This window comes from Equus caballus, chromosome 10 (assembly GCF_041296265.1).
Source record: "Equus caballus isolate H_3958 breed thoroughbred chromosome 10, TB-T2T, whole genome shotgun sequence".
NCBI lineage: Eukaryota > Metazoa > Chordata > Mammalia > Perissodactyla > Equidae > Equus > Equus caballus.
Window position 1 is genome coordinate 77,151,297 of NC_091693.1, and position 122,266 is coordinate 77,273,562.

Sequence of the window (122,266 nt, forward strand, 5' to 3'; positions counted from 1 at the left end):
ATGAGAAAAGGAGACATCAGTTAACTTAGCTGACAAGACGAGAATATGTCAAGAACGGAGTAGATAAAAACAGAAATTTTTGCTAAAAAGTAGCATGTTTAAGACATGGACAGCTAGGGCATTTTTGCATATATTTTAAGAGTGAAAGATTTCTGGCATCAAAAGGACAATTCACTTGTTTGCATCTTCAGGGATTGAGTTTTGTCTTTTTGCTGGTTTGTTATTTTGTGTTTCTCTTTTCTGTGTGTTCCCCTTTCCCACTAAATTTGCTATTGACAGCCTCTCTCTCTCACTTTAAAACATTTCCAACAACTTTTGAGCTTTAAAACACTATTTGATTATTAAAATAAAATCCTATGAGTGTTAACCAATCCCTTATATTTTAGAAACTATAAGAATTCAATCTAAAATGTGTGAATAGCTTTTTGTCTCCCTCAGGCTTTGGGATAAAGTGTTGATGCTTTACAAGTCTGATTCCATTTCCACAAGAGTTGGACAAACCTATAAATAGGACAGAGCGTCACATATTTTCCTAACTTGTTTTACTGCAGATTTATATTCACCCAAATCTAACATGCTTTTCCTAGGAAATATTCTCTTAATTTTTAGGTTGGTCATTTCCAGGAAAGCTTAATCTACTTGCGTGATTCCGTTGTGAATCATCTTACGAAGTAACATAAAAATCAAATTTAATTTATTTAACTGGAAGTTAAAGATATTTCTGAAAAACAAATATAATTCTTCTCATTTAAATAAATGTATGGGGGCTGGCTCCGTGGCCGAGTGGTTAAGTTTGTGCGCTCTGCTGCCAAGGCCCAGGGTTCGGATCCTGGGCGCGGACATGGCACTGCTCGTCAGGCCACGTTGAGGCAACGTCCCACATCCCACAACTAGAAGGACCTGCAACTAAGATATACACCTATGTATGGGGGGGTTGGGAAGATAAAGCAGAAAAAAAAAAAGAAGATTGGCAACAGTTATTAGCTCGGGTGCCAATCTTTAAATAAATAAATAAATAAATAAATGTATGTCCCTCTCATATGCTGAGAGACTCGTTATTAAGAACCCATAGCACCAACATATCCATGTTTTTGCTAATTGAACATGCCAACATCTTTTTCCTACTTCCTGCATACTTTTCTCTTTGAGTTGCCCTATAACTATACTATATAAAAGTAGAGCTTCCATTAATCAATGGAAATAGGTAAACTATGCATATTTTAAAATCTTATTTTATTTTAGATAAAGAATTAAAAGTAAGCTCTAAGGAAGTGTTCTTCAAACTTCCAGATTTTGTTAGACCCTTCTTTTGAATATTATTGTGAAACATTGTACTTCTCCTTTAACATAAAAACTACAGCTATAATTTTTTAAATGATTTTGTGAAATTAGTTGCTTAATTTCCCTCTGTTCTGGAAGAACGTGAATCCCACGGGCCTGGGAACCATGTCTCTCTTATTCACTAGTGCATTGCAGCATAATACTAGTAGGCACTCTATTGAATATCTGTTGAATGAAAGAATTAGCTCATGAATTTCAAGTTTTGATATCTAATTAAAATTTGGAATAATCTTCTATAGTTCTAAGAAATGGCCTTTAGAAACTTTGATTCATGGCACTAAACCGAATTCCTTTGGACCACTGACACTATTTCAGCTGTGTTATTGCACATGATATTGGTAAGGGTAGAAAAAGTAAGGATACTTTTCTCAGCTTCGTTAATCACTTCTATAAATGACTGAAACTGACTATCCTGATAGTCTCTTTTATTTTAAATAATTAAAAAATGGCTGGGTGACACTTCTGTCATAGAATAAAGTTATTCCATTAAGCATCTTACTATAAAATGATTTTGTGATGCTAATCATATCCCTAGAGATGGTTATATAAAGAAACTTCTTCACTAAATCAACAGGAAACAGACATTTCTCTTGCCCTTACACGTCAGAATTGCGAAGACATTGCACTGTAAAAATTATGAACCACTTTATGTTCATTGTATCCATGACAGTGTAAAACTAATTATGGAGCAAATCCCTGGCGCTCATTCACTTTTCTGTTTCCTTTAGGACCAATTACACAAAGAGAATGAGGGCCTATAAATAAATGTTTTTGGCTCATCTCATCTCTCATTTGGTCTTAGTAAACATGAATATTTACTTGGACTTGTCAACTTTTGAACAAGGTGTCCTGCTTCCAAAAATATTTATTTAGTTTCTGGCCCAATGACAAAAAAAACAGATGTCAGATACCAGCCTGGGTAACACAGTTATGACAAAACTTATCTGACTGTCAGTCAGCAGGCAAACTAGGGAGGGTCAGATCCACAAAATGTTCCTCTCTGTTTCTTTAAACTTAAACAGTGTTAGGAAATTTCCAAATGTTTGAGAACGGGAAAGCTAATGTTCTAATTCTATTAAAACATTAATGGGACCATCCTTTCTCTTCAATACCAGTTAATCAATCCAAACAGAGAAATTCATCATAGGCGTTATCTCAATTAAAGCAATCTTAACACTTCTGTGTAATTTAACATAAAAATAAGGAGCATCCAAGATATTTAAGTGATTTTGTTTGAAGAGCAATAGGAGTATGGATAACTTTTTTCCTTGACTACTCTAATAAAGCCTTCAAAAGCAATAAAACCCAAATCATCAGTGGCTTCGATTTGTTTAATACACAGTAAAAGGCTTCATTGGCCTCTCCAGTGAATGATTTGACAAAATAAAACTCTTGACTCGAACCATATTACATGGTATATTAGGCAGAAAATGCCAAGAGCAGAAGGCAATCATCAGATGCGGGATCCGTGAAGCAAATTTACTGAAACTGTTAGTAAATTTACTGGATCATTGCTTTTGAAACTCCACATAAATCATGCAGGTCACTGTATTTAGAAAAAGTGTGTAACTGCCTCAATGCAATGTTAAAGAATCATAACAGAATGCTCCCTGATACTCCTTTTGTTGAGAATGTCCTGCCTTTGGTTCGGCTTTTTGGTTTCAGATGCAGACAAATGTGATTCAATCTTTATTCAAATAAAGGGCATGGGATCACTTTTCAAAACCAATAACAGCAAATTACTTTTGGAAAGCCAAATAGAGGACTCACCTCCACATGCAAACCCTAGTGCAGAACCTCCACAGACTGCCGTCCTACATCGAATTTCAGACAGCTCTCCAGCCAGAAGTGCTTCTGAAGAACAAATGCTCAAAAACAGAAAGTTGCTGCCATCTACAGGCTTCATGGAATTTTATCCTAAATACTTAAAAACTTTTCTGAAATCAAAGGACAAAGAGCCCCTATGGTAAACAGATTTGATGTATCAGCCTTCATTCCCAAAAAAGAATATATGAGAAAGCTACCTATTTGTTAGAACCTTCCAGATGATCTCTGAGATTTCTTAGTTGGACTTTCTCTTTTAAATCTAGATATATTTAACAACAAAAAAAGTATCTAAAACCTAAAATAATTTTTGTAAATTGGTTTTCTTGTAATCAAGTAATTTACAGACAGCAATAAATTCCTCTCATGACCTTATCTATATTTTCAAAGTAGTCTTACTCATCATCTAATTAGTTTTTTTCCTATTATAACCACTTAATTAGTAACTTAGAAATTACTATTAAATGCAGTGTGGCAAAATGATTCACTGCTCAGAATCTGAATTCACAGGGCTTATCTTTAAATTCTGGCTCTACAATTTATCAGTGGTATGACATTGGACCAGTAACTTGGCATCTCTGTGCCTCAGTTTTTTCATCATTAAAGTGGAGAGAATACATATTCCACAAGGGTATTGAGAGATTTAAATAAAAAATGCATCAAGGACACTAATAACAGTGACTGGTATTTAGCTCATTAAATGTTAGCCTTATCATAATAAATGTTATCATTATCATAATAAAAGTCACATATGCAAAAGTAAGGAATGGTATTTTATTGTTTTATTGTCTCTCTGTGTGTATGTAAATTTCTGTATTGCATATATATTTACACAGGTATTATGCATTATTATGCAGGTATATATATACATATGCAGGCATTATGTACATTCCCTTATGTCAGCATAGTAGGTAAAGTCAAAGTATTTATCCCAGTGGTTCTCAAACCTGATTGGGCCTTGGAATCTCCTTGGGAGCTCTTGAAAATTGTGACTGCCTCAACTTCACTCTCACAGATTCTGATGTTAAGAGGCTATTTTTTTCTAAGCTCCCCAAGTGATTCTAATGTGTGGCCAAAGTTAAGAACCAGTGTTATATATTCAGTTGCACATTTTTATTATATAACATAACAAAAATTAAACTATAAATGTATTCTTTCAACTGTGCATGAGTTGAAAATTTGTTACGATACTCATCCACTGCATAGCTGATTTTACCATTCCCTATATATTTTCTTGCAATTATGTCTATAACGAACACATTTATTTATAAAATAAACAATTTTCCTACTTTTTAGCAGACTTTGCCAGTGGATTAAAAAAAATTGGTGAGGTAACTAGCATTATTTCTCAGCTTTCTAGAGAAAGAATATGAAGAACAGAGAGGCTCAGTAACTTGCCAGCTATTGCCAGGCCTAGTCAGGATTCAAACCTGAGGAGTTGGTTTCAAAGCTTGGCCTGGCATTCACTACAATATATGGCAATAATAACCAAAAATGTACCGTCTATCAATATTCCAATTTTAAAAATAGGTTTTTAATTTTTCCAAGTATTTTGTAATATTTAATATACCTTTTTTAAAAATTACACACACAAAAGATTCTGGTACTCCTCCCTAACTCTCCAGATTGAAATTCATTGCTCTTGTCCAACTTTCCCATTTTATAGATTCATGTTTTAGGAATATTTCTTAACTACCTATATTGGGTGATGAACCAAAGGCAAACTTTTCCTCAACAATATTTTCAAAAATAACTATATAAATGAATAAAAGGTGTGAAATTTAATAAAAGATGGGAATGTATCTAATAATTCAAAAGCAAAAGATTACCCGAAGGCTTCCTGAGAGAAGTAGTATTAAACAGAATCTTGAAGAATGGATTGGACTTAGATAAACTTATAAGGTTGAGAAAAGTGTTCTGAGCATAAGGAAATTATGAGCAAGAGGGCAGAGATAAGAAGGTGCATGATGAATGGGAAACAAAGAGTCCAATTTGCCTGAAACAAAAAGTACATAAATGCACGTAGGAAAAGAGAATGTTGAAGGCAGACAAAGGAGGTTCTGGAAAGCTAGACAGTTCTGTAAACAAGGGTATTTGATCTTTTTTATTTTTATTTTTTTTAATTTATTTTTTGTTATTTTTTGAGGAAGATTAGCCCTGAGCTAACATCTGCTGCCAATCCTCCTTTTTTTGCTGAGGAAGACTGACCCTGAGCTGACATCTGTGCCCATCTTCCTCTACTTTATATGTGGGATGCCTACCACAGCATAGCTTACCAAGCGGTGCCATGTCCACACCCGGGATCTGAACCGGCGAACCCCGGGGACGCCAAAGTAGAACGTGCGCACTTAACCGCTGCACCACCTGGCCAACCCTAAACAAGGGTATTTGAGATGGATGGGTATAATGAGACTAGAGATCAGTTTTAGACAAGTAAACCTGGTAGCAATGTATAAAATAGACTGTTATGCTAATGAGATACACTTGGCAAGAAAACTGTAAGAATGGCAGTGGAAATGGAGCAAATAAGAGGAATGAGAATAACATATTATACAAGTAGAACCCATACATTTTTGAGGAACAAGTGAGATAGAAGAGTCTAAGAGGACACTAAGTTCATGAGACAGGCTGACTGTAAAGATGAAGGGATATCAACAAAAATAATGAACTCAAGAGAACAGAAGATATGGGAAGGGGCACGATAATTTCAGTTTGAAACGCTGAATTTGAAAGGTCAGAATAGTCAGGAGAAGATATCTAGAAAGCATTTTTTAAATGTTGCATTGAAATTCAAGAGCAAAACCAGGGTTGGGGACACAAATGTAAGCATTATCTTATATTGTTTACAGATTCTAAGATATGCGAGAGGATACCAAGGAAAATAGTATAGAGTGAGAAGAATTAAGAATTGAAGTAGATCTTTGGGAAATGTCTACATTGAGGAGAATAAGAATTGAAAAGAGAAAAGTAGTCATCAAAGAGATTGGAAATTCAAGCAAATTGTAATTAGGAGATTATGGGTGGGAGAGTTTTGAGAGAGTATATGAGGGACAGTATCAAATGTCACAGGTAGGTCAGAGATGGTAAAGCCTGAGGGAGCCCATTGGATTTGTTAGTAAGTTACTGACATCCTTTGAAAAAGCATTTGTGGTGGGCAGAATAGTGGCTCTCTAAAGATAGCCACATCTAAATGCCCAGAACCTGTGATTTTGTAACCTCACATGGCAAAAGGGATTTTGCAGATGTGATTAATTCAAGGATTTTGAGATGGGGAAATTATCCTGGATTAGCTGGGTAGGTCCTAAATATACTCACAGGGTCCTTACAAGTGAAAGAGGGAAGCAGGAGGGTGAGAGAAAGAGATGTGAGGATGGAAGCAAAGTTTAGAGTGCCACGATCGCTGGCTGGGGGCCCATGTGTAAAGGAATGCAAATGGCCTCTAGAAACTGGAAAGACAAGGAAAACTATTCTCTTCTACAGCCTCCAGAAGGAACCAACTCTGCCAACATCTTAATTATAGCTCCGTTGGTATTTCTGACTTCCAGAACTGTAACATAATAAATGTGTGCTGTTTTAAGCCACTAAATTTGTCGTAATTTGCTACAGCAGAAATAAGAAACTAATGCATTTCCGTTAAGGGGTTAAACTAGTTGCTACTCTTGACATAAACACTCAAGCTCTGGAGTTAAGAAACCTGAGATCAAATCCCATCAGCACAAGTTACTTAACTTTTCCATGCTTCAGTTTCCTTGTTCATAAAGTGATGGTAATAATAGTACCTACCTCACAGGGTTTTTGAGAATATTAAAAGAGATAAAACATGTAAAATGTTTGGACTAGTGTCTAGCATTTAGCAAGGACTCAAAAAATGTTAATTATTATTATGCCATATGATAAAGGATTGTGGAGTACCTTAGACAGTGAAGGAATAAGGCAGTGAGACCCAGAGAAAGCTGAGAGCTGTAGAAGCTCAGGGATCTCAAAGTCACAAGTCTACTTTAAACTGGCCCAAGTCATATTCCCAATCGTGTTGGCCTCTGGTTCAGTAGAGCTGTTGCACTATTTCCCATTATTTGTGGCAGAGACTGCTCATTTCCTGCTTCACTTTAGTAATAGACTCCCTGCATTTTCTCCTGGCACAGGGTCACACAACAGACTACCTTTCATAGCCTTCCCTACAAATAGATGTCCCCATGTGACTATATTCTGATCAGGGAGATGTGGATAGAATTGAAATATGCCACATCTGGGCCAATTTTCTAAAAGGAAGATGTTCAGTCTCTACTTTTCCCTTCTCCCATCGTAAAGGCTAGAATCTGGGCAAGGTCCTAGTGAAGCAGCTCCAGCCGTGTAAGAGAAGACTTCATTCCAGGAGACAGTGGACAAGAAACGAAAGGAAACCAGATTGCTAGATGACCTCAGTGAACAGGCTGACCACTGCCTAGGACCATCCTCCTACCTCTGGACCACTGCATGAGAGAGAATCAACTTCTATTTTGTGTAAGCTGCTTGATGCATCCTCTGTATATTTATACTGTCTCTAGAAATAATTTAATGAACTGGAGTAGAAAAAGGAAATATAGAGCAAAAACAGAGGAGCCCTGAGGCTTCACAATGATAAATCTAATTAGTACTCTAGGAAAATATTGGAAATTTATTTTCTGAAGAATAATAAAATTATTGATAATAACTTTAACTGCAAGCATATTATGTTCCAGGCACTGGGCTAAGCTTTTTGCATAAATTGTCCCATTGAAGCTCTACTATATTTTTATGAGGATGGTCCTAATATATCCTCATTTTCAGATAAGAAAGGTGAGTCAATGATATTAACTAAATTGCCCAGGTTCACAAAGGTAGAAAGTGATGGAGTCGAGATTTTTAACCCAGGTTGGCCTAATTCTACAATCCCAGATCTTGATCACTATATACCCTACCTCCCACGCAGGAAGAGTAAACAACAATTTAGCAATTTTGGAGGGTAGTTAGGGTACCAGGATTCTCTATCACATATACCTTTATATTATAGCGAAGCAGTCGTGATTTTTTAAAAAATTTCTACAGAGAAACATACTTTACATAATTTTCTTTTTTTCTAAGTTTTGTGGATGTCTGGAAATTTTTTAATTGGAAATGTGAATTTGAGCTGCACATCTTATGTGCACACACATACACAAACACATCAATATTTTCAAGAGGTTAACACTGGGGTGGGCTAGCTTGAATCGTAAACACAGCGTGAGGGAACAGCTGTATAGGATTCAGAACCTAAACTGGTAATCTGCTGCTTGTTCGAAGGAGCCAATACTAAGCAAATTATAATCTCAAATTATTATATATTCTCCAAGTAAACATTCTTCAATCAAACTGTTACTAAAGATTATTTCTGGAAATTGAAGCCTATCTCCTAATTACATGTTTTTTGATCTTTGAATGAGACTTCTCAAAAAAAACAGATTGTAGCTTTGTTTAAAGACTACCCAGAAGTTTCAGTCCTCTTTCTAAAGCTTATTATTTCCTCTGAGTGTAATATATATAGTTGGGTATGAGTAGATACCACTAATTTGAGATTTGATTTCTAGGTCAGCAGTCAGTTCAGTAAAGGACAGCAAAACCTGATTGGGTATACAATATTGACTTCTGGGCCACTATTTAGGAATATAAAAATTCTTCCATTAAAACTGTATCATCAAAACCATATAACACATTCCAAATGAGCTGCAAATTTAGTTTTCAGAACTAGATTTAATAGGACTCAAATCTAGGCCCAATGAAAGAGGTATTTGAATACAGATAATTTCAAATTTAGGATCAAAGCTCTGTTATTGCCATAGACTGAATGTTTGTGTCCCCCAAAATTTATATGATGGGGCTAGCCTGGTGGCGCAGAGGTTAAGTTCACATGTTCCGCTTCTGTAGCCCAAGGTTCACCAGTTCAGATCCTGGGTGCAGACCTATGCACTGCTTGTTAAGCCATGCTGTGGTGGTGTCCCACATATAAAGTAGAGGAAGATGGGCATGGATGTTAGCTCAGGGCCAGTCTTCCTCAGCAAAAACAGGAAGATTGGCAGCAGATGTTAGCTCAGGGCTAATCTTCCTCAAAAAAAAAAAAAAAAAAACTTATATGATGAAACTAATCCTCAATGTGATGATATTAGGAGGTGGGACCTTTGGGAAGTGATTAGTGCTCTTATAAAAGAGATCCCAGAAAGCTCCCCTCCCTTTTTACCCTATGAGAACACAAGAAGAAGATGGCCTTCTATGAACCAGGAAGCAAAACCACAAACTGTGTCATGATGGAGCTCTCAGTCTTTTGGGGGAGTTGATTTCTAACAAAGCACCATGAACAAATGTTAAATTGCAGCTCTGATAGGTGTTACAATGGAAATATATAGATTGTTACAATAGGACAGAACAGGAGGACATGACATAGTCTGTGACATCAGATAGAACTTCTCTCAGGAAGAAATGTTTAAGCTGTATACTGAAAGATTAAAAGAAGCTACTAGAGGAGCAAAGAGTGTGCAGGTAGGTGGAAATTTATGGGAAAAGGAAAGAGCATTCAAGAAACTCAAAGAAAGGCAGTATGGAGCTTGGGGCAAGATGAGGTTGGAGGACAAGGATGAGCCAGAATTAGCAGGGCTCTATACATTATGATGATGATTTTGGTCACTGTCTTAGGAACAATGGGAAGCCAATGAAAGATTTTAACCCAGGAATGACAGGGGGACATAAAAGTGTTCTGGCTGCATTATTAAATTTAGAGAGGAGAAAGAGCGATAATAGGAGAGTAGTTTGGAAGTGTGTTAATTCAAGTCTTCCAAGAAATGGATGCCAAGATGGAGTTAGAAGCGCAAGAGATTTGTTTAGAGTTTTGTGTGTGAAAGATAAAAAACAAAGGAGCTGGAATATCTGGGGAAAGATTTCACACTGCAACACAAGTCTGAAATCTGTAGAAGAGAGATGTCAGGAAGAAGGATTGGGTAGGAAGATCCTCAAACTACTAAGCAGCTTTGACGAAGCCTCCCTCAACCCAATGAAGAGCTCCAGGGCAAAGATTACTTACAGAGGAGTTTCACACTGGTCATAAGAGATCAATCCAACCATCCCTTCTGTGATTAGTCATTGACTGGAGGTGCAAGAGTAGTGTATGATCTCAGCTCACAAGCTGAGGCTGATCCTGGAGGCAACAGCAGTTAACTGCACTGTTTATGGTTGGTTCTTTCTTGAAGGGAGATCTGAGCAGTCCCTATTCACAGAAGAGGAAGGAGTTGACTTAAAAATCCAGGAAAGAGATGAGGTGGGTGGTGGTGAAGATAGAGATGAAGCAAAGATGATGGATTCAAGAGATACTTAAGAGGAATGGAAATGAGTAGTGAAAGAAAAAGCAGCGTTAAGAAAGCTCTTGGGTTTCTGGCTTGTACAACTAGACACATGGTAGTGCGATTCCCTGAGACAGAAAGCCTCGAGAAATGTTCAAGGTGTCTGTGGTACTTAGTTAATTAGTTAGTTAGTTAGTTAGTTAGTTTTAGTGCAGATGGTCCAGGAAGATCAAGAATTTGATTCTGAACATGTTGAAATGAGATGCCTTTGAAGCATTCAAGCAAAGATGCCTGGTATATTAAGTCATACAGATATGAGATTGACTAGAGTCAGAGTAAGAGATTAAAAACAGGAAAGGAACTAGAACTAAGCCTTGAAAAACTTTGTGAATGGATGGACAGAGGAGAAGAAGCACGCAAAAAGAGGCAAATAAAGTCAGACAAATGTGAATAGCTATTATGAGTTGTACCTAAAATTAAGTGTTTAAAGGAATATGTTATTAAGAATGTAAAGAGGGGGGAATGACAAGGAAATGGCACCTCAACTAAGGGAGGAACAATTGAAGTTTTGCCTCTCATTTTCTTCATAATATTGTTAAAATTGAAGGAGAATCCAGCTCAAGAGCAAAATTGCCAAGAAAACTGTCCATGCCTTTTCGGGGAAGTGAAGGGGCAGAAGGCCTTCCTAGAACCATCCCCAATTTGTAGGGAGAAAGGGAACTCAAGCTCCCAGTGGCAAAATGCTAATGAGCAGCCAAGAAAGACTTTTGTCAAGCAAGTGCAGATATGGCTTTTGTGTTTTTTATTCTTTCAATGATTCAATATAAAAAGAAAATCTGGGTAAAGCTGCTGAGACACCAAGGTAGTCACAAAAGCAAAGAAGTTATAAATGTGACTTAGAAAGTCTGGTAGCAAATTAGGATTCAGTGCACGCCCTAAAACCAGGGAAACCTCCCTTGTGATCCCCCGAACTAGAGGCAAATTACATTTTGAAGAGAAAAGCACTTTAAACTGACATTAAGACAGGCTCTTTTGAAGAAATTCTGTTGGGTTAATAGCAGGATACTGTAGTCACCAGTAAAGCAGGGTCCTGCCTACATGCTTTTTACTGAGTTAATGTTAGGTGTGAAATGAAGCTTATCAAGGATTCTCATCCTACTTTTTTTTTTTTTTGAGGAAGATCAGCCCTGAGCTAACATCTGCTGCCAATCCTCCTGTTTTTGCTGAGGAAGACTGGCCCTGAGCTAACATCCATGCCCATCTTCCTCTACTTTATATGTGGGATGCCTACCACAGCATGGCTTGCCAAGCGGTGCCATGTCCCCACCTGGGATCTGAACCAGCGAACCCCGGGCTGCCCGAAGCAGAACTTGCACTCTTAACTGCTGAGCCACCCAGCCGGCCCCCTCATCCTGCATTTTAATGTGCAAGTATAATGTGTTCGTTGTTAAAAGTGCCTTTCCTGCCATAAAAATTCCTTGATAGTAAGTATGTCTTTCCTTTCAAAAGTGCTTACCTCAAAGTCTGTATGCCAACAGGTTCTGAAATGCATTGACTTGAAATTACATAACTCATAAAAAGTTATATAACCGGTCATTGAATAACTTATTGTATAATATTAATTGTAACCAATTTTAATATGGCTGATTTAACTCCTGACCCATAGTCATAGGGTCCATAATGTAGTCATAGTGTCCAAGACCCTTTTCGTTAGCATGCAAACATAGCCCACCAAACCAAAACTGAGAATCAACTCCTTACATCTTTCCAGAGTGTTGAGTTGATTGCAGACTACTATGTACTGATCATAAGGTGACATCAATTCATCGTGAAGCCATTGTGATCAGAAGTCACAAGACAGACTGGCAAGGAGTGAGCAGTGGCTGAGACAGAAAGAGAGACTGACAAATCCTTAGACCAGGAAGAGCAATCGGTTCACCCCGTTTCCCTTACTTGCTCATAGTTGTAGCTAACCCATGGAAAAGAATGAACAAACAAAAGCTGTGCCTGCAACTTAGTGGTACATGCTTATGGTCAATTTCTCTTCATGCTGCCTACACATTGACACCTGGAACGAGGTCTTTTGTTGACCTTATTGTATTGTTCCTCAGAATAATGCATTAGACAAAATTGATTGTGTGTGTTTGGCCAAAGAAAGTGTGTGTTGCTGGGGGAGGAAAGGAAGGGAGAGAGGGAGAGATCTTTGTATTGAATTTGCTCCCCCAACTTAAACAAGCCTGTCCTCTACTGTTCCAAGGAAAGTGAAGTCATGTCAAATGCAAAGAAAAACAAATAAAACTTATCTTGATGACTTATTTGCTATTTAGGGATTTTTTACAAGGTAATTGTAACTATATATGACTTCAGTTTGAGGGCTAACTTTAGAACTAGCATCTTCCCATCACCACCACCACCCATTGCCATTAATATGTCCACCATTAGATGTGAACTAGAAGGCAAGATATCCGTTCAAGATACAAGGGAAGTTTAGAGGTATGAAATTCTGATATTAAATTGTACTTTGTCGCCAACGGTTGGCTTATTCCTTTTTGCACAGCTGTTATAGAATAACTTTCTTCTTGGTTAAATTCCCACCCACTATTTACCATGGATCCCCAAAATTCAAATTATGACATTTGTGAAAATACGGCTACAATGACTGTTAAAGAATAAATCTTCAGAGTATGTTTTTCAGTTTGTGCGAAGTAGCTCTATAAGTTGTAACAATGTTTTATTATATACAAAGTGTGGAGAAATAATATTACTTTACTAATATAAGAGAACACAAGTCAAATGTCTGAGAAAATTCTAACAAAGTAAATAAATTCCTTAGGGAAAAAACAATATCACAGAAATTAACAGTGTGACAAGCTGGAGGAGTCCCAGAATATGCTCCTAATGTTATTTTATTGTTGTGACAGGATTTCAGAGGAGATCAAAAAAATTAAATGGATTTACAAAGATATTCAAAGTACTTGAAAAGTATTTTATAGGACTTTCATTTCATGTGATTATAGAAATAGAGAATAAACTCTTCTAGAGTCAGAGGAATGTAGAAAGAAAGAAAAAGAAAGAAAGGAAGGAAGAAAGAAAGGGGGAGGGAGGGAAGGAACGAGAGAAGGAAGGAGGGAACCAGAGGATCTAAACTCTTATTTAGAGAAAAATATTAACTTTCTAAATCAAATTATTGTCACTTATAAACTCATTAAAGGAATTAATAAGGCCTTCCATAGCCTGAAACATTGAAATCTCCTAAACTTACATCTTTCAGGTTTTGGGGAATAGCCACACCAAATAATAATAAAATATGGGACTTTAATGTAAGACTTTTCTGTAGTAGATGCTGAACTTTACTGACATAATAGAGAACATTTAAATCAATTTTTAATGACAAGAAACTGCCTCTATCTGAATGGCCTCCAGCTCTTGAAAAAAACCTCATTTTATGGAATAGACATGTCATCAAGACGTTGTTCGTAAATCTTTTATTTTTCCTAATGGAATCATATTTCTCCACTAACTTATAATTTTTAACATGCTTTATCTTTATCCCAAGTCATTCTTCAATTGGCAGAAATGCCTAACAATTTGGCTTTTAGTTTCTCTGTCAAGAATCTGTCATATAGTAAATGATTTATAATTTTAAAACAAAGGAACCAAGAGATATTACTTTTGTTAAAGAAAAGAGGCTTTGCAGTGAATATTTTTATGACACAAAGACTCATGTAACAGAATGGCAGTTCCAAAGAATACTCACCTTACCTTCTAAACTGTATTAGTTAGAGTGGGGTAGCCTATGATACAATAGCAATAAATCTCCAAGCATCAGTGACTTAATACACCAAGGATTTTTTTATCACTTCCTGATATTAATTAGGGAGCACTTCGAAGCATTGCTCTTTCATATGGTAACTCAGGGATTCAGGCTCTCTCCATCTCAACTCATGGCTTCCAGGATTGCTATGGCACTAGAAAATGTAACTGGAACATCCTAAAGGACGATTCATGGTCAGGCCTACAATCTGCATGCGTCATTTCTGCCCATAATTAGAATTACACTCATGGTCTCCATCTAATTACAAAGGGAGCATGTAGATATTTGATGAGGTCTTAGTCTCTCAGGCGACATTTTTCAGGTTTTATTATTTGCAGATACACTTCAAAGAGTATCTGCAACAAATTGAAATTCATGCTCTAATAGGTTTCTATTAAGTGTGTGTGTATGCATGTTTGAATAGACAGGAAATCACTGAACCATACTGTGCCTGACTGAACAGTAAAACTCTCCTTCTCATCTTCCCTCACCATTCCATTAACTGAAAACTTTCTCTCCTCTTCCACCCTTTTTTCTTTCCCTTCCATCAGTCGTTGCCCAGGAGCAGCATCCCACTTCCAATTTATCCATTCTCATTTAATCACTTTGGACCAGTCCTGTGGTTAAATGAGATCTACCATAATAGAAGTAGTTAAAAATACAGGTGACTTGGAAGAAAAGAAAGATAGAAATCATTAGTCAACACTCAGGCACCCACTGTCACCACTAAGTCTTCCAACCCTATGCATGGTGTCAAAACTCAAGTAAAGGAACGTCATTCTAAGCTTTGAAATTTCAGGCTTGGTACAATCCCCTAACAATGGAAGCTTTGAGGAAAATGTTACAGGGAATTGGTTTTACAGCACACTACCTATAGGAGAGAAGCTTTTTGCCCAGCATTGTGTTCTTATTCTACATATTTGGGAAGAAATTGTAGTGCTTTGCAATTATGGAAAAGCTGCTCTGTCTGCTCAAAATCTGCTTTTAAAATGTCAATCCTACAAAAGCAAGCAGAAACTGAAGAGATGATGGCCCTTTTTAGAAGAGAAGCAAAGTAAGAGAGATCCACCTTTGACTGGATTTTCTCTTAAGGACACTCCCCAGTTTGTACTGTGCATAAATGAGAGAGCTCAAGCAGAAAATGACAGTCTTATTTTGCTAAGGAGTGACAGGTCAAAGTTCAGGGTTGATAGAGCAGACAGAAACTGAAAAGAGAAACCCTAGACATGAGGGAACTACAGAGGGGTCAGCCCTAAACTGCATACAAAGACCTGCTAAATCTTTGGATGAGTTCTAAATTTTAGAGTGTAGGTTGAGATTTCAAGGACCCAGCTGGAAGACTAAAATTGCTTAGCAGGGATTTCAGTAGTCGCCTGTTTCTGGGAAGACAGGGTTTGGAGTTCAAGTCTAACCAAATTAAAAGGAATTAGCTTTCTATCAAAACTCAAGAAGTGTCAACCTTACAAATAATGACTGTATTCCAAGACTAAGAGCTACCCCCTTGGATTAAAGGTAAGACAAAAACCCTAACAGAGCCTAAACAAATCCTCCACAGAATCAAGGTGATTTAACTGCCTATTCGAACAAAATTCAACACTCTTCAGAGCAAGAAAGCAGAAGCAATTATCCACAACACATCATCAATAATGTTTAGTATTAGACATGCAAAAAAGCAGGCAAAATTGACCCATAATCAGAAGAAAGTGTCAATAGAAGCAGAGCCACAAACAACCTAGATGTCAGAATCAGTATAGAGGAACCACACAGTATGACTATATTAAAGAAATTGTAGGAGAAGATGCAGGTAATGACTAAAGTGATGAGGAATTTCAAAAGAGATTTTTAAATTCCAACCAAAAAATGAGAGTTCTAGAACTGAAAAATACAATATATGAATTCAAAAATTTATTGGATTAATATCAGATTGGACTCTGCAAAAGAAAGAAACAGTGAATGTGAAGACAGATTAATAGCACAGAGAAAAACAGTAAAAATAAGCATTGAGTCAATGAACTATGGGATAATGTTAAGCTGTATAACATAAGTGCCATTGGAATTCCAGAGGGGGATGAGAGAAAGAAAAGGGCAGATTAATATTTGAAGAAATAATGGCCAAGTTTAGCCAAGTTTCAAAAAATAGAACCCACAGACTCAATAAGCTCACTAAACTCCAAGCTGAGTAAATAAAAACAAAACCAATTCTTAGCATGATAAGAGGAGAAAAGGAACAAGCACTTACATGATAATCAAACTGCTGAAAACCAAAAATAAAAAGAATAATCAAATAAACCCAAAGAAAAATAAAACAGATTATATACAGAGAAACTTTGATGAGAATAACAGAGGACTCCTAGTAAAAACAAAAAATTGAAGTCAGAATACAATGAAACATCTGTAATGGTCTGAAATGAAAAAAAAAAGTTGTCAACATAGACTTCTGTATCTGGTGAAGTATCTTTCAAAAAATAAAGCTATTTTCAGATATGTAAAATTTGACAAAATTTGTTGCCAGCAGATCTAAGAAATGCTAAAAAAAATTCCTTAGGCTGAACAGAAATGATGTTGGTGGAAATTCAAACAGGGAGAAATGGCAAGTACTGAAAATGGTAAATATTTGGGTAAATATAAAAGATATAAAAGATATTTTTTTTCTTCTTGACTTCTTTAAAAGGCCATATACTGTTTAAATAAAAAATATTCTGCTTAGAATGTAGAAATCTGGAAGAGCACATGACTCTTAACCCAACAGCAAGAAAAAGTCAGATAATATTTTTAAAAAACGTTTCTTGAACCCATCAGAGAGCTCAGATAAGAAGACAACCAACTGAACTGAATTTCAAAGTGTAAGTCCCTCTGAAAAGATATTCAACACACAAACTCTTTCATTTTTGGCAGAGCGGAGGAAGAAGAGGTGGCTGCCAAAAAAGGAGGCAATAATAAATCAGCTAAAACTTAAATTCCTAAAGGCCAAGTGTGAGCTTGTAAGACTTTAGATTAATTTAGAGCCTCAGAAAGAAGGGTAGTTCACAATCACTCCCAAACTCTTTTCCACGGACCTCTGCTAGGTACTCATAAGAAAGATTCTGGGCAGGGCAAAAGACCAAGGAGAGCCACTCCCCTCAGTGGGGACACCAATGAGGCACAGGAACAAAACACTGCTGCCTCCCTTCTCCAGCATGAGGCAAAGACCTTAAGATGCTGGGAAAGGGCAATATTCTTGCCACTGCAGCACAGGCACAGATCTCTGCTTCTTTTTTTTTTTAAGATTTTATTTTTCATTTTCTCCCAACGCCTCCAGGTACATAGTTGTATATTTTCAGTTGTGGGTCCTTCTAGTTGTGGCACGTGGGATGCCACCTCAGCATGGCTTGATGAGCGATGCCATGTCCGCACCCAGGATCCCAACTGGTGAAACCCTAGGCCACCGAAGCAGAGAACACAAACTTAACCACTCGGCCATGGGGCCAGCCCCAGATCACCACTTCTGAGCAATGGAAGGAATCCTTCTCTCTCACCCCAAAGAATCAGGCAAAGATCAGTCATGCTTCTTGAAGAAGGGTAGAAGCAAAAGCTATCTGTTTCTGTGGAAGGAGCAGGAAAATCTCCTAAGCCCAGGATCCTACATGAATATAAAGCAGAAGTCTGCTCCCACAGGGAAAGATGAGGAAAAGTGTATCCTGCCCAAAATCCTCCCTCTCCCCCCCACCAGAGATATAATATATAGTTTGGCTCTTACTGGAAGGAGGACCAGAAATGCTGAGAAGGCCTCACTCCCAAGGTCCAGGCATATCCAGGCTCTAAGACTGAGGCTGGACAACAAGACCAAGTACAAGGACTAATCAAATCTCAGGACTGAGAAAAAACACTGAAATAAACTATCTGTTACTCCACCCTCCATAATAAGCACAAGGTAATGACATGCCACCACTGGCTGAATCTGAAGCCTAATGTATAATGATGATAATGATAACAATAGCAAAACCTAAACCCAGCTCAACTACTGATTGTATTGACTAAACTCCCAAAATAATGAGCCGACAGAAAAAAAATACCTGTCATTCTAAAGTATAAATATTATTTCTCACAGCCTCTACAGTTCTTCTGCACACAATGGATGGTATTCAATAAAAAACTATGGACTTGTCTGTTAGCCAGTGTTCTCCAGAGAAATAGAATCAATAGGATGTGTGTGTATATTTACAGAAAGAGATTTGTTTTAAGGAATTGGCTCATGTGATTATGGAGGCTGGCATGTCCAAAATCCGCAGGGTGGGCCGGCAGCTGGAGACCAGGGAAAAGCTGATGATGCAGTTGAAGTCTAAAGGCCATCAGGCTGACTTAGGGATGAGCCAAGATGGCAGTTCAAGTCTGAAGGCTGTATACTGGCAGAATTCCCTCTTGCTCAAGAGAGGTTAAGAGAGGTTAGTCTTTTGTTCTCTTAAGGCCTTCAACTGATTGGATGAAGCCCAACCACATTAGGGAGGGCAATCTGCTTTACTCAAAGCCTACTGATTTAAATGTTAATTTCAATCAAAAACATCCTGACAGAAACATCCAGAATCATGTTTGATCATACGGTCATGTGCCACATACTAACATTTTGGTCAGTGACAGATCACATATTTGATGGCAGTCCCATGAGATTAGTACCATATAGCCTAGGTGTGTAGTAGGCTGTACCATCTAGGTTTGTGTAAATACACTCTATGATGTTTTTACAACAACAAAATCACCTAAAGACACATTTCCCAGAACATATCCCCATCATTAACCAATACATAACTATATATCTGAGTACCATGATGTTATTAAGTATCACAGCCTGCTTTTTAGTAAAAGCAAGAAAAAAAAGCATTGTGAAGAGACAAAATAATCAATAGAATCAGAGGACAAAATGCAAATTACCAATATTATAAATGAAATAAATGACATCACTACAGATCTTGAAGACATTAAGATGATAAGGAAATGTTATGAACAACTTTCTGTCTATAACGCTGATAACACTACAGGGAGGTACCAAGGAGGTACTAACCCTGAGGACATATAATTTCCTTATGGTGATGGGGAGGGGGGTGTCGAGTAACTGTTAACAATAATAGAATCTGCTATATCCAGTGATCTCACTTCTGTTAAAAATACCATAACATATGAATATAGGTACATGGAGGTTGCAACATTATTTTTAATTGTAAAAACATTAGAAACCACCTGAATATTCATAGAGGAGGAATGGTTGGATATATTTTAGTATAACCTTATGATGGAATATTTTGCAGAGACAAAAGCAGTTAGAGCTATAGCTATTTAGCTGATATATTGTTAAGTTAGAAAAAATGTAAAAAAGAATAAACTGCATGTGTATGTATATGTTTTTATGAGCATGAAGAAGATAGTAAAGGATACACTCCGCTGGGAACATCGATTACCTCAGAGGGTAGAAATAGAGGGGAGTGGTTTGGTAGAAGACGATAATTAACATGTTCCTTAAAGATATTTGGCTGTTTTACTTTTTTTAAAAAGGTATACATTACTTTTGCATTTAAAATGAATAAAATTTTATTTTTAAAATTAATGTGTTCCAAGAAAAAAAGAAAAGGATGTTTACTTTTCAGAAAAATTAATTCTGAAAAAGAAAAAGCTTGGGAAGTCAAGATCTAAATATTCTATTATTGATGAAGGGAATAAATCATCAAATTGCAGCATGATTGGAAGAGAAGAGTGGATTTACATTGTGTAAATGCAGTCCAAATTTACAGTGAAAGACACACCAGATCACCAAAAATGGGAGAAAGGTAGAGAGGTGCTTGCTTTCTGAGACATACTATTGAGTATAAGCAAGGTCAAAGAGAGGATGGGCTTCAAAAATATAACAGTAGAAAGTCATATCTTAACTGTCAAATCCCTGGCCGAGAGAATCTAAAAGAGTCAAACTCAGAAACAGAGAGGAGAACGGTGGTTACCAGAGGCTGAGGGGTAAGGGCTGGGGAGACGTTTGTCCAAGGGTACAAATCTCCAATTATAAGATGAACAAGTTCTGAGAATCCAATGAACAGCATGATGACTGTAGTTAAAATTACCGTATTATATATGCGAAAGTTGATAACGGAGTAGATCTTAAATGTTCTCACCGCACACACACAAAACAAGATAATTATGTTTGGTGACGCACGTGTTAACCAACCCTATTGTGGTAATCACTTCACAATAGACACCTGTATCAAATCATCTCGTTGTACACTTTAAATTTACACAAGATTACGTGTCAATTATATTTCAGTAAAACTGAGGGGGAAAGCACAGAAGAAATGAAGAGATTCTGAAAAACAAAAATTACTGTCAGTACAAGCCAGCAAAAGTTAAACATTGAAATCATTGAAGAGTAATATGGTCAGGGACTTGTACAGACATCTTGAGAAGCAGAGGCGAAAGAAGAGTGGACTCCCTGAATTCTTGATAGGTTTCCAGTCCCAGACTACAGTTTGTTCTTGAGTCCCCGCTTTCTATCTTTGGGTAATACAGGATACCATGCGTCCTTTTATTAAATTCTCCTTTTTGCTTAAGCTATTTCCAGTGGGTTCCTATTCCTTGCAAACTGTATTGTTTTGCATATTTTCTTCTCCTGAGCATCGTCACTTTGCCTGTTCAGATATACAATCATCTTCCTAAGCTAGGAGCATCTCAAGTATGCATAAGAAACCTCTGAGACATTTCCATCCTCCTAGTCATGAACAGGTCACAAACTCAAACCTAGTATTGGAAAAGTGATCTTTAAATATGGAGTAATAACAACAATGATAATAAAGAACAGAACAGTTCATATCATGACAATTGTTAACGCCAACTTTCAAAGTTTATTTATTTATTTTTTTGAGGAAGATTAGCCCTGAGCTAACTGCTGCCAATCCTCCTCTTTTTGCTGAGGAAGACTGACTCAAGGCCATCTTCCTCTACTTTATACGTGGGACCACAGCATGGAGTGCAAAGCGGTGCCATGTCTGCACCCGGGATCCGAACTGGCAAACCCCGGGCCGCCGAAGTGGAACGTGCACAGTTAACCGCTGCACCACCAGACGGCCCCTTAAAATGCATTTTCGCATGAGTCTTCTCTCAGCTATACCTTGAGTTAGAAAGGCTTAATCTCCTTGAAACCATAACAATCTTAAATCTTTTAATTGCCCATCCAACAACTGTTAATCATAATTGTGCTGGTCAAGCAGCAAGTTGATTTAAAATAGTATTTTGTCCTACAGTATAAGTTACATAGTATGGTTGGGTATGTTTTGGAGTACTCAGACTATACATTTCCCAAAATAATTCAACTCAACAAAAAAAAAAATATTTGAATACTTACCATGTGCCTAGTTGTGTGCTAGATACTACGAATACTAACAAAATTTAAAAGATAGATATTTGGCCTTGAAGAGCTTATACAACATTTGGTGAGACAGGTATAGAAAAACACAAATATAATACTATAAACACATTAGCCATTTCATGATATGTACCTGATTTCAGTCAAGGCAAATGAGCTTTAAAGTGGTGTATTATTTTCTCCCACTTTGTACTCAGTTTATAGCCCTGTGTCCTCTATATATGTCAATCCATTGCATTTTACAAGACTATATTAAAATAGTCCATGCAAAACTTTTCCTAACAAACTGTAAGCCCTTCTACACCAATTTATCTTCATCTTGTTTATATCTTGACTATGCAATAGAACTGAATAAATTCTCACTGAAGTGGAATCAAATTGATGCTGCCTATACAACTTGAATTGCAAAAGGAGGACTCTAGGGAGAGTGATAAGACAGTTGACATGTTTTGAACACCCTTCCTTTGTTTGAGGAATTTCCCACCATTTAAGCCCTGCCTTGCCAAAGTAGAAAATATACCCACAGTTAGGAGCAATCCTAAACTCAAACATTCTAGTAGGAGACCTTAGTGAGCAATGTGAGGAAGCACACAGAATCCATTTTCTAGTGAGGGTGGAGATGGGAGCGTATCCAGCTTTAGCCACAAGGTGACTGTGATGTGTGTTCCTGGTGCAAAATGGCAGCAGGGAAAATTCTAATATGTAGCAGCAGCATCACTTGCCCTTCAGACAATTCTACAGCATGTTTTGGGCATTGTTTCTGGACATTTACCTTGAATCTGGTTCTTCGGATCTCCAATAGTCCCATGAGCTCCTCGTTATCCTTTTAAATAGACTTTTCTGTTTAATTCCCGCAGACTCCTTTTCAGTTGCTTGCAGTTAAGAACATTAATTGATGCAGTTAGTTTGAGCAAAAGAAAGCAATTCTAAGAGTCACTGATACATACACACATAAAAATACAGATTGATACTTTTCTGTGTATGGGGAAACAGGGGTAATCTTAGTTATCAGAAGGACTATATTGGGAAGAAACCCACTTTGTAGAGAATGGACCAGGATAAGTTAGAATCAACACTCAAGGCTCCATTCCCTGAAATCCTGCCTTCCTTGAGAAGATGGGACAAGCCAATGTGAAGTAATCAGCTTCCAGTCACTTCAGGCTCATGCAGGGAGAAACTTAATGGCTTATTTTTCTTATTTCAACCACTATCCGCAAGATGTGCTTATATGCAGGAACTCAATAGTAAAATTATGCAAGAGCAGAAACAATAACATTTCTGAGGATCTATGAAGCCAAAAACATACTGTGTGTGCTGGGTTTTTATTTAAATAATGTGGTGCGCATTTTGTTTTCTCAGCTGCAGTCTATTGTGGTGGAGTAATTTGACTTTTAGTTTACGAGTGATTCTAAAGTACTGTTGGAGTCAATCCACCAGCTTTTGCCAATGATGAGGGACAATAATCTTCTGACCAGTGGTTTCTCAAGCCTGGCTGCACAATGGTATATCCTTGGGGAGATTTTAAAAACACTGAAGCCTGGATCTCAGTATCAAAGATTCTAGCTTAATTGTTCAGGGGTGTAACCTGAGCATCAGGATTTTTCTATTTTCCCAGATGCTTCTAAGGTGCGCCTGCGTTCAGAACCTCAGCTCTAGACTGGCTTCTCCAGGGACCAGCAGCTTGTGGAAGTTTGTTTGAAATACACCATCTCAGGCCCCACCCCTGTACTACTGAATCAGAATCGTCTCTTTATAAAGTCCCAGATGAATTGTACAAAAACTGAATTTTGAGAAACTCTGAATTTTGAGAAACTCTGGCCTAGACCATTTTCACATCATCTGGGACGTTTATACACCTCCATGATCAGTATTGGCGAATAAAGATCATTTCACCTCCTGGCTTTTCCTTCCCCCTCTTGCTTCCTCCTCCATCCTCTCCCATCTCTTCCAGAGTTGTTTGAAGCGTCCTGAGCAAATGTTTCCCTTCAGGTTAATAATTTTTATTCCTGGGATTATGTTTAAAATTTCCATCTTTCTCTGGAAATTAGCCATTTTACAATTAACCTGGTTGTGTCTTAAGATACTGAATGCACTATGAAGCATAAGCTGATACTAATCACAGGGGTAACACATGAGGAAAACATTGTTTGTGAAGGATATTTTGTATAAAAAGGATATTTAATTTTGAAATAGAAAAAAACACTTTATTATATGCATCTTTCTAACTTTATTAAATTGACAATAACATTATCAATTGAGATTTTTACAGAATGAAGTAACAAGCCCTTCTGAAATTTAAAAGTAGTTGTATTTACAACGTTTCACAGCAAGGAAAAACACCACAATAAATTATTTTTTAAGAAATTCTGTTGGTTTTTTTGGCTTTTTCTCCTTTTTGTTGCTGTTTTTCTTTGTTTTTATAAAAATGAATAGATTAAGATAGAAAGAGAAATTAAGAAAGCATAGAAATATATTCCCTGTAATTACCACTCATTTTTCTTGTGTTATAACATGGTATTTAATCCTGACAATTTCATGACTCCATGAACACTAGATGTAAGTATTTTAAATTTTAAAAGCTGGTGTTTTAGCTTGCAACACAGAATATAGAAATCTGCTAAACAGGGAAATTCTAGAACCTTGATAACAGTTTTTAGTTTTTATTTTAGTTTTTTTTTTTTTTTTTTTTGAGGAAGATTAGCCCTGAGCTAACACATCTGCTGCCGATCCTCCTGTTTTTGCTGAGGAAGATTGGCCCTGAGCTAACATCCGTGCCCATCTTCCTCTACTTTATATGTGGGACACCTGTCACAGCATGGCTTGCCAAGTGGTGCCATGTCCACACCCAGGATCTGAACCGGCGAACCCCGGGCCATGAAAGCGGAGTTTGCGCACTTAACCCCTGCGCCACGTGGCCTGCCCCCAGTTTTTAATTGTAAAACCAAGAGATTCCCTTTGGAAGCACAGGTCGTCTTTGCACCAGATTTAGAAAACATTCTCTGGTCCTTTTCCCATCTTCCCAGAATTTCACAGTGTCTGGGCTGGATAGGTTTCTCCCAGCTCTGTTTCTGTCACTTCCATACTTGCCCATCCTAAGAGCTCACACATGTCATTATAATTAGTCCTTTGGTGCCTGTCTTCCCTGGAAGATGTTAATTTCAGGGAGAGAAAAAACAGATCCAGCTGTTCATTGCTATATTCCCAGGTCAGGGCTCAATAAATTTGTTCTAAGAATCAAACAATCAACTAATAATGAGTGATATCCAAGGACGTATTTTATCTACTAAAGTTATAACAAAATTTCCCCCAATCGGAAGACAAAATAATTTATAGAAGTTAGAATTCTCTTATAAATTTACCCATTTTTAATTATAAGCCTGTCTTATCAATGTTAATAAGTGGAAATGAGGCACCCAGAAAGAAAAATCCTGCTGTTTTTTCCAATTTGAAAATTGTGCTACTCAGCATAGAATATAAATAAGAATTCCCTCTTCTCACAGTCTTCCGAGAAAATCACACTACAACACAGGTCAAATAATTCTTACCCAGAATATAACTTAAAAACATTCCCCACTTTGTTTGTCATGCGTACTTTCTTCAAGATTCTTGATGTCTTCCACACAATTCCATGCTGGTCTTTTATATTTTCCTTGGTTATAGCTTCTCTTATCCAAATACGCTCTTTGGTGATAAGGATGAAGATGGTGGTTGTTAGCATTCTGCGATGCTCTCTGCAAAGTCACATTAGGATTTGTTAGAAGATTTCCCTATTTCCTCTTCATTGGAGATTATTTTTCATGCCCTATTCCCTTCTCATGATAAAAATATTCTTTTTATAAATAATATATAAATATATATATAAGCTGCAAGAGTCTAAATTGGAGGCATCTTTGCCCTTATTGATTTCGTTTGCTCTCCTCTTGACACATAACATACAATAAATATTTTAGAAGCTAAGTTAACACATGGTAGAGACAAAGATTGAATATCCTTTTATGAGTTTTTAGACTGGTACAGGAGAGTAGATTTTCATATACCCAATTGCTGCACACAAATGTCATGAGAGATATAAATCAAGCACTTTGACAGGTCAAAGGATTCATGCACCTTCCTACTCCACTGCTGTAAGCGTCTTCTCTAGGCACTGTTCTGAATGACTGTATCAGTTAAGAATTGCTCCTAAGTAACACAAACCCCCAAAATGGCGACCTAAACAAATCATGAGTTGTGTTTTTCTCACATCATGAGATGTCCAGAGATAAATGTTTGGTGGTATTTGTTCAGCAGCTCAAGAACGTCGGGGCTGAAGTCTCTGCTGCATCCTTGTTGATCCTTCCCTCAGGATGACTTTATGGTCATAATATGGATGCTCCACAGCTGAAATCCATCCACATTCCAGTCAGGAAGAAGAAGGACAAAAAGACATACACTAGCTGAATCTGGACCCTTTGTAAAGAACTTTCCCAGAAACCTCGTTTCCACTTACAAATCATTGGCCACAATTGAGTTACATGACTTCTGTTATCTGCAAAGAGGCTAAGATTTTGTTTTGGGTTGAACATATTGCTCACCCCCAAATACCTGAATTCTCTGAGTACGAAAAGGAAAATGACTATTGGGTAGAGTACACCACACTTATATTTTTCATTACCTTTCCCTAAAATGAGGTCTTCTTTCTTGCTACTTCTACTGAGCCCTTTCCTTGGCTCCATGATTCTCTCCTAACAACATCAATACGCTTGAGATCTACGTGTGTGGAATGGGAGGGAGGGTATGGTGTGTGTAGTGCGTGTAATACGGCTATGAATGTGCGTGAATGAGTTAACTTCTGGTTCACCGTAACACTAAGTTTATAATACAATGAAAAATAAATAAACTTGGGAGAAATCTATTTTTTTACAGGAAAGTACACCAATAGTATTTCATTCCTTAAATTTTTATGCAATCTGAGAAGTGAATGGTTGGAATCCATTCTCTCCCTTTGCCTGTGAAAGAAAGAAGATGATTCAAACTAGTCTTGAAAAATAAAAATGATAGACTCTGACACACAAACTAATGGTATTTGTAGTATAGGTAAAGCTTGAAAGGTAAGATTTTGAATTTGTTTGTCTCATTTGACAATCTGATCCTTCATTTTATCTATACACACTCACACACACACACACACACAGAGCTAAGATATAAACACATACACTTTAAAGGATCACACAGATTTATAATTAGACCCAAACTTTGAAATCACTGAAGATACCATAAGAGATAAATTCATGAGAATCTGTTAAGAAGGTAATGATTGTTCTTTAAGTAGAAGTGCTAATTACATGCCCAGAGAGAAATACGTAAATGCTTACGATTATTAAAGCAATTATAGAAGTATAAAATAGTGATGCCTATCATGGATATGTTTAATGTAGATTGCAAACATTGTACTAAAAAAACAGTTGCATATCTTGATTTCAAGTTGATTTCTTTAAAACAATTCTCTAATAATGGTGATAGCAGGAAGAAGTCTAAAAATTTCCATACAGAATTCCCAACTCCTACGTATTCAATAATATACTAAACTAGGTACAGTTCTGGAGGAATTTTTTAGATGTAATTAAAGCCTCAAGTTAGTTGATCTGAAGATATAAAAAATATTTGAGGGAGAAAAATGACCTAATCACATGCTGCCTTTAAAAGTAGAAGAGAGGGGCTGACCCAGTTGCCTAGTGGTTAAGTTCTCGTGCTCTGCTTCAGTGGCCCGGGATTCGTGGTTTCAGATCCCAGGCACACCTACACACCACTCATCAAGCCATCAAGCCATGCTGTGGCAGCATCCCACATACAAAAGAGAGGAAGATTGGCACAGATGCTAGCTCAGAGACAATCTTCTTCACCAATAAAAAAAAGAAAAGAAGGCAAAAGAGAAAGGCAGAAGAGGAAGTCAGGTAGACTCAAAGCCTGACAAGTATTCAATACACTATTGCTAGTTTGAAGATGAATGGGGACATATGAGAAATAATATAAGCAGCCTCTAGGAGTGAAAAGTGGCCCCCAGCTAGCAGTCAGCAAGGAGACAGGAACCTCAGTCCTACAACCACAAGGCAGTGATTTTGCCAACACGAGGAATGAGCCTGGAAGCAGATTCTTCTCCAGATCCCCAGATAGAGTCCATTCAGACAACATCTTGATTTCAGCCTTGGGAAACCCTAAGCAGAAAACCCAGAATGCTGGCCTTCTGATAGACAGAACTGTAAGCTAATAAATTTGCGTTGGTTTAAGCTGTTTCACGTGTGGCAATTTGTTACAAAGAAATAGAAAACTAATACAGATTTTGGTACCGGGAGTGGGGTGCTGCCATAACTAGTATCCAAAATATGGGAGTGTCTCTGTAATTAGACAGTGGGTGGAGGCCAAAAGAAACTTGAGAAGAACCTTAAGGAACATGATAGAGGAAGCCTGCATTGCCATGAACAAACTGTTAGTTGAATTATGGATGTTAAGTACACAGCTGGGGAGGGATCAGAATGAAGCCAGGAACGTGTGATTGAAAACTAGGGAAAGAGGATCATTGTTATAGTGTGGTCGAAAGATTAGCAGAATTTTGTCATGAATTTATGTGGAAAGCAGAACTTTTAAATGATAAACTTATTTATTTAGGTGTGGATGTTCCCAAGAAAAGTGTTGGAGGTGCTGCCTGGTTTTAACTTGCCATTTATAATAAAATGTGAGAGGAAAGAGACAAACATGAAAGAACAGTTAAAGAAAAAAGAACCAGGACTTGATGATCTGGGAAATTCTCAGCCTCTTCTGATGGTAAAAGCTGCTAAAATTAAGAAATTGCTTTTGAAAGTGTAGTGCAGAGAAAAAGCTAAGTGTATGGCTAGGCAAGCCTTTACTCAAATCTTGAAAAGATCAAAAGGTCAGAATATTAAGTCACAAGAGATTAAAGGTTTGCTTCATAAATCATCTCAAATCAGGGAGCTTCTAGCAAGCTTAAGGGTGTTGTCCCTTATCCATTTCAACAGACACCAAAGATAGAGAAGAGATTATCTCAAAACGATTTGTGGACTTGGGATCTGTTTAATGGGATGAAACCCTGTGCCACGGAGACCCACAAGGTTCTTGAGAAATCTGTGTCAGCAGAAATACTGACAACATAGACCAAAAGGAAAAAATATTACAAAAAGAAAGGAAGTTGTTGGACCCCTGAAATATTACTGGCAGGAAGTAAGCCAAGAGCCCAGAGAGTGGAACTGGGAGCTGAGGGAGGAGAGCTGAGAGCCGCAGAGAGTTTTTCCCAGGCTTTGAAACCTAAAGGACTCTGTGCAGAAATTTCAAAATTTTGTTGGACTGGTGAGTCCCTTTTATCTTCCTTTTCCCCCCGTTTTGAGCTATAATGTCTGCAACTGTTATCTTCTGGATATCCCACCATTTTATGTTAGGAGCAGATTAAACGTTTATTTAGTTTCACAGATCAACAGATGATAAGAATTGTGCCCAGGAGCCTCATTTGCACTGATTTAGATGCTTTAGATAACGAGATTTTAAATTGCGAAAGGATGTTGTATAGGGAGAAGACTTTTAGGAACCTTGAGGTGGGATGATTATTTTACGTGTAGAATGGATATGAACCTTTGGTAGGCCAGCGAGTGGACTGGGGTAGACAGAACTATGGTCTTCCAAAGACGTCCTGTCCTAATCTCCAGAACCTGTGAATATGAAAATATATCGCTCCTGTGATTACATAATGTTATATAGCACAGCTAACCTTAAAACAGGGAAAGCACACAAATGCTAATGTAACCTAATCTAATCACAAAAGAAGAAAACTTTTCTATCTTGTGGCAGAAGGGAAAGTCAGGAGAAGGATTTAACATGCCATTGTTGACATTGAAAATGGAATGGACATGGGCCAAGGAATGAAGATAACCTCTAGAAACTGAGAACCATTTCCAGTAGCCAGATTTCCTTGGAAGTACATTGCCTTCCCCCACCCCTGATTGAAGCCACCAGATAAAGTCCTGGACTAGTTGCCCACTTCATTTAAGCCTTCTGAGACTAGAGTATCCACCTGGATTTTTGACTTAATATGAAATAATAAATGACTGCTGTTTTTTTGTTTTTGTTTTTTTTGAGGAAGATTAGCCCTGCACTAACATCCACTGCCAATCCTCCTTTTTGCTGAGGAAGACTGGCCCTGAGCTAACGCCCATGCCCATCTTGCTCTACTTTATATGTGGGACGCCTACCACAGCATGGCTTTGCCAAGCGGTGCCATGTCTGCACCCGGGATCCAGGCGGGCAATCCCCGGGCCGCCGAGAAGCAGAACGTGTGCATTTAACTGCTGTGCCACCGGGCTGGGCCCCAAAATGACTCCTATTTTAAGCTACTAAGTTTGTGGTAAATTGTTACACAGCAACAGAAAACTAACATCATGTTGAAAAAAACAAAAAGCCTTTGCAAACTTTGTCCTCTTTCAAAGTGGCATCAGAAATTATCTTGCCATGGGAATGCTATTCATTTTAACTAAGTAACAGATAAATTTTCTCTGTTGCAGCCTATGGAAATCATTTGTATGTGAATGTAGAAGTGAAAAATTAGTCTTAAAGATTTCCTTTTCAAATTGAAATTTTAAGTACATAAACAAGAATTCAAAAGGAATGAATGGGGTTAATGAAGTAAAGGAGAGACTTTGGCTCTTAAAGTTTTCTGAATTGATTAATTTAACAAAGGTTTTCTGAGCACATGCCATGTACCAGACTCTTTACGTGTTACTACTAATGTAAAAATAGACCACATAGTTGCTATCCTCAAGAAGCTCAGGAAACAGATGGACAATAATCCTATTAATAATGATCAGTATTTATTGGACACAACTTATATGCCAGGTATTGTGCTAAAGTTTTATCTATACTCTCCTTTTCAAAAAGAGTTAAGACCACGATAAAGGACATGAGAGAAGAATTAACTAGGTAACACTTACGGTACAGAAGAAACTAGCAAACACTGCTCGTGAAGGAGACTGAGAAGGTTCCGGCTGTTAAATCGAAGACTAAGAATTCACAGAAGATAAAGACCGGCACGGAAGACAAAGACCAGAGAAAATAGTGTATATGAAGTCTTGAGGGCATGAAACAGTGAAGTTTATTTGAGAAAGTTACAGGTATACTAGTTCGGCATGAGGAAAGAAGGGAATGTCGAGGAGACAGGCAGAAGTGAGTCAATGGAAGAACCTGTATGCTTAGCTAAGGAATTACAGACTTGTGCTAGCTGTTCCAAAAATATTTTAACTTTAGCTGTAAGAATAGCCGCTTTTCTCTTTGCCATCTACTTCCGTATTCTTGCACTCAAGGTGGTTGACCTACCTTGAAGAGAATACAGACAAAAAGAAAGTAAGTTATTTTAGAAACCCTAGTGAAAAACTACTGAGTGAATTTCACCTGGTTCCATCCACTTATTTTAACCACTGGGGATAGGGGGACCTAGAGAGGTTACACTATTTACCCGAGTCCCATACCTAGAAAGATGCTTACTAAGAGTCTGGGCTCAGGTATTCTGACTCCCAGTCCAGGAATCTTTCCACTATGCCTTAAGTCATTTTTGTAGTTTTCACATAATGATGTTTGAAAACTAAAGTTTTTGTCTTTAAAAGATTTGAAATAATATTTTTAAATAAATCTTTTAAGGCAAGTGTTCAGAATGAGTTTTAGAAGTCTAATAAAATACATATAACTAAATGAGTTGGCCTTTGATTATTTACTCAAAAGAAGAAAGTAAAACAGATGAGAAAGAAGAGTGTGAGAACACTGGTCTCAGTCTTCGAGATGAAGCATTTTGGCTGGAAACACCCTAGCCATACTGGGGTCCTTTATTCAGCCAGAGAAACTTAGAATCCTGGGCTGTACAAAGACAACTGACATTAATCTGCCTCACAAAATCTTAGGAAATTTTATTCACCTCATAATAAGAACATCATGCTCAGAAACACCATGGAAGTAGATTGGACTCTTTTTAAGCCTGACACAGAAGAAAATTTGCATTCGTATTTGTATAGATGAGTGTCTGTTAACTGCTATAACCTCTTCTCTAACTTTTTTCTCTACACACACACCCCTCTTCCCATCACTGTACTAATTCACAACCCATAGTGATAATCTATATTTAACAAATGAGTCTTCCAGTGTTTCCCTTTGGGTTTTTCTACCTTTTTAAAAAATATATATAATTTCCTAAAATACAGATAATCGGTCATCATCTCAAACCATTCTGGACGCCCTAGTATAATAATGTCAGTCTTGAAAAATAATATTCTAATACCCAGTACCCTCATATGAAAAATCTCAGAGATGTAAGTTTTATATGAAGAAAAAAAAGGGCACTTTTTTTTTATCTTTCCTGTATCCATCATAATAGTTATAACCAGACCCAAGACAGAGGAGAATGCCAACAAGTTATCTTCATAGGATAAGAATTCTCACCCCAAAAGCTTTTCAACTAAGTGAAGAAAGATGCTGATTATTAAAACAAGACTTTTTAGACTTAGGAAAGTTTACTTCTTTATTCAAATAATTCTTTCTTGGGTTTAGAAAAAGAGTAAGGGGGAGAATAAAATAACTCCATGCCAATAAATTTGAAATTGTGGGCAAAATGCTTTATAAAACTTAAATAGACATTGCTATTAAAGAAGCTGGATCTACTCATTGTGGGCAATTACATTAGTGTTCAAAATAGTTGCAGCCTCTCTTTATGATACCCTATGCCTAAGGGAGGATCGCATATTCCCAGCGTGTTTAATCGGGCATGACCATTAGACTTCCTTTGGTCAATGAAATGTAAGCCAAAGAGATGCGTCCCACACTCTCCCGGCAGAAATTTTAGGAGCCAAGACACTGTTCACCATGAACTGTTTCCCTCAGCCATATAACTGATAATGTTACAGACAGAGGTGGCTCCATCCTCCGTTTACCTGTTGTAAGGTGGTGGGAGCAGAACCACAGCTGACTCATAAGGGAGAAAAAAGGTGAGCCAGACAAAAACCTATCTTTGAAAGCCACTGAAATGTTGAGGTCATTTGTTATTACAGCCTAACCTAGCCTATCCAAAAATAGGAGAGAATTTCCTGCTTGCCTAAAGTAAAGATGACACTAAATAGTGAAACATTAGAAGTATGCTCCCTGGGGTAAAGCTAAGGATGCCCACTAACAACAAGACTATATAATATTGTATTGGAGGTCCTAGCTAGCCCTGTAAGAGAAGAATAAGAAGATTGATAATGGATGATAGATACACAGATACACAGACGTTTATTCATATGAATGATGTGTACATATATATAAGGAATATAATTATAAAAGAACATGTATATATATATATATATGAAGAATAAAACAAAATTGCCATTTTCCCAAGATAACTGACAGCCAAATAACTACAGTTAATCAGAGACTTTATCAACATTGCTAGACACATGGACAATGTACAATCAACATGGAAAATCAATTGCATTCCCATACACCAACAAAAAACAGCTAGAAAATGAAATATTTTAAAGCTTCCATTGATAAAAGCAATGAGATACCAGAGATAAATCTAACGAAAGATAGCATGAAGAAATAAGGTATTATTGGAAAACACTGAGGAAGACCTAAATAAATACAAATCTACACGCTCAAATTAATTTATTAAATCATTCAGTTACATTCGGACTCCCAGAAGGTCAGTTCATTGAAGTTAACAAAACTGATTATCAAATGTATAAGAATAAGCAAAGACCCAAGAATACTAAATATAATATTGAAGAAAAATAATAAGATTCAAGATAAAGAAATACAATACTGAAGAAAAATAACAAGGTATGGAGATACCTTGGCTAACTATGAAATAAAAGCAATTGAGACAATGTGATATTGGCACAAGGATTTAAGAAAAAAAGAAGAAGAAAAATAGATCAGAAAGAAAGCCCAGAAATGAGAACATATGAGAACTTGGGCCATGATGAAGATGAGATTACTATATATCGGAAAGTATCTTTAGGCCTTCAGGATAGGAAGAATAAACCATTAAGGAAAAGATTGATAAATTGACTATATTAAAATGTAAAACTTATGTTCATCAAAAGACACTATGAAAGAAAGAGAGTGAGAGGGAGGGAAACTGGAAGGAAGGAGAGAGGGAGTCTTAGGAAGTATATTAGCACTACATATAACCAGCAGAAAATTAGTAGCCAAAGTACATAATCAACAAAAAGGCAAAACTCAGGAGAAATGAGGAAAGAGTAAAAAGAGTAAATTCTTAGAAAAGGAAAACAGAATGGCCAATAAACATATGAAAATGTGGTAAAGCATTAGTAATCGGAGAAATACAAAGTTGGATAAGATACAATTTCACATCCTTCAAATTGGCAAAAGTTTAAAAGCCTGACAAAATGAAGTAATGGGAAATTTCATGTATTACTGGGAGGATAAACTGGTGCAATCCCCCTGGAGAACGATTTTGTCTAGTCAAGTGAAGATGTACCTTCTCTGTAATCCAGCAATTCCACTCCTAAGTATGTACCCTAGAGAAACTCACACAGACCACCATGAGACATACACAAGAAGGGTCATTGCCCTATTGTTAATATCAACGAGTTTCTCATCAATAAGATGGAGATAAAATTAATACTTGTCTCATAGGGTTGTTGCAAGGAATAAATGAGTTGGGACGTGTAAATCCTTAGAACAATACCTGAAATCATGCAAGGGCTTAATAAGAGTTAGCTGCTGTTAATAAATTCGTTATCTAGGACTCCCCTTACATTATCTATTTTGATTCCCAGCACCTACTGCACTATGCTCAAAACTTGAGATATTTTTCTTTGCAAGCTTTCTTCTCTTCACAATCGCTGACCTCATTTAATGGATTGCTCCCCAGGTCCCAGACAAGTCGGCTTGCCTGTAATAAGACTGCAGCCAGGCCTGCTGTGATCTGGGTGGGATTTTCTTATCCTCTCAGGTCGTGTTTATGGTAACCTTTTCCCCAGAGGTGAGCTGGGCGGCTATCCCATCTCACGTTCTCCCCAGTGAGGTCTGCCAAAGTTCTTAAAACTATTTTGATCTATGAGATCAACAAATGCTAAATCATGCCAACAGTCACTTCACTTGTACCCCTTGACAGGATTTTTAATTGTAAGGTTCTACTTTAAGTAAAGATAGAATGGAAGAAAGAAGGAAGGCAGGAAGGGAGGGAGGAAAGGGAAGGGAAGGGAAATCGAAAGAAGAGATTCCAGGTGCATGTAATTAATAATATAGAGAAATGCTTTTGGCAGCCTCATCCAAAGTTTCAACATGAGTAAATTTTGCATTCCACCTTTACAGCTCTTTTATGACTCCTCTCTCTGTTTGAATAATTACTCCCATTCCCTCAGAATCATGTCCTTTGAAATTCTTAATCCTATAAACAAATCAATATTAAGGATTAATGGGTACTAACATCGGATTGTGTCATACTTTCCAGATAACATATTGACATTTCTAAATGGCCCCTAAAATAGACAGTCCGTTCTCCATGATTCTCTAAAAGTCAGTTCCTTTAGTGTTCAGCTTTAGTCACCATGGTCATTGAGTGTGGGAGAAATTCTGGAAGAGCAGAGTTTTAGGCGTCTGCCAAATTGCATTAACTATCTGACTTGTTTATAGGTAAGATTTGCTCTGCAAGTTAACCTCCATCCCACCCACCACCTGTTTCATGTTACAACCACTGGGCAGCGGGAGGGAGGATTAGCTTAATTGGAGCATAAAGTATTTATATTCTCCTTATTAATGACCAATTTATTTATTTTAAAATATTTACAAAGCATTACAATGTATCAGGAAAGTGTTAACCCACTTAGTTACAAAACATTATTTGATTTTTGTTTTACTCTGTATTTAACTATACATTTTTCCATTCTCATAGCTAACACTTGCTCCTGTCCCTTCTCTTAGTCTTTCCTCCCCTTCCTCAAAACAGACAGATGATAAAGGTATTAGAACAGGGTCCAACTCCTGGGGGCACAGGCTGGCAAGAGGTAGGCTAATGGCAGTGAACTAGGAAGCAATCTAGGATTCAGCGAAGTTATAATAACTGACCAGAATGAACCAAACCTCCCAACTTAAAGATGCTTTCTCTGGAGTTCTTTTTGCTAAAACATTGAAGGATTATATATTCTGCCTTTATTGGGGGAAGCTGCTTGCTGAAAGAATCTGTTTGTGTGTTTTGTGATGTGTCTATACATCAATGCAATCATGTGACACAGGTTCTGTGATGTCAAGTGATACACTATCACAGTATGGCTATGAATGAGTAAGACTAAAAATTAACCCTTATTCAAATGGTCGAAAGGTTGAAAACCACATATAGAATTATTAATCAAATGCCGGGTATCGAGAGCTTACTCTAGTAAAAATGTCAGCTACCATCAGTTTAGTTCTAGTAGACAAGAAGGGATTTGAAAGGAGAGTGGATTTTATAGAGTGAAGTCTTCAGAAAGTCTGATTGGTCAGTGTTCCTTTAAGGTGGGATTTCCTATTAGGGTGGGACTTTGGGAAGTAGGATGCGAAGGCTTTTTGATTGGCTATTGGCAGCCTTGGATTGGTTCACTATCTCTTTGCACATAACTTGAAGCTTTCCAGGTCGGTTAGGACCGTCTGAGTTTTCCCGTTTCAAGAAAACATTATCTGGTCTTCTGCTTTAGGGTTCAAGTTTTGAATAAGCAATTCATTTTTTTAAATTTATTTTTAATTTATTTGTTTATTGCAGTCACATTGGATTATAACATTATATAACTTTCAGGTGTACATTGTAATCTATTTCGAATTCTGTGTAGATTACGTGTTCACCACCCAAAGACTAATTACAATCCATCACCACACACGTGTCCCTAATCACCCCTTTCACCCTCCTCCCTCCAGGAATAAGCAATTTCCAAATGTAAATTATTTTTCTAGTAAACTCACTTTCACTATTTTTCATGTACCTTTATTGTCTCATACACCCCATATTATACATGCTATTACAAAAATAGTGGCTCCTTCCATTGTTCAGAAACACCTTATTCAAGCACTTTATAGAAATTGCACAGCATTTGAAAAATAATAATAACCCCAGGATCTGGGTCTCTAATCTGATGATCTCTATTTTGTACTGTCTATAATTTTTTGCTTCTTTGCTCTTGGGATACAAAGTTCCCTGGGCGTTGGGTTTTTTTCTTTTTTATTTATTAACAAAGGACAAGTGAACAGTTTTCTTTGTTTTTGCTCTTGTTGAAATGATATTTTAGTAATTTTTTTAAATTAGTGTTCCTTCCAACATGTTGGGATGACCAAGAATCTTCCCTGCCCTTTATTAGGAAGACTGTTGCAATTTCCCTTTCTTTTCTCTGGTTGCATCAAACACTCTAGTCATCTCGTTCTGCATTTTGGTCAGCAATGCCTTTTATGCTCTTCAGCTATGTCCTTCCCACGACCACTCTGAACCTTTTAACTTTATAGTTGCAAATGCTGAATTATTCCTGCGTTTGATCATAAGTCAGTTTCTCCTAGACTCCTCAATTATCCCCAGACTCCTACTTTGAACATTTCTCAATTGGATTGCACAACAGTAGTAAAGTTGGTCCAGATTTGCTTGTTACTGCTAACAAACACACTCACTTAGTGAGTTTGTACCCCAGATGAGGCCCTTTGCTAAGTTCTTTCCATATATCTTCTCTTCCAATCTTCCCAATAATTCTATAAGGTAGGAATTTGCTAATAATGAAACTGAGACACTGTGAGTTCAGGAACTAGGAACTTGCATGTGATCACACACCAGGGAACCAGTACCTGGTCAAAATGATCCCAAAGTCTGTGTCCTACCTTAAACATTCATCTAGTGATGCCTGAGAACTGTCTGCACCAGAATGACCTGGAATACCTGATAAAAATACAGGCTCCTGGACCTAGCCCAGACCTCTTGAATTGGGATCTCTGAGCAAAAGAACCAGAAATACACATTTTTAACAAGCTCCCAAAATGATTCTTAGGTACACCAAAGTTTGAGAATCACTAAACGGTGAGACCCACGTTGTATGTATTGTTCTCTGTGTCTCCATCACCAAGCTCAGTATCTGGTTAATTGATAATAAGTGTTTGATGAACTGAAATCAACCAAGCCTACCGTAAGAAAAGCATGTTGGTATTGATATGGTACCTTTGAGTTTTTAGAAAAAGGTTCTATAAAAGCATCAGGAGAGATTAGTATTGTCACATCAAAGTTGGGTACTCCTAATGCTGGCACTGTGCCAACTTAGTGAGAGCCACTCTCATTTGGCACACACCATAGTAAGGCTTTTCACAATGGCTTCTGTTTGAGGGAGAGTCGTTGGATGTCCGAGAGAATATCTCAAGACTGTTGGTGATTTAAAATGATATAAGCCTCAGATTTTAAAAAGTCTCTTGCTCAAGATGTCCTGTTCTAGTTAGTAATAATGGTTACCTAAAACTGACTTCCAGCATGCTGTGGTTGTACTTACCACCTCTTCTAGTCTAATAATATGATTGTTAAGAAGGTTTACTACGAACCATTATCCAAAGCAGCCATCTGCTAGCTACATAATTAATTATGTGCATAAATAAAATCAGCTAGTCAGCAAAAGCCTTTGGTTTAAAGTGGTGGGAGAACTGATGGCTATAAAAGGTAAAATTTAAAAATATATCTTTCTTATTCAGGGAAGGACATGAGGGTGTTGACTCTGTGGTATCAGGTGGCTGTGCCGCTGTTTCTCTTTAACTTTCTGCCTTATGGGAAATAGGAAGTACTAAGCTGATTGTCAAGATAATGGTAAAATCTTTTCCAGGTAATTAGGAATGCTAGAAAAATCAAACAAAATGAACTTTCAAAATTCCAGCTCTGCTTATTCACTCAGTATCCTGCTGGCTAGGTTTTGTGAGGGGTGGGAAATTGGGGTATATATATGTATATATGTATAAGCCTTCCACTGTCTCTTTCCTGCTTTAGGATAAAGACAGAAGATGATAAAGAGAGCTAAAGGAGGCTTCATATTCAGGATGCTGACTTCTGGGTAAGAAGCAACCTGGGTAAAAGCAGAAATTACTCAATGACAACATGAGGTTCCCTTAACACTTCCTTTGGGAATATCACAGTCTTGGTCCTCAAGTTAAAGCCTCTACATCAGACAGCTGAGAATAATCGGTATTAACACTTCCAAAGGAGTTTCTGCCTTTAGATGTTTTCCTGTGCCAGTTAAGCTTCCAGGCCTCTTTGCTTGTGCATGTAGGGGCAAGACATTGACCCTTCTTTCTCATTTCATTTTCATGAATGTAATGTATGAGAGAGAGCACTGTGATCATCTATGCAAGTCTCATTCCAAACTTTTATCCAAAATGCAATTCTACCTGGAACTGAAATCATCCTACTTTTCATCTCACATCTAATTGACTATAATAATCATATAATCTACTAAACCACTCTCAGAGAGTTTATACTGCATTAAAGGTTTAGAGTACCCCAGCTTATCTGAAGCCCTCTTAATCAATGGAGACAATTATATTCATTCTCTTGAATTTTCCTAACAGTTTCACACTCACAGAATCCTCTCAAGGTCTGCATGGATGTTTCTCCATTGTCCCTTTCCTTCCTAGCTGGGTCATAGGCCATATGTGGTTCTAAGACTTCTTTTCCCCCATTACTTCCCCACAGAGGACTGAGAGGCTGCAGGTCATTCTTGCCTACTCCTCTTCTTGTGGTATAATCACTGGCAACTACTTTGCTGGTTCCTTTCCTTGTTTTAACAGCCAAGAATCCTCTAGCTTCTAAGGTTTGACCAGAGTAAGTGTTGTTAGTCTAGTGCCCTTGGGTGAAACACAATGAAGGTGCATCCGTGTCCTGAGGGAGAAGCAATAAAGTGTTCTGGGGCCAAACAATCCCCGAAACAGGGCAGAACACTGGGCAAAGTTCCTCATAATCCAAGATTTCAGAGAAGTACCATTAGATATATGCAATAAAGCTGATACATAACACAAAAACTAAATTAAATCAGTACAATAAGAATAGAGAGATCAAAGGAACAGAAAAATTCCAAAACAGATCTCAGATACAATAGAGAAAACATCATAAATCATAGATGAAGGGGAGATAAGGCTGAGACGCTTGAGCTTTGGAAAACATACAACTTAGATACCCAGTAAGTAGAAATTACACATGGATTTGAGTTATTTAGTCAGTAAATATATACTTACCTAATCTCAGGAAGGGAGTTATATAAAATAAAAGAGATGAAAATAATAAAAAAGGAAAGTTTGAAAATTTTGAACTACCCAGAATTTAAAACTTTGCAACATTAAACAGTAAATAAAAATCAAAAGTTGAACAAAATCTGAACAAATTTTTAAAATACTTTGCAAATACAACAAAAGCTCACTGTTATAAATAAGAAAAACACTAAGCCTTCACTGATAAATGAACAAAGGTAATAGATGGACAGCGTATAAAGAAGGATTGGAAATGGATAGTGAACGTTTGGAAAAAATGTTCAACTGCATTAATAAAGAAAAATACAAAATAGGTAAAAATGTGATGCTACTATATTTTAATCCACCAAATAAGAAAAAAGATTACACTCAATATTTGCAAGAGCTTAATAATATGAGCACCCTCATGCAGTGCTGGGGAGAATGACAATTGTAAAGCCTTTCTGAAAATAACTTGGCAATGTATTTCCATGTCTAATAATTTATCATAAGCAATAAAAAAATAAGACCTATATTTATGTACAAAAAATGTTCAATACAACATTATTTATAATAACAAAAATTGAAAACAACTTGAAGCTGGCTTGGCGGTGTAGTGATTGCATTCACACACTCTGCTTCAGTGGCTCAGGGTTTGCCAGTTCAGATCTTAGGTGTAGACATATGTAGCATTTATTGAGCCATGCTGAGGCAGGCATCCCATATATAAAGTAGAGGAAGATGGGCTTGGATGTCCACTCAGGGCCAATTTTCCTCAACAGAAAGAAGAGGATTGGTGGCAGACGTTAGCTCAGAGCTAATCTTCCTCAAAAAAAAAAAAAAAAATTGAAAAGAACTTGAAAGTTTAACATTAGAAGATGATTAATTATGATACATCTGTCAATGGAATAGTATATAACCAATAAAATTATGTTTAAAAGACTTAAATGAAATGCTTATGTTATAATGGTCATGTAGAAAAATCACAAAATTGCTTGTAAAATAAGATTTCAATTCTCTTTTTACAGAACCATTTTTAAAAGTTAAAAGGAAGTAAGCCAATATGTTACTGGTCATCTCTGGGTAGTATAATTTTGGGTAATTTATTGTTTCAGATTCTTTATCCTGATTAGTACTTTCCACATTTTTCTTTTAAAGAAGCCAGAACACAGCCACACTCCAAATAAGGAAAAAATTTGCTACTCTTTTTTAAGATCAAGAATAATATAACTGAGCAAAAGCAAGTAACATACAAATAAATTTCAGTTTAGTTCGGTTTTAGAAGTGTGCTTTAATAGTGAAAGTTGGATAAAATATTTCAAGCATACAATGTAAAAGATACACATCAAATACATTAGAGTTACTGACTATGTGGAGATGGGAGAAAGGAATAGGGATAAAAGAGCATGAAAGAGATACACAAACAAACTCTTCTAACAAAAGCATGAAATGACTTCCTTCAATCGTTAACCAGTATGTCCCAGGCTTGACTGAGGTCAGCTAAATTGTAATTTTAAGATTGTGTGTATGTTTAGGTTTCATTGTTTACTTTTGAAAGGTTAATATCTACTTTTTAGAGTTAATCCTGTAAACTTTACATAATGAGGCAAAAGACAATGCTATACTCTGTTTACAGCATGAAAGAGTTCCAGACAGGTTTCTGCCAGGAAATTTTCCCCTCCCTCCTTCTCATTGTCAGCCTTGAACCACAGTGGTCTGCTTAAGGAACTCAGTGATGAAGAGGCTCCCCAAAAGAAGAGCCAAAAACTTGTCTAAAATACTGTGTCATTAATTCCATAGAGATTTATCAAAGGATTTTAAAGCTCTACCAACACTAAATTTGCATAATGGTCTTTCCAGTTAAACTTGAAGGGCACATCTACCTATGGGAATTATTTCAGAATATCTTAGATTAATTAGGTCTGTATAGGTAGAGTAGAAACAGAAATGAAGAAAAGCAAGCAGCACTTCACTTTAAGAGAAACAGTTGTCTTTTCTTTCTTTCTTCCTACCTATAGTGCTTCACAAATGGCCCATATTTGCACAAGAATTAATAGTGTCCATCTTTCAAGTTGCAGAAGACTCCTTCTAACAATTTTGTTTGGCATTCACAAATTTAAAGTTACTTATTTGATGGTAGGACAAATACATAATCATTAAAACAAACTTGGAAATAGTTTAAAATTCATTAGACCTAAAAAAAATTATATATGTGCTCCAGAATTTACAATTCTCTTTTATCTTTATTAATAACACTTTTTCCTCCCTAAACCATCACAACTCACCAGGAAAGATTCTGAGAAAACAGTCTCAGAAAAACCATGCTACGAAGAATTACTAAGAGAAATAGGACATTTTTACCATCATTCAATCCATTTCCGGATTCTCATTCATTCCACACTTCATTTGGATTCTGGGTCTTGGTGCTAATCTTCATAGTCTTTTCCAAAAACGTGTTTGACTATGTAAACTAAGAGTCTAAATTAGTCAATATTGAGGTTCAGGGTTTGGTAGGAATTTGTGTTATATACAAATTAGGAAAGTAGTTAATGATGTTTGACATTAAAACAATACAAAACAAAAGTTTAAACATAAAGCAACGAGCTATTTAGAAATAGAATACTGCTTTATGGTAGGTGTTAAATTTGTCCAGAATAATTTATGCCATGTAAAAAGTAAAGAATGTTGCTTTTATTCTTTTGTTTCTGGGATAATGTGATGTGGTTCATTTACTGTATTTATTGAAAATACTAGTTTAAGAGATGGTCTTAGCCACTGGTTTTGATACCACATGCTATTTTACTCTTATTTTCTCTATGAAAAAAATATTGCTGGGACTTAACATACATGTCCTTTCTTCCTTTGTACATTTAGCTTCAGCACATCTCTTCTACGTGTAATCCCTTCTGAGTCAATCAGGAACTAAGAAAATATGTTTTTTAATCCTTTAGCTTCTGCATGTCGTCTACAGGATAGAGTCCAAATTCTTTCATTCTGCCTTCTAAGGTCGTGTACTAGGCTTTACTTTCCTACCTATCTTTTCACTCATATAAAAAAGCCTCATTCACTCACCTGTCCATTCTGCTCTCATTCAGATAGGATCATCCTTTAATAGGAGGTGGAGGGCACAGTTCAAGTGTAAGCTGATGGAATGAATGGCAGGAATAAAACAGAACGGACACACAAAGCTCATTTTGAAGGTAGAAACCACTTAACTTTCTTTCCTGAGAATTCCTAAGTTATAGAGACAAAGAATATGGAGGAAGAAGAGAAAGAAAACTGAAAAATGATAATAACTGTCTAGAACTATTATTTGAATGCTTTAGTTATATGTATATTCTAATCTCCTTAGAGTGAGAACATTTTTATATCTTTTCTTTATATACCCACATGTTTTCCACGGTGGTAGGCAGCCAGTAGGCATTCAGGAAATACTTGTTGAATGAATAAACAACATCAATTTTTCCTTGACTGCCACTTTATTACTATCTACCTTTGTTTAAAAAATGTCTATGAATGTTCATTTCTATAATAAAACATTTTATTTATGACAACTTGAATGGCAAAAATTGAGAGGTTTGACAATATCAAGTATTGGAGAGGATAAGGGCCAATTGTAACATTTATATAACATGAGGAAAACGGTGAATTGGAAGAACCACTTTGGAAAAGAGTTTGGCCTTACTTTGTAAAGGCAGAACGTGCACTAGAATTTCCACTCCCAGAGAAATTCTTGTAGATACACTGGAGAAACTCTTGCGCATGTGTTCCAAAAGGTTCACAGTAGAAACGTTTGTACTAATAAAATAGAATTAGAAAAAGAAAATAAATAAATTGTGATGTGTTCACATACAGAATAAAACTGTGCAGATGAGTTAGCTACAATTTTCGGCAGCATAGATGCCTCTTACATACGCAATTAAGTGAAAAAAGCAAGAATCAGAAGGTAACATACAGTATGACACAAATTTCATAGCTCAAAACAAGCAAAAAAAATACTATATTGTTTAGGCATACATATATATATGTTTTTTTTTTTTTATTTAAGGCAAGAGAATAATAAATTTCCATTGATTCTCAGGGTATGGGGGTGAGTCAAGAGGATAAGATAGGAAGTGAGTACCCAATTTAAATGTAAAACACTCCTAATATTTTTTAATTCAATGACGGGTTCCTTGATGTACATTATATAACTATACTTTAGAACTTACATGTATGTTACTTATATTCTTGTTAGGTAGCAGGTACTTTTTTTTTTTTAGGAAGATTAGTCCTGAGCTAACATCTGCTGCCAATCCTCCTCTTTTTCCTGAGGAAGACTGGCCCTGAGCTAACATCCATGCCCATCTTCCCCTACTTTATATGTGGGACACCTGCCACAGCATGGCTTGACAAGCGGCGCGTAGGTCCACACCTGGGATCTGAACCAGTGGACTCAGGGCTGCTGAAGCACAACGTGCGAACTTAACCGCTGTGCCACCAGGCCAGCCTCAGCAGGTAACATTTTTTAACTGATAATAAACAAAAAATGTTCAAACCATGGCAGCCTGAAAATAATTTCTTTTTTCTTTTTTTCTTTAAGATTTTATTTTTTTCCCTTTTTCTCCCCAAAGCCCCCTGGTACATAGTTGTATATCCTTTGTTGTGGGTCCTTCTAGTTGTGGCACGTGGGAAGCTGCCTCAGTGTGGTTTGATGAGCAGTGCCACATCCGCACCCAGGATTCGAACCAAGGAAACACTGGGCCGCCTGCAGCGGAGCGCACAAACTTAACCACTTGGCCGCGGGGCCAGCCCCTAGAATTTGTTTTTAGAAAAAAAAATTGGGCGTAGTTATATATGAAAGTGATTTGTAGGTCCTACCCTAGAGAGATGGCAATGTAGTAACAACTAATAGCAACATACGACAATGGGAGATTCAGGATTATAATGAATTTACTGGATTCATTACTTGTTTGTACTTCATTAACTTTTTTGCCCCATCAAAGTACTCTGAACAGTAAACTTAGTTTGTCCAACATAAGGGAAGAATTAGACAGAAAATCTTTTGTTTCACATTGTCCAGAACAATCTTTTTGTTTAACCAAAACACTAGCTTTGTCCTCAAATTTACCAGGGATAAGTAAGAGGGGAAAAGGTTTGACAAACATCAATTCAAGTGTTTTTGTTTAGTTTTTCTATGTATCTTTGCAGCAATTTTGTCACAAGGAAGTTTTCCTGAACGTTACATTGTCTGATTGTGATACAAAACCTTTACTCTCTGATTAAAGTACTAAGGTCATTAGAAATTGCAATGTACCTGGAAAATCTTGAGGCTGTTATTTCCCATTTAATTTCAAAAGCTTTTGTCACTATTCCCTCCCCTCCTTGGTTATCCTAGCAAACTATTATCATAACAGCCAGTCTTTCTGTCTGAACCCATGTCTCCCTCAGGAAATCATTCTATTCTAGGAGTCATGTTTGCATTGTCATGTCACATCAAAGTAAAGCTTGTCCTTGAATAATAACACAACACTTCTAATGGCAGTGATGTTTACATCTATGAATTTTAAATATCCACTTTTCTGTTACAAGAGTAAGTTTTGTGTCCCCACGTTTTGGGAGATATGTCTTAAATTTTTCTATTCCTAAAAGTAAGAGATATGCATGAGTGATTGAATAAAATGTTTACCGTTAATACAAAGCTATTGTAATTACTAGGAATTAAAGGAAACCCAGAGAAAATTCTGCTTCATTAGCATCTCTAAATTCTTTATTTGTTCACTGTAGCAGAGAAATCAATGAGAGGATTGCATAGAAGTTTAGCAACTAGAGTTGACTAGAAATTTCTGAATTTCCTAAATGTCTTGAAGAGTCCTGTTCCTTCCACTTCTTTATGCCCTGTTCCCTTCATCTTCTCTCACTCTGGCTCATTCAAATTTACAGAAGCAAACTGAAGAGACATTAGCTCCATAAAAGTTAACAAATGCCACGGCAGTAAATATTTCCTGAATACTATAGTAGATTAAAAACAACAATCTACAACCCATGCCCTAATGGGCTTGAGAATCATAAGTCTTTCTAAGGAATCCTTCCATGCCATGAAGACTCTTGTACCCAGCATCTCTGGCCAATGGTCATTTATCCTCCAGTGATAGGAGAGCATCGCCACTAAGGAAGGCCCACTCCATCAGCGGACAGCCATGTTGGTTAGAAAATTCTTATGTAACACTACGGTTTATGGCTTTGTAGTTTTCCTACACTTGCTCTTTACTAGTCGACTATAATAACAAGCCCATTCTCATGTTTACATAAGAATTTCAAAATAATACCTATTCAAAATATTCACTTTTCTTGCTTGTTCCACTGTAACATTCCCCATAGGACACAGTTTTCAGTTTTTCTTCAACAGAGTTTCCATTTTTTTTTCTCCTGCATAGCATTTCGTCAATATAACTCTAAGAACATGGTACCCAGAAGCAGATGTAATATTTTGGGTGTGACTCATCTTGTACTATCAATTCTAGACTTCTATTACTGCAACCAGACATAATGCTAGCTTTTATATTCACTAATTATTCATTTAGCCAACATTTACCAAGTGTCTGCTAAGAGCTAGGTTTTAGACTAGGCCTTGGGGATTCAAAATTGAGTAGTCCGTGCCCTCACACAGCTACATTACACTATTAGCTCATGGGAAGCATATGATCAGTTAACACCCCAGCTCTTCTTCGTTTGTGTCTCTGCAAGCAGATCACCACCTCTGTCTACTGATATATACAGAAATTTACCTCCAACAGTGATGATGTTCACTGTGACTTTAATCACAGCATTCCCTTTAAGAATGACAATTTTTAATTCTGGTTCCCTATACTGTGTACTATACTTATTACCCCTTTAAACCTTTAAACCAAAGATTAGAGAAAAACACTGCTCTTTCATCTTCTTAAATGGCTTTTACAAAAATAAATAGCATAGATTCAAGGACAGACACCTGCTATGTGTAAATCATCTTGCAGCACACCTTAGGTACAATGTTTTTAACCAGATCAGAATTTATCACTTCTATCATTCACCCCACATTTTATCAGTTGATTCACAAATGAAAATTACACCAAGTGTATCAAATGCTTTACTCAAGTTATGTTGTGTGTGTATTTTCCTGATTTACCCTATTCACAACTCCATTACAGAAGGATATAAAATTTGTTATGCCTTGTTCTCAATGAACACGTTTTGAAGCCTTGTAATGTCACAATTCTCCAAAGTGCTCACAATTTTTTTAGTACTGCATTCTACACTTTTGCTAGAGATTGAGATTATGTTTTCAGGTCTGTTGTCCTCAAGACTTCTCTTTTCATCTTCTGGAAAGTTGAACAATTAGCTGTCTACAGTTTTCTGTCACTTTTCATCTTCCACTCCTCCCCACCTCCCCACTCCCAACAGGAAAGTCTGATTCTCATAGAAGCAGGGAGTCAGTAATGCCAAATTAAGACGTGGACTTAGGTGAGAGTGCAAATGGCGGAGAGGAGGATACCTCCACATCCTGTACAGCAGTGATTTTCAAACTTCTTTCAGTTCCCATACAATTTCTTCAAGTGAAAACTTAGTGGTAGCCGGTAACTGAAGCAGAACCTTTCTAGAACCTTACTTCTCACTCTTTAATATGCATATGAATCTTACCTGAGGATCATATTAAACTGCAGATCCCAAATCAGTAGATCTGTGGTGGGGCTCAAGAGTCTACTTTCTAACAAGCTCCAGGTGATGCCCATTTCTGACCCAGGGACCAGACTTTGTACAGCAGGACCCTGAGCGATCTTCACAGTTTCCTAGGATTCTCCAAAGAGCCATATTTCCTATGGTTCTAGCATTTTGACTTGTTTTCTCATAACTCCCTATCATCTCCCTCTAGGGGAGGCACAAAGATGTCTCTGTCCTAATCCCTGAACCTGTGAATATGTTAGGTTACATGGCAAGGGGGAATTAAGTTTGTAGATGGAATTAAAGTTTTCAATCAGCTGATCTTAAAATAGGAGATTATCCGGGTGGACCCAATGTAATCACAAAGGTTCTTAAAAATGGAAGAGTGAATCAAGTCATAGAAAGATGTGACTCTCGAAGAATTGTCGTTGAGATACAATATTGCTGGTTTTGAAGATAGAGGATGGGGCCTAGGAGCCAAGGAATGTGAGCAATCTCTGAAGCTAAAAAAGGCAAGGAAACACATTTTGCCCCAGAGCGTCCAAAAAGGAATATAGCCCCTGCTAACATTTTGATTTTAACCCAGCGACTTGTGTCATATTTCTACCCTACAGAACTGTAAGATAAATCTGTGTTGTTTTAAGCCCTGAAATTTGTTACATTAGTAATAGAAAACTAATATACCCTCCTCATTGCGTCTTTCACTGGATAACTAAAGAGCCAACTCTAATGGTCTATATAATATCGTGACTTTCTCTTAAAGAAATAGAAAGTCTTTGGGTGAAGATTTTTCCCGGAACTGCTACTTCATTTTCAAGTTTTGAGTTGTGTAGACACTGCAAGGGGTCTCTTTATGTGGAAGTCCATGATTCCTGCATATGAAAATACAGTGTACTTTAAATTACTAACTCAGCATCTGGATTTTAAAAACCCACTCAATTGTTTTGCTGATTTTAGAACAAGATATACTACTCAAACTAATTGCCTAGAGCCTGACTTTAAATGTGACATTTTGTTGTTTTTTAGTGGTCAAAAATCTGTCACCATTACTGCTTTAAAAATAAAAATTGAAAACCCATAAAATGATTTTTGATGGTATTCTTCTTCCTCATGGTATTTAAAGAGAGCTTTACCACATTTACCACCAAATAAGTTTAAACGTCAGAATAATAACTTTTCCATAATTCTAAATTAGTTAGAACTTTGTTTAGAAGGAACCAGTGCAAATACTGAAAGTGAAAGCACCAAGAGTTAAACAGAACTCTTGCATAAACTCTTACATAAACAATCTTTAACTTCCCAGTGATTTAGGGCTGGGGGAGGGGGTGGGCAGGGATGGCGGATGGGGGAACGTCAATAAAATTAAAGCATTCTGGGATTGCATGTTTCCAAACAATTGAGCTGCACCAAGAAACAGTTCGACAAAGGAAATTACCTAAAAATAGAAGCACATCATTTGCATGGCAAAAATCTCCCCATAGGAAGTAATGAAATTGCTACAGAATGTAAGTGAAATAGCATTACAAAACCTGTGGGTGAGCTTTGTCTATTCAGATATGCATATCTATTCAGATATTCTGCTTTATGCATCATTCAATGACATACATATGAGAAAGAGTCACTACCAGTTGGCAGCAGGACTATTTCTCAATGTAAAATGTATGACAACAAGGTTTATCACACTGTCTTTTCCCAACTCCCACTAGTAGTGGAGATCTGGGGAGAAGGGAACAAGGAGAGATTAGGATAAGAAGGACACCAAAGGAAGCCTTAAAGGGAAAGAAAATCAGGGAAGGGCTCCAGAATAGGAATAAAACAGAGTAGATAGAGGGGCATGGGGTCTCATCATTCACAGTTTGTAATTTCAAACTACTTACCCCAACCACAATTTTAGCAAAAAGAGAATTTATTGATAAGTTACAGGGTTCTCACAATTTTCTGAGTTGGAAAACAGGTGGAAACGACGGCAAGGAACCATGGCCAACCCATTCCACAAAACCAGTCGAGAGAAGTCACCGCTGTTTCCACCATTAAATACCAAATGCCATGGGTTGCTCTGGCACTGGATGTTAAAAGCCATTGCTGGCCCTAGAAATTTGGTATTAAGGCCACTACTGCTGCTGTCACCCATAACCGAAGTAGGTTTTCGCCAGTGCTGCTCTTTTCAATTAACAACTTCTTATTCAAAGTTGGAGGAGGATATGTTTGTCTGATTGGCAGAACATGGGTCATGTGCTCACATCCTAGTTGAAAGGAACCCTGCAAAAGCAAATGTCAAGCATTCTCAGCCTCTATATTATGCAAGACAGGCTCTGCCTCTCACCAAGACTAATTGCATAAGGGAATTCCAAGAATGTAAGAAGAGACTTTAGATGTAGTCAGCCTCCAGCCCCTCAAATAAAAGGCAGCTATCCATTATAAGCAACCTGAACTCAATGACGAAAGCAAGGGTGGAATGCAGTTAGTGCTGATTTCATTCAAAAGAGCCTGAAATTTTTGAGAATAGCAGAAGATATACAGCCTTTTTCTACTTTCCCACTGACTACCTCTGAGTCACTATCTGCAGTTCAAGAACATCAGTTCATATCTCTGAAAATTATACCAACGAGTCAACCCCAGGGATGAATCTGTGTAAAAGATTAAGTAAAAGGTATTATCAATTGCAGACTTCCTGAAGATTAGTACAAACTCTACTTATATTTAATTTTTTTCAGGCACAAATTAAAATTAAATATCTAGCTTTCTGGTAAGAAAGTATATTTTATCTTTAAAAACAGATTACTGATTAATTATAACACTATCTTAAGCATTCAGTCTTGCTGCATTGGCCTTCTCCATTTAGTAGTAATATATGAAAATATTTAACCGGAATTGAACACATACTAATGAGCCAAGCACTGTGCTAATACTTAGGAAATTATTCTGTTCCATCTTTATATCCAACCTTTTGAAAGGAGTTGCTGCAATCATTGCGTTTTAGAGATGACTTAACTGAGACACTGCAGTAAGAGACTTGCCAAGGGTCATACAAAAATTGCAGATCTAAGGCTCCCCCCAACTGGACCTTCATTTCAAGTTCCAACTCCGTCTAATCCCAAAGCCCAACTCTGATTAAAAAGTGCTGAAGAGAAAGTTTAGCAAAGACTACCTCTCCCATTTTTGTTTTATTCATCACCCTCTCTTTCGTGTTAAAATGAACTATATTAAAACTTAAGCAACAAAATCTGAAATTGCAGTTGAAAATACTTACGCAACAGGGGGCTACTCTAGGGTATGCAAGGCCACAGGTAAAATATTTTTGCAGAGTCCTTCCTTTATAATCAATTTGATTTTAAAATACGTTACAAAATTCATGGGTCCTTGTGAAGATGAGTTACTTATTGATGAAGATTCAGAATAATGGGTAGAAAGAGGTACTTTCATGTTTATTGTCCAATCGGTTCTTGTGAAGATTCTTCATAAAGTCCTGATGCCATCTCTTCCTGTTCAGGTCTAGGAACCACTTTTTTGTGTTTTCTATCGTCAAATGTGCTAATTTCGTATCTCCCACTGTGAGACTGTGTCACTATCACAATGCCATAGTTCTTTAGAGCCTGTTTGTATCAAAATGACTATCTTCTTGCTTGTGCCATTGCCTACTATCATTTACTAAATGCTGGTTACATCATTATTCGTGATGCTGAATTATCCCTCCCGCTGCCGATGGATATTGGCTTCCAGTGATTCTCTCAAAGGTTGCTATCTTCTTCTCAAAAATGATGATGATGACCATGAACACAGTCATATCCAGAGTGTGCAGGAAATGTGAACAACAACTCATTTACTGCTTGTGTTAAACTTGCTATTCAGAATTTTATAGCACAAAAGTAGAACAACACAACTTACAACAATGTTGACCATACTCCTGCCTTCCGCACACTGCTCCATTAAGCACAATAGGCAGGAGATCCACGGGCAAAGCAAGAAGGGTCCCATTTACACAAGAAATGTGCATTCCTTATCTTTCATGGCCCCTTGAGAATTGTCTGATACATGACAAGGAACCTGCGGAGGAGTTGGGGTGGCCATCCCAGGTGCCAGTGGTGGGGATGAGGAGGCACACAGAGTAAACGATGCCTGCAACCACTTTGCACAAGCCTCAGGATGTACTATATGCAACAAGATGTTTGTGGGTTTTGTAAATATTTTGCCTTTTGTTGCTTCTCTATTTCATTATCCCTGGCTTGAAATAAATTCTCTGAAGAGCATTACATGCATAAGGAGACCTTGAAGTCACAAATTCTCTACAAATACAGCTACTCCAATCTTAGTGAATTTGAGGACATCATGTCACCATTTTTCACCCATTCTCTTGAGCACCAGTTTAAATGTCCTGCTCCTCCTGCTAAATTACACTTAAATTTAGCAACTGGCTAACATCTTACACTGGTCAATATTTTGACAAATGTTTATATCGCTGCCTCAAGGACAAATGATTAGTTAAACAAAAAACTGAATTAAATACAAAAATCAAGAAAAACAATCTACTAAGGATTTGCTGAGGAATCTTGACTCTGGCTGGACAAATATATATATTCGTTGACATCTGTTTGAATCTATCCTCCTAGATATATATTGGTAGTTTTGATCTTGTATTTTTGTGCTGCTCTTAACTGTGATCAAAGCATTCAATGACAAATTGTACTGGAATCATTGGAAAAAATAATGTCTGCTGGAGACTAGTTAGATCAAATCATGGGGAGAAAATGACTTATTTTAAGCGTACAATTAGGAATGTTGAAAAATTTTTGTGTGCCTGAGTTTGTCACATCTATAGTGAAAACAATATGTTTAGCACATTACACTGAATTCTGTGACTTTCTATTTTTTGTTTTTTTAATCTACAGAACAATACAGTTAATGTTCTAATAGAATTTTATCATTAGTATTTTTCAACATAGGACTTCATTTTTTTCTCATTAAGTAACAGAATTGTAACTAGTCAAGTGTCATTCTAATTTAAAATAAGAAGAAAAATGTAATAGAATTGACTTAAAGACTTGGAAAGCAAAGTTTTCTATTCCATTAAGGGAATGGTGGGAGAGTGGCTATGTGTAGCTCAAACTGTGAGATATCTCCTTTAGTGAAGTAAATGCTTATTTATACAGCATTTACAGAAAACTGAAGCATATGAAGAAAGAATCAGAAGTATTCTCCACAGAAATTCCTTTAATTTTTGATACAGGCCAAGTTCTTCATCTTTGAGAAATAGTTTGTACAGAGAAGTGTCCTAAATTCTCCCAACACTGCACTTCCTAGCTGCTCCAAGTAATACATTTTGTCTTTGTACATGAGAAAGTGTTTAGTAAAACCAGATGGCCAACTGTTTTCCTATCCTGAAGCACTTAAAACTGGCAGGAATATATTTGAGATCAAAAACCTTACAGATCCTAATGACATGAACAGACACTTAAAAACTCTGGTTCCTCCGTAATTAGATTATTCCAGTTATCCTCCCTCCAGCTCTTATTAAGTCACAGTTTGTTATCTGAAAAATATTATTCTCACACATAGAGCGCAAATCTCCTCCATCCCCACCTTTGTGAAAGTCTGTGCAAGACCCACACTGTAATTTGAAGTGCTAAGGAAAAAATGAGGAAATAAAACTAGATTTCAACCCAGCATTTCATCAACCCATCTTTATTACTGGATATCCTGAGTGTGACCCCTGAATATTCAACTCAAAGAGATCTACTCATGTACCAGGAGCCAGCTCGGCCACAAAATCTGTATGCGAAGACAAGTGCATATTCTAGGACAATGCTTCCCAAAGGAATCACCTAGGGATCTTGTTAACAGGAGGATTTTGACTCAGCAGGTCTAGAGTGAGCCCCGAGGATCTGCTTTTCAAATAAGCTCTCAGGTGATGCCAATATTGCTAGACTGTGGGACATTTTGAATAACAAATTTCCAGGGCTAGACAATGTTCAGAATTCTGCTGCTGTCATTCTTCCCAACTTCTCCCATAATTTGTTCCCAACCTACTTATTCTCTTCTCCATGACCCACTTTGCATGAGACCACAGCCGAACTCCCCTTTTATTAACTTTTGGTGCATTCATGAAGTTTGTAGCTTTGTCCACCTCTTGAGCCTCCATGTTTCCCATCTCAGGCAAAGATTCTCTCTTCTAGTCTCTGGCCTCTGAAATCTCCTCCTTCATTTTGACTTCACCTCCAAATCTCTTTGTAGGGTAACCAGTGTCTAGATAATAAGAGTGGGGAGAAAGGGTGAAAGAAGACCCTAAAGCGCCAAAAGGAAGTATGAGATAGGAAAGATGCCTATGGGAAATCTGAAATGCATTTGAGTGATATCAGATAATTAAACCTAATAATCTGCTATCAGTGCAAGATTACATATATGGTCCAAGTGATCAACCAGTCTTAGGAGTTCAGAGAGAAGAGTGATTAATCACAGTAGACTAAAGTAGGGGAGCTTTATGGGAAATAGGGGGATAGACTCTACTTTAAAAGTTGGGTAGGGATTCAATAGGTGAAATGTTATGGGAATGACATTCCAGGGAGAGAGAATAGTGTAAGCAAAGGTGCAAGGGTAGAAGAGTTTAAATGAAGGATGTGAAAACATTAGTGAGTACACTCATCAGAGAGAAGCAAAGAGTTAATATGAAATTCTTGGATACCAAGCTAAAAACTTTAGCTCTATTCATAGGTAGTGGAAGGCACTGAGGTTATAGAAGGGAGTGACATGACTGTGATGATCCAATCTCCCACTTTGCCTGAGACAATTCCACTTTACACCAGTGTCTAGACATAATTATAATAATTATTATTATCTTCCCTTTCATAGTTCAAAGTGATTCAGTTTGAGCAATCAATTATATAGCCTCTCTAGACATACGGGAATTAGTATTTCACTCAAATGCATTAGAACAGTGGTATGCAGCTTGCAGCCCCCAGATGCCTGGTTCACAAATGGAGGACTGCACAGAATGCTAAAAGAGCATATTTACTTGGTATCATTGTGCTGATTATTACATGTGGGTCAAAATTTCATTGTAGTTACACATTATATACCTTGGTTTTATAAAATATAGATAAATTAACTGACTACTATGCCAGCTTATAAGTGCAATTTATTTTGTCATTAGAATTTTTCAAAACACAAAGTTCAGAATGAAAAAATTAATAAAGGGATGTATGGAAGTGGCCACTAAATTAAAATATATTGAAAATACATTGAGAAGGCAATGGCAGCTTGGGGAGTGTGGGTAGAGAGCTGATTAGGATGGCAATAGGTATGAAAAAAATAAGTTAGATGTCAGACACATTTTAGATAGAGAATCAACAGAACTTAGAACATGCCTGGCTACAAAAAGGCCAGAGAGGGAGAGGTAAAGGATGATTTTTGAGTATTAAGCTTGAATGCCTGAAAGAACAAGAAACACAAGAAGGATTGCAGAGTAGGGAAGTGGGGAGTTCGGAAGATGAGTTGATGGCATGATTTCCAACTGAACGTATCCAATAAGTATTTCAATTTATCATTTTGCCTAGGAATTGGATCCTTCTCTTTCATTTCCTATAGAAGTCCTATCTATATTGTCTCTTATCTCTTCCATACCTTTAGATCCAGAGAAAAGAAAACTCAATGAAAATGAACCCTTCCATTCTTGAGGCGATGTCAGATTTCTAGTTTATATAACCAGTTTCAGAGACATAGAGGTTTAAAACATGTATGTGATTAACTTGACTGTGCTTTTTACAAATTGAGTGCTCATCATCAGAAAAATGACCTATTTAAGTTATGGTTCACACTATGTGACCTTAGATATCATGCCATGCTTAAATTCAATGATATATAAGAAAGCAATTTTTACTAAAAATCATAAATGAAAAGGAAAACTGGTTTGATTTACATATGTGAGGATTAGACTGACTTCTTTACCTAGATTCCATTTACGTCAACAATGTATTCCTGCTTTACATTCTCTTCTTTCAATTCCTAAACCAGACGTAATTGGGGTTTGTTATTGCCTGAACAGGAAATGTAAAAGAGATTGGAGGAAGCAAAGTATTACCTCAACTATTAAAGTTTTCTTGGAAGCTAGTACTCTAAATCTATCCTTTTATTTACTTGCTCTACACATGGCTCTTGTCAATCCCCTAAGGCCAGACTGCCCAGACTTTGAACCTTCTGGGCCTACCTTGTCCTTGGTCATATGTTCCCTCCTGAGTCCTACCAGGGTATCTAACTTCCACATTCAAGTATGTCCTGACTCTTGTTTTAGCATTTCAAACTAAATCTTTTGTACTCAGAGATGCTTCTGGGCTTCTTACCACCAGGTAGTTTGATGATATTTGTGTCCAACCCTAATCATGATATTAAAGTAGGAAAAAATCTTGTGGAACACACAGTAATTTTATAGATGAGGAAACTGAGCCCAGACGAATTAGAATCGTATAGCAAATTTGTGCCAGATTTAAGAGGCCAAATGTTATGTCTTCTAGTTCATGGCTTTGTTTACCACAAAAGCTTCTTTTATTCCTTAGCTGTGGTCCCAGTGCTGAGACCAAATTTAATGATAATTGTATTTTGATCTTTAGTATATACACCATCTTATCACTTGTATCCTCTTCCCAAGCTTCCTGTCCTCTTACTAAGCTTCATTTACGAGAGACAGGTAATTCATTTTCACTCATAAAATTGAGATACTCCTAGGGTGAAATACAATAGCTATTGAAGCAATTCACTAAAAACAAATTAAATTCAAGCAGCAGAGAAATAACATTATCAGTTTGAAAGGACATGGGGAATCTAAATGATGCTGAGTAACTATCAAAATGAAAAAGTAGACGCTGCTCAAATACATTGTCACGTTGGTAATGTTCTTGGAGAACTACTGCCAACAAGGAGAAGTTTCACGCGTGGAGTTTTTACAGACATTAGAACTTTAAGATTTCCCAGGAGCACAGAACTAATTAGCTTGTAAAGTACTGATTCAGTACTATTTCTAAAGAATAATTCCACATCCTAAATCACCAACACTGATGCTCCAATAAGCTGAAAACTCATTTTGTGCACAGACTTCAGTTCCTTTTAAAGACAAATTAAACAAACAACAACACAAATGCAATATCGCAACCCTGATACTTGCTACAAAAAAGCAAAAAAAAAATGATAAAAATAATAGTAGAATTCTAGAGTCTCAAATGCACATCTTGTTCCAGTAACAAACCACACGAATTTTGTCTTTCCCCATTGAAAACCAAAACACTAATTTAAGTGCTTCAAAGCTAGCATGGTTTTTGTGCAAAGCACTCATTGGATGCTTCACATGGAAATAAATCAAGAAATGACAAAAAAGAAGTTTGCAAAAAAGAGTGAGGATTCAGAATCCAGGTCAATGTATTCTTTTCTTCTCCCTTTTCTACTTCCCATAGCAAGTCCCAGAGGAGAAGAATAGGCATAAATAATGAGACAGGAAGAATAAAAATGTGAACATTTAAACTCCCAAGTCCTCAAAAGAAATATATCAATAGAAAAGAAAGATAAAAGCTGAGATTTGCCTGGTCTCTCAAGTTTACTGAGTGGGTGCTCTTTTTTGCTTAAAACCCTTTTGTGAGAGCATCTTTAGATACAGTAAATAGGGAAGTAAATAACAAGGTTTCTTATAAAATGCGTTTTTAAGAAAACTAACAAAAGGAACTTCAATCAGAAGGCTTATTAGCTTTCTTTTGCTTTGAGGGAATAGATACAGACTTTTGAGCTAATGAAAGGTAAGAAGATATTTCACATTTCTGTCCAACACGAGAAAATACTGCATCTCTCTTGGAGGTTTTCTCCATTTGTAAGCTATAGCAGCATGGATGATCTTTTTTCTTACAGTTTTAGTCTTGTAAATATTCATGGTAATGGTAAAAAGCCAAGGCATAAGTCAAGCTCCCCTGCTACACTTTTGAAAAATATCAGGAGGAAAACTAACCCAATTCATTGAACAGCTACTGTGTTCCTATTTTGATGCTGAGAGTGTTAAATACAATATTTACAGCAACCTCAGGAAGTAGATATTATTGACCTTCTGTTAGGAAAGAGATTATCATGGCTGAGACAGTGAACAAATGGAGGAATGAGACCTCTAAACTAAATTTTTCTGACTCCAAAACCCATCCTCTCTCCACAGCATTGTGCCATGGCTAGTAACTACAGGTGATCAACCAAATACATGAATTAGACAATGATTTATGCATTTATTAAAAAGATCTTATAAGCTCCTTTAATTGCATTTACTGATAGCTAGAGAGAAAATATATAATTATTTTAAGAGTTAGGCTATCCTGAGAAAATACCATAATTATGTTTTTATTAAAATATCACTGATGCACAGACAACTAATATACTCTTCTAAGTAATTTAGGAAAATCCCTAAACTATTCAGTGCATCAAATTTCTGAATACATATTTAATTGCCCTCATTTTAATCCACATTTGCCTACCAGAAGGGACAGTTAGTGCTAAGATGATTTCACAGGTGAAATTCCAAAGAATGGTCACAAGATGCAACTTCAAGTTGATTTATATTAACAGATGTGTCTGCTCCAACCTTCCATGTTGCACAAGCATATAAGGAATGGCTAACCAGAGACTTGAATACAGCCTGTAGCCAAGGAACAGTGTGTGTTTCTGTGTGATACTAACTAGCCCATAGAGAGAGCTAAGTCATGTTGACCTCGTTGAAATCAACCTGTCATCCAGCGAACTATCTGCCTTGAATAATCTATGAACTCTTGATGGCCCCTCCAAAAACCCAAGAGTTAGCTATATGTATTAGTTCCAAATATAGTCATATAATCAGCTACCAAAAACCTCAGTCAAACGTGAAAACGTTACAAAAAGCCTTCAAATCTTTCAACCCAGAATCACTTTCTGATTTGTAGTAAGAGAATGAAAGTGTTGGTTGCTCCTTAATCATACTGAGACAGCAATAAGCAACATAACATTCATGATCAGAAGCCTCTTAAAATGAATTATCCACTCCTTTAAGATTCTGAACTTTGCTTTACTTTAGAAAAGAGTGTTTGGCATTGGGTTCATCTCCCTCAAAGCCACATTACTGCTGAGTGAAATAACAAAACTAGATTATCTAAGCATGGCAGCCTGCTAAGCAGCACATTTCTGAGTGGTTATTATAGACCATCCCTCTGGTGACTGTTGTAAGGCCCCAGGCCAAAAGCAAAGTGATTCATAAGAACTGCATAAATCAACTAGAAATTATTTTGTTTGGCTTTCATATCACTGTTATGAAATGGAATTAATATAGACTAATAAAGAAAAATCTGCTACGTGCTAAACACTTCCTGTGCCTTCTCTTCATGTTCACAACAGCCTTTGGTTTGAAATGTACTGCGGGGGATCTGAATTTGCCACCCCAAAATGCATCTCTTTGACTTGATTATTTTTAAGAACAAAAGACTCAGGAAAAACATTGACCTTTCCCCTAACTGCCTAAAAGAATTTAAGATAGAGGGCCTGTGCGAGGAAGGAGCTGTCACCATAGATAACTGTAGGTGTGGTAGACAGGAAGGAACCTCACAAGGCCATGGCCTAGCAAACATTTGTTTACCAAACATTTGCTTTTCCAACTCCATGTGAATTGCCTTCCTCCACCTTTGAAGTCCCAAACCACTATCCCCGGTTTCCTCCTTATCTTTAGCTGAAGATGGTATTTAAAGTGGTAGCTTTGGCCACTTGGGTGAGTTAGTTTTTTCCCATGTATACACATTATTAAATTTGTTTGATTTTCTCCTATTATTCTGTCTCATGTCCATTTATTCCTAGATCAGCCAGAAGACCACAGAAAGTAGAGGAATAGTTCTTCCCCCCTACAGTACCATAGGATAGAAACCATGTATAAAATTTTCTGGCTTAAAAAAGAAATTCTGTAGCTTGTACCTGGTTTCTGGCTACTCTATCAAGTAAACTGTCTATGGACACACCAGGAACATTGTCAAAGTCACCCATGTGACAAATGGTGCAAAAAGACCATGTGTGCAGTGAGGTAAAGAAAGAGAAAGATGTTTTTCATACATTCAGAAGAAAAATGTCAGCCTCAAAGAGTTTGGAGGGAAGGCTAATCACCAATTTTCAACAGACATTTCTGAGTTACCTGCTTGGGTAGGTCCAGAGAGCAATTAATGAGCAGCATACAACTGTACATGCTGCCAAGGAAACTCAGACTTCTGCCCACCCTAACTGAAATTTAAAGTAAAGTTCAAAAAACACTGGAAAAGTTTAGTTATAGACCAAAAAGAATGTAGCAATAATAATAATAATAGATACCTTTTCATGAGTGCATATTATGTGCCAGGAACTTAGCATTCATTACCTCATTAAGTCACAACTCTCCTATTTTAGGAAAACTCCAATGTAGAGGTAAGGAAACTGGAGTTCAGAGATCAAGTAATGTCCTCATTCACTTGAAGGTTATTTCTATGAGGGCAGACTTAGTACAATTCACTAATGTACCCTCAGCTACTAAAACAGTGCCAGGTACACAGTAGAAGTTCAACAAATAATTGTGATGGATGGTCTGAACCATTCCAAAATTGACGGCACCTTTCCCTGTGCTGTGCTACTTTTCCAGAGATGTGGGAAGACAAATATTTTTTTAAAAAAGAAAGAAATAAAGAAAAGAAAATGAGTATCATTTGCTTAGTGGGAAAAAAAATCTTCCGTATTTTCAACTGTTTAAAACCAGTGGGCAATTATTTTTACATCCCACCTCTGTCTTGCTAATGAATGACTGTATGCCTGTAAACTCAACAAGTTAGATGAAATAGATAAATTCTCCACAAAACATAAACTACCAAATCTCACTCAAGAAGAAATAGATAACCTGAATAGCCCTTTATCTATTAAAGAAATCAAAATTAACTTTCCCACAAAGAAAACTGGATTCCATTGTCACTATCTTCTCCCCCTCATACCTAATCAATAACCCATGCTTGTCAATTTTTCTGTAAAATTTCTCCTGTGTCAATCCCTGCCTTCTAGCATCACCTGGCCAAAGCCTTTTTCAACTTTTGCCTGAATTAGTATAATAGCTTCTAAGGGGTTATTCTGCTTTCTTTCCTTCCTGGTAAAATCTCTACATTGCTTTCAGGGCCCTCTAAAATCTGACTGAAATTTGCCTTTTCAAACTCATTTTCCAGGTGGAAAAATGGACATAAATCAAGGAAAAAACTAAGCTGAAGGAAGAGAGACATCTTCACAAGAGAAAATGGAAACTTAGGAGGAAGGATAGACAAATATGATGGAGAAAATGAGATTCTGAAAGCCAGCATAGAAACATATAAAGAGAAAAAAGAGATGCATCTTGCCATTTGCAACAACATGAATGGACCTAGAGGGTATTAGGTTAAATGAAGTAAGTCAGACAGAGAAAGAAAGATACCATATGATTTCCTTCAAATGTGGAAGATAAAACAACAACAACAAACTCACAGATATTTGGTGGTTACCAGAGGAGAAAGAGAGCAGGGGGAGGCGAAAGGGGTAAAGGGGCATTTTTATACAGTAACAGATGGAAATTGGGGTCTATGATGAAGTCAAAATACAATGATGCACACCTGAAATTTATATAATGATGTAAACCAATTTTACCTCAATAAACAAAAAAGAAGGCATTAGAAAAGTAAGAAATATCTAAAGGCTACTAGGACCAACAAGATCTGAGAAAGGAAGAGGGAAGTAAAATCTCAGAAAACGGAATCAGAGAACAGAAAAGAATGATTCCCCCAAGGAGACCAGGATGTGGAAACTATTAAGGGGTGGCTTCTTGAACTGTAAATATAGAATCCATTGTAAAAGTGGCTGGGGAACAACACTTTAAAGTTGGGATAGCAATACCAAATTGTTAAAGAAAATAAAAATCTACATAGATTTGAGAAGACAAACTCTAGATCATCATAGCAAAATACTCCAAGAATTATTAAGTGAATTTCAAAGTGATACAGTGCCCTGAAGGTACATGCCAGAAATACGGGTGAAATTAGGACTCTGCAAGATGGCAAAGCAAAGATGGGGCACATTAAGGTGGAGCCAGGCGGGATGAAAGCAGATAGAGTCTGAGTTAGATGTTGGTCTGTTGAGAGACTATCTCCTGGGTGAGATTATCCAACTCAAAAAAGTATAAATTGGACTAGATATATTTGACAAATAAATGTTTGACAGTCTCAGAATCCCACTATTTCACTATCAGCATCTATACATAATCTGAAAGAATAAGGCAGAAATATAAAGAATAAACTAAAGGAAAAAAAGCTACTAGATTAAGCAAAGAGTGCTAGAGAAGGAAAGGAAACAACTTAAGAAGCTAATTAAAAATTTCAATTCAGCTTCTCTGAAGATTGTAACAGAACGGTAAAGAAAAGTGACACTAGAGACAAATATCCTACAGCGACGCAAAAAGATGTGGAAGAAAATAATGTTACTCAAGACCTGGAACATTTAAAAACTAAGGACAATGCCTTACAGAGCAGGCCCCTAGGGGCACAGTTTTCAAAATTATCAAAAGGAACTTCAGTTCCGAAACCTATTAAGAGTGATTCTCAGACTGCCCTAGCAGCAGGTTTCTGGGATTAGGCACTTCCTGTTAAAAGGAAAGAGCAGGTACAGGGCTGAAATTGCCTACTCATAAGATATTGGAAGACTGTATCTCTGAAGAGAGTCCACATTCATTAAGCTGTAAGTGCCAGAAGCACAAGATTCAAAGGGAAAAATGGAAATTGAGGTTTAAATATACAGAAGGAAAAGAAAAACATCTCAAATGAGACCCATGGGACAAAGTCGCCACCATCAAAACTTCTAAGCTTGGGAAAAGAAGTACAGAGGACATGGGTAGACTCCTCTCCCTAATTCTGGTCATGGGATAGTGCCGAATTAACTATTGCTAGAAGAGAACTCAGGTTTTCAAGTTCCCCGGTCATGGATTTGAAAGAACTGTAATTGTGGACAGGAATCACAGCAAGGCTGAACCAAGAAAAATGTCTCCATCTAACTTCCTTCCCTCGGATACTACTGGGACTTTGGCAACACCAAGGGCAGGCTCCTGGGAACACAGTTTTGCTCGGGATCACTGTTCTAGGAGATTGGAATTGGCCCATTTTCTAAAAACTGGATGAATATGGGGTTCGTGCTCAGATGATTTTTTTTAACTCTTTGGACAGTTTTTCAAAGGCAGATATGAAAGATTTAGCCAATAGAACTAAAGGAACTACATATATTTTAGTGAAAAACTCTGACCACAGATGCTTAAGAAAACATGACTCTACTCACACAGAGAATTAGAAATTGGGGAAGACTTGAAGTCCTTTGATTTTATTTTAACTTAAGCAATCTAATTTGATTTGAAGCTTTAAATCTTTGGAATCTCCTTGGAAATTCTATAGTTAGAAGACATGAATATTCAAATTTGTGACATCTCTGTTTTGATGGCTGTTAATTACCAGAGTACCTTAATATTTGCATTCAATCTCATTGCAAAACTCTGATGAGCGATTTTGGACATTATGGTCAGCCTTGGTTACAAAATGTTAATTTAATTAGGACACTGTCCAGACTTATTTCAGAGCCTTCTGGATACTAAATCTACACTGACAACTAGTGGTAGCAGAAGGCTCAATAAGTGGGAGAAGAGAGGTGGCCTCACGAGGAGGGAAGCTGTCCCAAGAAGGTCATCTCCTCCCAAAGGAGGGCGAGCCACACTCCTGACTGACCACAGGCTTAATGGTTAAATCCAATGGATTAAAAACAGCAAAAATAATAACTCCACGGAATGTGACAAATAGAGGATGGGAGAAACTCAGTGTTTTCAACTGACAAATTTGGGAACAGGGATTAGACAAGCAGAGCTGAAATCCTTCCCTTCCTCTCCTCCTTTTCGAGAACAACTTGCCCGCAGAAAGGACACATTATCCTCGATCCTTAACACAACTGAAATGTTACAACTCTGCCCTGGGGGAGGAGGCCTGCCAGAGTCCAGACAGGCCTGTGGGTGGTAAGGTCTGCCTATTTATGAGATGCAGTATTTATGGGGTTCAGCATCTTTGCCACATACCCAAGATGAGTGGACCAGCAGCTCCAGCAATAACAAAACTGACATTTAGATCCTCCTCAGCTAGACTTCTTTGTCTATCTCAACCGAATCAGAATTAAGAGGAAAGATTCAGGTGGATGTTATGTACTGCTCCTCTCCAAACCCCAAATCTCTCTGGTTCTAAAAGCTCAGCCAGCACCCTATTGCCTCACACTGACTGCTCTGTTACCTACCTGACCTCATGACCCCTGGAACAGCATGATTACAGAAGGAGTAGAAAAAAGTTGATTGAATAAGCATGGATGGGATTTGGTGTTAGATTGGTACCAGGTTGGTAAAGGACAGAAACTTTCATAGACGATGCCAAACGTTTTATTTTGGTGGGCAGGGGAGGAACCTGAAAAATGATGGTGCTGCTGTTAAAAGAAATGAGAAAGCAGAGCTCAGCCTAATATCACTACTTGTTTGGTTTTACAGACATTTATGTAGCACATACTTTGTGCCAGGCACTGTGTTATGATTTGGTAGAACAGAGACAAAAGGGCACGGAGGAAGCTCTTTGCCAATTACCTCTGGCAGCACCAGCAGCAGCATCAGTAGCACACAACATAAAGAATGTACGCTTTCTGACACAAATCCTTTACTTACATTCATCAAAGAACATGAAAAAGAGATGTAAATGCATGGTAAACAACAATACAGTAGAATCCCTTTCTTTCTCTCAATTCTCTTGCTCCCCAAAGGTTTCCAGAAACTCAGTCCCCAAACCCCCAATTTCTTAACCCAGAGATTTTTGTGCTGCCTCCTCTTGCTCCTGGTTCTTCTCTCTTCACTTCCCTTTGCACCTGATGCCCTTGAACCTTCCCCACAGATTGTGACTTCCAGTTTGAATGTCCATGACTTTTCTCCTTAAAAATCAGCCCACTGACTTTATCCTTTCCATAGCTGCACCTGTTCTCCTCACTTGGCATCACAAACAACCTAAAATCCTGTCTGGAAATGTCAGAATCCCTTTGGAAGATGGTTGAGGGAAAGAGACTAAGTGAGCACATCCAGAATCCTCTTCAGGGGAAATTGAAGGAGTAGGACTGAAAACACTTACAGAATTTCACCCAATCATAATTATTATAATAACCATAATAATGAAAATATTGGATGTTTACTACATGCAAGCACCTGTGCTGAGCACTCTTATGTGGACTATTTCATTTGATGTACTGTTTTTTTGAGATACTTACTATTACCATTTCTGTTTTAGGGAGAAGGGGGCTAAGGCTTAGGAGTTAAATAACGCCCAAGGTCACAAAGCTGGAAAGAACTGGAACCCGGGTCTGCCTGACTTGAGAAACCTTAGCCTTCTCATATCTTGTTTAGTCCGTGACAACCATATCTTGCCCTTTTCTTCCCATCACCCTCCCAAAAAGTTCCATTGTTCAACATTTTTAAGTGCAAAATACCAGGAATCTTAAAATACATAGAGTATCATGGTGTGTAAAAGCATGTACACAGACCCAACACATTGTTAGCACTCAAGTAATATTTGCTCATTTGACTTATAATGTCTAAAACAGAATCATATACCTCCACCCTGTCCTTAGCTTCCAAATCAGTATCTCCACATTTTCTTTCTTCAATAAAGTATACCATATCCCACACTCCCCCACCCCAGGTCACGACATCAGTCTAGAGTTCACCGTCGTTCACAGAATCCATTTAGTCAGTATCTCCTGTTGATTCTTCTTTAAAAATGTCTCTCTCATCACTCTTTTCAGGACTATTACCATGCCTAACCTAGGAGCCCTTCATTTTAGACCTTGAAGCACCATAGGAATACCTTAAGTGAATTCCTGTTTCTATAGTCCCAATTACAATAGATTTGACGCACTGCATATTAACTTTATACAAACTCTTCAGTGGCTCACCATGGTCTTTAGATTCAATTCCACATTCTTTTATCACAACCTGACCCCTACATCTCTTATCCCTGGGTCAAAGACGCAGCTCCAGGACTGCTTTGCTCATTTTTCCCTGAACATATGTTTACATTTCTTTCTCGTAAGTGAAATACCAACAGCCAATAATATATACATATGGGCTCATCCTCCCTCATAATTAAAGATTTTTAATTAAAACAATGAAATACAGTTTTTGATCCAGCAGATATTCAAAGACAAAATTTAAAGGTTGATATTATTTAGTATTAATAAGGATATTGGAAGATAGGTACTCTAAGTCCTTGACAACAAAAGTTAATTCAGTGTTTGGAGGGCTATTTCAATCAAAAATTTAAAAGGCATGCCTTGTAAATCTAAGAACTTGTGCTACAGATACTTTAACACAAGTAAGCAAAAATATATAAACAAATTTATTTACTAAACATTGCTGTGCTATTAAAAATAACCCCTAGGTAATAACCCAAATGTCAAATATGAAATAAGTAACCAGTTAAAGAAGTTATATTGCCTCTATACAATGGCATGCTGTGCTTTTGTAAATATATATATGTGAATATATGTGTGTGCATATATATATATGATTGATCCATATGTACTAACAAAAAAATATATTTATAATGTGTTTTTAAGTGCAAAGAATAAGTTGCTGCAATAACTTCAAAGAATCTCAAGGGAATTATGGTGAGTTTAAAAAAGGCAGTCTTGAGCCAGCCCTGATGGTCTAGTGGTTAAAGTTCGCAAGCTCCACTTCCATGGCTCGGGCCTGTTTCCCCAGCATGGAGCACGGAACCACACCACTTGTCTGTCAGTAGCCATGCTGTGGCAGCAACTCGCATAGAAGAGCTAGAAGGACTTACAACTATGTACTGGGGCTTTGGGGAGAAAAGGAAGACAATCTTAAGACATTACATACTTTATAATTCCATTTACATAACATTATGTAATAAAAAATTATAGAGATGAACAGGTGAGGGATTGAAGGAGTAGCTGTAAAGGGGTAGCACGAGCTTTGGGGTGATGCAACAGTTCTGTTTCTTAATTGTGGTGGTAGCTAGAGGAAGCTACACACATGATAAAATTACATTGAAATATACACACACACACACGCACGCACAAATGGGCACAAATATAACTATTAAAATCTGAATAAACTCTGTGGATTGTACCAATGTCAATTTCCTGCTTTCCATACTGTAATATAGATGTTAACAATGGGGAATGGTAGATTAAGGGTGTGTGGGACCTTCCCCTACCTACTTTTCTCATTTCCTGAGGATATATAATTATTTCAAAATAAAAAGATTTTTTTAAATATGTAGGCACTCTCTCTCTGCATTCACAGAAAATACAACATAATAGTGAGTGTAAAAATTGTGCAATTCCTACTAGAATAAAAGGCTGAATATTGTTAGTACTTTGAGAGAGATATAGATGAGGTATAGAGAATTGTTAAAACATACTGACATAATCCTATAATCTCTAACTAAATCTTTTTGTACACAGCAAAAAATAGAAAGTTGCAGAATACACAGATGGTTATATCTCATTGGTATAACATATATAAATATTTATGGATTAAAATATTAAGGAATATCCACACCTAACTGTTAATAATGGCTACCTCTAGGGAATGTGTTAGGGAGAGTGGCACAAGGAGGACAATTTTATTTTTTACATTATATATTTCCATATTGTTTAAATTTCTTTTGTAATGCCATGTTTTTCTTTTTATTTTTTTTCTTGAGGTAACATTGGTTGATAACATTATACAATTTCAGGGTTACATCACTATATTTAGATTTCTGTGTAGACTACATTATGTTCACCATCCTAAGTCTAATTACCCTCTATCACCATGCACATGTGTCCTATTACCCCTTTCACCCTCCCTCCTCCCCCATTCCCGGCTGGTAACCACCAGTCTAATCTCTGCATCAATGTGTTTGTTGTTGCTGCTGTTGCTTTATCTTCCACATATAAGTGAAATCATACCATATTTGGCTTCCTCTATCTGACTTATTTCACTTAGCATAATACCCTCAAGGTCCATCTACGTTGTCACAAATGGCAAGATTTCATCTTTTTATGAGTAGTGTTCCATTGTATATATATATATACCACACCTTCTTTATCCATTCATCCATTGATGGGCACTTAGTTTGTTTCCAAGCCTTGACTATTGCAGATAGTGCTGCAATGAACATAGAGATGCAAATATCTTTTTGAATTAGTGTTTTCATGTTCTTTGGATAAAATAGCTCAGAAGTGGAATAGCTGGCATGTATTTCTTTTATAATTTAAAGTTGATCAGGAGGATAATGAAAAGGAAGAAACTGAAGGGGGAAGGAAGGAATTTCTTCCTCTGAGCCTTTGCTCATCCCATTTCTTCAAGGCCCATTTTAAGACCTTCTTTCCTACACAAGGTCTCAACAGAACTCTAAACTCCAGAGGCATTTTACTTATTGTCTACACTACATATTTGGGATTTATAAAAGTCTTCCTTGAAATACTAGATCCTGGAATAGCAGGGTTCTTAAGACATATTTATCATGATAATATTAATATGTTACACTTGCTAAAAATGGATTGCTCACAAAATATCTGCACCACGTTATCAACCATTACAAAGAAGAGAATAAAGCATATGCTAATTCAAGAAACACAGACTTTAATTAAGTACCAATAGTTTTAAACTTCTGGTTCAATTAGTCGGTCAGAAGAAGAAAAAAATGCAACCTTAAAGAATTACTCAGATTTAATAAAGGAAGACTTCAGGGTTATTTGAACATAGTTACTTTTTTAAGAAAAGCAATGTAAGTTTTAAAAATTATTAAAACTCATATTAACACCTAACAAGTGATTCAGTCTAGCCATCCCAGTCCAGGGCTCCTTAACCCACTGCCATACCATTTTCTGCAAAAAAAAACCCATCCTGCACTCTTGTGGTGGCTTCTGTCCTATGCAACAAACACAGAGAAAAGATAATCCAAACTGTACATACCTCTGCATTCCGACTTCAGGAACCTTTCATGGATGTTAGGGAAGAGAGAGAAATTGTTTAGTGTATATGAAGTCACAGCAGCTGTTCACACCTTCAAAAGCTAATCTGAAGTCCTTGAATGTAGACCTGTTTTTCATTCTACACTTACAGTTGATGATGATCTTGATATTTGGGTATTTATCATTCACTTGAAATAACTGAAAGAAATGGATATGATATCTCAAAATATCTTCATTGAGGGCTAAAAAATTAATTTTACAGTAATACCATGAAAAATTATACCTGCATTTTACTCTACTCCAAGAAAATATTGTATACATATTGTATAAATATTGTATACATGCTAGTACCTCAAAAATATGACATAATGTCATCTCAATTATTAAATTATAGTAGATTACAGTAGAAGAGATTAGGTTTCATTCAGATGCAGAATAAAATATAAAAAGGCTTTAGGGATTGTCTATGGATTTTCCAACATAACTGTGCCTTGTGCACCACCTAGAGGAAATGTGTAGAATATATATTGAACATAAACACTTGTATTGGCTACAGAGACAGACTGAACAATCTCATCAAGAGAGTTATAAAACAGAAATGATTTTCATCTGCCTGAGATGATTTTCATGTAGTCTTGCTGTAATATGACTTCCAATCTATTTAGATGAAGTCAGATGCTGATTGGAATCTAACATGAATACTTACAATTACAATTACCTAAAATTATTTCTTGAACATAATTTAAACTCTAATTTCTCTTACTCATTTAGAGAGCCTAGAGTTAGATTTTCTTCTAACATTAAACCAAAGTCATTTATTTAAAATTAAATATAACACTTGTGTTACCAACAAATAGTTTAAACAACAAGGAAAAACTTCTCTCTCTTTTGTCCTCCAAACGGAAAAAAAACCCCAATCTGTATTATTGGTGGGAAAACTGAAATATACATTATAAAAACATCCAAATCTAGGGGCCGGCCCGGTGGCAGAGTGGTTAAGTTTACACATTCTGCTTTGGCGGCCCTGGGTTTGCAGGTTCGGATCCTGGCTGTGGACATGGCACCGCTCATCAAGCCATGCTGTGGCAGGCGTCCCACGTATAAAGTAGAGGAAGATGGGCACGCATGTTAGTTCAGAGCCAGTCTTCCTCAGCAAAAAGAGGAGGATTGGCAGCAGATGTTAGCTCAGGGCTGATCTTCCTAAAAAAACAAACAACAAAACTTCCAAATCTGAATGTTTTATTGCCAAAAAAGAGAAGGGAAAAGAATTGAACTTCGTCATCAAACATTTTTATCAAATATCTTTCTAGGCCTCATGACATCTATGCAGCAACGTGAGTCAAATTAATAGTTTCACTACCTTCTATGAGTAAACATTTTTAGTATGCATCTCTGTCTTTATGAAAGATAAACTTATTTTCTAAAAATAATTGTTACTATTACCTATAAACACAATTTTTTAAAAATGAAAAGAGGCTCCTTACTCTTCCTATGCTATATTGAAAGTACTTAATCAGGACTAAAATTTCATGTCCTCATCTCTTCTCACAATATGCTCTCTCTTCCTAATTACTCCCATTTAAAAATAGTCTCAGTTAATAGTTATATGCCATTGACTCCACATTAATATTTATAATACAGATCTTATGTCTATATATTCAAAAGCCAACTCAGCATCTCTATTTGTATGTCTCGGGGACATTTCAACTCAAAATGTTCAGAACCATTATGTTCTTTCCCCTAAAACTTGCTTCTCTTGCAGCTCTCCTTTGTTTGGGCTATGGTGCCATGAAACTTGAAAATTTTCCTTGAAAACTGCCTTTCCCTCTCTTTCCAAATCAAATCCATTGTCCAAACCACTGAGTTAGCTTCTAAATAACTCTCAAATCTGTTCACTCCTGTCTGTCTCCACTTGTGCAACCCTAGTTCAAACAACCAACACTTCTGACCTGGGCAGTTATAACTTCAAACTCATCCCCCTTCATTATGGATGCCCATGCTCAGTTCACCACACAACAGCCAGACCATCCTCTTCACATTGCTCCTATCCCCCAAAACTTCTTAGAATCCTTCATAGGCTTCCCAATGCTCCTATAGATCACAACTCCAGTCTCAAATCTACCTACGAAGACTGCATTTCACCAGTCTCATCTGGACTCACCTCATGTCACATTGCTCTTCTCTTTGTCCTCCATGCTGAGCCATCAGATTCTTTTAGTTCCTCTAAGCACCATTCTCTTCTCCAAACCTGGACTTCATAAACGTGCCATTGCATTTTTCTGAAACAATCTTCCTCCTCCCACTCCTTTTTCATCTAATTACTTGGTTCTCAGTTACCCTTAGATCTTAATTCAAATTCACTTTCTTAGGCAACCTGTCCCCTGAGATTACGCCAGGTCCCTTCTCTTATCTGCCACCTTTGGTGTTCCCATGAGCACACTCTCCAGTTTTGCTCACCATTATACTCTCAGTGCATGGCATAGAGTTAGGAAGCACTTAATAAACATTTCTTGAATGAATCAATAAATACAATGAATGACAATAGTCATTTCTGTCTTCATTCCAAGAAAAAAATCAAGATGAAAGAAAGAGTACCTATGTTTATCTCCTCTCTTTCCTGAGACTCAATGAAAATGATAGAGGTATACACAAAAACAGTATAAACCGACAATGAGAAAGAGGACAGAAAGCAGGAGAATCTACAAATAATTTCAACAAATTTGGGGAAAATTGAAAACAGTTGATGAACTAGTGACTGATAAAGAAAAGCAAAGGAAGATGCTATAAAGTATACACACAGAAAGGGCTGTGGTGGAAAGGCCTAGTGGAATCCAGAGGACTGAGAACTTTGAAGTGCCAGCTACAGTGAAGGGTAGAAGTGAGGCATGGGCTAAAAACGGAGAGAGTCATGGAAAGATTTCAAAGAAAACGTATCATCTCCCTCCACACTCACCTCTCTCACCCAGCACCTTTCTCAGACAGTGCAACTGCCTAGCATTTGTCCTCATCCCAATCCTGGGAGAAAGAAAGAGAGAACAAAAGAGAGGAAGAGAGAAAGAAGGAAGGAAGGAAGGAGTAAAAGCAGCCATTCTTCTCTATAAAAATCTAATATACCACTTGGGAAGAAGTAGGGCAGCTTGTGTGGGAGCTGGAACTCTGACATTTACGAGTCCCAAATTATAATGTTCTGCTCTTCACCCACTCACCTTAAAACAAAGCTTGCCAGTGCAGTAACTGCCTTTGACAGAAACTCACTCAGCTTCTCTATTACTTCTTTCTCAAACATAAATGGACGAGTAAGAACCATCAAAAACCTGCAAGATGAATGAGAAAGATCAAAACAAGAAAAAAATGACTCCAGGAAAAGCAGAAGCAATTCATCAGCAAAGAGATCTTTAAAAAAATAGTTCTTATTGTATCTTCAGAGATATTGAAAAGATACCATATCTATTGGATGTATAAAAGAAACAAAAAACAAGAGCAGGATTCTATTAAAAATTAAAAATCATAAAACGTGTGTTAAATTAAAATATGTGTCAAATTAAAATGAGTCCAAAATGTATGAAATTAAAAATGTGAATACTACAAATCTTTCAGAATAATAGAACTAAAAGACAAGAAATAGAAATTACAAGAGAAAACAAGACATAGATGATTACTCTAAGATGTCTAACATTAGAAAGAGAGATCAGAGATAATAGAAGGGAGGTAATTATACTAATAAACAATAGTAATAGAAGAAATCTACAGCTGAAGTACTTCAGTGAAAGTCTACAGAATGAAAGAGCTCATGGTGTGTCTGCCTCAATGAATAAGAGAAAGACTTACACTGAGCCACATCATTGTAAAAGCTCAAAACAATAAATAAAGAGAACATATTTAAATGTTTCAGAGTAGAAACAAAAACAAATTTTTAAAAAAGGAACAAAACACACTATCATCAGAATTATCACTAGTACTAGATGATAGAAGACAGTGGAGGAATTTTGTCAAAATTCTGAGACAATTATTCTCCAGCCAGAAATCTGTGTATGGCAAAACCATCCAACAAATGTGAGAGTAGAAAAAAAGAAAGATTTTTCAGACATGGAAGCAATCAGAAAGTTTAGCTACTGTGGTGCTTTCTGATGAAGTTGCTTTAGGATATACTCCAACACAAAGAAGGAATAAGCCAAGAAAGAGAGAAATGCCAGGAAACAGTGGATCCTACTCAGAAGAGCAGTGAAGGCGAGTCCCAGGATGACAACTGGGCACCAGAACAGTAAGTCATATGGGGTAGACCAGGAGGATGGAGGGCTCCAAGCAGGAGAACTTAGTGGAAAAAAGGTGCACAATATCATAGATCATATAATAGGAAGTTTGAACAAAACTTAAAATGCAATAGAGGCAAATGATGCAAGGAAAAATAGAAACCACTTAGAAACTCTATAAGAAAGAAATAACTGTAGAAGAAAGGAAATAGAAATATAATGCACTATTTGACTCTTCAGTGAACGGTATTTACATGATCATAGTAACATTCCCAGGGTCTACTGAATTTCATATTTTAGAGTCAAATAATAGACAAAGTATGAGAGTATTGTGGTTATAGAGTAGACTGCAAGTGGTGTGAACTTCGATAGAAGTAAAAGTACAGAGACAGAAGGTGACAGGTGAAGGGGAAAGTGGAACTGAAGGGACAACAGGACTTCTGCCCACATTTTACAGAGTGGAATCAAAGGATACTCTCCACAGCTGGAGAAACAAGAGATCAAGGCAGTAAAAACTGTATACTACCTCAACTAAACTAATGCTATAGCATAGAAGATAAAATTTCTGTTAAAAATACATTGAGAAGCAGAAGAATATTGGAAAGCTTGGTAAACATGAGCTAAATCCTCATCTATCATAGCAAGAAGTCAATAAAGAATATCTAAAACAGACAAATCTAGGCATAGATATAGAAGCACATTTTGGAGATATCTTAGAGATTTACTGACTGTGTGATAACTAGCCTAACCGCACTATGCCTGTTTCCTCATCTGTAAAATGAGAATAATAATGGTACATACTCCGTGGCATTTATTGTGAGGATTAAATGAGTTAATATATGCAAATCTCTTATGATACTGCCTGGCACATTGCAAGTACCACAAACTAAATAAATACATATATTTGATGCCTTTTGATGAGTAATACTGGTGGCGATGGGGAAGGGAGCCACAGGACTCTTAATTTTCATGATTTACCCTGCTTATTATTTTATTTCTCTTAACAAACATGTGTTGCTTTGATAACAAATAAAGTTACTTGTTTAAAATAACTTGTAAAATCATGCTTTACCATTGAATAAGGTCAATTCCAAAGCCTGGAGATGCCAAATTTAAATTTATATGATGAAATTTTAAGCTCTGCTATAAAATTAGTAAAAATCTATATAAAATCAAATTTAATTAAAGGATTAATGGGAGTGCAACTAAGCCAAATTCTAATACTTCTATGGCAAAAACGTTTGGGTGCTCTACTCCTGTTTGCTATGTACATTGGCTGTTCCTTTCTTCTTCACTTTCTTTCATTATCCCTCGGTCCCTTTTCTTCTTTTGCTGTCTTCTCTCCCTCTGTACTCATTGCCCTACTCAAGCTTTAGGATGTTAGTGGGCTGTCTTATAGTGCTTGCTTATCCTTGTTGGGGGTATTTAACACTCAGTGGATTGATGACCACAGAAATAGATATTTCAGAAATTAAAATTGATCGAGCTCTATAACATAGTCGTTATTGTAATACATGCATGTGTCATTTATTCAATATTAAAAATATATTATAATGCTGGAATAGTTTCCCAAGATCTCAGAAATGACTACACTTTTTAAATTTAAGAAAATAAGTTTAAAAGATATTTAAATAAATATGAACCCTACTTCGAGAACATTCCAAAATTCTCTTGTCCTGATGAATCACTGAAACAACTCAGAGAAATCATGTGCTGTTAACACCATCTAGATACTTTTTTAAACCATACTTGCCAATAGAATCACTTATTGTGCCTATATGTCTTATCATTAATTAAAAGTAAACTGCTATCGACCAAGAGGAGAAAATCTGATCCTAGAGAATACAGCTCTCTGAAGTATATTCAGTGATGTAGTTTTGCTAAGAATGAGAAATTCTAGCGCTGAGAAAATGGAATCATATTAAATACAGTCTGGAGGCTTCTTAAAATGAGATTCAGGTTTCTTTAGTAGGCATTTTTATTATAAGCAGTCTTTTTCTGCTGTATTTGTTTCTAACTCAGCGGCCAAAAAATAATGCATGCATGAGCAGGTAGCAGTAACGCGGTGTGAACAGCAGAGAGAGCTGGAGGCTCAGGCCAGCCGGTGAACGTCAGCGGGGCTGGCGTGTCATTCCAGCCTACCCGTGCCCGAGCTTGTGTGAGGCTCGCGTGTGAAGAACTGCACCGTGAGGACGCGCAAAGCATCTTGATCGAAATGATTGGGAAAGCCTTCATTCTCAAAAGTAGTATGAAAATGTCAAATTGTCCTTACTGGAGCCCATTCTTGCCAAATATTACTTCTTGGGCAAATAGAATTAGGAAAAGATCTTAGCATCAATTATTTTCAAAATATTTTGGGAACACCGTTTTCAAATACTGCATCTCGGCACCTCCACGATTCCCGTTATGAGTATCATAAATCAGTGCAGAGTCTGGGCTCCTTACACGAAGCCTTTCTACCTCGGGGTGGAGAGTTAAGCCAAAACGAATCATCTCACTCACGACCTCTATTCAGAAGGACTTGTTAAAGTGGCCCAGTCACAGACTTTTTCCCACAAATGAGGATTTTTAAATTCCTATTCGCTCTCTCTTCCCTATTGTATCGTGTTTTTCTCACTTCTATTTTCTTTCCTTTGTACTTTACTTTTTTCATTTCCACAACTCCTTTTCTCCAAATGTCTGCTATTTGTTCCTTCTTTTATTTTATCTTATTCCAATCACATTTTATTTCAAATCCTGTTTTTTATTGCTGTTTAATTTATTTTTAATAATTTCTTCCTTTTTTCCTCATTCATCTGTTTTTTCTTCTATCTATGTTTCCCTTCTATAATCTTAGCCATCATTTCAAAAATTTTCTTTTTCTTTTTCTTTTTTCACATTTATTGAAAAAGCTACCTTTTTCCCACTTCTGTGAAGTGGGAAGAGCTGCGTTCACTAAGTTGCTTATTTATAAGTGCTTAATGCAAGCCTAGAGTATGTAAGACATGTACCAGGCACCAGGGTTGGGGGTAGCAATAAGGAATGAATGAGGAAGATAAAAATGTTGCTCATAATACAATAAGAAATAGATGCAAATAAATATCAAGGCACTATAATATCTGTACTGATGGAAAAATATAATATTTATCTCTGGGGATATGTGATTCGTGAACACTGTTTGTAAGGAGCCAGCCTCTGTGAGGAATCTTGAGGGATGGGAAGACATCAATGAGTGTAAATGGAGAGAAGATGAATAATAACATGAGATGAAAGGGGGGTGGTTTAATCGTGCTAAAGCACAGGGTGCTTGTGGAAGAATTACTGGGAATTTTGGACATTCTTTGTCAGACAATAAGGATGGTCCCTCTGCAGTATTCACAACAGACTCTGCCTTTCAGTAAACCTCTTCCGCCTTTCTGTAGACACGGTGGGGAAGACGGAATATCACAATAACTAATCCTCATCCTTTCTTTGCCTCTTTCTTCTCTTGTAAAATGGGATAAAAATAGTACTTAATTCACAGGGGTTTGGTGAGAATTAACTGTGTTAATAAATGTAAAGTACTTATAACTGTTCCTGGAACATAGCGAGTGTGGTAAAGATGTTTCTTATTCTTGGCATTTTGTTCTATTAAGGGTTGAGGCCAATTCAAATACTCTGTACTCTTTCCATGAAGCTTTTTTTAACCTCTCCAATTCACTCTGATCTTTTATTTCACTGTACACCCAGTCAGTGTTACCCAGTTAATATTTAAATATTCTCTAAATATTTTGTGTATTTTCATTTTGCGTCTTCATTAGAGCATAAGTTCCTTTTGGCAGGTACTACAAAATATTGTATACTTGTTTGATTCATCTGTGGAACCCACATGATTGAAGACATCTAATAGGCACTCAAAGAAACAGTAGCTGAACCAGTCAATGCATTCCATATCTTAGAAGCAAATAAGTGCTTGGTATGAAAGGTAAGCTTGCACATTCATTAGTGGAAAGCGAAAAGTATAAATAAGCTCAGAAATACCTGAGAAGAACTGCTCAAATAAATACAGTATTTTACTGTTTCAGGGTTATTCGACAGTATCAGGGAACATTTATCATACAACTACTATTACATACATATTACATGAATTACAGTGAATTCACTATTTAATTAAATTTTCACAACCTTAAGAGATTTTGAAAATGAGTGAGGCTCAGAGAGGTCACACTGTCATAAGTAATGGCAGAGCTAGGGTTCAACTCCGTGTCTACCAAACTCCAAGTATGTGCTCTTTCTTCCATAACATCTCCCACTGACATAAGGAAGAGAAATCGGAGAGATAATTTTCATTTTTGGATCAAATGGGTATGTCACATTGGCAGAACAATTATGGAAATACAAACAAAGTGAGAATAAAAAGTAAAAATGTGTATTTCTAGAGTCATCCAAGGAAAGCTAGCAGGAACGATCAAATATCAAAAATTGACTGATTTAAAAGGTTGGGATTCTGCATATGTATGGTAAAGTCCCAAAACATATCAATATTGAAATTTTTCAAAGGTGAAACTAATGCTTTTTTTTACAGGTGGCATGGAAAATCTTGGACAAGTGTTTACAGAGGGAGCAAAGTTCATAATAACAATAAAGTACTTTGATTTTTATTCGATGTTTTTAAGAATCAGCCTAAATTATTTCTTGACCCCAAGAGTGGGCCATTTCTTTGCTAACTTGGAGTAGAGTTAATACATCACTAAATAGATCCTGCCAGGTCCTTTAGCCAGCTCTGGGTGTTAACTTAGCTGGTAGAGTGTTACCTACAAAGCTGTTCCTCTCATTCACTCATTTATTTATTTTTCAACAAATATTTATGGAGCACCTGTAATGTGCCAAGCACTCTCCTAGAACCTTGAGATACATCAGTGAAAAAACAAAAATCCTTGCCCTTGCTGAAAAAGTAAAAAGGGATTAGAGATGTATGGAGGGGTAGTGGTGAGAATCACAAATAGTCTGGTCAGGATGGGCCTCATAGAAAAGAGGGCATTTGGGCAAAGCCTTAGAAGAGAGGAGGGAGGGAGCTTTGAGAGTATCCAGGGAAACTGCATTCTGGGCAGAGGAAGCTGTCAGTTCAAAGGCCCTTAGGCAAAGTGTTCCTGACTTGTTTGAGGGACAATAAGGAATCCAGTAGGTCTGGAAAGATGAGAGCAGTAAAAGATGAGCTTGGAAATGAGTGCTCATTGGCTTTTACTTGGAGGGAGATGGGGAGACTTTGCAGAGTATTTTTTTTTCATATCCTGCATTAATTTGTTTGTTTGTTTGTTTTTTCTGGGAAAGATTTGCCCTGAGCTAACATCTGTTGCCAATCTTCCTTTTTTTTTTCCTCCCAAAGCCCCAGTACATAGTCCATAGTTGTATATTCTAGTTGTAGGTCCTTCTAGTTTTTCTATGTGAGCCACCACCACAGCATGGCTACTGACAGGTGAGTGGTGTGGTTCCACACTTGGGGAAGCAACCCAGGCCGCCAAAGCAGAACACACTGAACTTTAACCACTAGGCCATCAGGGCTGGCTCATGCAGAATTTTGAGCATAGGAGTAACATGTTTTGATGTATATTTGGAGTTAAAAATGAATAGCCTAGGGGCTGGCCCCATGGCCGAGTGGTTGAGTCTGCGCACTTTGCTTTGGTGGCCCGGTGTTCACAAGTTCAGATCCTGGGTGTAGACCTACACACTGCTCATCAGGCCTTGCTGAGGTGGCATCCCAAATGGGATCCCATCCCACAGGGAAGAGCTAGAATGGCCTACAACTAGGATATGGAACTATGTACTGGGGCTTTGGCGGGGGGAAGGAGGAATATTGGTAACAGATGTTAGCTCAGGGACAATCTTCCTCACCATCAATAACAAAAAGTAGCATAAAATATAAATAGTCTAAAGCCATACAATGACTTGTTAAAGGATAATTTCAAAACGGGAGGCTAGCAAAGGCAAAAAATGGTTTGCCTATATCCAAAATATCAATGGTCAATTTTTTTCTCTTGTTATGTATCAAGTATTGTGTATTCATTAAACCTTTTCTAGTTAATGACAAAAATCACAGAGTAAACTTTAATTCTCCTAGGCTTAGAATAAGGCCTTAATAGCTCATCATTCACTTTTGATTATTAAGATGAAAATATTAATAGCTATTAAAAATGTGTTTATTAGTTTATACCATCATTATAAATCAACTAGGTTAGTAGATATTTTGATTAAAGTTGCTTTAATATGCAGAGTGGCTTAACTTCTTGGATGACCTGAAGTTTTGGTGTAGTGGAAGGTCACAGACCTCCTGCAGAGAAGACATTAGTAGTTTCAGCTGCAGGGCTAATGCCAGGGTGCAAGGGAGGAAGAGTGAACAGGTAGAACCAGGGCAGAAGGATCCTGGCTACAGGCCAGCCAGGAGTGGATGGCCAGCAGCTCTGATCATAACATTTGCTGTGTACAGTGAACTTCTTCCCTGCCTGGGCTGGTACTCATACCCAGAAAGGGAAGCCAAGGAATCGCGGGACTACTGCAATGCTCACCTAGGGAGTCAGTTTGCTAAGTCTCCATAACAAAACATCACAGTCTGGTGTCTTAACCAAGAGAAATTTATGTTCTCACAGTTCTGGAGGCTAGAGGTCCAAGATCAATGTGTCAGCAGCTTTAGTTTCTTCTAAGGCCTCTCTCTTTGGGTTGCAGAGGGCTGCCCTCTCTCTATGTCCTCACACACTCATCCCTTGGTCTGTGTGTTGTCTGTGTCCTAATCTCTTCTTCTTATAAGGACACCAGTCATATTGGATTAGGGCCCATCCATCTGGCCTCATCAATTACCTCTTTAAGGGCCCTATCTCCAGTCACATTCTGAGGTCCCGGGAGTTAGAATTTCAACAGATAAATTTCAAGAGGACACAATCCAGTCCACAACACCTAGCATCAAGATCTCAGTGACCTATCTGATTGAAGCAAAACTCAGCCTGGAATACCCAATCCCCTAACTAAGCACTAGGCAAAGCAGGAGAACCAAAGCATATTTTAGTTTGTTTGGTTGAGTTTTTTTGTTGTTGTTTATCGCAGATTTTGATATTTTCAAAAAGCATCAGGCACCGGCCCCATGGCATAGTGGTTGAGTTTGGCATGCTCTGCTTTGGCAGCCTGGGTTCTCAGGTTCAGATCCCGGGAGCATACCTACCCCACTTGTTAGCCATGCTGTGGCAGCAACCCACACATAAAGTGGAGGAAGACTGGCAACAGGTGTTAGCTCAGGGCTAATCTTCCTCAGCAAAAAAAAAAAAAAAAACTTATACTTATTATAATAGTCTTGTTAATTGCCCTCTAAAGGGCTTACCTGGCCTGTGGCCAACCCTGGATAAGAACTAAGGGAGAAGTCCAGCTAAATGGGTGGGTATTCAAGGCAGGGTTCTGGACCTAGCATGGGAATTAGAATGCAAACCAGAAAATCATGACTGCATCCCAATTACAGGGTCCAGAGGAGTAAAGAGAGTCAAAAGGGAAGGCTGCCACTGTGGATCAGGACCACATCCTCACTCCAGGCACACTGGATAAGAGACTTGAGTATCGGGTTTGGTTCAGATTCCTTTGAAGTCCTCAGAGGGTAAATCCTAAACAAAGCGGTGGAAAGACACTGGCTTTAAAGTGAAAAATTTTTGAATCAAAACGCTAAATATACATCATCCTGGTTGTGAATCTATGAGAATGTGATCAAACCTCTCTGGGTCTCAATTTCAATAAATATCTCCATAAACACTAGTTCCTTTTCTTTCCTCTTTTCGCACAGCTGAGTAAGACTGGAAGAGATAATTACTGACAATTACAAGTTTAATCCAGAGAAAAGTAAACCAGAACTAAATAGGTCCAGAAGCAACATGGAATATATCCTCAGCCACCAGTGCCTGCAAGTCACAAGTAATAAAATCTACAGTCTCCTGGCTCTGCATTAATATGTTATGGAAATACCAAAGAATAAAGAATCATTTATATCTAATAGTCAAAACTGTTCTGAGCACCAAATATTAGATTCTTCTCTTTCCAGTTTAAACATTTGCTGTGCCATAGAAGGATGATGTTGACACTTCTGGTTGCTAGGAGCGTCATGGGGTTGGGTACATATACAATAGCATTCTGTCAGCTCAGATGTGGGGCGTTCTAATCAGCATGACTCGCTTTTCATATACCAGTACAATAATGGGAAGTATAGATTTACCATGCAAATTATACACGACAATGCGAATTCACTAATCTGGAGAGAGAAAAGCATTTGAGGACTTATGTTTAAGCATTTTTTTGCAGTATCTTTCAGAATGAAATAAATAAATAAATAAATAAATAAAAGCCTTGAAACAAAGTGGATGCTCACTAGTAAGTAATAGAATGTCTGAAAATATTGTGTTGCACACACACTACGAAATACCAAAGAGTCGCTAAAAGAAATAAATTATAGCTATGCCAGATGACTTGAAAGAATTTCCATCCTGCATTGTCAAGCGAGAATAGCAAAATGGACAAAATTATTCATATACAGCGATGTTCATAGCAGCATTATTCAGCATAGTCAAAAGATGGAAGCATTTAAAATTTGAAGTGTATTTATTACAATTTATATTTAATTTTGAATTTTATTACATAATTCTTAATGTTTTATAATTTAAAATATATTAATATAACTAATTTTTTCATTTATTTTAAGTAACATTTTATAAAATGCATTCAAATTTGGATTTTAAATACAACTGTGCTTTGAAGACAATTATATCTTTAATACTTTGATCATTGCCATGAATAGAACACAGATTAAGTGAAAATCTTGATAACAACCTAACTAATGATTTTACTGAAATAAATGCAAGACAAAACAATTTTGTAGAATAAACTATATAATGACTTATGAATTATATATATATATATTTTATTAGTCATCTAAAACACCACCTCCCAGTCAATAGAACACCAGGCAATGATAATTAAATTTGGTCTTCTTGGATATTTTACTAATTTAGTGTCTGATAAAAACTATAGCTATATATATATCTTTCACAGTTGTTATTATGAAGATGCATATGTCAAGGTAGGAAAATAGAACATATTTTATTTAACAGTTTGTTAACTTGATTTGTGATCTTTAAACGTCTAAAATACATATGTGGGCCTCCATTTTTACTTTTGGCCCAGGCTACCCAAACCTCCTGCACAGGCCTGGAAAGCGCTTTGAAGACAGGACTTAGGAGAATCCTGAGGTTAGGGCACCTACAGAAGGGCATAGGCTACTATCTCAAGATATCTCGATGCCCAGTTTAGTCAAGAGTCGGGAAAGCCAAAACACTGTTTCTAGTCAATACACATATCCTAAACTTCATTCACTTCACAAAGAAAAAATCACTTTCACTTCCATTATCCTAATTAATAAAACTTCTGATGTTGATTAAAAAAAAGAATTAAGATAGAGCCTTCAAAGAGTAGGCTTTCGATTAGTCTTTCAAATGCTAACTAACCACTCCTAGTCTTTCAAATGCTAACTAACCATTCCTAATTAGAGTATTTCAAATGTTAACTAACTGCCCCTGGGGTGTAAATTGCAATGAACTACCACACTCTGTACCACTGTTTAAATAGCAGTATTTTAAAGTAAAATAGAGCAAATGTAACAATCACCATATGTATAAGGGCTTTATAAATCAACAGTTGTGCCATTAATTAGCAGCTTTTTAATACGTTCTTGCAAGTCCTTGATTCAAACAATGTCAGACTTTTCTCTGAAAGGTCAGAAGTCATTGATTCCATTCTAAAATGCCTCTATTTATCTCCGCTGTAGGAACCACACAGTGAGGACCCAGACTAGAAAGGACATCGCCCCTTCCAGCTGGTCCCTGCAGCTGCTCGTAGTACTTGGCCAAACTTTAAAGACATTAGGAGCGTTCCAAGCATTGCCACCTCTCCCTACACACCTCTCAGATCATGGCACACATCTGTGAAGTGGCTGCCTCCTCACTGAAGCCGATTCCTCCAGTTTAATCTTGTATTGAAGGTATGGGTAGATTTCTGTACTCAAGCCATATAACCCAGCTCATTTATTCTTTGAGGGGGCTCAGCTCTCTACCATCAAATGATTTGAATAAAATGATCCCACTATCTAAAAAGATGAAGTCCAAACACCTCTATCTTGATAGGCCACCACCTCCACTTGGAGCAAGACCAATTCCAGGGAAACAGAAACCAGGGCCCCAGCCTGATGCTATTCTAGTGAAAATAATGGAAGGCTTATATCACAGGCCATGTTGCTAATCTATATTTTTCTAATGTTTCCAGTCCTTTTAAACTTTCTGGACTTGAGTTTTCTTTCTTATCAACTTCTCTCTGCATGGGCCTGGGCCTCCACCAGGATATTGATTTGTGCGGTGCATAGATTCCTGCTATTATCAGCTCAGCTGTTAGGGTGCCTGTGAAAGAGTACCTCCACCCTGCTTACAGAAAGGCTAAGAACAGCATTAAAGTTTTAGATCCCTCATCTGCACTAGCTGCTATACAAGTCACCTGGCTTATCTTGGTGAGTTCCTACTTTCTGTCCAACATCAATAACTGGAGGAGGCTGGAGTTAGGGTGACCAACCATCCTGATTTGCCTTGGGCTGAGGTAGTATCTGAGGCATGGATCTTTCAGTTCTAAAACGGGAAAGTCCTGCACAAACCTAGACTTGATAGCCACCCTTGTTGGGTGACTGGTCGGATTCTAGCAAATTTGCCATACAATGGAAGCTTCATGTAGAGCAGTCCCAGCCCAAGCCCATTACAAGTGGTACTAACACATTTCCTACTTACAAATCTCCTCCAGCCAGCGCCTTTTGCACACAAGTTGTAGCCTTAGAAAAAAGAAGGTTCTTCTTTGACCTAGAAAATTTTAAGAAATTAACTTTCACATTCTTCTAGCTCTCTACTTATTCAAAAGCCTACTACAGGGTCTTTTAAGCATTTTGCCACTGTCACCAAAGGTCATTTGTTTCAAAGACAAATAACATCAAGCCTGGGACTCTATGACATTCCATTATTGTCTGGTTTCTAATATTCACTCTACTCATAGCCCCTTAATCACATGCTTCTCATTTGAGCTATGCTTAAGCTCTCCTCCTCTTCACTTTCTTCTCTTATAAACTAAAAAATTTATATGAACTGAGACTTAACAAATTGTAAGGAGTTTCCTTATTATTAGCTAGAGTGCATTTTATCTAAAGGGTTTCAAAAACTAAAATAATTCATTCTACAAATATTTATTGAGTAGTTCCTCTATTATTAGCACTGCATTTGCTGCTAGGGATACAAGAATGAACAATGCAAGCACAATCTGCCAGGCTAATATGGGTTGCTGAGAAGTAAATGAGCAACAGCAGCACGGTAAATACCATGAGGGTCAAGTTCCATATAGGAGCGTAGGGGAGCAACAACTAATCCAAATTTGGAGGTCATGGAAGACTAAATGGATGGTTAGCACTCATCTGTTCATGTATTCATTGATTAATTTAACAAATATTTATCAAGAGTCTAATGTGTACCAGGTACTATGATGGCCATTGTGGATGAGCATGAATGTAATTAGGACATAGTCTTTATGTTGAAGGGGTTTCATAGTCTAGTATGAAAAAAACACGTGTAAATAAATAATTACAATATGATGTAATAAGTACTGTAATAAAGGTCTCCAGGGAAGGTTTCACAAAAGAGGGGACTTCTATATGGAATTGTACTTGACCTTGAAGATTAAGGAGGAACTTGCTAGATAATGGGGAAGAAGAAGGGCCCTCCATGCAGAGGCAACAGCTTGTGAAACAGCAGAGGTATGAATGCCCAGTAAGGTAACTACAAGCAATTGAGTATGGCTAGGGGTAAGGTTTTTGTGAAGAGTGGTAGACAGTGACTGAAATGGAGGTGTAATTAGATCACAGTAGGAATTTTATGCCATCTTATAGGATTTAGGTTTATTCTGAAAATTATGGGAAGCCATTGAATGGTTTCCAGTCAGGAAGTGACCTTTGCAGATCTGTATTCTAGAAAGATACCTGTAAAGATCGTGAGGATTGGCTAGAGGAAAAAGCAATTTATCTGATCTTCAAATACTCCGCGAAGTGAGTATAACAGGCATTTTCACTCGCATTTTATATATAAGGATCTAGGACTTGGAGGTGTCAAGTAATTCGGCTAAGGCCCCCTAGGTCATTTCAAAATGTAGGGAAGTCAACACTTGGTCCAGATAGGAATGCAGATGGAAATCTCTATGCAGTTCACCTTTGGCTTCAGTCACCCTATCCTTGAAAATAATCTTTAAAAGCTAGTTCTGGTTGCACTGCTGATTCCCCACTAGTTTTGCACGATTGATTAGATACAATTTGTATAGTATGAATCAGACTCTTTGAAGCATCAAAGTGCTCCACAATATGGTTTTCTATTTCCTAGGCAGAGGCCTGGGTCGCTCATATTTTCTAATGTTATTCTAAATCCTCTAAATCTTACCCTCCAGGCTGCAAGTGAGCCATGGAAATATTCCAGCTATTTTTATTTGGAGCCAACAGTGGGCAATTCATTTTAAGAAACTGACATTTTATCCTCTAATATTGTGAACATTTCAAAATTGTTGACACTGGCTCAAATCTGTTTCTTCTGATATTTGTGGGATATCATAGGTGGCAAATAATTGTGAATTAGCTTGATTTGTTTTCTTCCCTTCTCAGTTTTATAAATAAGTGCAAATGAGCCAATAATGATTTTCTCTTCCCCAAAAACATCTCTGCTTGGTACTTAAAGTTTTCAAAAAGTTTATTAATTACAATAAATATTAAGGATTAAGTTCACAGAAAAAGAAAACAGTAGTTTAATTATTCCTGGGACATCTGGATTTTTATTAAGGGGTGAAGGATGAGTAATAACAACTCTGCACACGTTATTGACTAATTTTTCCTTTATAAGAGTGGTTCTCAAAGTGTGGTCCCAGGGCCAGCAGCATCTGCATCACCTGGCAACTTGTTTGAAAAACAAATACTTAGCCTGAACCTAAGACCTACTGAGTGGAGTTGGGGGAGAAGCAGCAATCCGTTTTTTCAGACGTCTTCCAGTTGATTCTGAATCAGGCTAAAGTTTAAGACACACTGGTATAAAGGAAAAAAGCATATGTTTCAGACTACAAAAGACACAGTTTCAGTTCCAACCTCAGCCATTTGATTTTAGACACATCATCTATTCCTGGTGCCATCACCAGGTTAACTGGTTAATAACTTAGCTCCTTAGCTGGCCTCATGAGTATTATAAATACTACCTGATAAGTCATCCTTGTTCATTTGTTTTTTCACAGTCTCCGCTCTCCGATTTGGATGCACGCCTAAGTTTGAGAACCACTGGCCTATAAGATGCAATATATTGGAAGCAGACCAGCTACATAATTTGAGCAGCCCAGGGCAAAATGAAAGGCAGGGTCCCTTGTTCAAAAATTAAGAATTTCAAGACATTGACAGCACAGCGTTAAATCAAGCAGAGGGCCCAAATGAGCACTGGCCTACAAATGTACAGGTCGAATGCCCAAAGAGAAGCTCCTGCTTGTATTCAACCACTTTTATTTTTTCAGATGAAAATGATACAACGCTAAGAAAGTAGGCCACATTTCCCCCTCAGACACTTACCTCCTGAGTGGTCCATCTCCACAGACAGCCCTGCTCGTTAGCCTCTGTATCTTCGCCCAGTGTTGTCTCCCTTTCCGCTATCCAAATGCATTTTTGTACTTCAAGACCCGACTTAAGGTCCCCTTCCTTCACGAAGTCTTCCCTTACTGCCTTAACTCACTTAACTCTGTCTTTCTAAACTTTTCTAGCACTTGCTTTATGCCATTAATTCAGCTTTTTTAATATTAATGATTGCTGATCATTGTGTTCATCTTGTTTCTTAAGTTAGATTATAAGCATCTTCAGCATCAAGAGGGTGCCATCATCATACAATGCCAAGAGCTCAGGCTTTTAAGCTCAATAAAGCCTTGGTGTAAATACCCTCTCTCATTTACTAGCTGTGATGTAGGTCAATTAACTCACTTTTGAGCCTCAGAATCTTCACTGGAAAAATGGGGTAACAAGATGTACTTCATAGAGTTGTTGTGAAAATTAGATGAGATGATATAAGCAAAGCGCTGGGCATATATAAATGCTCATCAAATATTAGTTCCTTTATCAGATTTATCCTGCCATACATCTGATTTTGCTTGAGCAAACCGAACATTGCTAAACACAAAGTCAGTATTCAATGAGTATATAATCATTGGAAATTGTATGTATTTTATTTTTAAATGTATTACTTCGCATGTACTCAGGAAGTAAACAAATCTTATGTTGAAATTTATAGTGTTATTATCTATGACTCATTTGTAAATTCTTATATTCATATGCTGACTTATGCAAAAAATACACGTTTAATTTGTACAATTGTTTCCATTTTCAAAGTATTTTCACCTTACTTTATCAATGTTATCTTACATGGTGAAAAGAGAGAAATTCTTATTCCCAGTGAGGAGAAGGGGAAGATTGGCACCGACAGATTAAGGGATTGCTCTAAATTACACAGTACCAGAGTAATTTAATATCCACAAAAGTGTCCTAGAAGCTGGGTCTAAACTCAGATATGCTGACTCCTCGTCCAATACTTTTTTCCACTATACTAAACTATCTCCGGCAAACAAGAATACACCTGAAGGGGGCTGGGCTGTGGCCCAGTGGTTAAGTTCCCACGCTCCACTTTTGTAGCCCAGGGTTCATGGGTTCATATCCTGGGCGCAGACCTAGCACTGCTCATCAAGCCATGCCGAGGCAGTGTCCCACACAGAAGAACTAGAACAACCAGAAGAACCTACAACTAGGATATACAATTATGCATTACAGGGCTTTGGGGAAAAAAAAAAGAGGAAGATAAGCAACAGATGTTAGCTCAGGGTCAATTTTCCTCACCAAAAAAAATAAAATATGTTCTAGGTCATTAAAAGAAAAGAATATACCTGTAAACTACATGCAGGAACAATTATTTTAACGGATTAAAATAGCATAAGTGAGTATTTCTTTTTATGCTGGGCATATAGTGGGCGTTCAATGGTTGTTGAATTAGAAACACCATGTAAGGTGCCTATTACAGTTTCTGGTTCACAGTAGCACTGCTTAGTAAAGAGTGAGTTCTTATTTAATTCCTCTCTTTGATAAGCGTATTTTAAAGGGACCATTTTCTCCTAATGAAAATTTAAGGACAAGGTTGAGTATTTTTAAGACAGTTTCAATTTGGGGCCTAGCACATCATGCTCGAAAGCCGCTCCCCCCGCGCCCATGTGAATTATTATACTCCTTCCTCCTGACCTGCGCAAACCACACTTTGCCTGCCAACCTTATGACTCAAAGGCCCCTGACGACTCTCTGCAGCCTCCCAGCCACAGCCCAGGAACCCAAAGCGGTTTCCACGTGAAACACCTAAACACGGCCCCTAAGCCCAAGGTCCGCTACAGTGAGGGCCTAGATCAAAGGCGAATGAGAAGGCAGAGCCCCCTTCTGCTCCCACCCCCTCCACGTCGGCAGCATCCAATCGCTTTTCTCTGTCTCGCGATACGCGTCTGGGATTGGCCGAGAGCGGGACCGGCGCGGGACCAGCGCGCACGGGCCGAGCGCGGCGACTTGTCCGTCATGTGCGGCCGCCCGGCCTCCCCGCCTCGCTGCGCGCCTGGCGGGGCTGGGGGGCGGGGCCCGGCAGCTGCTGCGCCTGCGTGGTGGGCGTTCTCGGGGAGCAGCTGCCGCCGCCGCCGCTACCGCCGCCGCGTTCGGGTGTAGAATTTGGACTCTCCGCGCCGCGCTAACAATGAAGCAGAGTTCGAACGTGCCGGCTTTCCTCAGTAAGCTGTGGACGCTGGTGGAGGAGGCCCACACCAACGAGTTCATCACCTGGAGCCAGGTACGCCGCGGGCGCGGCGGCCTCCGAAGCCCCTGACTAACCGCCGCCTCCCTCGCGCTCTCCCGCGGGCTTGTCTCCCGCGGCCTGCGGCGCGACGCCGGCTGCGAGGCCCGCGGCGCGGGTCCAGGGCTCGGGGGCGCGGGCAGCCGCGGGGGGCGGCCGGCGCCCGGCTCAGGCCGCGGTGGGGGAGGGGTGGCCGCGCGGGGCCCGCGGCCCGGGAGGCCCCGTAACGGTCCGGCCCGGGCGGCCTTCGGAACCGGCCCGGCGGCGCGGAGCCACGTTCCTGCACACTCATCCTCCAGCTCGCGGGCGCCGAGGGGCCGAGGGCACGGGCGGCCCGGGCCGCCTCTTCCCCTCGGGGCTTCATCCGAGGAAATCTTGACCCCGGCGCCCCGAGGCTGCTCGCGGAGACGGACACGCGCCGCTCTGCCCCCGGGGTCTTTGTGAGGAGAGCGTCGGGGGAGTGGGCGCACGGTCCGAAGCCGCTGATCGATAGGTTTGCAAATCTCCCCTAGGAAATGGGACATTCTTCTTTAGAGATTCCGAGCCATTTGTATAAACGGATTTTTATGATGATTTTCACCCAAGTGCTGAGACAGGTGTTCAGTAACTTAGTGAGGAGCTGAGATGATTCGCTAAACAGTTGCCAGCAGAGTGGGCTATGGATGCCGTGATTATTGGTTTGATCCCAACTCTGCCACTAAACGGAGATGACCTTAGTCAGGCTCCTCCTGTGCCCTGAGTTTCATCGTCCATGAGATGCATGGGTTGCCCAGGTGATCCAGGACCCCTTCTAGTTCCAAACACTAAAATCCTAAGCAGAATGGTTGTTACATAAATGGCGCGTTTGCGTTGGAATACCCTCTTAGGCTGTGGGAATCATTTGGTGAAGGAGAGTGGGTTTCTCTTACCGTAGATGGTGGCCTGTTTGGGCTGTTTTCTTATTTAGCGGTCTGGAGATGAGGAAGGCAAAACTACCTGCACAGTGCCTGGCACCTGTTCAGAGCTGACTGAATGTTATCTCCCCTCGTTCTCCCTTTCTTTTCTGTTCTTTGCCTGTTATGGGAAGTCTCGGTTTTATTATTTCCTTCTGACGGGGAGCACCATATTGAGTACATAAAGTTTTGACGACTGTAACACCGTATTCTGTTTTATCTGTCATTTGCTGATTTTTTTAGTTCCCTTCTAGGACTTAATTTTCTTGAAGGTCAGTATCATCAGCTGGATGGTGTGTATTAAGCATTTGATGAGTTCTGTACAGTCGTACAAAGAAAGGTGAAAATCAGGAAGCCAGCCACCAGGGTACACTTAAAAATAAACAGATGTCTCATGCTTTTCATCAGTCAGAAGGATTATAAGTTGACAAGGATGGATCAGCACACGCCGCTGTTACTCAGCCTTGTGTTCGTGTTAAGAGATTGGATTGAGAGTCTCCTCCCCAGCCCAAGCTGGCTTTATCTTACCTTTTTGCTTGGATGGGCCTTCTTGCCTACAAGTGGTACCTAAATATATTGGTAATTGGTTAATTAAAGGGTATTGTGTCAGTGACAGGTCTAAAAATTCTCGTTAGCCAAAATATTTTAATAACATTCTTATTTTATGGGTAGTATCAAATGTGGAGAGTTTCAAACTAATACGTAAATGCATCATTTTATGATTTCTAAGCCAAATACAGCAACCACTTAAAAATCCTTCTTATTTATCCCATTATTAAGTCTAAGCCTGTGTCTTAACTCATTTTCTAATTATAATGGGACAAATAAAATATAAAATCAGTGAGGGTAGGGACAGTGTCTGTGTCAGGGACCCGGTAGATACTTAATAAATGTTTGATGAATCAGTGAAATCCTTGGACTATGTAATGGAAGTGGTAGGAATGATGAAGATGGAATTATGCCTGAAAATAATCTTAAAGATCATCTAGCTTGGCTTCATTTTCATATGGGTGAGGATTTGAGGCTTCTACAGGTTAGATTACTTACCCATAATTACAAAGCCAGCCATTATTGCAGGTGGGACTCTAACATAGATTTCTGACCTCCCAGATCAATCTTCTGTCCACAGCATTACCCTTAATACAAGTTGGCACGATATTTTGTTTTATGCCAAAATGTTAGACCTCCCAGATCAATCTTCTGTCCACAGCATTACCCTTAATACAAGTTGGCACGATACTTAGTTTTATGCCAAAATGTTAGCCCTCCACAAATCAGTGAACAATTCTGGATTAATGTTGTCTAGGGTTCAGCTTTAGTTGCTTAGGAAAGCTGTCTCATTCTTCCACAGATTTTTCCAAAATTGTTAACAGTGAAAGATAAAACTTTAATTAAACAATGATGTTAGATGGAAAAACCAAAATAAGTTACTCTCATCTTTTAAAAGTTGCTATTTATGATTGTCTCTGGTTTCCTTCAAACTTGTTTTGCTGAACTTCTGTTGAGGTAATTTAGCATTTATACAATCAGAGTGAATATTAAGACCTTTTAGAAGCAACAGATGTTTTGGAAACCAGGCAATCTTTTATGCAGTTTTTTTCTTTTTTACTTGTGGAAAATAATTTATTCCTTTAGCTTGAGTGTTAGGCAAGGGGAGAAATCTCTTACCAACTGCATTTGAAAAAGCCTGACTCAATATTCCTGAAGTTTATATAACTTTAATTTTCCTTGAAACTTGTAATATGACAAAAATGAAAAATGAAATATCCCCATTCTCATCTAATTATAGAAATATGATATTTTGAGTAATCAAATTAAGTGTATTACTGATTCAGATAATAGAAATGTCTTTGGATCCAGAGTGTCTTTAAAACGTATTGTTCATATTTTTCACGTAGTCTCCCTTTGGAGGTTTCTTTTTCCTTCCTTTTTTTGTTTTTACATTTCCTGTAACTTCAAAATTTTATATAGATATTTTGGCTTTGGTAGGCATTCTATTGCAAGAATCAAGGTCAAAGACAGCACTGTCGGACAACCTAAAGCTGTTTTAAATGTAACAGAGTGCTAAACAGAGGGCACAGGTTTAACTTGGAAGCAACTGGGGAAACTTGATATTCAGGGACAAGAGGTTGTGGAAGTTGAATGGAAGTTCTTACCGTTCATAGTGAGGAACAGCCTTTACTGTTGCTGAAATTTGATACTCAGCGTATGTTGAAGTGAAGCAGTATAAAAGAAGGAAAGAACTAGAAAGTCATCGTTTTGCCAGTGTTATTACCTTTGTCTGAGTTCTTCAGATTGCTTGAGAAGACCAAGAAGTGATTTCCACTGAAGACCTCATACTCATTTGTTCCATCTTTTTTGCCTTTTGCCATTCTCGACTTCCCTCTCCCTCTTCAATCAGCAGAGACAAATCAGAAAATAGGAGGGAAAGGGGGCAAAAAAAGAATTTGTTCAGTGTTTGCTAGCTGTTTTGGATGAATTTGAGCAGTAGGCCCTTGGACTTGCTAATATTATGGTGTCATTTTGAACTTCTCAGCAATCATTGCATAATTATAGTATTCTCAAGTGGAAACAAGAAAGGCCACAAGCGTGGCAAAATAAGGGGTAAAATCCACCTTAGGTAGGCCTACAGAAAAGTTGGAAGATTCATTGACAAGTATTTTTTATTTATATACATAAGAAAGAATGAGCTAGAGGCTCGGAAGGAGTGGTTGGTGAACATTAAGAAGTTATAGAGTGTTTAAAAAAAGTATTACAGATTTCTATTTTGAAAAATGTTTTAAAACAATAAGGCTGAAGTATTAGATTATTAAGTAAGAATATTTTGGATATTTTTAACCAAGGGTACCAATTTGAGCAGTAACAACTGTTACTACTCTTTGGAAGCTTGCCAACATTTATGGGTAAGGCCTAAAAAGAAGCTACCCATCTCTCCCACCCCACTCAGTAATGGTTTTCTCTCCCTTGTAAAATGTTCGGGGAGAGTTCTGTGTTGTATTACTTGAGCCTCACAGGTTTAAATGGCAGTAAGGTGGAATTTTTGCACTCAGAGGTTATTTACTAGTTTTTAGAGTGGAGACTGATAAGAAGAGACACAGAATGATATGAGTGAATGAGGGTTGTATGTGTGTGTGTCTGTGAGAGAGAGTGCAGATATAAGCAAGAGGCAATCATCTCCTTATTTGATATAATCCAAGAGTTGAAATTCTAAAAATATAATTTGGTCCACTGTGACCAGGGATTCAGTTATTCAGTCACTCACAAATATTTGTGGTGAATCTCTTAGGACCAGACAATGTTCTAGGTACTAAGAATTAATTCACTAGTGAACAAAGTGGCTGCCTTCATAGAGTTTATGTTTTAGTGAAGGATGTTGATAATTAAAAAATAAGCAAATACAAATAATATAATTTTAGTTAGTGATAAGTACCATAAGGAAAATAAAGCAGAGTAAAGAGAGAGTGTATCAGTTAGGATCCAGTTGGGAAACAAAAGTGACATGGTATTTTGAACAGGGAAAGTTTAATAGAATTACTAACTATATTGGGGGAATTGAAGTAAAGAAAACTCTGAAGAATATAGGAATAGCGGTTATAAGAAGCAGCCATCAGTGCTAAGGCTAAGATAGAATGCTTAAGTAAGAGCTATTTTCCCCCAAGTCTGAGATCCTGACCTTGTTGGAGAGAGTGTGACTGTGTTTCACTGAATGGCAAAGAAGTCACTGGTGCCACACTGGTAGAGCTTATTGGAAATCCATCCTTTAGAACTTGCCAGGAAATAGGCCCTCTAAGACAGAGGTTGGCAAACTATGGCCCATGGGCCAGCCATCTGTTTTGTAAATAAAGTTTAATTGGAACATAACCATGCTCAGTCTATTTACATGTTGTCTATAGCTGCTTCCTTGTACAAGGGCAGTGTTATAACCTTATGATCTGCAGGCCAAAAATATTTACTATCCATATCTAGCCCTTTAAGAAGCCCTTGCTCTAGAGTACCCTAGAAAGCTGTTCATGGGGAGATGTCTTGCCAGATATGCTCTGATTTGAAACCTCCAAAGGGAGAGGGAATGCCAGGGGAAGTTGATGGCCTTGGGGTGCTGCTGACCTCCATACACTGCAAGAGCCAGGTACTGGAGAACCTGCCTGCAGTGCAGGAGCCTACCAATGACACGCTGGAACCAGGAAGGAGAACCCCTTCCCTGTTGTAATTTCTCTCTGGTGTCTTCTGTTGACAAAGCTTAACACCATGCCAGCTGGAAAAAGACATTTAAGGGACCCAGCTCCATGTTTGCAGAGCAGACAGTGAAGAATGAATTTGGATCAATAAATTGGTAACGAGCATGTAAAATGACTGGGATTTGTGGGTATTTTAGGTAGAGTGATCAGGAAAGCCTCTCTCAGGAGGTAACTTTTGAGCAGAGACCTGAAGGATTAGAAAGGATGGACCAGACAAAGGGGAATGGCTTGTGTAAAGGCCTTGACCATGGCATGTTTGTGTGATTGGAGAAGGCCCCCATGGTTAGAGTATTTTTAGAGAACATGAGAGTGAGGTCAGAGAAGTAGCCAGGAGCAGCTGGTGTAGGGCCTTAAGGCTGTGGTAAGGACATTGGAAATGAGGGAATGGTTAGAAGACTCTCACAGTTTTCCACTGTGGTTTTGAAAAATAGTATGACTGAGAGTAGGGTGGTAACAGTGGAGATCGTGAGAAGTTGTCGCATTGGATGTCTACTTTGAAGGCAACTGATAAATTGGCTGGTATTGGAGGAGGGACAGAGAACTAGAGAATGGCTCATAGATTTGGCCTGAGCAACAGGGCAAATGATGGTACCATTCATTTGCTGAGATAGAGGAAGATTCAAAGAAATGCAGGTGGGGATTCTGTTAGGCCGTTAACTTTGAGATTACAGATGGCTCACTAGCATTATTTGAAAGTTGTTTTATTTTGCTTACGTTTCATTGACCACAGTTAGTCATATGGCCACACCTAATTTCAAAGGAGGTGGGGAAGTATAGTGCTAGAAAGTCGAACAAGAGTATTTCTGAACAGTCTGAATGACTCGTACACTCCAAGAAGTCCAAATGGAAATGCTGAATAAGAGGTTCGGATATAAGATTTGATGTTCAGGGTGGAGTTTGGAGCTTCTGAGTGGTAAAGCCATGGGACTGAATGAGGTCATCCAGGGAAACAAATGAAGATAGAAGGAACTGAAAGATAGAGTATTCCAATGTTCACAGGATGTGAAGACAAGAAAATGCCAGCAAAGGAGATTGAGAAGGAACAGTGAGAAAGGAAAAACAAAGGAGTGAGGTCGTAGAAGTTAATGGAAGAAAATAGTTCAAGAAAGAGAAGATAATCAACTGTGTCAAATGCTGTTATGAATATTCGTGTACACCTCTCCTGGCATATATAAGCAAAAATTTCTGTAAGGTGTATACGTATGTATGTGGGGTGTGTGTATAATACCCATGTCGTAGAGTGGAATTGCTAGAAAATAAGGTATGGAATGTTCAACCTCAAGATCAAATTGTTTTCCAAAGAGATCATATTAGCTTCTACTCCTATTAGCCATGCATAAGATTTTCCATTAATCCACATCTTCTTGAAAACTTGATATTATTATTATTAATTTTTACCAATCTTGTAGATGTAAAGTGTCACCTCATCGAGGTCTTAATTTATATTTCCTTGATGCCTAATGAATTCAAACACCTTTTCATATATATTGGTCCTTTGTGTTTCCTATTCTATGAAATGTTTGACCATTTTTCTATTAGGTGGTTTATCTTTTATTATTTGTAGGAATTCCTTGTATTTTCTGTATATTCATTTTATGGATTTGTGGTTGCTTATTTCTTCTCCCAGTTTGTGGCTTATCTTTTTGCTTTCTTCTGATGAGTAGAAGTTCTTAATTTTAGTATAATTTTGACGTATCAGTCTTTTTTTGTAGGTTATGCTTTTTGTTTCTTTAGGATATTTTCCCTCACCTACCCTGGGGAGAGAAGAATACTTTGCTTTCTCTCTTCTTTTCTTCTGAAAGTTTTAAGGGTTTGCGTTTCATATGTTAAGTCTTTAATTCACCTGGAATTAATTTTTGTGTGTAGTATGAGGGATCCAATTTCATTGTTTTCCATATAAATATTTAGTTGTCCTAGTCCCTTATTGAATAGTTTTTTCTTTCCCCAGTGTTATGTTTTGCTACCTCTGTCTTAGAGCAAAATTATGTATAGATATTGTGGTTTTGTTTCTAGGTCCTCTGTTCTCTTCCATTGGACAATTTATCCTTTTGCCCATATCTTGTGTCTTAATTACTGTAGCTTTATAAAAAGTCTTGCTTTTGGGAGGGCAACCTAGTCCTCCATGTATGTTTTAAAATCAAGTTCCATTAAAAGAAAACCTATTGGGATTTTTATTGGAATTGCATTGAAACTATAAATCAGATTAGAGAAATGGATATCTTTACAATATTGAGTATTTCCATGAACAAGGCATATTTCTAAATTCATTTTGTTGTTTAATAAAGTTTTACAATTTTTTGCAATTCGGTCTAGCACATCTTTGTTAGATTTCTTCCTAGGTATCTTATAGATGTTGTAAGTAGGGCCCTTTAGTTAAAAATACATTCCTAGCTGTTGCTGGTGATTAGAAATACAAGTAACATTTGTATATTGATAATAAACCAGTGAGCTAATCATTTTACTGATTTCGGTTTTCTAAATGTACAGCCACAGCATCTGTGAATGACGGTTTTGTTCTTCCTTTCAGAACCTTATACCTTCTTTCGTTTTTTTTTTTTTTGCAGTGGCTGAGACCTCAGGGTGTCAAATAAAAGTAGTGATCATGGGATTCCTTTTGCTTGTTTTTAAAGTAGATGGTTTTTAATATTTCCCCTTTAAGTTACTAGTTGTTAAAATTGAGAGTTTTATGGTTTTTTTGTTCTTGATGTCATGCTTAATTGGATAATTTACAGGTGTGAGGGGCATGCCAGGATGGAGGATATAGGAAAAAGTTGACTTTGAAAGAGTGGGAAGATGAGTTCGAAATAGACAATAAGTTGAGAACATAGTGAGTTAAAGAACATTGTGTAAAAATATTAGCAATTGAAAATTCAGGTGTGAAATTTAAGATGGGCAGAGGCAGAGGTAGATGTGATAATCGTCATATATAATAAAGTCAATGATTAGATATACTGGTGTGAATGAGATTGCCTAAGAGTGTAAAAGGTGTCATGATAAAGGATAGAAACCTAAAAAACACTCTACCTCTTGATGGGTAGAAGACAATTGAAAGGAAAGGAAATATGAGAGATGAGAGCGCCAGTAGTGTATAGTTTCAAAGCCAAAAGAGTAGACCATTTAAGGAGGGGGTTGTCAGTAGTGCCAAATGACGTGCCACAGAGAGATGTAAGATGATCAGGACTGAAAAGAAGGCATTGAATTTGGCATTTGACATTGTAGGAAAAACAGCTACAGTAGAGGGAGGGAAGCTGAAACCAGTTTTTAGTGAGAGTCAGTAGATGGTCCTGGATTGGCAAGTGGGGCTTCGAAGTATTTGTTTAAATTTTGCAGTGAAGAAAAAGAGAAATGGAGTGGATATATTCAGAGGAAAGTAAGGTGGAGGGAAAGTCCCTTTAAGATAGAAAAAGATGTATGCATTTTTAACTTTAATAGTTATTACCTAATAACCAATGCTGATTATTGTCAAACTTCTTTTAAAATTTTGCCAGTCTAATAAGTTAAAAATCGTTATTTGTTTTGCTGTTCATTCAGTTATGGGTGACACCGGGCCTCTTCTAAATTTCACATTGGGTTTTTCATCTTACTGATTCGTTAGAAATTTTTAATTAATGTGGTTAACCTTTGTCATAAATGTTTAAAATATTTTTATGTTAATCTTTCAACTTTATTGTATTTATTTTATAACTCTATCATCAGTTAGGGTTATCTTCAGGCACAGGTAATGGAAATCCAAAAACAGTGGCTTAAACAAAATAGAGATGTATTTTTCTCTTATGTCTGAAGATAACTCAATCATCTGCTGGTCTTTTCAGCCATACTTAGTGCCTGTACCTTAGTGGTTGCTGGAAGTCCAGCCTTTACCTCCAAGTTCCAAGCAGGGATATGGGATGTAGGAGTTTGACACTTTGAATCTTTCCTTTTTTAGAAGCTTTTCTGGAAGCCCCACTCAATCCATTCTACTTATATCGTATTTGCCAAGTGTGTTGTTTGGCCATTTCTATTTGTAAGGAGGACTGAGAAGTGTGGTTGCAGCATCAAACAAAATTGTGATTCTGTTAGTAAGAAACTGAAGGATCATCCATGTTGTTGCAAATGGCAGGATCTTTCTTTTTTAAGGCTAAATAATGTTCCATTGTGTGTGTGTGTATACGTTTTCTTTATCCATTCTCCCATTGATGGACACTGAGGTTGTTTCCATATTTTGGCTGTTATGAATAATGCTGCAGTGAACATTGGAATGAAGATAGCTCTTTAAGATACTGATTTCATTTCCTTTGGATATATACCTAGAAGAAAGGTAGCTGTATTGTATGGTAGTTCTATTTTTAATTTTTTGAGGAACCCTCATACTGTTTTCCTTAATGGCTGTACCAGTTTACATTCCAACCAACACTGTACAAGGCTTCCCTTTTCTCTACATCCTTACCAACGCTTGTCTTTTATTATTTTTTTTGTAATAGCCGTCCTAGCAGGTATGAGGTGATACCTCATTGTGGTTTTGATTTGCATTTTCCTGATGATTAGTGATGTTGTGCACCTATTCATATACCTGTTGGCCATTTGTATGTCTTCTTTGGAAAAATGTCTATTTGGGTCCTTTGCCCATTTTTTAATTGGGTTGCGTTTTTTTTTTTGCTGTTGAGTTGTATGAGTTCCTTACGTATTTTGGATATTACTCCCTTATCAGATAGATTATTTGTAAATATTTTCTCTCATTCCGTTAGGTTGTCTTTTTATTTTGTTGATTATTTCCTTTGTTGTGCAGAAGCTTCTTTCTTTAATGTAGGTGATATGTTAGTAAGCTTGATGCAGTAGTCATTTCACTCTGTATATATCAAATCATCATGTTGTACACCTTAAGTGCATACAATTTTAGTTTTAAAAAATAGAATTAAAAAAGAAATTAGAGGCTTTGGAGATAGGGTAGGCAGCTAGCCGTCTCCATGGATAAATCTATTAGTTTTTACCTCTGTGGCTTCTGGGTTTATGATGTCGTTGTAAAGAGTGAGATAGCAGTGAGTTAGCACTGCTTTTATGAGTTAGCACTGAGCTTTGTTTTTTTCCCTCCAAATGGAAAATTTATTAACTAATCTTTTTCCCTCTTGATTTTCCCCCTGATTTGAATGCTATTCTTACTTATTACTTATTAAATTCTTAAATAGATTTGCTGCTGCTTCTCTCCCCTCTAGTCTGTCCATTCATCTGTTGACTATCTCTTCTTTAGTACCAAATTTTGTAAACACTATAATTCTATCATCTTTATAGGATAGAGTTAACACTTCTCTCCCCATTGTTTTCAGTATTTTCTTGCCTATTGTTACATAATTATTTTTACAAATGACCTTTAGTACCTAATATTTGGTTGTGTTAACATCTTCTCACCTCATCTCCAAAAACCTATTTTTTTAATTAAGAGAGAATTTAATATATATTGGTGAATTTAGGGGGAATTGACAGCTTTACAACACTGTATTTGTTCCTCTGTAGCTTTTTCTTAAAGATCTTCTGTAGTTTTAAAATAAATTTTTAGATTATTGATGGTTTTCTATTGGAATCTTTTATTCCATTTTAATTTTAAATTTTTGTTGTGGTGGTAAAATATACTAACCTAAAATTAACCATTTTAACCATTTTTGAGTATAGTTCACTGGCATTAGGTATGTTCACATTGTTATGCAATTATTACTACCGTCCATCTCCAGAATGTTCTCATTTTCCCAAACTGAAATTTCATACTCATTAGATAATAACTTCCAATTCCCTCCTCCTCCTAGCCCATGGTAACTATTCTACTTTCTGTCTTTATGAATTTGACTATTCTAGATACCTCATATAAGTAGAATCATACAGCATTTGTCCTTTTTTGACTCGTTTGTTTCACTTAGCGTAATGTCTTCAAGGTTCATCCATGTTGTAGCATGTGTCAGAATTTTCTTCCCTTTTAAGGCTGAATAATATTCCATTGTATGCATATACCACATTTTGTTTATCCATTCATCTGTTAGTGGACATTTGGGTTCCTTGCACCTTTTGGCTATTGTGAATAATGCTACTATAAACATGGGCGTACAAATAACTTTTTGGGTCCCTGCTTTCAATTCTTTTGGGTATATACACAGAAGTTTAATTGCAGGATCATATCGTGGTTCTGTGTTTAGCTTTTTGAGGAACCACTATACTGTTTGCCACAGAAGCTGCACTGTTTTACCTTCCCACCAGCAGTGCACAAGCGTTCCAGTTTCTTCATGTCCTCGCCACCACTTGCTTTCTGTTTATTTTGTGTTTTTTTTAAATAATTACCACTCTAATGGGTGTGAAGTGATAGCTCATTGTGGTTTTGGTTTTCATTTTTCTAATGATTAATGATGTTAGGCATCTTTTCATGTGTTTATTGGCCATTTGTATATCTTCTTTGGAAAAACGTCTCTTCAGGGTCTTTGCCCATTTCTAATTGGGTTGTTTGTTGAGTTGTAGGAGTTCTTTATATATTACGGATATTAACCTCTTATCAGATATGCAATTTGCAAATATTTTCTCTGGTTTCATCGGTTGCCTTTTCATTCTATTGATAGAATTCTTTGCACAGAAGTTTTAAAGTTTGAGGTAGCCCCATTTGTCTATTTTTGCTTTTGTTGCCTGTGCTTTTGGTGTTATCCAAGAAATAGTTGCCAAATCCAGTGTTGTGATGCTTTTCCTCCTCATATTTTCTTCTTAGATTTTTATAGTTTTGGCTCTTATTCTTAGGTCTTTGTTCCATTTTGAGTTAATTTTTGTATATGGTGTAAGTTAAGGGTTCAACTTTATTCTTTTGCATGTGAGTATCCAGCTTTCCCAGCATCATTTGTTGAAAAGACTGTCCTTGCCCCATTGAATGGTTTCAGCAACCCTTGTCAAAAATCCTTGGATCACATATGTGAGGGTTTATTTCTAGGCTCTCCGTTCCATTGATCTGTCTGTCTTTATGTCAGTATCATGCTGTTTTGATTGTAGATGGTGTCCGACTTACGATGATTTGACTTAGGAATATTTTACTGCATAATAGTGTGGAAAGTGATACCCATTCAATAGAAACTGTACTTTGAATTTTGAATTTTGATCTTCTCCTGGAATAGCAATACGCAGTACGCTACTCTCTTGTGATGCTGGTTCGCAACAGCGAGGTGAAGCTCCCAGTTACCCATGCGATCATGACCAACACACTTACAACCATTCTGTACCCATGGATCCTTTCTGTTTTTTACTTTCAGTACAATATTCAATAAATTATATAAGGTATTCAACACTTTATTATAAAATGGGCTTTGTGTTAGATATTTTGCCCAACTCTAGGCTAATGTTTGTGTGTTGAGCACATTTAAGATAGGCTAGGCTAAGCTATGATGTTTGGTAGGTTAGGCATATTAAATGCATTTTCGACTTAGAGTATTTTCAGCTTGTGATGGGTTTATCAGAATATAACCCAATTGTAAGTCAAGGAAGATCTCTACTGTATTTTTGTAGTAAGTTTCAACTTATTTATTTTTTTATGGAAGAATACTAAAGACTTTAAATATTAATTAGTAACCAGATATCTTAGTGAATTATAGTTTTCAATTGATTGTACAGATATAATTATGTCTATTGCAAATAATGATAAAATACTCTTCCTCTCAGATTTTATCTTATTTTTGTCTAATTGCATTGGCTTTAAAACAATGTTAAATAATCGTGCTGGCTACATACTGTGTTTCTTTTATTGTTTTTGATTTAATGTAATTCTTAGACTGTTTCACCATAGAATATGATGCACCTTCTGGTTTGAGATACACTTCTGAACTTTTGAGGTTGACATCAAAGAGTTTAATTGCAATTTGGTGCTTAATTGCAGATTGTTTCTTGTTGCCATTAATAGGAATAAAATGTTGGTCTGAAGGTATCATGGAAGGACTGCCCGGTTTTGGGGTTCATATGTATCACCTACTATCTCGTAGGACCTTAAGTAATTGATTTTTTCTCTTTCTTTCAGAATGGCCAGAGTTTTCTGGTTTTGGACGAACAAAGGTTTGCAAAAGAAATTCTTCCCAAATATTTCAAGCACAATAACATGGCAAGCTTTGTGAGGCAACTGAATATGTGTGAGTATGGACAGCAGTTTATTTGGAGTAGCTGTCATCAGCCACTGATTAAAACTATTTTTTCTTAATAGGTTATTAAAGGAAAATATATTCCATAGAAGCACCATTGATTTTTGATTTTTGTCTATTTTGGTCATTTGAATTTTGAATCTTTTTCAGATGGTTTCCGTAAAGTAGTACATATTGACTCTGGAATTGTAAAGCAGGAACGAGATGGTCCTGTTGAATTTCAGCATCCTTACTTCAAACAAGGCCAGGATGACTTGTTGGAGAACATTAAAAGGAAGGTGAGCTAGTGTTAACATGATTTAATTAGGACATTACCATATAGCATGCTTGACCAAGACTTATGTTTCAGCACACAGGTTGTTCCTTATTGGGATGACTTAGACTAAGAAAGCTTTAGTTGTCTCTCTCTATTTTATTATTCTTTTCCATGTGCTCAGCTGTTCTGAAGGCTCAGTCTTCAAACACTTTCTAGAGGGAAGGAAAATGTTTACATTCTGACTGAAGGTGAGGAGTCATCCATATTGGGATGGCTCATTCCTAATTTAGCTTAAAAAATGTAAGCTCGTGCTAAAATGTCAGGACTTTTTCTCTAGTTCACTGCTGAATATCTAATGCCTAGAATAAATCCCTTGCATATTGTAGACATTTAATATTAGATTTTTGAATGAACAGTGTCTTGCTGAAATGAGATACTTTTACTAAGTCCATAAAAATGAAGCACAAAAGGGGTAATGGACCATGAAAGAAAATCGTCCAGTGTGCAGCTGTTACTGCATAAATTTGATTAAACATGGAATGTGATAATAAAGAGGCTTGGGGAAATTATAGGAAGTTTGGCAGAAGGAAATGAAAAGAAAAAGCCTTCAAGATGTTCCTGCTTTTGGAAACTTCTCCACATTAAAAAAACAAAAAATAGACCAGTTCTTATTCTCTCTTTCTGAGCTATACAGTTTATTCTCTTCCTAGAATCCTATCCTGGGCTTTTCAGAACTAGATCTCATTTCCTGAATGGGCTACAAAGACTACTTATAATAGGAAGGCTTTGAGTGATAATTATGGTGTTTAGTATTTCTTTGATTTCCTAAATTTGCTTTTTCAAAGGTTTCATCTTCAAAACCAGAAGAAAATAAAATTCGCCAGGAAGATTTAACAAAAATTATAAGTAGTGCTCAGAAGGTTCAAATAAAACAAGAAACTATTGAGTCCAGGCTTTCTGAATTAAAAAGGTAAAGTATTATTTCCAAATATAATCCTAATATGGAGGTTGGTGTATGTGTGTATTGGGGCTTGGGAGTTGGTGCTTTGAGTACTTAGATGACATTGTTGAAGCCAAGATCAGAGATCATTTTTCAGTAAGTATTGGGTTCGTTTATTTTTGATTTGTAGCCATAGACTTTGCTCAATATTATATTTTCTCGATGGTCGTTGAAAGAATATATAAACCTGGGCAATCAAAACAATTTGATGCACAAGTCTTACTCATGAAACAGTAGATGTTTAGTTGGTGTGGGAAATACGATTCTCCTCAGGTTAGCTTTCATATGATGTTCACACACATATGAGGGCACAAAAGCCATAAAAAATACTACACATAGTGCCCATTCTTTTTTTTTATGGCAGTTTCTTAAGACTTTTCTATGTGACCTATCTCTTAGGAAAAAGTAGGGCACAAAAATTAAGGAAGAAAGAACACAAGAGACTTGTCCTAGTTGATACTTATTTTACATAGACTTTAGCAAGTGTTATTCAAATCTTTTATGTACAGAAAGATGCTTTATTTTGCTTAACTACAATTCTTGGCACTATTCTAACTTGCCACAGTAACAGTGTGTAGAGTAGATGTATATACTTCTCTTCTGAGTAAGTTGCTGGGATTTTCTCTTATCCTAATAGGTGCCACGGTTTTGAGAGGAGTTATTTTATGTATTCTCTCTCCCATTTCAAATGTGGGACATTAGTTTATCTATCTTAACTCAAGTATCTTCATTAAAAGAGTAACCTTGGACTTTGATTCCCTTTTTGATTAAGCCTTAATTTTAAGCTCTCCCATTCCGCATATTTTATTTAACCACTTATGCTAGTTTACTGTATGTATCTTGTGTCTACTGAGGTGCCCTTTGACCCAATTCCTTTCATCTCAGATTTATCCCTTAAGTAATTGGATCTGAGATGCATTCTATAAGTCTTAGAGGTAACCATTCTCCTGCTTATCTTTAGTAGGCAGGTGACAATATCATTAAATTTCTGAGTCAGAAAAAGTATAGGAGTTATTCAGTAAGTTTTAAAGTCTCATTTTCAATACCCTCTCTATGTAAGTCTAGTCTCTTTTGTAGTAGTTTGCGTTGAGGAAGATGGCTTTTGTGGAAATTAACAAAAGAGCAAAAATTAAAGCATTTAATAGGTGGATTATCTTTCATGCCTTCTCAGCATTATCATTGCTGTTAACATTTCATAACTGTGCAATTTCAATAAAAAATGGTGAATGAAGAAAAAGAAACTACTACTACTGGGCAAGTTGGCAGTTTGTCATATTTGGACATGTGTTTAAAAAAACAAACTTTTTTAGTGTTTTCGTATGCTTGTGTTTATACTGATCTTAAGATAGGTTTTAGAGTCTGACAGACATTATTAGTTCAGCGTTAGCACCTATATACTATCTGTGTCATCTTGGGCAAGTCTTCTCAATTCCCTGAGTGTCAGTGTCCTCATCCATAAACTAGAGATATTAATTCCTTTCTTGACAAATTTTAGAGAAGTTTAATAAATAATACATATGAAATACTTAGCATAGTGCTTGGAGCATAGCAAGTGCTGAGTAAAGTCACTTCCCTGTAAGAATTGTTTCCTAAGCTCAGTCCTGAGTTCTCTTGGTAGCCACAGTGGAAAGGTTAGCTTAGTAATGAACCAGATTGTCAGAGGAGTAAATTGCCTACTACTATATAGAAACAGGCGTGAATCCTAAGTTTTTGCGTATATATTGCCCTAAGTAGGAGATAGTACAATTATGAAGGAATGATTCTGGAGTTATGTCAAGATGGCTGCCATTCTATGTAATTGAACCAAAGTTTTCCTAGTCTCATAAAAATACATAGTAAAGACTAGTTAAGTTTTCTTGCATTCTTAATTGAAGACAATGAGGCCTAGCTTTCTGATTGATTTTTTTTGTTTTTTTGATAAATGATAACATAGTGAGAATGAATCCCTTTGGAAGGAGGTGTCAGAGTTACGAGCGAAACATGCACAACAGCAACAAGTTATTCGAAAGGTAAGCTTTTTTCCCCATGACTGTAATCTGCATTTGTTTGATAAGTACCATTTGTGACCCAAAAAGTTTCTATGGAATAATCAGTGATTGATCTTAGTTTCTTATATATTGGGTACACAGAGGTAAAACTATGAAATCAAACAAATTAAGCCAAATGTTATATGTCCTTTGTAATAAAAAAACATTTCTCATTAGCAAATAACTAGTCATTCTATACTTCCAGCTAACATCTCATTAGCTTTTAGTAAATGACCTTTTGCCTAATATAACAACTTTAAAGATTCTTTAGCCTTAGGAGTATAATTAATACACTACCAATTTCTTAACATTTTTTACTATAAAAGACAGCCTTACTACGTGAGGTTTTGTAGTTTTTACTATTTTTTACTCTAAAAGGCATAGATACAGTCTTGGAAGATAAATGACTAAAACTTTCAAATCAATTGACAAAATTATGAGTTCAAAAAAATAAGTTATCAATGTATGCCATTATTAGTCTGTGCAGAAGAGCAGTTAATTTGGTATTATAATATAAATCCTAGATTTTAGTATCTGAACTGAAAATTACTGGGGCAACCGAAAATCTCTCTGTTGCATTGTGTTCTTATGATTTAATGTTTTCATATCAGTTTTCATATGTTAATAAGAGGTGAAACATAAAAGTAATTAAGGAAGCTATTTTTAGCCTGTGAGTAAACTGGACTCTAAGTTTAAGCAACAGGTTTTTTGAGGGGAGGGAGGGTGGGAGAGCTTCAGCTTGTTCGTGCTTAGAGGCCTTTAGCTAAAAATAGGGTTATGATTGACAGGATCTGGGTCTAGTGGAGTAGGCTTAGAACAAAGATGAATGGTAGTTGCAGCCTTTGGCCTATTGTCAAAATAGATCTACTCTTTTTAAAAAATCAGTATGCAAGTACAGGTTGAATGTAGAATTCAATTCCAAGTGTTTAGTCCAAGTACCTGTATTTTCAAAACTTCCGTAGCTGATTCCACTGTGCAGCCGTGTTAAGAATAACTGACTTAAAATGACATATGTACCTTAACCTGTACTTTACTTTAAAAATCAGTTAATCTTTTCTAGAAAACGTTGTTTTAGTTAAATATTAACTTACAATATTCCATAATTTGTTGTTGGGTTTTTCCCCCCAAAAACAAGTATAGTTGGTAAAATGCTTATAAAACATTTCACTTTTTCATGAAAGCTAACATTCTGTTGCTCACATTTGAGTTTGGATCTGTATTTTGGTGGAGTTAGAGAGTTTACATAGTGCATGATGACAGCCAATAATTTTTCTCTATTCGTGTAATTGGTTCCTGACTCTGCCATTTACTCTTTGGTCTTGGTTTAATTGGAATAATATATGTGAGGTGCCTGTTATAGGACTTGTTCAAGTACGTAAGTTAGATGCTATAAGTGTTACATACCTTATCGTCTCCTTCAGGAAACCAACTCTGTGCAACATGATACAGAAATGTCAAAAGAGAACTGAGATGTAGGACAAATTTCAGGAGAAATTTAGCCAGTGATTCATGTTCTTATAAATTGTACCACTAATGTTTTCAGAATTTTCCCATAAAACTTTTTTGTAAATTAACAAAAATAACTGAAGTTGAATTATTTTATAGCTATCTTTAAGCTTAAATGTTGTCTTTTCATCAGTTGTCAGCATTTTCTTTTGAATAAGCAATTTAGTAGCTAACCTCCTTTCATAGACTCTAATGTCTGGTTCTTCCGTTCAAATGTCTGTATTTTTCTCCATGAAAAAGTTCATGTTGACTGTAATACAAACCATTTAGTATCCTCTTTTGGGAGAGAACACACAATATTAAAGCTACACAGTATGTATTTTTAATTGACACTTCTCTATTTTAATTGTGTAATTACCTTTCACAAAGCTTACAGGGAACTCTTTTTCAAAGAGTCTAAATAGTCCTCCAGTCACTTTGGGCGTCTTTTCATAGCCTCTCAGTGATCTGTTTCTTTTCATAGTTCACCATGTGATTCTCACTTTTCTAGCTCCTTTAGAAAGTTGATGGTAACTTTCAAGGCATACCCTGAGTCTGTGGTTACTACATTCACATCAGTATCACCTGGCGAGCTTGTTAAACACTCTCGGTGCTGGACCCCAGCCTCCAAATTTCAGAGTCAGCAATTCTGGAGTGGGGCTGAGAATTTGCATGTCTAACAAGTTCCTGGGCCAGTGCTGCTGGTCCATGGACTGCACCTTTAAGAAACATTGTCATAAAATATGAAGGATTGTTTGCCTGTCTTGATCTGTTTAATAGTTTTTCTTCTAAATTTAATCAGACTTTGAAGATTAAACCACCTTCTTGTGATTGTCAATATGTGTTTCTCAGATGTTTAAGAGGAAAACCATCTGAAACAAAATCTTTTAATTGTTTATTTGCAAAAAGCATATGTATTCCAACTTTAAAATTGTGAATTTACTTTTGGATAGCCTCTGGTTAACTGTATTTTTTTTTAATTGTTTTTTTTTTGGCTGAGGAAGATTCGCCCAGAGCTAGCATCTGTTGCCAGTCTTCCTCTTTTTTTTCTTTTTATGTGAGCTGCTGTCACAGTTTAGCCACTGACAGACGAGTGGTTTAGGTCCATGCCCAGGAACCCACCTGGGCCGCCAAAGCAGAGTGCTCCAAGCTTAACCACTAGTCTACTGGGCTGGCCCTAATTAACTGTATTTTTGAGTTTATTTCTGTTGCTGTATAATTAGGTATACCCTTTTAGGTATAATTAGGCATCAAAATATTCTTGAAGGAATTTTAAGTAAAAAGCTGGGATCTGTATCCAGGTGTGGTTGGTACTTATCACCAAAACAAATAACTCAACTGAATATTGGATAGATAAATAGATGGATGAGTGGGTGGATAGATGGATAGATGGGTGGATGGATGGATGGATGGAGAGAGGTATCTTAGGCATCTCTGTATCCTAGATAGCAGCAACTTTATCACAGGTTATTCTTCTGCCTGGAAGCTGGTATGTTTCTTTAGATATCAATTGTAAGATGCATTCAAATTTCAAATATGTTAATATGTGAGAAATTATGTAACTTAGAATAGTGAACATACCGTATCTGAATTAATTTTATAAGACTTTTAATGTGGACAAAAGAATTAGGAGTCCGTGATGGAAAATTTATTATTTATATTTTCCTTTTAGATTGTTCAGTTTATTGTTACATTGGTTCAGAATAACCAACTTGTGAGTTTAAAACGTAAAAGGTAAGTATTTATAATAAAACATTTTGACTTATACATAGGCAACCAAACATTTTAGTATTTAACCATGAATGGCCTACATTTGCTGACTGTATGCCTGTTGTCTCAGATGAACAATCCTTGTTAAATTATACTCTCAACATTTCAAGAGTGGTGTTATTTCCTACTGTTGTCATCCTGCTGATGTTTTTGAGGCATAAGAATAGCCTAAATGGTCACTTTACAGATACACACACGGTTAATAAAGAATTCATTTTCATTCACATTAGCAATTTAATACAGCATTAGAAGACCTGAGTGAGGGAAACTCCTAAAAAGAGGCCTTACATTGAAAAAAAACATTAAAATTTTTTTACTTGATCGATCTTATGTTTAAACTACTCATAAGGGTCTTTAAAAGCCTGTGTTTTAGCCTTGGGTTGTGATACCTATAAATGTCAGTAACTACCATTTTCACAACTAAAACATAAGTGCGGTGGACAAAGAATAGTTGTCAGCAGAAAAAGATTATCTTGTAAGGCTAAGATTTTAGCAAAGCTTGGTTGTGCTCGTAGCTTATGCTGTGGCCTTAACTCTACTTCCACTAACTAGTTCTTATGATATTACCTATTTATTTTTTACTATGTAAGTACAGTTTATAACGAGTTAATATAGTTCAGTCAGCAATGAAGTATATCTGGAGAGAGTAGTTTATGTGTATTATACAAAAATAGTACAGAAGAATGGAGAAATAAAAGTCCTAGACACGTTCATCCCCTAGTTTCTATTCCTCAGATATAATTATTTTTGAGTTCCTTATCTATCATTACTGAAATTTTGTATTCGTTATTTAAGTGTGTGTGTGAGTGTTGCGGGTAAATTATTAGAAGCAGTTTAAAGTCCTCTGTTTGCTTTGCTGAACTTCGTGAATATCTTCTGATTTTCAGGCCTCTACTTCTAAACTCTAATGGAGCCCAAAAGAAGAATCTATTTCAGCACATAGTCAAAGAACCAGCTGATAATCACCATCATAAAGTAATTTTTTAGTTAAATTCTATTTTGTTGTCTCAAACTAAATTTTATTACAGCAATATTTCATGCATTCAAAGTTTAGTGAATAATAATCTGTGTGCTCATTCTCCAGCTTTATTAAATCATGACATTTTTTATTATTTGTTTTAGATTATGTTAAGAAATAAACCATTACAAATATAGTTCTCTTAGTTCCCAAGTTCATTTTTCTCCCCCTCCGCCCCCCCCGTCTCCTCTCTTACCTAGAGATAATCATTATCTTTAATTAGCATTTATCATTCCCATGGCCGTTTTATGTGTGTGAATCCATGAAGAGTATTTGTTATTATTTTGCATATGTCTAAACTTCATATAAGTGATATCATTTTGTACATTTCATTTTGCATTGTGGCTTTTTTCACTTGGTCTTGTTTTAGAGATTTGTTAAACAGACATTTAGTTCATCTTAATCAGCTACTGTATGACATTAATTGAGCATTACAATAATGTCATTATGCATTCATCCATTGGTTATTTTAAGGTTTCCAACTTTTATTGTAAATGTGCACAGAGTAGACTGTTTTTCACTGTAGCAATTTCAAAACATATTTTTGTTTACCTTCATTTTTGTCACAGGCTCTGGATAATTTGTCAAACTTAGACCCAATGGCAAATTAGTCCAGTATTATTTTACTATCTGATTATCATTATTACTTTCAAATCTTAAATTCTAAATCTAGTCATGCATTTACTTAATGATGAGGATACGTTCTGAGAAATGTTTCGTTAGGCTGTTTCGTCTTTGTGCGAACATCATAGAGTGTACTTACACAAACCTAGATGGTATAGCCTACTATGCACCTAGGCTATATAATACTAATCTTATGGGATCACCATTGTATATGTGATCCATCATTTACCAAAACCTTATTATGTGGGGCATGACTGTACTGCTTTACATTTATTATTAAAGTATTGAGATTTTTGTTCTCAGGAAAATCAGAGTTAACCTAACATCTGGTTCCTCTTCCTATCACTTTCTGAATAATCAGGCATGCCTGTTTTATTTTTAGGATTAAAGACTCAATGTAAATGGATGAAGATTTTTTAATTTAACTGCATTTATATATTTTTAAGTACTGTACATCTTTTGCCTCTGTATTATCTAGTGTTGATATTTATAGATTGTTGCATTATAATAATGACTGTAGTTTGCTGTAGAGAATTGAATGCTTTTTTATTAATGTATCTATGGTCTGAATATATCTGTAGCTGAATAAAAAAAAAACCCATTGCCGAAAAACCAGGCTGACATTTAACTGTGGAATAGTTGAGTTTTTTTTTCTATTTATAAAACCATTTAATGAGTAAGAATAAAACATGTCAAACAGAGTAGCTTGAGATGAAATAACCCCCATCCCCACATTGGCCATCTTGTTATGCTTGAAATTTCTGGTGAAGTTCTAAGTTGTTTTTACCTTTTGGATATAAGAAATAGTTTAAAATCTAAAGATCTTTCCATAGGAACATTCTGAGGCATGTTGTCTTCAAGATCCCTTACAGTAAAAGAAACAGTTAAGTAGAATGCAGATAATAAAATTCATATCTCTGTGAATTGGTACTACTAATACCAATTACTGTATAAGTCCTCAAAGCGCAGAGAACATATCTGTTTTGCTTACTATTGTATTCCCAACATTTAGTAACTAGTAGATGGCATTTTTTTAAATGGTATGTTGTTTGGTAGTCAATATAATTTCAATTTTTTGATGTATTTTCTCCCTGATTTTTTAGGTTCCACACAGTAGGACTGAAGGTTTAAAGCCAAGGGAGCGAATTTCAGATGACATCATTATTTATGACGTTACTGATGATAATGCAGATGAAGAGACTATCCCAGTTATTCCAGAAACTAATGAGGACATTATAGCGGATCCCTCCAAGTAAGGAGATCGTAAAATAAAATTTATGAAAATATTAATTACTTTTCTTATTTAAGAGCCAAATTCAAAAGCACTTTCTTCTTTCATAAACTAGTGTCTAACTTGCTTTTGGATTATTAAACTGAAAAAATAATCCAAATTATTCAACCAAATACCTCCCTTCCCCCAGCAGAAAGACTCCCAACAAAAAAAGTAGTGAAAGTTAATCCTGATTTTTAAATTTTGGAGTTAATTGATTCTTTTTGGTCTTGTATGAAGTATCAGTATTTATGATTAAGCTACTCACTCAAGAAATTTAAGCCTTTTGATAGGTAATTTGGGGAGAGAGTTCCCGTGGAGAATGAATGGATAGAATGAATTTATTGAATTGGTCTGAAAAATGTAATTGGTTGTATTTCATATTGCTGATCTAGCTGTAGCCAGTACCCTGATATTGTCATTGTTGAAGATGACAATGAAGATGAGTATGCACCTGTCATTCAGAGTGGAGATCAGAATGAACCAGCCAGAGAATCCCTAAGTTCAGGCAGTGCTGGCACCAGCCCTCTCATGTCTAGTGCTGTCCAACTAAATGGCTCGTCTAGTCTGACCACAGAAGATCCCGTGACTATGATGGATTCCATTTTAAATGATAACATCAATCTTTTGGGAAAGTGAGTGCTTATCTGAATGTTGTCTAAATTTGTTTGCTTTCTTTTTTTTTTGTTTTTTGGGGAAGATTAGCCCTGAGCTAACATCTGCTGCCAGTCTTGCTCTTTTTCTCTGAGGAAGACTGGCCCTGAGCTAACATCCATGCTCATCTTCCTCTGTTTTATATGTGGGATGCCTGCCGTAGCATGGCCTGATAAGCGGTGCATAGGTCAGCACCCGGGATCTGAACTGGCGAACCCTGGGCCACCTAAGCGGAACGTGCAAACTTAACCGCTGCACCGCCTGGCCGGTCCCTGCTTTCTTTGTTTACTTCACATACTCTCTTTCTCTTTGAGTGGTCTTCCTTTCAGATTATGAACCCACGTAGTCTACCTTTCTCTGTTATGGTCAGGGTTGAGCTCTTCAAATGGTATTTTGAGAAGGATTTAACCATCCCAAGAGCAGTCTTGTGATTTTCTGGGCAATTCCTTAAATTTCTTTAATGAAATACTTGTTTTGAATGTCTGTAAAGTGTGTGTCATTGTGTGTATTTGTGTTTTTATCAGGACTATGGAAAACGTAGTCTCTGTTAAGGAACTTATTTTATAGCATAAGAAAACCAGAAATTAGTAGCAATAACCAATAATCAGAGGTTAAATATTTTATAACTTATAGTATTAGAGGAAAAAGACAAATAAGATTTTGTTGCAGAACATTTTTTCTGTAAATACTAAAGATTTTTGTAAAGGCTTTGAGTTCTCAGTTAACCAAATTTTCAAGAGTCTCAAACATTAAATAGGATTCTTAAGTTTAAGAATTGGTAAGGATTCAGCAGTTGCTAGGAATATTTTGCCTAGCTAGATTGCATTGTGATTTTAAACATAAAAACCTAATATTTGATTTTTTTAAATCTTTTTTCCTTAGGGTTGAACTGTTGGATTATCTTGACAGTATTGATTGCAGTTTGGAGGACTTTCAAGCCATGCTGTCAGGAAGGCAGTTTAGCATAGACCCAGATCTCCTGGTTGATGTAGGTACTTTGAGTAATTGCTGTATTGGCAATTTGTGTATTTACATATAATATTTATAAATCAATACATCATTTTCTTGTATTCTAAACTGTTACTGCGTTTTATTTTTTTTTAATGAATGGTTTTGTTTATCAGAAAGAATGAACAGATGGGTTCAGGTCAGTGAAGGAAGGTGATCTCTACCCATCTCTGAGTAGCAGTTCAGTTAATCCCCCGTAACAACATATCAGCTCTGTGCAACAGTACTATTAAATCCAGGTCTTGCCTGGACTTGTTGCTGTGTCAGGTTTTGCTCTAGAATAAATCATCACTGAATAGAAATTGATGGGAGTTAGTAACAGAAGAAACTTAGCCAGGAAACAGCATAGAGACACTTCTTAATACTTTGGGAATTAATGTTTTCCACTCAGATGTGTTATATTATTATATTTGTTATGCTTTTTAAATTTTTGTGTCCTGAAACCTAAAGTTCCCCTGCTCTAATCCCCACCACCTCCTGTATGAACTTAACTCCAATGTCGTCTGGACTGTGAATCCTTATCTACCATTTCTGGCACTAACCACCTTTCTCACTCTCTTCCCTCTTATTCCTGCCACTCCTCCCTCTCTTACCTAAAGCTTCTGGTGTGGTCTCTCCCATCCACTTGAATCTTGTTTTCTCCTCTGTTTCCGTTTTCTGTTATGAATATGTTTCTCTCTCTATCCTGAAAAATTTTGTTGCTCTTTTTTCTGTATTTCTTGCCTTAAAGTGCAGCTTCGCTCACATCAAAATATTCTGTAGTCTTGCCCTTTTAAGAGCTTCTTAAGGGGCTAAAAGGAATTAGTACTTTCCTATGCTTCAATCTTACTCTTCAGTCTTATTAATTTAACTCCCTACCCTTCTGCTTCTCATCAGTCTTGTCATTGTCACATGACTTTATCATCTTTTCCTTTTCGCAAATCATCAGTGTCTCATAGGATGGATTTCAGCTTCTTTGAAGATTTTCTTTCCATGTTGACCTATGTTACCATCTAAGTGAATTCAACATCCATGTTAATGAGCTGCTTCAGCTTGTTAACAGTAGCTTGACAGTCCTCTTGATTCTTTCAGTCTTTGTCCCCACTCTGAATCCAGGGACTTTGTAGAATCTCTCTCCCTTAGATCACTAAGAAGGAAATAAAATCCCATAGTTCTGACCCTCTACAAATCCTCGCAGTCCTCAACTAGATCATTTTAATTCAACTTTGAAACATTTATCACTCGTTTGTCCTCAAGACCTCACCCAGCCAGCTCTGCCCTATTCACAAAGTATAATTCTCCATGTCCTGGTCCTCTCAGAAGCTGTGGAATCTCAATATTTGTTACCTCTTTTTTTACTCTAAACTTCTTTTGAAACCCTGTAATGTCTTATTTATTCTAAGCCTGTGCTGCCTATGCCGTCTTGGTTTATCCATCCACAGTAAGTAGGCTGCATTTTTTTTTCCCCGCAAATCAAGCCACTGGGCTAGTGCAAGAAGGTTTTGAATCAGACAGATTTGGGTTCTGTTTTTGGCACATGTTCCTTACTAGCTATGTTACTAACTTTGGGAAAGTTAACCTCTCTTGCCCAGTTTCCCCATCTATTACATGTGGCTTACACCTAATGTGAAGGGTTATTGTGAGGATTATAAATAATTAACACTATTATTATTAACAATATTGATTTTCCACAACAGAACTTTTTCTGTGGAAGTTAGAGGCCCTGGACTTCTTCGTTCTCTTCCTGTCTCGCTAATCATTCTCTGTTGTTTTCAAGAGCTTTTCTTTTTCCTGCTGTCTTCTACTTGTGGATATTTCTCAAGGTACCCAGTCTTTTATCCTCTTTTATTTTTTCTACCTCTCTTCTTTTTCTTTTCTTCCTCTGTGAAGGGATTTGGCTTGTAGGAGTGCTCTTAGATGTGTAACTCCAGCTCTTAATATTTTTTAAAATAAACTTTGCTGGAATTCTAATTCCATGCTTTTGGGTTATCAGTTAGATCTTGCCTTAGATTATTTGTGTTTAACACCTAACTTTTCTTAATTCTCTAAACTACCTACCCTTTTTAGCTTTCTTATTTTCTATAGTGACATCAGACTTCTCTTTACTCACCCAGGAAGTAATCACGGATTCATCTTTGTCTTCTTATTTTTGCCTCATCATTCACTAAGTCCTGTGTATTTTCCAAAATAGCATTCACAAGCCATCCCTACTTTGTGTTTCCACTGGTGCCTCTCTCATTCAAGATCTTCATTATTTCATCCTTGAATTATGCTGTATTGTCATAAATAAAAAGTCTGCCGATAGGCTGCCTTGTTCTCTGAGATGGCAAAGATGGTACGGACATAAATACGTATGCTGAGGAGCTATGGGTTCTCTCTGCAGAGTTCAGTATTGAGTGACCCAGTGTGGAGTCAGCAGGAGGGGGCCTGGCTTTAGAATTCAACCAACTGTGTTAGCTTCTCATATGTGGTCTACTTTTTTCTACTGAACACCATGTGTCTCCTGGGAATACAAGAAGGTATCCCTGAGTCAATGGGTAGGGAGAGTGGGGCATAAAAGGAGTGAGGAGCTTACACTGCTGGCCCTCCTCAGATGCCTCTCTCAGTAGAGACAAAATCTGCTCAGGCCTCTGAGGTAGTGACAAGCTGAACTGGCAGAAATTGGCAGTCGTGTATTCTTATCAGCTCTTAAGGAACTGAGTCTCTTCATCTTCATGGATTAGTAAGTGGTATGAAAGGGGGAAAAGTTAATGAAAGAAAAGGAAGAGCTGAGGATATTTATAGGGTTACCATGAATGTGGAATCTACCCGTAACTTCTCTGCATTTCATTTCATCCTGTGAACCATTTGGTGTGCTCGTTCTAAAATGCTTTACTCGCTATATTTCATTGCTCAGGCCATTCCCAAGGCTCTTATTGCTGACAGAATGTGGTCTTGTCCACTGACTGGCCTTGCTCAACTTTTTGAACCTTATGTATACTACTTATACTATTCAACTCAGAACTTTTATGTTATTTGGACTGGTTGTCATCTATTTCTAGAATTTACCCCACAACCATTCCTCCTCCTTTCTTGTTGCTAATGCTGTAACAATGCATTCTTCTTTCCATCCTCTCTATTATCCAGTGACTGATGCATTTTGCATAACTTCATCAAGACTTTTTGTTTCATCCTGTGTGTGTGTGTGTATGTCTGTTTGCCTCTGTGATTCCCTTCTTTTTCATTTCTCTTACCCCTTTGTTCTTTTGATTCCTACTATCCATTATTATTTTAATACTGGATTGTATCCGATCATATGTTGCTATTTGATGTTTTTCTTATCTTGTCTTTTAGATTGTAAGCTCTTGGAGAGCAGGCATAGTGTCTTCATCTTGTAGTCTTCATGATGTCGGTTATTTCTTAGATGCTCAGTAAATCCCTGTGGAATGAATGATTTTGAAGCTTATGACAAACAAAAGTTATGTCTGTAAGCTGGCTGGACTGAGGAGTGCAGTAAGCAGTGGTCTTAGCATTTACAACTTCTTTTGGTAGGTGAGGTGAAAAGAACCAACAAGGAGGTACGCTGTTGGTTCACGGGGTAATTTAGGAGCCACTATCGTAGAGCAGATTCTGTAAATTTACCATGTGATTCTCAGGTAGTCAGTGAAGGCTTTAGTGTCAGGGCAAGGAACTCAACTCTGGGTGCCACTTAAAGTGAAAGGCGTTTAGGGAGAGAAAAATAAAGGGAATGAAGGAGAGGAGGGGAGGTGGGGAAAACCACCATTTGCCTCAAGTGATTTACCCCAGTGTTTTATAGAGAAATTCTTACAACATATAATGCATGGGCTAGCTTGCTCTGCTTTTGTTTGTTTTTCTTTCTGCTTTCCTCTTCCAAACTTGTTTTACTGTATGGAAACTTCCTGGTGTAGGAGCTACATCTCTTCACCCAACATGGCTGTATAAAAATTTTGAGCACACAGTTAATTCTTTTTAAATATTCTTAAAACTTATTATTTTTCTTGTTTGGTCTTTCAGCTTTTCACTAGTTCTGTGCAGATGAATCCCACAGATTACATCAATAATACAAAAGTAAGTTTTAACTCATGTTGCTCAGGACCCATAGCTCTAAGAATCTGAAAAAAGTCTTAGTAAGTAGTAAGCAATATCATTCCCACTTAAAAAAGCATTTTATATTCTTACCTAATATGTGTGATCGAGATAGTAAAATTCTAGATGAAAAATTAGCCTTTGGTTTTGGGGTTAATCATTGCCCAATTCTGCTGGCACTTGTTCAGTTAACTCCCAGTATGAAATCAGCCGTCAAAGTGGTGGCAGAGAACCTGACCAAACTTGACTTGTTGAAGTATATCACGGGAATAAATTATTAAATTATGATTTCTTCATGTTTTATGTGCTTAATTTTACATTCTTATTTCTTCTATAAACAGCTTCTCAGCATTTTTTATTGAAGGTTTACTGGTACCCATATTCTTAAGTAAGTTCCTTCATTTTATTAGCATACAGTAAAAGCCTTAGGGATTTGTACTGGTTGTAGGTAAGGCAAATTGAAACACTGAGGTATGGATTTTGGACTTTTTTTTGAGTAATGGTTTTTGTTATTTTCTTAAATGTATAGGGAACTCCAGTTGCAATTAGGAAGTGTTGACAAGAAATTATTTACAACTAGTTTTTAATGAGTAATAAGGACAATTTGAAGTTGTTAGAGAAGTTTAGAAGTTCTGTTATGTTGTACAACTTATTGTCTTGAATAGGTATGTACTCCTGTTTATCTTGTATTTATATCAAATTGTGTGGTAATCCCTGTTTTCATTGAATATGAAGGTAAATCAAGTCCTCTGAAGTTTGGGTAAATTCTGGATTAGCAGAATCAAAATTTTATTTTGATTCTTTATAGTCTAAAAATGAATACATCAAATAAATATGAGTGATTAGAGTGAAGGGGAGGAATTTTCTGACTGTTGTTGTGTGTGAGGATAACCTGATGAGATTTTCTGCATTTTCAGAGTTACAGCCTGGGTAACTTAGAGTTGACAGAATTTGTGAATTTTTGAACTAGGAAGTTGATTATACATTGAGTATTTGGATGATTTATAGCAAGGGTTGGCGTACTGTAAAGGCCACTTAGTAAATATGTTCGGTTTTGCGGGCCGTATGTTCTCTGTCACAGCTACTCAGCTCTGCAGTTGTAGTGCAAAAGCAGCTGTAGACAATACATAAAAGAATGAGGATGGCTGTGCTCCAATAAAACTTTATTTATAAAAACAGGCAGTATGCTGAATTTGGCATGTGAACCATAGTTGGCCTAGATTTATATTATAAGATTCTATGGACCACTTCAACGCTGTTTCAGTAAATATGATATTACTGAACGTTAGATCTTAAGTTGAATGAACCCGTATCATGCATTCACTTAGTGAATGTGCTGCAGTGTTTATTTATTGCTAGACATTTAGTCATTCTTTATTCTTGGATCATCCTCCTTATTCCAAAAACTAATAGCTTAAACACAGTTTTGAGAAATAGTAGTTAAACAGCAAATTGTCTATTGCTCTACAATACATTAGAAAAATTAGTGATTTTTCATTATAGTTCTAGAATCTAGATTAATGTTTTCCAATAATGGGCTCATCAGCTGTCGTTGCCTAGGCTCGTGACAGGTATTATATGACATGGATTACAACACTCTTTTCTAATAGATCGAGATGTCTTAGACTCTTCAGAACAGCAATCTGAGTGACCACTACTAATGTTTAAGAATTTGCATGGGAGGTGAAACCCATTTGTCATCCTGGTTCTCATGTTTAAGAATAACAACAATGGCATCGTTGGAAAATACCTATTTTAGGAAGTATAAAAATAAGGATGATATTATTGCATTAATGTTTATTGTGAATGCTAAATGAGAAACACTTTTATGTAAGTTTTCAGAAAGGTTTAAGTAGTTTTTATTATATCTTGGGGCCATTATCTCAGAACCCTGGAAACTTGTACTGCTTCGTTTTATGATGAGTATCAGAGGAATTGTAGGAATTAGTATTTCTGTTACACCACATATATACTTAATCAGCATGCAGATATCTGGGACTTACAGCCACTCGGGAAAAATTGTGAACCTCTGCACCTCAGTTTGAATATCTTTGAAAAGAGCACTGAAGAACTTAACAGCATTAATGATTTAATCCCCTTATGATCAGATGGAAGGACAGAAGACAGTGGTTGAAAGAAGCAATTTAAATGACAGAAAAGAACTTAAAGAGCCACAAAAAGAAAATGAAGAAACACCACTTCAACTCTGAGGCTTCCAAATATAGGGATAGTTGTAAGGATGTCATCCTGTCATCCTGAGCTGTTCTAAATATGTTCACTTCTGCTAATTATTCTGTTTGTGAGTGAAGAGAAATGTGTAATACATTTTTAATCAAAACTGTTTAAAATGAGTTTGTTTAAAGAATTATCTCTTAATTAGCAGTTTGAAACCAGCCATCTTTGATTCATTCCCATCTTTTACCCCTGACAAATTCTGTCTGTTCTGCTGTTGAAATGCTCCTCCTTTTCATGCTTGTTATCCTAGTTCAGGTTCTTTGTTTCATCCACTTGATGACAGCAAAAGTTTTCTTAACCAGTCTTGTTACTTCTACTCAATTCTCTCTCTCTCTCTAATCCATCTTTCCTGATGCTCCCCCTTCCCATATGTTTCAAATAATATACCAATATTCATATACTGTACCAGTTTTTTTTATTTTTTGCTGTTTGTCAAGGACGTATAAAATATGAAACAAATATTTTTATATTATTTTTTCTCTTTTAGTCTGAGAATAAAGGATTAGAAACTACCAAAAACAGTGTAGTTCAGCCAGTTTCAGAAGATGGAAGAAAATCTAAACCTAAAACAGGTTGGTATTAATGTAGTATTAGTTTCTATAGATTTTTTAAATCGAGTCCTACATAGAAACTAATGAGAGCCAAAGAAAGTCTTGCCGTAGTTAACCATTGAGCACAGAACGTACTGGTCTCAGTTCTGTGCATAAAGTATCAAGATTCCAGCAAATAGAGAAAATTGAATTGGAGAGGTAATAGAGGAAGTTTGTCATATTGATGTCATTCGAGGTTTTTTCCTATTTAACTTTAGAAGAACTGAAAGAAGCCTCATTTCTTAATTGTTAAATAAAGACTTTTCTGGCTTGTACGTTTTTAAATTTTTTGACACAAAGTATCATATTTCTTGTTTGGCTCTATAAGGGTGTAGTGTTTGCATGCACATCTCTGTTTCCATTTTTCCACCTGTGGCTTGAACTCCTTATAAGCTGATGATAAAAGAATTTTTCTAATCTTTATTCTAGATAAGCAGCTTATCCAGTACACTGCCTTTCCACTTCTTGCATTCCTCGATGGGAACCCTGCTTCTGCTGTTGAACAGGGGAGTACAGCATCATCGGAAGTTACCTCCTCTGTAGATAAACCCATAGAAGTTGATGAGCTTCTGGACAGCAGCCTGGACCCAGAACCAACTCAGAGTAAGCTTGTTCGCCTGGAGCCATTGACTGAGGCCGAAGCTAGTGAAGCCACACTGTTTTATTTATGTGAACTTGCTCCGGCGCCTCTGGATAGTGATATGCCACTTTTAGATAGCTAAATCCCCAGGAAGTGGACTCTACATGTATATATTCATCAAAATGATGAACTATTTATTTTAAAGTATCATTTGGTACTTTTTTTTGTAAATTGCTTTGTTTTGTTTAATCAGATACTGTGGAATCAAAAGCACCTTTTGCTTTTCTCACTAACCACGCACTCTTGCAAAGCTTTCAGATGTTACTCAGCTACATAGGTACACAAGATTTAATGCACATTATTGGCATATCTTTAAGTTGGATTCAATTGGCCATTTTTCTCCAATCGTAGTAAATTGGATTGTTTTTTACATTACATTTGTGCCCATTAACCCCAGTTAAACTTTTGTTTGTTTTACTTGTTTGATGCTGTTTGTTTGCATTGAGTGTAAGTCACTAGAACTAATGGTAGAACTAAAACTTTCTCTGTTCCAGTTACTTTTATTACATATTTTTCACTTGGCTTATTTTTAAAACTGAGAACATAAAGTGCCTGTATCTTGTAAAACTTCATTTGTCTCTTGGTTCAGAGTTCATTCATGTTCAACAGGAAAGGCAAAGTATACTTGAGTGCTTACTGTCTTGATATGGTTCCAGCTCCACATACACAGAACTAGAAGGGGATGGGATATTGTCAGCCCCATCCACCTCGTTGGGCTAGTTTTAAGTAAAAGTTTTCTGGTTTGTTTGTGTTTTTTGAACCATACTATTTAGTAAAATAAATATAATGAATGTTGCATAGTAGTGTCTGTTTTGTGTCTTCTTTGGAGGTGACACTTATATGTAACAGTTTTTCCTTTTCATGGGAAGTAGATGGACTTAAACTGTAAACTGTGTCTGTTGTCCATTATCCTTAATATGAATCACACCAAGATCTTTGTGCCTCATCTCAAAAGATAGACTGTGTATTTCTACAAGGAAGGAATATAATGTCTCTAAATTTAATGTGTTTTAAAAGTTCTTTATTTAAAAGTGATACTGGCTTGCTATGTTTCTAATAAAGAACTGAGAGAAGTACGCCTCTCATTGTCCCGGTGAGGTAAGAACATTATCACTGGATGCCACCAAGGGTCTACAGTTTTTGCCCTGAGAGAAGATAAGAGAAATAGTCAAATCATTTCCTCCCTTTGGAACAGTTGCTCAGGAGGATTCTAGAGACTTCTTAATGTAAGGCCAGGGCCACCTTTGTATCAACTTGAAGAATTCCACCTTCAGGCAGAAGGCTGGGAGCAATGCAGTTAATATCTGAATGCTTTATAGGGCTAGTTGATAAGAAATTACAAAGATGGCCTTCCTGTTGGCCATATTCTCTCTCTCTCCGTCTGGGCATTTCTCTTACCATGATGTAAAAATTAAAGGAAAGCCTCGCACAGAGGGATAAGAAACCTCTCCTTAGCAGATCCTAAAATACTTGGCTCTGACAGTGGGATCTTGGTGAACTAATTCAAGACC

At 37.0% G+C, this 122,266-nt stretch overlaps 1 protein-coding gene and 1 long non-coding RNA gene across 4 annotated transcripts; one reads left to right on the top strand and one right to left on the bottom strand.

Moving 5' to 3' along the window:
- Positions 1-23,879: 23,879 nt before the first annotated feature.
- LOC111775361 (uncharacterized) lies at positions 23,880-88,440 on the bottom strand. Of its 2 annotated transcripts, XR_011422167.1 has the most exons (8): positions 86,531-88,440; positions 83,688-83,756; positions 71,836-71,943; positions 68,757-68,827; positions 43,593-43,705; positions 42,980-43,141; positions 25,917-26,053; positions 23,880-25,407 (listed from the first exon to the last, which is right to left on the bottom strand). It is a non-coding gene; the product is annotated as an uncharacterized lncRNA (long non-coding RNA). The 2 variants fall into 2 exon arrangements; XR_011422168.1 differs by lacking the exons at positions 25,917-26,053; positions 42,980-43,141; positions 68,757-68,827; positions 71,836-71,943 and having other exon boundaries at positions 86,531-88,404.
- Positions 88,441-88,489: 49 nt separating this feature from the next.
- Positions 88,490-121,555, top strand: HSF2 (heat shock transcription factor 2). Of its 2 annotated transcripts, XM_023651000.2 has the most exons (13): positions 88,519-88,820; positions 101,996-102,104; positions 102,264-102,391; positions 103,215-103,339; positions 105,303-105,378; positions 108,554-108,615; positions 109,539-109,626; positions 111,397-111,545; positions 111,959-112,198; positions 113,100-113,205; positions 117,219-117,272; positions 120,013-120,097; positions 120,545-121,555. In XM_023651000.2, exons 1-13 carry the CDS (start codon positions 88,728-88,730, stop codon positions 120,835-120,837), a joined length of 1,608 nt encoding a protein of 535 aa, XP_023506768.1. In that variant the 5' UTR covers positions 88,519-88,727; the 3' UTR covers positions 120,838-121,555. The 2 variants fall into 2 exon arrangements, with proteins under 2 accessions (XP_023506769.1, XP_023506768.1); XM_023651001.2 differs by lacking the exon at positions 117,219-117,272 and having other exon boundaries at positions 88,490-88,820.
- The last annotated feature ends 711 nt before the right edge of the window (positions 121,556-122,266 follow it).

Excerpts from the sequence above, each read along its gene's own strand:
- HSF2 (XM_023651000.2), top strand. The coding sequence starts at position 88,728 with ATGAAGCAGAGTTCGAACGTGCCGGCTTTCCTCAGTAAGCTGTGGACG. Across the intron at positions 102,392-103,214 it reads TGGAGAACATTAAAAGGAAG|GTTTCATCTTCAAAACCAGA; the intron begins GTGAGCTAGTGT and ends GCTTTTTCAAAG. Across the intron at positions 117,273-120,012 it reads ATTACATCAATAATACAAAA|TCTGAGAATAAAGGATTAGA; the intron begins GTAAGTTTTAAC and ends TTTCTCTTTTAG.